This window comes from Ovis canadensis, chromosome 18 (assembly GCF_042477335.2).
Source record: "Ovis canadensis isolate MfBH-ARS-UI-01 breed Bighorn chromosome 18, ARS-UI_OviCan_v2, whole genome shotgun sequence".
NCBI lineage: Eukaryota > Metazoa > Chordata > Mammalia > Artiodactyla > Bovidae > Ovis > Ovis canadensis.
The window spans coordinates 14,227,923-14,363,999 of NC_091262.1; the positions used below are offsets into that span (position 1 = coordinate 14,227,923).

A 136,077-nucleotide genomic window follows, 5' to 3' on the forward strand; every position below is an offset into this window, starting at 1 on the left:
TTTATTTTTTTTTATTTTACTTTCTTTTACTTTACAATACTGTATTGGTTTCGCCATACATCAACATTTTTTAAAAAGAGAGAAAGAAACAACAATGAAACAAAAGACCCCAAACCTATGAGATGCAGCAAAAGAAGTGCTAAGAGGGGCATTTATAAGCAATACAATCGTACCTAAAGAAACAAGAAAAATATCAAATAAAAGACCTAACATTACAACTAAAGTAGCTAGAAAGAAAGGACAACTCCTCCCAAAGTTAGTAGAAGGGAAGAAATCATAAATCAGAGCAGAAATAAGTGAAAAAGAAATTAAGAATATAATAGCAAAGATCAATGAAACTAAGGCTCGTTACTTGAAAAGATAAATAAAATTGATAAACCATTAGCCACACTCTTCAAGAGAAAAAGAAGGCTCAGATCAATCAAACTGAAATGAAAGATGTTACAACATACACTACAGAGGTACAAAGGATCATAACATATGAACAACCATATACCAATAAAATGGACAACATAGAATCCATGGACAGATTCTTAGAAAACTACAACCCTACAAGACTGAAGCAGGAAGAAACAGAAAATCAAACAAACAAATATCGAGCACTGAAACTGAAACACTGGCCAAAAATCTTCCAATAAACAAAAACACAGGGTCGGACGGCCAGATAGATAAATTCTATCATACGTTTTCAGTTCACTCTCTCAGTCGTGTCTGACTCTTTGCAACCCCATGAACCACAGCACGCCAAGCCTCCCTGTCCATCACCAACTCCCAGAGTACACCCAAACCCTTATCCATCAAGTCGGTGATGCCATACAACCATCTCATCCTCTGTCGTCCCCTTCTCCTCCTGCCCTCAAACTTTCCCAACATCAGGGTCTTTTCCAATGAGTCAACTCTTCACATGAGGTGGCCAAAGTACTGGACTTTCAGCTTTAGCATCATTCCTTCCAAAGAAATCCCAGGGCTGATCTCCTTCAGAATGGACTGGTTGGATCTCCTTACAGTCCAAGCGACTCTCAAGAGTCTTCTCCAACACCACAGTTCAAAAGCATCAATTCTTCAGTGCTCAGCTTTCTTCACAGTCCAACTCTCACATCCATACATGACTACTGGAAAAACCATAGCCTTGACTAGATGGACCTTTGTTGGCAAAGTAATGTCTCTGCTTTTGAATATGCTATCTAGGTTGGTCATACCTTTCCTTCCAAGGAGTAAGCATCTTTTAATTTCACAGCTGCAGTCACCATCTGCCGTGACTTTGGAGACCAGAAAAATAAAGTCAGCCACTGATTCCACTGTTTCCCCATCTACTTGTCATGAAATGATGGGACCAGATGCCATGATCTTAGTTTTCTGAATGTTGAGCTTTAAGCCAACTTTTTCACTCTCCTCTTTCACTTTCATCAACAGGTTCTTTAGTTCTTCTTCACTTTCTGCCATAAGCGTGGTGTCATCTGTATACCTGAGGTTATTGATATTTCTCTTGGTAATCTTGATTCCAGCTTGTGCTTCCTCCAGCCCAGCATTTCTCATGATGCACTCTGCATATAAGTCAAATGTTTAGATTTTCTCAAAAAAATTGAAGAGGAAGGAATACTCCCTAACTCATTCTAAAGGGCACCAGGACCCTGATACCAAATGAGAAAACATGTAACAAAAAGAGAAAATATATAGGCCCATATCTCTGATGAACAAAAATGCAAAAATCCTCAACAAAATACTAGCAAACCAAGCCCAACAACACATTAGTGAATCAGAGGCCATGATCAAGTGAGGTTTGTCCCAGGGATACAAGGATTCTTCAATATACATAAATAAATGTGATACACCACATTAACAAATTGAAAGATGAAAAATCATATGATAATTCCAATAGATGCAGAAAAAAGCTTTTGACAAAATATGACAAAATTATGACAAAATAAATGCATAAAAAGAAACTACCTAAACATAATAAAAGCTATATGTGACAAACCCATAGAAAACATTATTCTCAGTGGTGAAAAACTTAAAGCATTTCCTCGAAAATGAGGAACAAGACAAGTTGCCCACTTCTATAACTACTGTTAAAAATAGTTTTGGAAGTCTTACCCATGGCAATCAGAGAAAATAAAGAAATAAAAGGAATCTGAATTGGAAAAGAAGAAATAACACTGTCACTGTTCACAGAAGATGTGATGCTATACATATAAAACCTTAAAAATTCCACCAAAATATTACTAGAACTAATCAATGAATTTAGTGAATTTCACAGGGTACAATATTAATACACAGAAATCATTTCAATATCTATACAATAACAATAAAAGATCAAAAAAAGGAAATTAAGGATGCAATCCCTTTACCATTTCAACAAGAAAAATATCTAGAAATAAACATATATAAGGAGAAAAAAGACATATACAGAAAACTATTAGACACTGATAAAAGAAATCAAAGGTGATTCAAACAGATGGAGAGATATACCATGTTCTTGGAATGGAAGAATCAATATTGTGAAAATGACTATACTACCAAATGCAATCTACAATTCAATGAAATTTCCACTGGATTAACAATGGCATATTTCACAGAACTAGAACAAAAAATTTCACGATCTGTATGGAAACACAAAATACGCCAAACAGCCAAAGCAAACTTGAGAAAGAAAAATGGAGTTGGTGTAATCAACCTTCCCTGACTTCAGGCTATACTACAAAGCTAGAGTCATCAAGACAGTATGGTACTGGCACAGAAACAGAAATATAGATCTATGGAATAAGATAGAACCCTCAGAGATAAACTGACACACCTATGGTCACCTTATCTTTCACAAAGGAAGAAAGAATCTACAATGAAGAAAAACAGCTTCGTCATTCTGTGATATTGGGAAAACTGACAATTACATATAAAAAAATGGAGTTAAAACACTTCTCAAACCACACACAAAAATAAACTAAAATTAGATTAGGACCCAAATGTGAACCAAAAGAAGGCAGTAGTAGCAATACTCATATCAGATAAAATAGACTTTAAAACAAAGGCTGTGAAAAGAGACAAAGAAGGACACTACATAATGATCAAAGGATCAATCCAAGAAGAAGACATAACAATCATAAATATATATGCACCCAACATAGGAGCACCACAATATGTAAGACAAATGCTAACAAGTATGAAAGGGGAAATTAACAATAACACAGTAGTAGTAGGAGATTTTAATACCCCACTCACACCTATGGACAGATCAACTAAACAGAAAATTAACAAGGAAACACGAACTTTAAATGATACAATAGACCAGTTGGGCCTAATTGATATCTATAGGACATCTCACAGCAAAACAATGAATTTCACCTGTTTCTCAAGTGCACACGGAACTTTCTTCATATAGACCACATCCTGGGCCATAAATCTAGCCTTGGTAAATCCAAGAAAATTGAAATCATTCCAAGCATCCTTTCTGACCACAATGCAGTAAGATTAGATGTCAATTACAGGAGAAAAACTATTAAAAATTCCAACATATGGAGGTTGAATAACACGCTGCTGAATAACCAACAAATCACAGAATGAATCAAAAAAGGACTCAAAATATGCTTAGAAACTAATGAAAATGAAAACACAACAACCCCAAACCTACGGGACACTGTAAAAGCAGTGATAAGGGGAAGGTTCATAGCAATAGAGGCATATCTCAAGAAACAAGAAAAAAGTCAAATAAATAACCTAACTCTACACCTACAACTAGAAAAGGAAGAAATGAAGAACCCCAGGGTTACTAGAAGGCAATGGCGCCCCACTCCAGTACTCTTGCCTGGAAAATCCCATGGACGGAGGAATCTAGTGGGCTGCAGTCCATGGGGTCGCTAAGAGTTGGACACGACTGAGCGACTTCACTTTCACTTTTCACTTTCATGCATTGGAGAAGGAAATGGCAACCCACTCCAGTGTTCTTGCCTGGAGAATCTCAGGGATGGCTGAGCCTGGTGGGCTGCTGTCTATGGGGTTGCACAGAGTCGGACACAACTGAAGCGACTTAGCAGCAGCAGCAGCAGGGTTAGCAAAAGGAAAAAATCTTAAAAATTAGGGCAGAAATAAATGCAAAAGAAACAAAAGAGAACATAGCAAAAATCAACAAAACTAAAAGCTGGTTCTTTGAGAAGATAAATAAAATTGACAAACCTTTAGCCAGACTCATCAAGAAACAAAGGGAGAAAAATCAAATCAACAAAATTAGAAGTGAAAATGGGGAGATCACAACAGACAACACAGAAATACAAAGGATCAGAAGAGACTATTATCAGCAACTATATACAAATAAAATGGACAACTTGGAAGAAATGGACAAATTCTTAGAAAAGCACAACTTTCCAAAACTGAATCAGGAAGAAATAGAAAATCTTAACAGACCCATCACAAGCACAGAAATTGAAATTGTAATCAAAAATCTTCAAACAAACAAAAGCCCAGGACCAGACGGCTTCACAGCTGAATTCTACCAAAAATTTAGAGAAGAGCTACCACGTATCCTACTCAAACTCTTCCAGAAAATTGCAGAGGAAGGTAAACTTCCAAATGCATTCTATGAGGCCACCATCACCCTAATACCAAAATCTGACAAAGATGCCACAAAAAAAGAAAACTACACGCCAATATCACTGATGAACATAGATGCAAAAATCCTTAACAAAATTTGAGCAAACAGAATCCAACATAATATTAAAAAGATCATACATCATGACCATGTGGGCTTTATCTCAGGGATGCAAGGATTATTCGGTATATGCAAATCAATCAATGTAATACACCACATTAACAAATTGAAAAATAAAACCCATATGATTATAACAATAGATGCAGAGAAAGCCTTTGACAAAATTCAGCATCCATTTATGATTTAAAAAAAAAAAAAAAACCTCTCCAGAAAGCAGGAAAAGAAGGAACATCAGTTCCGTTCAGTTCAGTTGCTCAGTTGTGTCCGACTCTTTATGACCCCATGAATCACAGCACGCCAGGGCTCCCTGTCCATCAACTCCCACAGTTCATTCAAACTCATGTCCATTGAGTCTGTGATGCCATCCAGCCATCTCATCCTCTGTCGTCCCCTTCTCCTCCTGCCCCCAATCCCTCCCAGCATCAGAGTCTTTTCCAATGAATCAACTCTTTGCATGAGGTGGCCAAAGTACTGGAATTTCAGCTTTAGCATCATTCCTTCCAAAGAAATCCCATGGTTGATCTCCTTCAGAATGGACTGGTTGGATCTCCTTGCAGTCCAAGGGACTCTCAAGAGTCTTCTCCAACACCACAGTTCAAAAGCATCAATTATTCGGCACTCAGCTTTCTTCACAGTCCAACTCTCACATCCATAAATGACTACTGGAAAAACCATAGCCTTGACTAGATGGACTTTTGCTGGCAAAGTAATGTCTCTGCTTTTGAATACGCTATGTTAGGCTGGTCATACCTTTCCTTCCAAGAAGTAAGTGTCTTTTAATTTCATGGCTGCAGTCACCATCTGCAGTGATTTTGGAGCCCAAACAAATAAAGTCTGACAATGTTTCCACTGTTTCCCCATTTATTTCCTGTTAAGTGATGGGTCCAGCTGCCATGATCTTAGTTTTCTGAATGTTGAGCTTTAAGCCAACTTTTTCACTCTCCTCTTTCACCCTCATCAAGAGGCTTTTTAGTTCCTCTTCACTTTCTGCCATAAGGGTGGTGTCATCTGCATATCTGAGGTTCTTGATATTTCTCCCAGCAATCTTGATTCCAGCTTGTGCTTCTTCCAGCCCAACATTTCTCATGATGTACTCTGCTGACAAGGCCTTACAAACAGCTGTGAAAAGAAGAGAAGCGAAAAGCAAAGGAGAAAAGGAAAGATATAAGCATCTGAATGTTCCAAAGAATAGCAAGGAGAGATAAGAAAGCCTTCCTCAGCAATCAATGCAACAAAATAGAGGAAAACAACAGGATGTTAAAGACTCTAGATCTCTTCAAGAAAATTAGAGATACCAAGGGAACATTTCATGCATAGATGGGCTCGATAAAGGACAGAAATGGTATGGACCTAACAGAAGCAGAAGATACCAAGAAGAGGTGGCAAGAAAACACAGAAGAACTGTACAAAAAAAAATCTTCATGACCAAGATAATATGATGGTGTGATCACTCACTCAGAGCCAGATATCCTGGAATGTGAAGTCAAGTGGACCTTAGAAAGCATCACTATGAACAAAGCTAGTGGAGGTGATGGAATTCCAGTTGAGCTATTTGAAATCCTAGAAAATGATGCTGTGAAAGTGTTGCACTCAATATGCCACCAAATTTGGAAAACTCAGCAGTGGCCACAGCACTGGAAAAGGTCAGTTTTCATTCCAATCCCAAAGAAAGGCAATATCAAAGAATGCTCAAACTACCACACAATTGCATACATCTCACACACTAGAAGGAACATACCTCAATATAATAAAAGCTATATATCACAAACCCTCAGCAAACATTATCTTCAATGGTGAAAAATTGAAAGCATTTCTCCTAACATCAGGAACAAGACAAGGGTGCCCAATCTCACCACTACTGTTCAACATAGTTTTGGAAGTTTTGGCCACAGCAATCAGAGCAGAAAAAGAAATAAAAGGAATCCAGATTGGAAAAGAAGAAGTAAAATTCTCACTGTTTGCAGATGACATGATCCTCTACATAGAAAACCCTAAAGGCTTCACCAGAAAAGTACTAGAGCTAATCAATGAATGGGACTATAGTAAAGTTGCAGGATGTAAAATTAACACACAGAAATCCCTTGCATTCGTATATACTAACAATGAGAAAATAGAAAGAGAAATTAAAGAAACAATTCCATTCACCATTACAACGAAAAGAATAAAATACTTAAGAATATACCTACCTAAAGAAACAAAAGACCTATACATAGAAAACTATAAAACACTGGTGAAAGAAATCAAAGAGGACACAAATAGATGTAGAAATATACCGTGTTCATGGATCGGAAGAATCAATATAGTGAAAATGAGTATACTACCCAAATCAATCTATAGATTCAATGCAATCCCTATCAAGCTACCAATGGTATTTTTCAGACAACTAGAACAAATAGTTTCACAATTTATATGGAAATTAAAAAAAAAAAAAACCTTGAATAGCCAAAGCAATCTTGGGAAAGAAGAATGGAACTGATGGAATTAACCTGCGTGCCTGACTTCAAAAAGTAGTGCCTCTACTACAAAGCCACAGTCATCAAGACAGTATGGTACTGGCACAAAGACAGAAATATAGATCAATGGAACAAAATAGAAAGCCCAGAGATAAATCCACGCACCTATGGACACCTTATCTTTGACAAAGGAGGCAAGACTATACAATAGAAAAAAGACAATATTTTTAACAAGTGGTGCTGGGAAAACTGGTCAACCACTTGTAAAATAATGAAACTAGAACACTTTCTAACACCATACACAAAAATAAACTGAAAATGGATTAAAGCTCTAAACATAAGACCAAAAACTATTAAACTCCTAGAGGAGAACATTAGCAAAATACTCTCCGACATAAACCACAGCAGGATCCTCTATGACTCACCTCCCAGAATATTGGAAATAGAGCAAAAATAAACAAATGGGACCTAATTAAACTTAAAAGTTTCTGCACAACAAAGGAAACAGGTGAAAAGACAGCCTTCAGAATGGGAGAAAATAAAGCAATTGAAGCAAGGGACAAAGAATTAATCTCAAAAATATACAAGCAACTCCTGCAGCTCAATTCCAGAAAAATAAATAATCCAATCAAAAAATGGGCCAAAGAACTAAATAGACATTTCTCCAAAGAAGACATACAGATGGCTAACAAACACACAAAAAGATGCTCAACATCACTCATTATCAGAGATATGAAAATCAAAACCACAATGAGGTACCATTTCATGCCACTCAGAATGGCTGCTATACAAAAGTCTACAAGCAATAAATGCTGGAGAGGGTGTGGAGAAAAGGGAACCCTCTTACACTGTTGGTGGGAATGCAAACTATGGAGAACAGTGTGGAGATTCCTTAAAAATCTCGAAATAGAACTGACATATGAGTCAGTAATCCCACAGCTGGGCATACACACTGAGGAAACCAGAATCGAAAGAGACATGTGTAACCCAATGTTTATCGCAGCACTGTTTACAATAGCCAGGACATGGAAGCAACCTAGATGTCCATCAGCAAATGAATGGATAAGAAAGCTGTGTTACATATACACAATGGAATATTACTCAGCCATTAAAAAGAATACATTTGAATCAGTTCTAATGAGATAGATAAACCTGAAGCCTATTGTACAGAGTGAAGTAAGTCAGAAAGAAAAACACCAATACAGTATACTAACGCATATATATGGAATTTAGGAAGAAGGTAACGAAAACTCTGTATGTGAGACAGCAAAAGAAACACAGATGTGTAGAAGTCTTTTGGACTCTGTGGGAGAGGGCGAGGGTGGGATGATATGGGAGAATGGCATTGAAACATGTAAAATTTCGTATGTGAAACGAATCCCCAGTCCAGGTTTGATTCATGATACAGGGCGCTTGGGGCTGGTGCACTGGGATGACCCAGAGGGATGGGATGGGGAGAGACGTGGGAGGGGGGTTCAGGATGGGGAACACATGGACACTCATGGCAGATTCAAGTCAATGTATAGCAAAACCAATGCAATAATGTAAAGTAAAATTAATTAATTATTTTTTAAGTTAAAAAAAAAAAAACTAAATGTGAGGCCAAAAACATTCTTTGACATAAATCACAGCAAGATCCTCTTGGACTCACCTCATAGATTAATGGAAATTAAAACAAATAGGACCTATTTAAAGATTTTGCACCGCAAAGGAAACTATAGACAAAATGAAAAGTCAGTCCTCAGAATAGGAGAAAAGAATTACAAATGAACTGACAGAAGACTAATCTTCAAAATATACAAGCAATTCATGTAGCTCGATATTTTAAAAAAAAAATCCAATTCAAACAGGGCAGAAGACCTAAACAGATATTTCCCCGAAGAAGACATTGTTAGTGTTCTTCAGTGGTTAAATTATGTCTGACTCATTGTAATCTCATGAACTGCAACAGGTAACTTCCCTATACTTCACTATCGCCCAGAGTTTGTCCAAACTCAGGTTCATTGAGTCAGTGATGCCATCCAACCATCTCATCCTCTGTTGCCCCTTCTTATTTGTCCCTCAATTTTTCCCAGCATCAGGGTCTTTTCCAATGAGTTGGCTCTTCATATTGAATATTGAATATTGATTGGAAGGACTGTTGTTGAACCTGACGCTCCAACAGCTTGGAGTCTACAAACAATAAATGCTGAAGAGGATGTGGAGAAAAAGGAACCCTCTCACACTATTGGTAGAAAGGTCAAGTGATATAAGTACTGCAGAGAACCATATAGAACTTCTTTTAAAAACTAGGAATAAAGCTATCATATGACCCTAAAATCCCATCAGGAAGGCATATACCCTGAGAAAACCAAAACTGAAAAAGACATTTGTACCCCAGTGTTCATTGGAGCACTGTTAACAATAGCCATGGCGTGGAAGCAACCTATATGTCATTGACAGAAAAACGGACAAAGAAGCAGTGCTACATTTTAAAAAATGGAGTGTTACTCAGCCATAAAAGGGAATTAAATTGAGTCAGTTCTACTGAGGTGAATGAACCTAGAATCTGTCATAAAGAGTGAAATAAGTCATAAGGAGAGAGACAAATATCATATATTAACACATATATATGGAGTCTAGAAAAATAATACTGATGAACCTATCTGCAGTGCATAAGAAGAGGTGCAGACATAGAGAATGAACTTGCACACAGCAGGAGAAATAGCGGGCAGAACAAACTAAGAGAGTAGCACTGATACATATACACCACCATATATAAAATAGATAGCTAGTGGAAAGCTGCTGTATAACAGAGTTTAGCTCAGTGCTCTGTGATGACCTAGAGGGGTGGGATTAGGTGAGAGGGAGGGAGGCTCAAGAGGGAGGGATATACATATTCGCATTGTTGTACAGCAGAAAACAACACAACATTGTAAAGCAACTATCCTTCATAGAAAAACAACTTTTTAAAAATCAAATGGGCAACATATGAAGGCTGAACAATACACTGCTGAATGACCAACAAATCACAGAAGGAATCAAAATATGCATAGAAACAATTGAAAATGAAAACACAACAACGCAAAACCTATGGGACACTGTAAATGCAGTGCTAATGGGGAAGGTTCAGAGCAATACAGGCTTACCTCAAGAAACAAGAAAAAAGTCAAATAAATAACCTAACTCTACACCTAAAGCAACTAGAAAAAGAAGAAATGAAGAACCCCAGGGTTAGTAGAAGGAAAGAAATCTTTAAAATTAGGGCAGAAATAAATGCAAAGGAAACAAAAGAGAACATAGCAAAAATCAACAAAACCAAAAGCTGATTCTTCAAGAAGATAAATAAAATTGACAAACATTTAGCGAGATTCATCAAGAAACAAAGGGAGAAAAATCAAATCAACAAAATTAGAAATGAAAATGGAGAGATCACAACAGACAACGCAGAAATACAAAGGATCAGAAGAGACTATTATCAGCAACTATATACAAATAAAATGGACAATTGGAAGAAATAAACAAACTCTTAGAAAAGTACAACTCTCCAAAACTGAACCAGGAAGAAATAGAAAATCTTAGCAGACCCATCACAAGCATGGAAATTGAAACTGTAATCAGAAATCTTCAAACAAACAAAAGCCCAGGACCAGATGGCTTCACAGCTGAATTCTACCAAAAATTTAGAGAAGAGCTATCACCTCTCCTACTCAAACTCTTCCAGAAAATTGCAGAGGAAGGTAAACTTCCAGACTCATTCTATGAGGCCACCATCACCCTAATACCAAAACCTGACAAAGATGCCACAAAAAAAGAAAACTACAAGCCAATATCACTGATGAACATAGGTGCAAAAATCCTCAACAAAATTCTAGCAAACAGAATTCAATAACATATGAAGAAGATCATACATCATGACCAAGTGGGCTATATCCCAAGGATGCAAAGATTCTTCAGTATCCACAAATCAGTCATTGTAATACACCACATTAACAAATTGAAAAATAAAACCCATATGATTATCTCAATAGATGCAGAGAAATCCTTTGACAAAAATTCAACATCCATTTAGGATAAGAAAAACGTCCAGAAAGCAGGAATAGAAGGAACATACCTCAACATAATAAAAGCTATATATGACAAACCCTCAGCAAACATTGTCCTCAATGGTGAAAAATTGAAAGCACTTCCCCTAAAGTCAGGAACAAGACAAGGGTGCCCAATCTCACCACTACTGTTCAAAACAGTTTTGGAAGTTTTGGCCACAGCAGTCAGAGCAGAGAAAGAAATAAAAGGAATCCAAACTGGAAAAGAAGAAGTATAATTCTCATTGTTTGCAGATGACATGATCTTCTACATAGAAAACCCTAAAGACTCCACCAGAAAATTACTAGAGCTAAACAATGAATGGGACTATAATAAAGTTGCAGGATGTAAAATTAACGCACAGAAATCCCTTGCATTCCTATACACTAACAATGAGAAAATAGAAAGAGAAATTAAGGAAACAACTCAATTCACCATTGGAACGAAAAGAATAAAATACTTAGGAATATACCTACCTAAAGAAACAAAGTCGGACACGACTGAAGAGACTTAGCAGTAGCAGCAGCAGCAAAGAAACAAAAGACCTATATATAGAAAACTATAAAACACTGGTGACAAAAGTTAAAAAAGGACATTAATAGAGGGAGAAATATACCGTGTTCATGGATCAGAAAGAATACATTTGAATCAATTCTAATGAGGTGGATGAAACTGGAGCAGAGTGAAGTAAGCCAGAAAGAAAAACACCAATATAGTATACTAATGCATATATATGGAATTTAGAAAGATGGTAATGATAACCCTGCATGCGAGACAGCAAAAGAGACACAGATGTATAGAACAGTCTTTCAGACTCTGTGGGAGAGGGAGAGGGTGGGATGATTTGGGAGAATGGCATTGAAACATGCATAAGATCATTTATGAAATGAACTGCCAGTCCAGGTTCAATGCATGATACTGGATGCTTGGGGCTGGTGCACTGAGACGACCCAGAGGGATAGTATGGAGAGGGAGGAGGGAGGGGGCTTCAGGCTGGGGAACATGTGTATACCTGTGGCAGATTCATGTTGATGTATGGCAATTAACCGCCAATTAAAATAAATAAATTTATATTAAAAAAAGAAAATTAGTATACTACCCAAATCAATCTTTAGATTCAATGCAATCCCTATCAAGCTACCAATGGTACTTTTCAGAGAACTAGAACAAGTAATTCACAATTTGTATGGAAATACAAAAAACCTCAAATAGCTAAAGTAATCTTGAAAAAGAAGCATGGAACAGGAGGAATAAACCTGCCTGACTTCAGGCTCTACTACAAAGCCACAGTCATCAAGACAGTATGGTACTGGCACAAAGACAGAAATATAGATCAATGGAACAGAATAGAAAGCCCAGAGATAAATCCACGCACCTATGGACACCTTAATTTTTACAAAGGAGGCAAGAATGTACAATGGAGAAAAGACAATCTCTTTAACAAGTGGTGCTGGGAAAACTGGTAAACTATTTGTAAAAGAATGAAACTAGAATCTTTTCTAAAACTACAAACAAAATTAAACTCAAAATGGATTAAAGATCTAAATGTAAGACCAGAAACTATAAACCTCCCAGAGGAGAACATAAGCAAAACACTCTCCGACAAAAACCACAGCAGGATCCTCTATGACCCACCTTCCAGAATATTGGAAATAGAGCAAAAATAAATAAATGGGACCTAATTAAACTTAAAAGCTTCTGCACAACAAAGGAAACTATAAGCAAGGTGAAAAGACAGCCTTCAGAATGGGAGAAATAATAGCCAATGAAGCAAGGAACAAAGAATTAATCTCAAAAGTATACAAGCAACACCTGCAGCTCAATTCCAGAAAAATAAATGATCCAATCAAAAAATGGGCCAAAGAACTAAATAGCCATTTCTCCAAAGAAGACATACAGATGGCTAACAAACACATGAAAAGACACTCAGCATCACTCATGGTCAGAGAAATGCAAATCAAAACCACAATGAGGTACCATTTCATGCCACTCAGGATGGCTGCTATCCAAAAGTCTACAAGCAATAAATGCTGGAGAGGGTGTGGAGAAAAGGGAACCATCCTACACTGTTGGTGGGAATGCAAACTAGTACAGCCACTATGGAAACAGTGTGGAAATTCCTTAAGAAACTGGGATTAGAACTGTCATATGAGCCAGCAATCCCACATTGGGCATACACACCGAGGAAACCAGAACTGAAAGAGACACGTGTACCCCAGTGTTCATCGCAGCACTGTTTGTAATAGCCAGGACATGGAAGCAACCTAGATGTCCATCAGCAGACGAATGGATAAGAAAGCTGTGGTACATATACACAACGGAGTATTACTCAGCCATTAAAAAGAATTCATTCGAATCAGTTCTAATGAGGTGGATGAAACTGGAGCCTATTATACAGAGTGAAGTAAGCCAGAAAGAAAAACACCAATACAGTATACTGACGCATATATATGGAATTTAGAAAGATGGTAACGATAACCCTGTATGTGAGACAGCAAAAGAGACACAGATGTATAGAAGAGTCTTTTGGACTCTGTGGGAGAGGGCGAGGGTGGGATGATATGGAGAATGACAATGAAACATGTAAATTATCATATGTGAGATGAATCGCCAGTCCAGGTTCAATGCACGATACAGGGCACTTGGGGCTGGTGTACTGGGATGATCCAGAGAGATGGGATGGAGGGGGAGGTGAGAGGGGTGTTCAGGATGGGGAATACATGTACACCCATGGCGGATTCATGTCCATGTATGGCAAAACCAATACAATATTGTAAAGTAATTAACCTCCAATTAAAATAAATAAATTTATATTAAAAATTAAATAAATAAAATAAATGAAAAGGAAAGAAAGAAGAAAAGGAAGGTTATACCCATTTGAATGTAGAGTTCCAAAGCATAAGAAGGACAGTTAAGAAAGCCTTTCTCAGTCATCAGTGCAAAGAAATAGGCGAAAACAGCAGAATGGGAAAGACTAGAAATCTCTTCAAGAAAATTAGAGATATCAAGGGAATATTTTATACAAAGATGGACAAAATAAAGGGCGGAAATTGTAGTGACCAAACAAAAGCAAAAGATATTAAGTACGGGTGGAAAGAATACACAGAAGAACTATACAAAAAAGATCTTCATGAGCAAGATAATCACAATGGTGTGATAACTCACCTAGAGCCAGATATCCTAGAATGAGAAGTCAAGTGGGCCTTAGGAACCATCACTATGAACAGTATTAGTGGAGGTGAACTCCAGATGAACAATCTCAAATCCTAAAAGATCATGCTGTGAAAATGCTGCTCTCAATATGCCAGCAAATTTTGAAAACTCAGCAGTGGCCACAGGACTGGAAAAGATCAGTTTTCATCCCAATCCCAAAGAAAGGCAATGCCATAGAATGCTCAAACTACTGCACAATTGCACTCATCTCACATTCTAGCAAAGTAACGCTCAAATTCTCCAAGCTAGGCTTCAACAGTATATGAACCATGAAATTCCAGATATACATGCTGGATTTACAAAAGGCAGAGGAACCAGAGATCAAAATGCCAACAACCATTGGATCATAGAAGAAGCAAAAGAGTTCCAGAAAAACATCTATTTCTGCTTTACTGACTATGCCAAAGCCCTTGATTGTGTGGGTTACAACAAACTGTGGGAAATTCTTTAGGAGTAGGGAATACCAGATCACTTTACCTTCCTCCTGAGAAACCTGTATGTAGGTACATCACCAAGAAATGGACATGAAATAACAGACTGGTTCCAAGTCGGCAAAGGAGTACCTCAAGGCTCTATATTCTCACCCTGCTTATTTAACTTATATGCAGAGTACATCATGCAGCATGCCAGGCTGAATGAGGCACAAGGTGGAATCAAGATTGCCAGGAGAAATATCAATAACCTCACATACACAGATGATACCACCCTTATTGCCATAAAAGAAAGAGAAGAACTAAAAAGCCTCCTGATGAAAGTGAAAGAGAGTGAAAAATTTAGCTTAAAACTCAACATTCAGAAAACTAAGATCATGGCATCTGGTCTCATCACTTCATGGCAAATAGATGGTTAAACAGTGGAAACAGTGAGAAACTTTATTTTGGGGCTACAAAATCTCTGCAAATGGTGTCTGCAGCCATGAAATTAGAAGACACTTGCTCCTTGGAAGAAAAGCTATGACCTCATAGACAGCATATTAAAAAGCAGAGACATTACTTTACAACAAAGGTCCATCTAATCAAAGTTATGGTTTTTCAGTAGTCATGTATGGATGTGAGAGTTGGACTATAAAGAAAGCTGAGCACTGCAGAATTGATGCTTTTGAACTGTGTTGTTGGAGAAGACTCTTGAGAGTCCCTTGGATAGCAAGGAGATCCAACCAGTCAATCCTAAAGGAAATCAGTCCTGAATATTCATTGGAAGGACTGATGCTGAAGCTGAAACTTCAATACCTTGGCTACTTGATGTGAAGAACTGATTCAGTGAAAAAGACCCTGATGCGGGCAAAGATTGAAGACAGGAGAAGAAGGGGACAGAAGAGGATGAGATGATTGGATGGCATCACCAACTTGATGAACATGAGTTTGAGCAAGCTCCGAGGGTTGGTAATGGACAGGGAGACCTGGTGTGCTGCAGTCCATGGGGTTGCAAAGAGTCAGACATAACTGAGTGACTGAACTGAACTGAAGGAGACAGAGAAAGTTTTCCAAATAGTGGAATAAGACAAAACTTCAGGAAAAGAGTTAAAATACTTTAAAATGAGAAATTTACCCAAGGAAGTGTTCAAGATAATGATCATAAAGAGGATCAGTGAACTCAGAAGAAGAAGAACTGAACACAGTAAGAATTTAAAAAGAATTTTCTTAAAGAATTTTTAACTGTTTAAAGAATTAGAAATTATAATAAATGATAAAACATAATTGAAAAATATAGTAATTGATAAAATACACTAGAGGAAATAAGTAGTAGATACAGAGGAGTGGATGAGCAAAATGGAAAACAGTAGTGGAAATCACCCATCCTGAAGATAGGGGGAGAAAAAAAGAGATTTTTAAATAATGAGGATAATTTAGGAGCACTCTGGAACAACATCAAAAGTACTAACACTTACCGTATACTTGTCCCAGGAAGAGAAGAAAGAAAAAAGGGTAGATAATTAATTTGAAGAAAAAAATAGCTGTAAAAATTTTCCTAACCTGGGGGATGGATCAGACATCCATGGCAGGAAAACCCAGAGACTTCCAAATGGGATGAACCCAAAGAGGTTCACATCAACACATATATGTAAAGTGGCAAAAATTAAAGATAAAAAGAGAATCTTAAAAGAAGCAAGAAGAAAGCAGCTAGTTATAATCAAGAGAAACCCCTAGGACTAGCAACTTGCATTTCAGTAGAAACCTTGTGGGCCAGAAAGGACTGGTACAATACACTCAAAGGTATTTAAGGAAAATACTATTTTCTCAGGCTCAAAAATCACTGAGGATGGTGAATGCAGCCAGGAAATTAAAATACACTTGCTCCTTGAAAGGAAAGCTATGACAAACCTAGAAAGCATATTAAAAAGCAGAGGCATCACTTTGCTGGCAAACGTGTGTATAGTCAAAGCTATGGTTTTTCCAGCAGTCATGTATGGATGTGACAGTTGGACTATAAAGAAGGCTGAGTGCTGAAGAATTGATGCTTTCAAATTGTGGAGGTGGAGAAAACTCTTGAGAGTCTCTTACACAGCAAGGACATTAAACCAGTCAGTCCTAAAGGAAATCTAACTCTGAATATTCATTGGAAGGACTGATGCTGAAACTCCTATACTTTGCCCACCTGATGCAAAGAGCCAACCATTGGCAAAGACCCTGATGTTGGGAAAGAGTGAAGGCAAAAGAAGAGGCCAGTAGAAGATAAGATGGTTAGATAGCATTGCCAGCTCAATGGACATGAGTTTGAGAAGATCTTTGAAGGGAATGGCAACCCACTTCAGTATTCTGGTCTGGAGAATCCCAATGGACAGAGGAGCCTGATGGGCTACAGTCCTTGAGGTCACAAAGAGTAAGACACATGTTACTGACTGAACAACAAATTTAAGCAAAACACCTACAACCAAGAATGCTCTGCCTGGCAAGACTGTGATTCAGACCTCATATGAACACTAAGATCCAGTGTTTTGTTTTGTTTTGTTAGGCAATAAAAAGCTTAAATTCTTTAACACCACTAAACCACCTTTACAAATCTTCTCTCAAGAGAGTAAAAAGAACACAACTAGAAATATAAATATTATGAGAGATAAAAACTCAATGGTAAAGGCAAATATACATAACATAGCAGATATACCACTTATCAACCTTGTAGGAAGGTTAAAAGAGATGGAAAGAGACCAGTGCTGATGGTTGCCACCTTGTTGCACTTACAAGTCCAAAAGACATGCCCAGCAAGGCTGCTAGTACACACAATGCCTAAGTGCTGAATCTTGGGTACTTAGTTCCTGGAATAAGACAGTCTAGCTGCCCAGAGACAGTTCAGGGGCCTGGGGTATAATCCATTCTGAACCTTGAAGCCCATTTTTGATGAATGCATGTAAGGTGCATGTTCAGCATCAGAGCCTATTGTCACACTTGCATGGTGGATCTAGGTCCAGCATTAGTGCCCAATGTCAGTGCTTGCACTGCAGGGGAAGGTTCAGCCAAAAAAGGCTTTGTGAGTACGCACACAGCAGTGATAGATTTGGCCTCTGAGCCTATTTATAATACCTGCACAATGGGGGCATGTCTAGCAGCTATGAGCTTTTCTGGCCCACACACCAAATACTGTCATATAAATGTACATCTTAGGTGGACTGATGCTGAGGAGGAGTACACAACAGGTGCTGGTGGAAGCACTCCAGTTCAGCCCACCCTACACTGCACCATGGAGCAAGATCTGGAGCAGCCAGTTCCTGGAAGAGACCTGTGAGAGCCTCAGGGTAGGTCCCAGGCTGCAGCACAACCACCTCAATTCCTGCAACCAGAGCACCTCAGCCTGCAGCACCAGTACACTACACAACACAGCCTACTGATAGGTCTGAGACAAACACAATGGAGAAAGGTACATGACCTTGAGCTGCTTCTGGGCAGATGCCTGCACCGATGGTGCATATGTTCACTGTGACCTCATGAGCCTCACTTGATTCAATAGGGCTCACAACTATTGGACAAAGCACATACTCAAGGGCAATAGAGCCTTATCAAATCCAACCTTCAGTTCTGCTCAAACAACTGGGAAGTAGGCCCTGCCTCCACAGGGCTGCATTAGCCACAGAGAAATAAGGAGACCTCACATCACATTCAGCGCAGGCTCTGGTGAGCAACACCAATCACATCCCCTCTCAGGGAAAGAATGAACAGTACATTCTGAAGGACAATGTGGCTGGTATCCATACTAAAAGCAATTCTCACACCAAAAATTTTGGACTCACATTTTCTAAACAGTGACAGTTCAGTTAAGTCACTCAGTCATGTCCAACTCTTTCCGACGCTATGAATCACAGCACACCAGGCCTCCCTACCCATCACCAACTCCCGGAGTTTACTCAAACTCTTGTCCATCGAGTCAGTGATGCGATCCAACCATCTCATCCTCTGTCGTCCCTTTCTCCTCCTGCCCCCAATCCCTCCCAGCATCAGGGTCTATCCCAATGAGTCAACTCTTCATATGAGGTGGCCATAGTACTGGAGTTTCAGCTTTAGCATCAGTCCTTCCAAAGAACACCCAGGATTGGTCTCCTTTAGGATGGACTGGTTGGATCTCCTTGCAGTCCACGGAACTCTCAAGAGTCTTCTCCAACACCACAGTTCAAAAACATTAATTCTTCAGTGCTCAGGTTTCTTCACAGTCCAACTCTCACATCCATACATGAAACATGACATGGAGAAAACATAGCCTTGACTAGGCGGACCTTTGTTGGCAAAGGCTTTTGAATATGTTATCTAGGTTGGTCATAACTTTCCTTCCAAGGAGTAAGTGTCTTTTAATTTCATGGCTGCAGTCACCATCTGCAGTGATTCTGCAGCCCCAAAAAATAAAGTCTAACACTATTTCCACTGTTTCCCCATCTACTTCCTATGAAGTGATGGGACCAGATACCATGATCTTAGTTTTCTGAATGTTGAGCTTTAAGCCAAATTCTTCACTCTCCTCTTTCACTTTCATCAAGAGATTTTGAGTTCCTCTTCACTTTCTGCCATAAGGGTGGTGTCATCAGCATATCTGAAGTTATTGATATATCTCCTGGCAATCTTGATTCCAACTTGTGTTTCTTCCAGGCCAGTATTTTTCATGATGTACTCTGCATGTAAGTTAAATAAGTAGGGTGACAATATACAGCCTTGACGCACTCTTTTTCCTATTTGGAACCAGTCTGTTGTTCCATGTCCAGTTCTAACTGTTGCTTCCTGACCTGCATAGAGGTTTCTCAAGAGGCAGGTCAGGTGGTCTGGTATTCCCATCACTCTCAGAATTTTCCACAGTTTATTGTGATCCACACAGTCAAAGGCTTTGGCATAGTCAATAAAGCAGAAAGAGATGTTTTTATGAAACTCTCTTGCTTTTTCCATGATCCAGTGGACGTTGGAAATTTGATTTCTGGTTCCTCTGCCTTTTCTAAAACCAGGTTGAACATCTGGAAGTTCACGGTTCCCATATTGCTGAAGCCTACCTTGGAGAATTTTAAGCATTACTTTATTTGTGTGTGAGATGAGTGCAATTTTGCAGTAGTTTCAGTATTCTTTCGCATTGCCTTTCTTTGGAATTGGAATGAAAACTGACCTTTTCCAGTCCTGTGGCCACTGCTGAGTTTTCCAAATTGGCTGGCATATTGAGTACAGCACTTTCACAGCATCATCTTTCAGGATTTGAAATAACTCAACTGGAATGCCATCACCTCCACTAGCTTTGTTCATAGTGATGCTTTCTAAGGCCCACTTGACTTCACATTCCAGGATGTCTGGCTCTAGATGAGTGACCACACCATCGTAATCATCTGGGTCATGAAGATCTTCTTTGTACAGTTCTTCTGTATTTTCTTGCCACCTCTTCTTGGTATCTTCTGCTTCTGTTAGGCCCATATCGTTTCTGTCCTTTATCGAGCCCATCTTTGCATAAAATGTTCCCTTGGTATCTCTAATTTTCTTGACGAGATCTCTAGTTTTTCCCATTCTGTTTTTTTCCACAATTTCTTTGCATTGATCATTGAGGAAGCCTTTCTTATCTCTCCTTGCTATTCTTTGGAACTCTGCATTCAATTGGGAATATCTTTCCTTTTCTCCTTTGCTTTTCACTTCTCTTCTTTTCACTGCTATTTGTAAGGCCTCCTCAGACAGCCATGTTGCTTTTTTGCATTTCTCTTCCATGGGGATGGTCTTGATCCCTGTCTCCTGTACAATGTCACGGACCTCCATCCATAGTTTATCAGCCACTCTATCAGATCTAGTCCCTTAAATCTGTTTCTCACTTCTACTGTATAATCATAAGGGATTTGATTTAGGTCATAGCTGAATGGTCTAATGGTTTTCCATTCTTTCTCTAATTTAAGCTTGAATTTGGCAATAAGGAGTTCATGATCTGAGCCACACTCAGCTCCCAGTCTTGTTTTTGTTGACTGTATAGAGCTTCTCCATATTTGGCTGCACAGAATATAATCAATCTGATTTCGGTGTTGACCATCTGGTGATGTCCATGTGTAGAGTCTTCTCTTGTGTTGTTGAAAGAGGGTGTTTGCTATGACCAGTGTGTTCTCTTGGCAAAACTTTTTTAGCCTTTCCCCTGCTTCATTCCATACTTCAAGGCCAAATTTGCCTGTTACTCCAGATTTTTTTTTTGACTTCCTACTTTTGCATTCCAGTCCCCTATAATGAAAAGGACAAAACAGGGACAATCTTACATTAAAAAAAAAAAAAATTTCAAGACCAAAACACATAACTGTTAGTCCTAAATTCTTACATATAGAGGAAGTTAAGTAAAATGAAAAAGTAGAGGACCTATTCTCAATTAAAAGAACACGATAAATCACCTGAAAGACCAAATCATGAAACAGATATGACCAGTCTAATAGATTTTTATTTCAAAAAGGAAGTAATAAAAATTTAAAAGAATTAAGAAAGATCATCAGTAGAAATGCATATCACCAATGACGGAACTGGAAACGCAATGAGGAACCAAAATTAGACAACTAAATTAAAGAGATTAAAAACCAATCTAGAAGAAATGAAAAGCAAACAATAACATAGAAGAGTGAAAACTAGTCTGGAAGATAGAATAATGGAAATCACCCAATCAGAACATCAGACTGAGAGACAAATGAAAAAAAATGAAAGTAACATACAAAATATATGAAATAATATAAAGCATGCTAACCTATGTTATAATAGGGGTTTCAGAGTAAAATAGAGAAGGACATCAAAAAGTTATTTGAAGAAATTATGTCTGAAACGACCAAACCAAAAGAAGAAAACAGATATCCAGGTACAAAAAGAACAGTGGGTCTCAAATAAAATAAACCCAAACAAACACATACCAAGACATATTATGATTAAAATGCTAAAAGTTAAAGAGAGTATTCTAAAGACTGCAAGAAAAAAAAAAACAAGTATTAATTAAAAGAGAACCCATATAAGACTATCAGATGGTTTCTCTAAATAAATTTTTCAGGCCAAAGGCAGTGACATAATATATTCTAAGTCCAGAAAGAGAAAATCCTGATATAAATAATAATCTACCCAGCAAGACTGTCATTTAGAATAGGAGAGATAATTTCTCAGAAAACCAAAACTTGAAAACAGCAATACTAAACTTCCCTAAAATAAATATTCAAAGGTTTCTCTCCATAGAAAACAGGCAAGAGTCTACAGAAAAGAAAAAAATTACAATAGGAAATTCAAATATATAAAAGGATGGAAGTTCACTTAAATAATAGGTTTAAAAAAAAACAAAAATAATTTTATAAATGAAGTTATATCTATAATTAATGGCAAAAGAATAAACATGAAGAACTGAACAAAGAACTTATATTTTCCAAAATTCAATGGAAAAGAAGGTTTTAAATGGCAATGAAAACATATTTATCAATAATTAATTTACATGTCAATGGACTAAATGCTTCAGTTAGCAACTGGATTTAAAAAACAGAGACTGAATAAGCTGCCTACAAGAGACCCACTTTGGGGCAAATGTCACACAGATTGAAAGCGAGGGGATAGAAAAATATATTTCATGCAAACAGAAAAGACAAGAAAATGGAAATAGCAATAATAATATCAGACAACATAGACTTTAAAATAAAGGCCATAAAGAAGGATAAAGAAGGATACTGTATAATAATAAAAGGATCAATACAAGGAGAGGATACTACACTTGTTAATATTTATGAACCCAACATAGAAGCATCTTAATATATAAAACAAATACAGAAAGGTAGAAATTGACACTAAAACAATAATAGGAAAATTTAACATCCCACTGATATATATATATATATATATATATATATATATATATATATATGAACAGATTATCTAAACAGAAAATCAATACTGTAAGGCAACAGAGGTTCAAAATGATATAAAAGATTCAGTTCAGTTCAGTTCAGTTCAGTCGCTCAGTCGTGTCCGACTCTTGGCCACCCCATGAATCGCAGCACACCAGGCCTCCCTGTCCATCACCAACTCCCAGAGTTCACTCAGACTCATGTCCATCGAGTCAGTGATGCCATCCAGCCATCTCATCCTCTGTCTTCCCCTTCTCCTCCTGCCCCCAATCCCTCCTAGCATCAGAGTCTTTTCCAATGAGTCAACTCTTCTCATGAGGTGGCCAAAGTACTGGAGTTTCAGCTTTAGCATCATTCCTTCCAAAGAAATCCCAGGGTTGATCTCCTTCAGAATGGACTGGTTGGATCTCCTTGCAGTCCAAGGGACTCTCAAGAGTCTTCTCCAACACCACAGTTCAAAAACATCAATTCTTCCACGCTCAGCCTTCTTCACAGTCCAATTCTCACATCCATACATGACTACTGGAAAAACCATAGCCAGATTAGTTGTATTTAATTTTTGTTTATATTATACTATGCTTACTCCTTGGAAGAAAAGTTATGACCAACCTAGATAGTATATTCAAAAGCAGAGATATTACTTTGCCGACTAAGGTCCGTCTAGTCAAGGCTATGGCTAAGAAGAGCAACAAAACCCAAAGTCAGCAGAAGAAATGAAATAACAAAAATTAGAAAGGAAATAAAATAGAGAAAAAATAGAAGACATCTATAAAACCAAGAACTGTTTGGTTAAAAATATAAACAAAACTGACTAACCACTAGCATAGCTCAAAAGACCCAAATAAAGTAGTAAAGGAAACAGGAGAAATAACAACTGTTACTGCAGAATTCCAAAATACCATAAGAGAATACTACAATTATATATACACACATGAGACAACCTAGAAGAAATGAACATTTCTAAAAACATTCAGCCAACCAACACTGAATCAAGAAGAGATTCAAGCTTCCCTGATGACTCAATAGTAAAGAATCTGTCTGCCAATGTAAGAGACATTGGCATTGGATTCAATCCCTAATTCAAGAAGATCCCTCATGCTGTGGAGCAATTAAGCCCATGTGCCACAACTCCTGAGCGTGTGTTCCAGGACCTGAGAGCCAGAACTACTGAGCCCTCGTGCCACAACTACTGAAGCCCACATGCCTAGAGACCATCCTCCACAAGAGAATCCACTTCAGTGAGAAGCTACTGACCACAACTGGGGAATAGTTAGGCCCACTCACCACAACTAGAGAAAAGCCTACACAGCAATGAAGGTCCAGCATAGCCAAAAATAAATAAATAAATAAAATTATTTTCAAAAAAAGAAGAAATACTGTTTGTTCTACCAAACAGAAGAAGTGAATTAAAAAGCAGAGACATTACTTTGCCAACAAAGGTCCATCTAGTCAAGGCTACGGTTTTTCCAGTAGTCATGTATGGATGTGAGAGTTGACTGTGAAGAAAGCTGAGCTGCAAAGAATTGATGCTTTTGAACTGTGGTGTTGGAGAAGACTCTTGAGAGTCCCTTGGACTGCAAGGAGATCCAACCAGTCCATTCTAAAGGAGACCAGTGCTGGGTGTACATTGGAAGAACTGATGCTAAAGCTGAAACTCCAATACTTTGGCCACATCATATGAAGAGCTGACTCATTGGAAAAGACTCTGATGCTGGGAGGGATTGGGGGCAGGAGGAGAAGGTGACGACAGAGGATGAGATGGCTGGATGGCATCACCGACTTGATGGACATGAGTCTGAGTGAACTCTGGGAGTTGGTGATGGACAGGGAGGCCTGGCGTGCTGCAATTCATGGGATCACAAAGAGTCAGACATGACTGAGCAACTGAACTGATCTGGGAAAAAAAAAGCCCTGAAAACAGAAGTCCAGGAACAGATGATTTCACCAGGGAATTCTACCAAACACACAAAGAAATTGTACCTTTTCTTCTTAGACTCTTCCAAAAGAGTAGGGGAAGAATCCACCTGCAATGCAGAAGACACTGGAGATACAAGTCCAATCCCTGGGATAGAAAGGTCCCCTGGAGGAGGATATGGCAACCCACTCCAGTATTCTTGCCTGAAAAATCCCATGGACAGAGGAATCTGGCAGGCTACAGTCCAAATGGGTCACAGAGAGTTGGACAACTTGGCACCTAAGCACAAATATCCAAAGTAATCTATAGATTTAATGTGATTCCTATCAAGTTACCCATTTTACTTTCACAGAACTAGAACAAATCTTAAAATTTTTTTATCATAATTTATAGGTTTTACTATGCTATGTTGGAAAAATACAGTGCTTCAGAATATGGGAGATATTTGAGAAGTTTCAGCCCTTAAGTAATTGAAAAGACTAAGTAATGTGGCAATATTCTTCTCAGATACCATGTTTTTTATTCTTTTTTTTAAAATTTAAATTTATTTATTTTAATTGGAGGCTAATTACTTTACAATATTGTATCGGTTTTGCCATAAATTTTATTTTTTTAATCCATAAAAGAACCAGAATTGCCAAAGCAATTTTGAGGAAAATGAACAAAGCAGAAGGCATAACCCTCCCAGACTTCAGACAATACTACAAAGTTACAGTAATCAAGACAACATGATATTTGTACAAAAACAAACATATTGATTAATGGAACAGAGTAGAGAGCCCAGAAATGAACTGAGACAGCTGTGTACAATTAATCTTCAATAAAGGAGACAGGAATAAAGAACAGAGGAGTCATTTCACCAAGTAGTGTTGCAAAAGGTAGACAGCCCCATGTAAATTAATGAAGTTAGAACATTTCCTCACACCATATACAAAAATAAACTCAAAATTGCTTAAAAACTTAAATGTAACACATGACATCATAAAATTTCTGGAAGAAAGCAAATGCAAACAATTCTCTGATATAAATTGTACCAGTGCTTTCATAGGTCAATCTCTAAAGGCAATAAAATAAAAGTTAAAAAAATAAACAAAATGGACCTAATCAAACTTATAAGCTTTTGCACAGAAAAGGGAACCATAAACAAAATGAAAAAAAAAAAAGCTAAGAATGGAAGAAAATATTGCAAGTAATGTGACAAACAAGGGTTTAATTGCCAAAATATGTGAACAGCTCATACAACTCAATAACAAAAAATAAAACAACCCAAATTGAAAAATGGTAGAACACCTAAATAGACATTCCTCCAAAAAAAAAAAAGAAAATACAGATAACCAATAGGCATTTGATAAGATACTCAGCCTTGATAATTATTAGAGAAATGAAAATCTAAACCATAATGAGGTATTACCTCACATTTGTCATAATAACCATCATTAAAAGTCTACAAATAACAAATGCTGTAGAGGGTGGGGAGAAGAAAGAACCCTCCTACACTGTTGGTGGCATTTTAAACTGGTGCAGCCATAATGGAAAACAGTATGGAGGTTCCTAAAGAAATACAGAGTTATCATATGACCCACCAATCTCTCTCCTAAACATATATCCAGAGTAAACTTTAGTTTGGAAACTTACATGCACCCCAATACTTATATCAGCAGTATTTGCAATATTCAAGACATGCAAGCAACCTATATGTCTATTGACAGATGAATGGATAACAAAAATCTGGTGTATATGTATTGGAATACTGCTCAGCCATTGTTTAGTTGCTAAGTCTTGTCTGGCTCTTTTTGCAACCCCATGAATCATAGCCTACCAGGCTCCTCTGTCCATGGGATTTCACAGGCAAGAATACTAGAGTGTGTTGCCATTTTCTTCTCCAGAATGTCTTTCTAACCCAGGGATAAAACCCACATCTCCTGTACTGACAGACATATCCTTTAAGCTACTAGAGAAGTATACATATTTAAATACTACTTAGCCATAAAAGAGAATAAAATAATGACATTTGCAGCAACATGGATAGATCTAGAGATTATCATACTCAGTGAAGTAAGTCACAAACAGAAAAACAAATATCATGTGATATCACTTATGTGATTTGATTTATGTCATACCTGAATGGTCTAGTGGTTTTCCCTAATTTCTTCAATTTAAGTCTGAATTTGGCAATAAGTTCATGATCTGAGCCACAGTCAGCTCCCAGTCTTGCTTTTGCTGACTGTATAGAGCTTCTCCATTTTTGGCTGCAAAGAATATAATCAATCGAATTTCGGTGTTGACCATCTGGTAACAGAAATGGTATGGACCTAACAACAACAGAAAATATTAAGAAGAGATGGCAAAAATACACAGAAGAACTGTACAAAAAAGATCTTCGCAACCCACATAAGCATGATGGTATGATCACTCACCTAGAGCCAGACATCCATCCTGGAATGTGAAGTTAAGTGGGCCTAAGGAAGTATCACTATGAACAAAGCTAGTGGAGGTGATAGAAAGCGTTGAGCTATTTTAAATCCTAAAAGATGATGCTGTGAAAGTGCTGCACTCAATATGCCAGCCAATTTGGAAAACTCAGCAGTGGCCACCAGAGAACTGGAAAAGGTTGTTTTTCATTCCAATCCCAAAGAAAGATAATTCCAAAGAATGCTCAGACTACTGCACAATTACATTCATCTCACATGCTAGTAAAGTAATGCTCAAAATTCTCCAAGACAGGCTTCAACAATACATGAACCATGAACTTTTGCAATATCAATAGGGGCGACGGCCGAGAGGAGCTACCCTGCGTCCGAGGCCAGGGATGACGGCCAAGAGGAGCTACCCCGTGTCCGATGCCAGGGATGGTGGCCGGGAGGAGTTACCCCATGCCCAAGGTCAGGGGCGGCGTCTGAGGCCAGGGGCGGCGGCTGGGAGGAGCAACCCAACGTCCAAGGAGCAGTGGCTGCGCAGGCTCAGGAGGACCTAGAGAAGCCATCCCACGTTGAAGGTCAGGAAGGGTGGCGGTGAGGAGATACCCCTCATCCAAGGTAAGGAGTAGCAGCTGTGCTTTGCTGGAGCAGCCATGAAGAGATACCCCATGCCCAAGGTAAGAGAAACCCAAGTAAGATGGTAGGTGTTGCAAGAGGGCATCAGAGAGCAGACACCCTGAAACCATACTCACAGAAAACTAGTCAATCTAATCACACTAGGACCACAGCCTTGTCTAACTCAATGAACCTAAACCATGCCCGCAGGGCAACCCAAGACGGGCGGGTCAGGGTGGAGAGGTCTGACAGATTGTGGTCCACTGGAGAAGGGATTGGCAAACCACTTCAGTATTCTTGTCTTCAGAACCCCATGAACACTAGGGAAAGGCAAAATGATAGGATACTGAAAGAGGAACTCCCCGAGTCAGTAGATGCCCAACATGCTACTGGAGATCAGTGGAGAAAGAACTCCAGAAAGAATGAAGGGATGGAGCCAAAGCAAAAACAATACCCAGCTGTGGATGTGACTGGTGATGGAAGCAAAGTCCAATGCTAAAGAGCAATAGTGCATAGGAACCTGGAATGTCAGGTCCATGAATCAAGGCAAATTGGAAGTGGTCAAACAAGAGATGGCAAGAGTGAATGTCGACATTCTAGGAATCAGTGAACTAAAATAGACTGGAAAGGGTGAATTTAACTCAGATGACCATTGTATCTACTACTGCAGGCAGGAATCCCTCAGAAGAAATGGAGTAGCCATCATGGTTAACAAAGGGGTCCGAAATGCAGTACTTGGATGCAATCTCAAAAACGACAGAATGATCTCTGTTCGTCTCCAAGGCAAACCATTCAATATCACGGTAATCCAAGTCTATGCCCCAACCAGTAATGCTGAAGAAGCTGAAGTTGAACGGTTCTATGAAGACCTACAAGACCTTTTAGAACTAACACCCAAAAAAGATGTCCTTTTCATTCTAGGGGACTGGAATGCAAAAGTAAGAAGTCAAGAAACACCTGGAGTAACAGGCAAATTTGGCCTTGGAATGTGGAATGAAGCAGGGCAAAGACTAATAGAGTTTTGCCAAGAAAATGCACTGGCCATAGCAAACACCCACTTCCAACAACACAAGAGAAGACTCTACACATGGACATCACCAGATGGTCAACAAAGAAATCAGATTGATTATATTCTGTGCAGCCAAAGATGGAGCTCTATACAGTTAACAAAAACAAGACCAGGAGCTGACTGTGGCTCCGATCATGACCTCCTTATTACCAAATTCAGACTCAAATTGAAGAAATAGGGAAAACCGCTAGACCATTGAGGTATGACCTAAATCAAATCCCTTATGATTATACAGTGGAAGTGAGAAACAGATTTAAGGGACTAGATCTGATAGACACAGTGCCTGATGAACTATGGAATGAGGTTCGTGACATTGTACAGGAGACAGGGATTAAGACCATCCCCATGGAAAAGAAATTCAAGAAAGCAAAATGGCTGTCTGGGGAGGCCTTACAAATAGCTGTGAAAAGAAAAGAAGTGAAAAGCAAAGAGAAAAGAAAAGGTATAAGCATCTGAATGCAGGGTTCCAAAGAATAGCAAGAAGAGATAAGAAAGCCTTCTTCAGCAATCAATGCAACAAAATAGAGGAAGAGAACAGAATGGGAAAGACTAGAGATCTCTTCAACAAAATTAGAGATACCAAGGGAACATTTCATGCAAAGATGGGCTCGATAAAGGTCAGAAATGGTTTGGACCTAACAGAAGCAGAGGATATTAAGAAGAGGTGGCAAGAATACACAGAAGAACTGTACAAAAAAGATCTTCACGACCCGGATAATCACGATGGTGTGATCACTCATCTAGAGCCAGACATCCTGGAATGTGAAGCCAAGTGGGCCTTAGAAAGCATCACTATGAACAAAGCTAGTGGAGGTGATGGCATTCCAGTTGAGCTATTTCATATCCTGAAAGATGATGCTGTGAAAGTGTTGCACTCAATATGCCAGCCAATTTGGAAAACTCAGCAGTGGCCACAGGACTGGAAATGGTCAGTTTTCATTCCAGTCCCAAAGAAAGGCAATGCCAAAGAATGCTCAAACTACCACACAATTGCACTTATCTCACATGCTAGCAAAGTAATGCTCAAAATTCTCCAAGGTAGGCTTCAGCAATTCGTGAACCGTGAAATTCCTGATGTTCAAGCTGGTTTTAGAAAAGACAGAGGAACCAGAGATCAAATTGCCAACATCCACTGGATCATGGAAAAAGCAAGAGAGTTCCAGAAAAACATCTCTTTCTGCTTTATTGACTATGCCAAAGCCTTTGACTGTGTGGATCACAATAAACTGTGGAAAATTCTGAGAGTGATGGGAATACCAGACCACCTGACCTGCCTCTTGAGAAATCTGTATGCAGGTCAGGAAGCAACAGTTAGAAATGGACATGGAACAACAGACTGGTTTCAAATAGGTAAAGGAGTACGTCAAGGCTGTATATTGTCACCCTGCTTATTTAACTTATATGCAGAGTACATCATGACAAATGCTGGACTGGAAGAAACACAAGCTGGAATCAAGATTGCCGGGAGAAATATCAATAACCTCAGATATGCAGATGACACCACCCTCATGGCAGAAAGTGAAGAGGAACTAAAAAGCTTCTTGATGAAAGTGAAAGAGGAGAGTGAAAAAGTTGGCTTAAAGCTCAACATTCAGAAAACGAAGATCATGGCATCTGGTCCCATCACTTCATGGGAAATGGGGAAACAGTGGAAACAGTGGAAACAGTGCCAGACTTTATTTTTTGGGGTTGCAGAATCACTGCAGATGGTGATTGCAGCCATGAAATTAAAAGACGCTTACTCCTTGGAAGAAAAGTTATGATCAACCTAGATAGCATATTCAAAAGCAGAGACATTTATTTGCTGACTAAGGTCTGTCTAGTCAAGGCTATGGTTTTTCCAATGGTCATGTATGGATGCGAGAGTTGGACTGTGAAGAAAGCTGAGCACTGAAGAATTGATGCTTTTGAACTGTGGTTTTGGAGAAGACTCTTGAGAGTCCCTTGGACTGCAAGGAGATCCAACCAGTCCATTCTGAAGGAGATCAGCCCTGGGATTTCTTTGGAAGGAATGATGTTAAAGCTGAAACTCCAGTACTTTGGCCACCTCATGCGAAGAATTGACTCACTGGAAAGACTTTGATGCTGGGGGGGATGGGGGGCGGGAGGAGAAGAGGACGACAGAGGATGAGATGGCTGGATGGCATTACTGACTCAAAGGACATGAGTCTGAGTGAACTCCAGGAGTTGGTGATGGACAGGGAAGCCTGGCATGCTGCGATTCATGGGGTCGCAAAGAGTCTGACACGACCGAGCAACTGAACTGAACTGAACTGTACATCTGAGGTTGCTGATATTTCTCCCAGAAATCTTGATTACAGCTTGTGAGTTATCCAGTCCTGCATTTCACATGACTTAGTCTCCATATGAGTTAAATAAGCAGAGTGACAATATACAGCCTTGATGTACTCCTTTCCCAATTTTGAACTAGTCCATATCTGCTTCTAACTGTTGCTTCTTTTCCTCCATACAGGTTTCTCAGGAGGCAGTAAGGTAGTCTGATATTTCCATCTCTTTAAGAACTCCCCAGTTTGTTGTGATCCACACTGTCAAAGACTTTAGCATAGTCAATGAAACAGAAGTACATGTTCTTTAGCATTTCCCTCACTTTTTCTACAATTCAGCAGATGTTGGTAATTTGATATATGGTTCCTTTGCCTTTTCTGAAGCCAGCTTGTACATCTGGAAGTTCTCAGTTCACATACTGCTGAAACCTATCTTAAGAATTTGAGCATAGTCTTCCTAGCATGTGAAATGAGTACAACTGTATAGTAATTCGAACGTTTTTTGGCATTGTCTGTCTTCAGAACTGGAATGAAAACTGACATTTTTCCAGTCCCATGGCTACTGCTGAGTTTTCCAAATTTGTTGGCATACTGAGTGCAGCATCTTAACAGCATAATCTTGTAGGATGTTAAATAGCTCAGCTGGAATTCTGTCACCTCCACTAGCTTTGTTGTAGTAATGTTTCCTTATGCCCTCTTGACTGCACACTCCTAGGTGTCTGGCTCTAGTTGAGTGATCACACCATCATGGTTATCTGGGTCATTAAGAACTTTTTTGTACAGATCTTTCATGTGTTCTTACCACCTCTTCTTAATCTCTTCTGTTTCTGTTAGATCCTTGCTGTTTCTAACCTTTACTGTGCCCATCTTTTTACATGCATAGAAAATGGAGTATTACTCAGCCATTAAAAAGAATGAAACAGTGCCATTTGCAGCAACATGGATGGACCTAGAGATTATCACACTAAGCAAAGTTAACCAGAAAAAGAAAGACAAATACCGTATAATATTATATGTGGAATCTAAAACATGACACAAACCAACTTAGCTACACAACAGAAATAGACTCTCAGACACAGCGAATAGACTTATGATTGTGAAGGTGTAGAGGGCTCAGGAAGGTAAAGATTGGAACTTTGGGATTAGCAGATGCAAACGAATGTGTACTGTACTCTGCTAAGCTGCTTCAGTCATGTCCAACAACTTGTGATACTATGGACTGTAGCCCATCAGGCTCCTCTGTCCATGGGATTCTCCAGGCAAAAATACTGTAGTCAGTTGCAATGCCGTCTTCCAAAGGATCTTCCCGATCTAGGGATTGAACTCGTGTCTCATTTCTCCTGCATTGGCAGGTGAGTTCTTTACCACTAGCGCTACCTTGGAATATATAAGATGTAAAAAACAGCAAGGTCCTACTGTACAGCACAGGGAACTATATTCAATATCCTGTGATAAACCATAATTGTAAATGAATATAAAAAAGAATATATATGTATAATTGATTAATTTTGCTATACAGCAGAAATGAATAGAACATTTTAAATCTACTATATTTCAATAATTTTTAAAAGGTGAATACAGATTTTAAGTGTACAGAACAAGAAAAGGAAAGAACATTCAGGCAGAAAAGAAAATTTTCAAGTATAATGAGGCCAAGAGGAGCATGGCACACAGACAAATTCCAAAGGAATCAAATTGTCCTGTTCATAGAGTTGTAAATTAAGGTTTTGGAGGAGCAGATGGGATCAAACAGGTAGGGTAGACTGATGTCATTTTACCTCCATTTAATTAGGAGAAACTAAGGAATCATAATGTAGGAAAAGGTCTAATAATATTTTTCACTTTTAAGGTGGTACTACTTATGTGCTAAATTGTGCCTAATTTTGGAAAGGGAAGATGGCTAATAGGAAATATTTGCATGTGCTAATAGGAAATATTTGCATGTGGCAACCATGTGGCATGCACTTTGTTACATTTGGTGGATGAATAGATGAAGGAAAAATATGGCTTTCCTGTCGTCAGTGGAGATCAGATAAATGAATAGTCAATAAAATTTGAGGCGGTGACAGGGTTCAGGACACATTAATCCAAAATACAGTAAGTACCCCTGGCATACTGAGTATCTTAAACTGAAGTAATTTGAGAAAGGAAAGAGGACTTTGTGACCTTCTACCCCAAAAGAGGTGATAAGAGGGCTCCAGTGAGAGGTTCCCTCCCTATACTTAGAAGAAAACAACATTCTTACCTCTGAAGACAGAGAGACACCAAGTGGAATGAATAGGCCTTGCCAAGTTTCCTTTGGTTTACTACACTTAGCTCATTTCCTTTTGTCTTATATTTTTCCATGACATTCCATTCTTCTTCAAACCTCCTGTAAAAACACTCAGGTTTAACCATTTATATTCATTTCCTTATGAAGGCTCCTGTATCATGTAAAACACAAATAAATTTGTATATTTTTCTCTTGCTAATCAGTCTTGTGTTACAGAGCCCCTGTGGAAAACCTAGAAGAGTAGAAAAAAATCCTTTCTTCCTCTCCTGAAGTAGGAATGCTGTAATTCAGATTGTGCACAGCATTGGAGAATTTCAGAGAATATAACGCCATGCAGTCTAGATTTAAGTGGTATGAGCAGGCTTCCTGGAGGAAGCAAATTGTGACTAGAGACATGAAGTATAGTTAGTAGAAACTTACAGAAGGTGATCAGGGAAGACAAAAAGTGGGATTTCTGTTCAAGATAGTAACAGGCTATGAACAAATGACAAAATATTTGAGGTACTATAGGTAGAGAATATTTCATCTATTGACAAGTTGAAAACATACGCTGGGGCTAAATTTTGAGGGTTCAATTCAGTTCGGTCACTCAGTCGTGTCCAGTAAATGTCATTTCAGTTACTTGAATTTTTAATTTTATTTTTAATTGGAGAATAATTGCTTTACAATATCGTGTTGGTTTCTGCCATACAACAACGTGAATTGACTTTATGTTGTTCTTTTCTTATGCATTCATTAGCTACATCTGACATCTCCCTGTTGTGACTGTAAATTGAAATATTTTAGTTTCTTGGTGTCTCAAAATTTGTTAAAGCAAACCCTTGGTTTTAGAGAGTCTGTACAGGTAAAAAGGTAGAGGGTTTGACAGAGCGAAAAAAAAAAATCCTACAGGCTAAGAGATAAGTCACAAGGAATTATTTATAGTTTGAACCATTTTCTTCATTCACTTAGACTTTCCTGTGCAGGATTCCAAATCACTTTGTGACTACTCCACATACAAGTTACTTCTGGGCTTTCATCATTTCAGAAACGGAAACTTAACTTGGTTCATACAATTCAGGGTGGTTGCAGCACCACCTAGCAGCCAGAATATGAGAGGCCAAAGTCAGCCTCATTGAAAAGCTCGCAGATGGTTATCAGTAGCTACTGGGGATACTCCAAGTCAGGATGGAAAGAATAAAGTCTCAGAAGGATGAAAGAAGAAAAAGTCAGAACAAGGAAAAGATGGATACAAGAACCAAAAATAACTGTTCATTTGAGCAATCTTTTTTTTAAATCTTTATTTCAAACTGGAAATGTAATGTTATGATCTGTTTCTGAGGAAAAAATACGTTTAAGAATTAACCCAAGTAAAAATTTAGGGAAGCCTGGCTCCATATTTACTCATCAAGGCCACTTTCTATTGTTAAGATTAGTGTGAACCCTATTAGGCTGACCGATTTCATTTACAAACATGGACATACATTAGCGTGCTTCCACAGCCACATATACATAGTTCATATTTTCTATAAAACCTGTGCAATTGTTTGTCCTATGTTAAATTCATCCTTTCATAAGTGTATATGTGTATCTATGCATGTTATTTTCCTCAAGAATTGCAAGATGGTTCATAAGATGAATATAATCTCATAGTCTAAATCTTCTGTAGATTGTTTTTAAAAAAGGTTATGTATATGTATGGCTGAGGCCTTTCAATGTTCACCTGAAACTATCACAACATTGTTAACTGGCGGTGCTGCTGCTGCTGCTGCTGTTGCTGCTGCTGCTGCTGCTGCTGATGCTAAGTCACTTCAGTCGTGTCCAACTCTGTGCGACCCCATAGACAGCAGCCCAACAGGCTCCCAGGTCCCTGGGATCCTCCAGGCAAAAACACTGGAGTGGGTTGCCATTTCCTTCTCCAATGCATGAAAGTGAAGTTGTATTGTATCTGACTCCTTGCGACCCCATGGACTGTAGCCTACCAGGCTCCTCCGCCCATGGGATTTTCCAGGCAAGATACTGGAGTGGGGTGCCATCGCCTTCTCCGTAACTGGCTGTAGTCTGATACAAAATGTTTTTTATGTCAAAAATAGAAAGAGAAAAAAAAAGTTTCCAACGTGACTGACAAAAAAAAAAAAATCACCATTACTTTTCAACATGTTGGAGGTTCTCTAAATGAATTATATTCTCGTGACTGTTTTTCTTCATTTGCTAATTTTTCATTTGAAGGGGTCTAGTTACTAAATTTGAATTTTCTACTCGTCTAACAACAAAAGTTTTGTTAGCATTTTATATTCCCAGACTTTTCTTTATCCACTTTTTCTCTATAGCTCTTTGAAGGCTTTGTGATAGAGTCAAAACTATCAGAGAACTCAGGTCTGAAATTAAAATACTTTCTGTGTATTTAAATTGTACCATTTTATTTAACTTTGCTATTTTATGCTCTCAGAAATAAGTCTTAAGTATTTTCCCCCAAGCCAACAAATTAGGTGTAGTATGCTGAAATTCAGTTGAGATTTTAATTAAAATCTGTTCATTTTAAGTCAATTTTTTTAAAAAAGTGGATATTTAAAAATTTTATTTAAAAAAAAAAAGAGGTAAAAACCTTGAAGTCTGTGATTTTCTTTCAGCATATGGGTATACATTGAATTTTATCTTAGAATTATTTTTCAAGAGAGTCAATTTTATGGTACTCCAATTTTTTTCAAAATATTTCTGAACAATATACAGGATATTGGATAGTGAGAAACCAGAGACTATGTGCTTTCCCTGTCCTGAAGTCAAAAGGGCAGAAAGTTCCACCAGCACGCCCAACCTGGCATTGCCCACCATGAAGGCAAGCTCCACTTGTCTACAAGCTGGGTCACTGGGTGCCTGAGAAGGTCCAGGGATCAGCCAGGAGGACTGCGGCCCGCACGTTACCATCCCAGGAATGAACTGGAGCTGGGGGTCAGAGCGAGATCCCACTTCCTTTTGGCTCAGGGCCTCTTTATTCCAAGCTTCTGTGGGATTCTTCAGTTTGGGGAATTTCCATCAGTAGTTTACTCCACAGGCGACCAGGACCACCAACAGTGCACTCCTAACCCTTCTACTGATTCCCTTCTGGGAAGAAAGAGGGAGGTGGAATTCTTGTGTTGTGATTCTAGAATTTTAGAATATGATCAGCCTTTACTTTAAAAAGTGAAATGCTATTTCTATTTCCATATGCTTTTTACTTTATAATTATTGTCTGTAAAAAGTCACTTATAAATATTTATAATATGTTTTTATTTCTGTTATCTAATTTCATTGGTCTGAATTGTCAATGGGAACTCTATTTTAATAAAGTTAGATTTTGTCTTGCATTCTTTGGCTTTTGCCTTTTAAAAAAATTCCTTAAACTAAACATCATTTGCTTGGATGGTAAAAATTTCACCAAAATTTCAAAATTATCTGAAAAATAACTGGGAATTTTGAATAATGAATTTTGAACATTAAAAACGTTCTTACCTTGACAATTTTTTGTGTGGTTTGTAAACTTCTGAAATAAATAAGTCAGAATTCTTTTCAAAGTAACTACTAAACTTTGTATATCTTCACCCCTACTGTACGCATCACCACTCCCTTTCCACCCTCTCATCACCTTGCAGTGCAGTTCAGTTTCCTACCTCAGTGTTGTCCAAGGGACCTGTTTCCCCAGGGCTGTCTCCTCCTTCCAGCTTTATTATTTTACCAAAATAATGACAGAAACATTTATCTGTTGCATTCCACAACATAAATAAGTCGATGCTCCAAACTACTTCAAAAATAATGAATTCCTCATTTCCTTGTTAATTATTTGAAGGTTGACTTTAAATTTTTTTTAAGTAATGGAAAGTATTAGGACTACTAGAAGTGTTAAGGAGAAGGCAGGGAATAATTTCAATAAAACTATTAGTGTCACATTTAGGAATGATCTTGAAATATTTTGTCTTTTTTAAAATTAATCAGACGTTGTAAATATAAAAAAAGAAAAACTGTATATCTTCATCATGTAGACTTTATTTTTTAAGGAGTGGTAATGTTACAAATTTAAAGAGTAACCAATTAAAAAATTAGGAAGTGACTCTTAGTTCTGCGAGTTGCACCTTGCAACATCTGAATTTTGGTCTCTTTCTATTCAGGCTACACTTAAGAGATGCATTCATTTAATGTCTTTATTTTCCACTGCATACGTGTTTTTGTATTATATAGATCAACATAGATCATACAATTGCAACAGTGTTAAATTTAGTCAGTGAGCAGCATGTATTTGTTCAGGATCCCAAGTTCATAACAAAACAAAGGAAAATTTCCTCAACAATATATGTTACCTTTTTTTTTTTTTTTTTTTTTGGTCAATGATCAATTTCTTACAAATCAAAACCTCTTAAAAAGGGACATATGTTTCACAGTGGAGTTAAAACTTCTATTTTTGGACTCTTCTTTCGGAGGGGATAAACTTAAGTAATGAGTAATTCCGAATTTTCTTTTTTTCTTGCCTATGTAGCCAGTTTAGGAAACTAAAACTATTAGAACAAAGTTTCACTCGGAGACGCGCGCTTCGCGTCCCAGCCTTTAACAACGAGCCCGCCCGACCCCATAGCCCGGAGGAAGTACGTCATCATCCAGTGACGCTGGCCTGTCCGCGGGGCACTCTGGGAAGGTGAAGTACCGGACTGTGACGGACAGCCCGTAGGCGGGCCCAGTCTGCGCCTCCGGGGCGGTTCGCTGTGCCGCTATAGTCTGCGTTACTGCACTGCTCTGTAGACCCATCACCGCTCCGTAGGGAAACGAACGTTTCGTAATTGGGCTTTTTTGTTCTGTCGTTATTATGTTCAGAATTTAGTCTTTTTTAAAAAGGAATTGGCATCTGCACGCTTAGAAATGTACCCTAAATAATACCGACTTTAAAAGACTCATTTCCTCTTCTTATCTCTTATTTTTTTCCTTTAGTTCTGCATTACAAATGTAGCGAGACGAAAGCTTTGTATTTTATACAGACGACATGGAAATATTTTGCATTGTTTCTATGGCTACGGAGACGATCTGTGAGCATATTTAGGTGCCTTCCTTTTAAAATATTATTTTGTATTATTTTAATATATTTGCCAAAATGTTTTCGGTATTTCGGTAAGTTTGATGAGTAGGTTCATTCTTTTTTTTTTTTTTTTTTAGTGAGACTCCCTTTTATTAAAAAAAATAAAGTGTTGAGAGTTTTCTCTGAGTATGTCACTATCTCTTTCCTAAGAAAGTGTTCCTGCTCACATACGGCAGAGGCAAACACTTCTTAAGGCAAACTGCCACAATGCCATTTGCTTTATCTGAAAAGATCATGTAGGTTTTGCACATCAGTTTAGTTCATTTGCTCAGTCGTGTCCAACTCTTTGCGACCCTATGAATCGCAGCACGCCAGGCTTCCCTGTCTATCACCATCTTCCGGAGTTCACTCAGACTCAAGTCCATCAAGTCAGTGATGCCATAAGGCCATCTCATCCTCTGTCGTCCCTTTCTCCTTCTGCCCCCAATCCCTCCCAGCATCAGAGTCTTTTCCAATGAGTCAACTCTTTGCATGAGGTGGCCAAAGTACTGGAGTTTCAGCTTTAGCATCATTCCTTCCAAAGAAATCCCAGGGCTGATCTCCTTCAGAATGGACTGGTTGGATCTCCTTGCAGTCTAAGGGACTCTCTCAAGAGTCTTCTCCAACACCACAGTTCAAAAGCATCAATTCTTCAGGGCTCAGCTTTCTTCACAGTTCAGCTCTCACATCCATACATGACCACTGGAAAAACCATAGCCTTGACTAGACAGACATCTTTTGGCAAAGTAATGTCTGCTTTTGAATATGCTATCTAGGTTGGTCATAACTTTTCTTCCAAGGAGTAAGCATCTGTTAATTTCATGGTTGCAGTCACCATCTGCAGTGATTTTGGAGACAAAAAAAATAAAGTCTGACACTGTTACCAGTGTTTCCCCATCTATTTCCCATGAAGTGATGGGACTGGATGCCATGACCTTAGTTTCCTGAAGGTTGAGCTTTAAGTCAATTTTTTCACTCTCCTCTTTCACTCTCATCAAGAGGCTTTTTAGTTCTTCACTTTCTGCCATGAGGGTGGCGTCATCTGCATATCTGAGGTTATTGATATTTCTCCTGGCAATCTTGATTCCAGCTTGTGCTTCTTCCAGCCCAGCGTTTCTCATGATGTACTCTGCATAAAAGTTAAATAAGCAGGATGACAATATACAGCCTTGACGTACTCCTTTTCCTATTTGGAACCAGTCTGTTGTTCCATATCCAGTTCTAGCTGTTTCTTGCTGACCTGCATACAGATTTCTCAAGAGGCAGGTCAGGTGGTCTGGTATTCCCACATCTCTCTCAGAATTTTCCACAGTTTATTGTGATCCACACAGTCAAAGGCTTTGGCATAGTCAATAAAGCAGAAATAGATGTTTTTCTGGGTTTCAGCTTTAGCAGCAGTCCTTTCAGTGAACACCCAGGACAAAAAAAAAAAAAAAAACCTTTCTAAGATTAGCAGACGTTTTCTAAGCAACCATAACAGATAGAGGAAGTGTTGGACTAGACAGAGTACGCAGGCAAGTGGAGGGTAAAGAGTGAAAGGCTAGGGATATGTAAGATTTCTACTTACATAGGCGAAAGTACCACTGTGACTGGAAGAGGGGTAGCAAAACCTCCCGGGGAAATTCACCTTCATTTTGCTGAAGTTGAGCATTATAAAGAGGAAAATCAAAACATCAGGTTTTTCAAAATACAAGTGTATAAATCTGAAAGTATGCAAAAATGCGCTTTGTATTCATTGGAAAGAGGAGATACATCTATATCTCCTGTATATGTATCTGTATACATCTGTATCTCCCCTTTCCAATGAATACAAAGCACATTTTTTGCATACTTTCAGATTTATATACTTGCATTTTGAAAAACCTGATATACTGATTTTTCTCTTTGTAATGCTCAACTTCAGCAAAATGAAGCTGGATTTGCCCGGGAGGTTTTGCTACCCCTCTTCCAGTCACAGTGGTACTTTCGCCTATGTAAGTAGAAATCTTACATATCCCTAGCCTTTCACTCTTTACCCTCCACTTGCCTGCGTACTCTGTCTAGTCCACCACCTCCTCTATCTGTTATGGATGCTTAGAAAACTTCTGCTAATCTTAGAAACATTTTTTGTCCTGTGTGTTCATTGAAAGGACTGATGCTAAAGCTGGAACTCCAATACTTTGGCCACCTCACGTGAAAAGTTGACTCATTGGAAAAGACCCTGATGCTGGGAGGGATTGGGGGCAGGAGGAGATGGGGACGACAGAGGAGGAGATGGCTGGATGGCATCACCGACTCGAAGGACATGAGTTTGAGTGAATTCCGGGAGTTGGTGGTGGAAAGGGAGGCCTGGAGTGCTGCAGTTCATGGGATCGAAAAGAGTTCGATATGACTCATCAAGAACTGAAAGCCATTATCATTTCAATTAAAATGTAATTACACAGTTTAGCCTTTTACTCATTTTTGGATATTTGCTCTTTCTTTTTAAACTAGTGGTTATGATCGACTCTGTATCTCTCTGGTAAGGCAACGGTTTACCCACTTGAGTGTGTATCAGCAGCACCTGAGAGCTTCTTAAAACAGAGTGCAAACACCCACCCAGATTTTTCTAATTTACTCTGGGGTGGGGACCTGGGGATTTGTATTTCTAATAATTGCCAGGGTTTATCTGAGGACCACACAATAAGAGAAGTAACAGTCCAACCAATGAGAGTCCACTACCTTGGGGTCTAGAAAATTACTACAGTGCACCAAATTTGAGGGTGTGGAGTTGAAGCCCAGTTTAATATTGAACTCAGCATGTGAACCAATTTCTTTTTGCTTGTCCTTATATTTTGAACTGGTGAAAGTGAAAAAGTATGCTTAAAACTCAAGATTCAGAAAACTAAGATCATGGCATCCAGTCACATCACTTCATGGCAAATAGATGGGGAAACAATGGAAACAGTGAGTGACTTTATTTTGAGGGGCTCTAAAATCACTGCAGATGGTGACTGCAGCCATGAAATTAAACGATGCTTTCTCCTTGGAAGAAAAGCTATGACAAACCTAGACAGCATATTAAAAAGTAGAGACATTACTTTGCAGACAAAGGTCTGTCTAGTCAAAGCTATGGTTTTTCCAGTAGTCATGTACGGTTGTGAGAGTTGGACTGTAAAGAAAGCTGAGCCCTGAAGAACTGATGCTTTTGAACTGTGGTATTGGAGAAGACTCTTGAGAGTCCCTTGGACTTCAAGGAGATCAAACAGGTCAATCCTAAACAAAATCAGTCCTGAATATTCATTGGAAGGACTGAAGGTGAAAGTCCAATCCTTTGGCCACCTGATGCAAAGAACTGATTCATTGGAAAAGACCCTGATGCTAGGAAAGATTGAAGGCAGGAGGAGAAGGGGAACACAGAGATGGTTGGATGGCGTCACTGACTTGATGGACATGAGCTTGAGCAAGCTCCAAGAGTTGGTGATGCACAGGGAAGCCTGGCATGCTGCAGTCCGTGGGGTCACAAAGAGTTGGACACTACTGAGTAGATGAACTGATATTTTGAATTAACTGTTCATACTTTACTTTCCTACCAATATTATTCTTCATTACAGCACATAAGTGTGAAAATATACCCTATTTATTTTTATATAGGGGATCTGCCTTTACAAACATCAGTGTCTACTACTAAAAGATCTAAACACCTCAACTTTTGTGGTTGAGTACTGTAATAGCCTGTAAATATACCCTAAGATCCTAAGCAGGTTTGCTTTCAGCATTAATGGAAAGTACCAGTGTTTGTTTGTTTGTTTGTTTTTCATTGTCTGAAGTTGTATGTTTGCTGATTATCTGAAATATATTTCTTCCTCTTAGAAAGCATGTTTCATGTAAAGATGCATTTTTATACAGAAGAATAAATTATGGCATTTCTATTGAAAACAAAAATGAGTATGTTTTACATAGTCAAATTTCCTCAAGGCAAGTGGAGGAGGAATTTTAGTCATAAACTCAACTCCAGAGGACAAGGAGTTGTTCAAGATCCCACCGCATTTTAGTTAAAATTAGGAGTCTGACTATATCTGTCTCCCTGGCAAGTAAGCACTAATGAAGTACGCTGGACCTTTGTTACTCAAAGTGAGGTTTATGAATCAACAACATTGGCATCACCTGGGATCTTATTAGCCCAGCAGACCTCAGCTCCCACCCCAGGCCTACTACTGAATCACAATCTAAAGGGTAGCAAGCTGTCCTGTGCTCAACAGTCTTAAACTACCTCCCAGATCTCAAGTCCCAAAAGCAGAGTTCAGCCAAGAAAGCATATGGATGGCTAATGTTTTGTATTTATGTTCTAAGTCAGCAGCTGTTTAAGATTTGTTTTGGAGAGTTACCTAGGTATGGGACCCTTCCAAGCAGACGAGGATTTAAAGGGCATGATGTAGAGATATACTATCTTTCCTTTCTACCTCAAGACAGCTTCTGACAAAGCAGAGAGAGCCCATGATTTACCTTTTGGGAACACTCACAAGTTCTAGGAGTGGCATATTTCCAAAGATGGTTACAGTAACCCAGCTGCACAAGGCTCTTCTGACAGGATCACCTTCATACACAACTAGATCTGACCCAAAACCAATGGAACCGCAACTAGCACTGCAGGGTTGGCTTTGTGAAGGATTCTGAAACAGCCAGGTTTAAGAAAATTGACATTAAGCAGGTGAAAAGCGTTTGCCCTGAGGCTTACTTAGGAATCATAAGAAAACAGGTGCATGCTTTTATGTGCTTGAAAAGCAGGAGTCTGGAATTGTAGACCCACGCAGAGATTTTGTGGGAAGCATTTTCTGTTTGCACTCAAGAAGAGTCTTCTTATATTATTCTAAGAACAACCAACTGATTTTTCAGGTAAAAGAAACTATGGTGAAGAATTCTAAAGCATGGGGTTTAATTGTAATACAGACAGGCAGGATCAGTTTCTTCTAATCATCCTGTAGATAAGGGGCTCCAGACAGAGAGATGAGCTAAACTCCAAGGAAAGTGAGTTGCCAGGACTTGGTAAACAACATGTTTCTTGAGATCTGAGCTTGTGATTATGCCAGAACTGAGACTCAGAACCTGCTTCCATTTTCCAGTCCAGCGACCAAGGCTTATAAGAAGGTGGGTACAGTCATCCAGACCAACTCACAGTGGTCCTTTTTGACCTATTAAAACCTTGCGCGTTTGAGCAGAAACTAGGATTTCTTTGGTTTGAGTACAACAGAGGATGTGAATACAACCAAAATCAGCCAGCATCTATTCAGTACTTGTTCTGTATTTGTCATTGTTGTTTTTGTCCTCCATGGAATATTCCATCTTACGGATAATGAAATGTCATACAGGGAATTACCTGGTGGTCCATTGGTTAAATTAAGATCCCACAAGCCATGTAGCATGGCCAAAAAAATAAAAACTCATATAAAGAGGCTAAGTGCCTTTTACAGGCTTATATTTAAGTGAAGAAGTAACTTGGCTCTCTTAAACGTGCTGGATATCCCTTCCAAATCATGACCTCTGCTTCTAACCGAGATGAATCTTCCATGCTGTTCTTTACAATTTTATCCCCTGTAATTACATATTTAAGCTATAGGAAAGCAGTCGACGTAATTGTTCCTGCTCTTAACTGTGTGTGTGTGTGTATATATATGTATATTTTTTTTTACTTAATATTATGTTTTCAGTATTCACCCATTTATATGTAACAATAATTGCTCATTTTCATCTCAAGATAATATTCTATCATTATCCTTCTGTATCTATCACACTATACCTGTGTCTAATATCACTCTGTGTGTATGTGTGTATAAATAAATATCTACTTATGAATAGTTGTGTATTTAGTAATGTTAAGTATATGTAGAAATGATACCATGATATCTATATGCCACAATAGATGTGCCTCTTCTATATATGATGGTTGTTTAAATTGTGTAGTCTTCAGTTTTCACCTACACTGCTGCCATGAGCATCTAAGTATGGGTATCCTTAGACCTTAGCCCTTAAATGTTACGAGAAGACCAAACTTGCTCACTTAGCTAAACAAGTGAAAACTGACAAATGATGATGATTAGTCGGTATCTACATGTTCAGCAAGATGTTTTAGTGGAGATTGAAGCCCCTGGTTTAGCAGTGGTGGTTTTCTGGCTACTTCAATACAAATCCTATTTATCTCTTTAATAGACTGTGAACACAGTAAGGACAAAATCCATAAGATTATTTTATTTGGTGATGTAAATATAATTGTGTATGAAAGCTTATACTGAAGTTATTCAGGATGGAAGCAGCAAAAGCCAAAGTTTCAACCTCTGTTTTTCTTTTCTTTTCACCTATTACTCCAGGCATATGGTATACATGTTAGTTATTTGTTTATAAAGGGCTCTTGGGAGAAAGAAGGTTTCCAGCGTTCTATGTAAATCACAGAAAATGCATCTGTATGCCTACAGGTTTTTTAATTCTTTAATTCTCAAAATTAGATTGCTAACTCCCCTTGTTCCACACCCCCTTTCCTCTGCTATCATTACTCTATGAAGTTTTCCATACTGTACTCTTGGAGTCTTCCTTTCTGTATTAATTTTTTCTGAATAATTTAGAAGGATGTTTGAGAGAGGAGGCAGGGCTAGAAACTGTAATCCAGGTGAAAGTGATGATCCTCAGAAGATGATAAAGCAAATGTGGCAAAATATTTAAAATTAGTTAATCTGGGTAAAGCAGATGTAGATGTTTTTCTAGAACTCCTTTATTTTTTGATGATCCAGTGAATGTTGGCAATTTGATCTCTGGTTCCTCTGCCTTTTCTAAATCCAGCTTGAACATCTGGAAGCTCACAGTTCACATATTGTTGAAGCCTGCCTTGGAGAAATCTGAGCATTACTTTCCTAGCCTGTGAGATCAGTGCAATTGTACTGTGGTTTGAACATTCTTTGAAGTTTCCTTTCTTTGGGATTGGAAGGAAAACTGATGTTTTCCAGTCCTGTGGCCACTGCTGAGTGTTCCAAATGTACTAGTATATTGAATGCAGCACTTTCACAGCATCATCTTTTAGCATTTGAAATAGCTCAACTGGAATTCCATCATCTCCTCTAGCTTTGTGTGTAGTGATGCTTCCTAAGGCCCCCTTGACTCCACATTCCAGGATGTCTGGCTCTAGGTGAGTGGTCACAACATCATGATTTTCTTTCGTGAAGATCTCTTTTCTATAGTTCTTCTGTGTATTCTTGCTACCTCTTGTAAATATCTTCTGCTTCTGTTAGGTCCATACAACTTCTGTCCTTTATTGTGCCCATCTTTGCATGAAATGTTCCTTTGGTATCTCTAATTTTCTTGAAGAGATCTCTAGTCTTTCCCATTCTATTGTTTTCCTCTATTTTTTTGCATTGATCGTTGAGGAAGGCTTTCTTATCTCTCCTTGCTGTTCTTTGAAACTCTGCATTCAAGTGGGCATATCTTTCCTTTTCTCCTTTGCCTTTCACTTCTCTTCTTTTCAGAGCCTCCTCAGAAAACCATTTTGCCTTTTTGCATTTCTTTTTCTTGGGGATGGTCTTGATCATTGCCTCCTGTACAATGTCATGAACCTCCATCCATAGTTCTTCAGACACTCTATCAGATCTAATCCCTTTAATTCTATTTGTCACTTCCACTGTATAATTGTAATGGATTTGATTTAGGTCATACCTGAATGGTCTAGTGGTTTTCCCTACTTTCTTCAATTGAAGTCTGAATTTAGCAATAAGGAGTTCATGATCTGAGCCACAGTCAGCTCTGGGTCTTATTTTTGCTGACTGTGTAGAGCTTCTCCATCTTTGGCTGCAAAGAATATAATCAATCTGATTTTGGTGTTGACCATCTGGTGATGTCCATGTGTCAAGTCTTCTCTTGTGTTGTTGAAAGAGTGTGTTTGCTATGACCAGTGCATTCTCTAGGCAAAACTCTGTTAGCCTTTGCCCTGCTTCATTCTGTACTCCAAGGCCAAATTTTCCATTACCCCAGGTATTTCTTGACTTCCCACTTTTGAATTCCAATCATATATAATGAAAACACATCTTTTGGGGGTGTTAGTTCTAAAAGGTCTTGTAGGTCTTCATAGAAGCATTCAACTTCAGCTTCTTCAGTATTACTTGTTGGGGCATAGACTTGGATTGCTGTCATATTGAATGGTTTGTCTTGGAAAAGAACAGAGATCATAGTGTCATTTTTGAGACTGCACCCAAGTACTGCATTTCAGATTCTTTTATTGACTATTAGGGCTACTGCATTTCTACTAAGGGATTCTTGCCCACAGTAGTATATATAATGGTGATCTGAATTAAATTTGCCCATTCCAGTCCATTTTAGTTTAGTGACGCCTAAAATGTCAATGTTTACTCTTGCCATATCTTCTGTGACCCCATCCAGTTTACCTTGATTCATGGACCTAACATTCCAGATTCCTATGCCATATTGTTCTTTACAGCATCGGATTTTACTTCCATCATTAGTCACATCCACTGGGTGTTGTTTACAGTTTGGCTCTGCCTCTTCATTCTTTTTGGAGTTATTTCTCTACTCTTTTCCAGTAGCATATTGGGTCCCTACTGACCTGGAGATTTCGTCTTTCAAAGTCATATCTTTTTGCCTTTTCATAATGTTCATGGGGTTCTCAAGGCAAGAATATGGAGCTGGTTTGCCATTCCCTTCTCCAGTGGACCACATTTTTATTTTTATTTTTTTCAGAACTCTCTGCCATGACCCATCCATCTTGGGAGACCCAACATGACATGGCTCATAATTTCATTGAGTTAGACAGTGTTGTGGTCCATGCAATCAGCTTGATTAATTTTCTGTGATTATGGTTTTCATTTTGTCTGCCCTCTGATGGATAAGGATAAGAGACTTATGGAACCTTCCTGATGGGAAAGACTGAGGGGAAACTGGGTCTTGTTCTGATGGGTGGAACCATGCTCAGTTCAGTTCAGTCACTCAATCGTGTCTGACTCTTTGTGACCCCATGGGACTACAGCACGCCATGCTTCCCTGTCCATCACCAGTGCCTGGAGTTTACTCAAACTCATGTCCATTGAGTTGGTGATGCCATTCAAGCATCTCATCCTCTGTCGTCCCCTTCTCCTCCCACCTTCAATCTTTCCCAGCATCAGTGTCATTTCAAATGAGTCAGTTCTTCACATCAGGTGGCCAAAGTATTGGAGTTTCAGCTTCAGCATCAGTCCTTCCAAAGAATATTCCGGACTGATTTCCTTTAGGATAAACTGATTGGATCTCCTTGCTGTCCAAGGGACTCTCAGGAGTCTTCTCCAACACCACAGTTCAAAAGCATCAGTTCTTTGGCACTCAGGTTTCTTTATAGTCCAACTCACACATCCATACATGACTACTGGAAAAACCATAGCTTTGACTAGATGGACCTCTGTTGGCAAAGTAATGTCTCTGTTTTTAATAAGCTGTCTAGGTTAGTCATAGCTTTTCTTCCAAGGAGCAAGTGTCTTTTAATTTCATGGCTGCAGTCACCATCTGCAATGATTTGCAAGCCCCCCAAAATAAAGTTCATTACTGTTTCCACTGTTGGGCCATGCTCAGTAAATTTTTAATCCAATATTCTGTTGATGGGTGGGACTGTATTCCCTCCCTGTTATTTGGCCTGAGGCCGCACCTCCACAGGAGACCCCTGGACACTCACAACAAATTCTGACTCCATCTCTTGTGGGGACACTGCTCCTTTCTCCTGGTTCCTGGTGTGCACAGGGTTTTGTTTGTTCCCTCCAAGAATCCATTTCCCCAGTCCTGTGGAAGTTCTGTAATCAAATCCCACTGGCCTCTAAAGTCAAATTCCCTGGGTATTCTCAGTCCCTTTGCCAGATCCACAGATTGGGAAATATGTTGTGGGTCCTAGAACTTTCTTAAAAGCGTGAGAATTTCTTTTATATAATTGTTCTGCAGTTTGTGGGCCATCTGCTCAGCGGCTCTATGGTGGGTCACATTGGGTGACCCAGTTCTGCTGCAGGAAGAGCCCCTGTTCCTGTGGCAAGCCACTGCTGCTCCATGCCTCCACAGGAGACACTCAAACACTCAAAGGTGGGTCTGGCTCAGTCTCTCTGGGGCCTCTGGATCCTGGAGCACCCAATGCTTTGTTTAACCTCTCCCCACCCCCCACCCCCCAGAGTTTCTGGCAGTTATGGGATTTGATCTAGACATGATTTTGCCACTCCTATCATCTTTAGAGGCTTCTCCTTTGCCCTTGGATGTGGGGTATCATTTTTTGGCTGGATCCAACATTCTCCTGTTGATAGTTGTTCAGCCATGAGTTGCAGCTTTGGAGCTCTCACAGGAGGAGATGAGTGCATATCCTTCTACTCTGTCAGCTTGTGAATTTGGCTCACAGTCTCACTCTTTGGTTCCAAAGAGTCAGACACGACTGAGCACTTGTGTATTGTATTGGCCTGTACAAAATGACTGAGTAATATTCCATTGTGTGTGTTTGTGTATGTATACATTCACACACATGTATACTATACATCTTTATTCATTCATTTATTGATGGACACTTATATTGCTTCCATATCTTGACTGTTATAAGTAATCCTGCCATGAACATTGGGGTGCATGTATCTTTTAGAATTAATGTTTTTGTTTTCTATGGATGTATACTTAGAAGTGGAATTGCCAGAGCATGTGTTAGTGCTATTTTTAGTTTTTTGTTTTTATATTTAACAACCTCCATATTGTTTTCCATAGTGACTGCATCAATTTGCTTTCTCACTGGCAGCAAGAAACATTCTGGCTAAGATTTGTTAGTTGTATTATTTTTGATGATAGCCATTTTGGCAGGTGTAAAGTGATACCTCATTGTACCTTTTGACTTGTGTTTCCCTAATGGTGAGCCATGTTGAGCATCTTTCATGTGCCTGTTGGCCGTCTTCACGTCCTCTTTGGGAAAATATCTATTTGGGTTTTCCATCCAATTTTACTCAGAAAGAGAAACCAAGGAAATAATCCTCTTACTATTACATAAAAAAGAATAAAATGCTTAAGAATAAGTTTATCTAACGGGTCAAAAATCCTGTGCTTGGAAAACTATAAGACACTGAAGAAGGAAATTGAAGACAACACAAATATATGGAAAGGTACGTCTTCTTGTACTTGAAGAATCAATATTTTTAAAATGACAATATTAACCAAGGAAATCTACAGATTTAATGAAATCCCTATCAAAACACCATGAATATGTTTCACAAAACTGGAACAAATAATTTTAAAATATGTATAGAAACACAAAAGACCCCAAGTAGCCAAAACAATATTGAGAAAGAACAGAGCTGGTGGAATCAAGTTCCCTGACTTCATCCTATATTATGAAGCTACAGTAATCACAACAGTGTGGTACTGGCAGAAAAACCAATGCATAGGTCAATGGAACAGAATAGAGAGCCCAGAAATAAACCTAGGCAATTATGGTCAATTAATATATGACAAAGGAGGCATGAATGGACAATGTTTCTCTTTTTCAATTTTTTTTTTCCTGGGTTCCAAAATCACTGCAGATGGTGATTGCAGCCATTAAATTAAAAGATGCTTACTCCTTGGAAGGAAAGTTATGACCAACCTAGACAGCATATTAAAAAGCAGAGACAAAATAAATAAATTTAAATTAAAAAGGCAGAGACATTACTTTGTCAACAAAGCTCCAGCTAGTCAAGGCTATGGTTTTCCAGTAGTCATGTATGGATGTGAGAGTTGGACTATAAAGAAAGCTGAGCACTGAAGAATTGATTCTTTTGAACTGTGGTGTTGGAGAAGACTCTTGAGAGTCCCTTGGACTGCAAGGAAATCCAATCAGTCCATCCTAAAGAAGATCAGTCCTGGGTGTTCATTGGAAGGATTGAAGCTGAAACTCCAGTACTTTGGCCACCTGATGCAAAGTACTGACTCATTGGAAAAGACCCTGATGCTGGGAAGGATTGAGGGCAAGAGGAGAAGGGGACAACAGAGGATGAGATGGCTGGATGGCATCACTGACTCAATGGATGTGAGTCTGAGTGAACCCCGGGAGTTGGTGATGGACAGGGAGACCTGGCATGCTGCAGTTCATGGGGTCACAAAGAGTTGGACACGACTGAGTAACTGAACAGAACTTATTTATTTTAATTGGAGGCTAATTACTTGACAATATTGTAGTGGTTTTTGCTATACATTGACATGAATCAGCCATGGGTGTAAATGTGTTCCTCATCCTGAACCCCCCTCCTAACTCTCTCCCCATCCCATCCCTCAGGGTCATCCCAGTGCACCAGTCCTGAGCATTGTCTCATGCATTGAACCTGGACTGGCAATCTGTTTCACATATGGTAATACACATGTTTCAGCGCTATTCTCTCAAATCATCCCACCCACGCCTTCTCCCACAGAGTCCAACAGTCTTTTCTTTACATCTGTGTCTCTTTTGCTGTCTCACATATAGGGTCATCGTTACCATCTTTCCAAATTCCATAAGTATGCGCTAATATTCTGTGTTGGTGTTTTTCTTTCTGACTTACTTCACTCTGTATGATAGGCCCCAGTTTGATCTACCTCATTGGACTGATTCAAATGCATTCTTTTTAATAGCTGAGTAATATTCCGTTGTGTATATGTACCACAGCTGTCTTATCCATTCATTTGCCAATGGACATCTAGGTTGCTTCCATGTCCTGGCTATTGTAAACAGTGCTGCGATGAACACGGGTACACGTGTCTCTCAGCTCTGGTTTCCTCGGTGCATATGCCCAGAGTGGGATTTCTGGGTCATATAGCAGTTCTATTTCCAGTTGTTTAAGGAATCTCCACACTGTTCTCCATAGTGATTGTAGTGTGTAATGGTTTGCATTCCCACCAACCCTATAAGAGGGTTCCCTTTTATCCACACACTCTCTAGCATTTATTGTTTGTAGAATTTTTGGTAGCAGCCATTCTGACTGGCATGAGATGGTACATCATTGTGGTTTTGATTTTCATTTCTCAGATAATGAGTGATGTTGAGCATCTTTTCATGTATTTGTTAGCCATCTGTGTGTCTTCTTAGGACAAAGGTCTGTTTAGTTCTTCAGCCCATTTTTTGATTGGGTTGTTTATTTTTCTGGAATTGAGCTGCAGGAGTTGCTTGTATATTTTTGAGATTAATTCTTTGTCCCTTGCTTTGTTTGCGATTATTTTCTCCCATTCTGAAAGCTGTCTTTCCACCTTGCATATAGTTTCCTTCATTGTGCAAGAGCTTTTAAGTTTAATTAGCTCCCATTTGTTTATTTTTTCTTTTATTTCCATTACTCTGGGAGGTGGGTTCAGATGATCCTGCTGTGATTTATGTCGGAGAGTGTTTTGCCTGTTTTCCTCTAGGAGTTTTATAGTTTGTGGTCTTACGTTTAGATCTTTCATTCATTTTGAGTTTATTTTTGTGTATGGTGTTAGAAAGTGTTCTAGTTTCATTCTTTTACAAGTGGTTGACCAGTTTTCCCAGCACCACGTGTTGAAGAGATTGTTGATTTGATTCTTCTGCCTTTTTTTCTTGATGAGTTTGGCTAATGGTTTGTCTATTTTTTTTTTATCTTCTCAAAGAGCCAGCTTTTAGTTTTGTTAATTTTTGCTATAGTCTCCTTTGTTTCTTTTTCATTTATTTCTGCCCAAATTTTTATGATTTCTTTCCTTCTACTAACCCTGGGTTTCTTCATTTCTTCTTTTTGTATTTGCTTGAGGTGTAAAGTTAGGTTATTTACTTGATTTTTCTCTTGTCTTTTTCAATCTTCTATCAATTATAAAAAAATGGTCTTCTAGAAACTCATGCAAGGTAATTAAGAGTTTTTCTTCATATTCTTTTATATTAAATATTGTTTTCAGCTTATTAAAGTTTCTCAACTCAGAAAAATATGTCACTATGTGATATTTCATTGTTGAGTTAATTAAAGGATTCCAGTATCTGTTGCTGTATATCCAATCACTGTTTTAACTTTTATCTTTTCATTTTTTGAATAGTAGACATTACCATTGCTGCTGCTGCTGCTAAGTCACTTCAGTTGTGTCCGACTCTGTGTGACCCCATAGATGGCAGCCCACCAGGCTCCCCCGTCCCTGGGATTCTCCAGGCAAGAACACTGGAGTGGGTTGCCATTTCCTTCTCTAGTGCATGAAAGTGAAAAGGGAAAGGGAAGTCTCTCAGTCATGTCCGACTCTCAGAGACCCCATGGACTGCAGCCTACTAGGCCCTCCGTCCATGGGATTTTCCGGGCAGGAGTACTGGAGTGGGGTGCCATTGCCTTCTCCATACCATTGCTAGATCATGCCTTAATTTTTGGAATCTTGCCTAATATTACCAGGCAGAACAGCTTCATTCAGTGGAATAGTAGGAGTTTCTTTCTGACATTGACTAAATCCAGTGGTGGTGAAATATTTTACTTACATAATTTGTAATAACTGAGCATTTGAATCAGTGAATGTCTCAGTTCCAATAAGTGATAGTTTATTCTGACATTTTCCCATATTATTTCTTCACATTCTTTAATAAGTTCTTCAGCATCTGTAGTATCTTCCACATCTATGTGCTTAGTCACTCAGTCATGTCTGACTCTTTGAAACCCCATGACTCCTGTCCTTTGGATCCTCAGGCAAGAATAGTTAGGTGGGCAATCCACTCCACATCTGTAGTACAGTCTGTTTCTATATCTTGTTGATTCAGTGCCTTGAGCTTGTGATTTTCTTAACCTTACGATAATTTTAAAAAGGTCTGTGATCTTGGGCAAGTCCTTCAAGCATCTGAGCATCAGTTTTGTTATCACTTTATTCAAAAAATGTACTAGAGAATAAATGGTACTTGAAGGGAAGCCTTCAAGTTAATTGGTTTCCCCAGTTCCCCACCCCTTTGTCTTGCCCTCCCAACCAGTGGGTTTCTGGAGCTGTCATTGACGCAGAAGCTATAGAAGAACGGTACTTGGAAGAAAAAAAAAAGAATGACACTTGAGGCCTGACTGGACTTTGAGTATTAAGGTTTGTATACGCAATTCCAACATGTGGGAAAATTTCCCCTACAACCACCAAGCAATTGTCTGATACCAGATAGCAATTGTCTGACACCAGACACTGAAATTCAACTCAAATCTGACGTTATCCAACCAGAGATAGTATCAGATTTCACAGGTTAAGGGCTCAGCCCTAGAAACTGCCCCTCTTGCTTCAGATATCAATTGCAAGTTCAGGTTATCTCCTGTTTCTCTGACCAACTGGCTAAAAATCAGAGCTTCCTATGACCACTTGGATTCAATTAATTTGTTAGAATGGCTCACAGGACTTAGAAAACTGTTTTACTCACTGTATTACCAGGTTATTACAAAGCACATTAAAAGTTAGGAATCAGCAGCAGCAAGAACAGATACCGAGTGCAAGGTCCTGATCAAAGGGACTCCATCCCTGTGGAGAGTGGGCCCAGCACTGTGGTGTATGAAATATTTCTAGTTCACAAACCTAGAAGTTCTCCAAACCCCATCCTTTTGTTTTTAATGGAATCTTCATTACCTAGGTACAGTTTATTAAATCTGGGGATGGGATTGAAAGTGCCACCTTCCTAATCACTTGCTTATCTTGGCAACCAAGCCAGCCCTCATTCTTCCCTACCTTCTAAAATCACCTTATTAGCATAACAAAAAATACCATTTTTACTCTCAGCACAAGAAATTGCAAGGGTTTTAGGAGCTCTACGCCAGAAAAAGGGAGATATATGTATCTTATTCTAAGTTGCAATATCACAAGTATCCAGTTCCGTAGTGTTGCAGGAAAAAAGAGTAGTACTAGAGAGCACAATCACATCCCAGGTTACGTCTGAGTCCCTGGGACAGCCGCCAAATGTGGGTTCTGGGCTCTTACAGGAAAGAATTCAAGAGTGAGCCACAGTAGGGGAAAAGAAGATTTATTCAGGGAGATAAACACTCCATAGACAGAGTGTGGACCATCTTCGAAGGCAAGAGTCACCAGGGTATGACGTTATGGGGCTATTAGTTTTTATAGGGTTGGGTAATTTTGTAGGCTAATGAGTAAGAGGATTATCCTAACTATCTGGGGGAAGGGATGGGGATTTCTAGAAATTGGGGCACGATCCACTTTTTGGCCTTTTATAGTGTTGACTAAAAAAGATGCACAATGTGAGAGTTGCAAGTTTTGTTTGTCTTAATGTTTAATTGATTGATGATTGCTTCACACTATTGCTTTGATTTCTGTCATACATCAATATGAATGAATCATAGGTGTATACATGTGCCCTCCCTCTTGAATATCCCTCCCACCTCACTCCCATTCCCACCCCTCTAGGTTACTATAGAGTCCCGGTTTGAGTTCTCTGAGTCATATAGCAAATTCCCATTGGCTATCTATTTACATATGTTAGTGTATATGCATCCATGCTATTCTCTTCATTTGTTTCACCCTCTCCCTCATTTCCCCCACCCTTGTCCATAAGTCTGTTCTCTATGTCTGTGTCTCCATTGCTGCTCTCTGAAAAGTTTTGTCAGTAACATCCATCTGGATTCCAAATACATGCATGATACTTCATGATATGATACTTCTTTTCTCTTTCTGACTTACTTCACTCTGTATAATAGGCTGTAGGTTCATGCACCTCGTTAGAACTGACTCAAGTGTGTTCATTTTTATGGCTGAGTACTATTTCATTGTATATATATATGTACCACGTCTTCTTTATCCAGTCATCTTCCAGGCCTTGGCTATTCTAAATAGTGTTGCAAAGATACCCCAGTGTATCTTTTTCAGTTTGGTTTCTTCAGGGTATATGCCTAGAAGTTTAATTGCTGGGTCATATGGTTTTATTTATAGTTTTTTAAGGAATCTCCATACTGTCTTCCATAGTGACTATATCAATTTACATTCCCACCAGCAGTGTAGGAGGGTTCCTTTTTCGCCGTACCCTCTCCAGCACTTGCTGTTTGTGGATTTTTTGGTTATGGTCATTCTGTCTGGTGCAAGGATTCTTTAATATATGCAGATCAATCCGTGTGATACACCATATTAACAACTTGAAAGATAAAAACCATACGATAATTTCAATAGATGCAGAAAAAGCTTTTGAAAGAATTCAGCACCCATTTATGATAAAAGCTCTTCAAAAACAAAAAATTGGCATAGAAGGAACCTACTTTACCATAATAAAAGCCATTTACAACAAGCCCAGAGAAAACATTACCCTAAACTGTGAAAAACCGAAAACATTCCCTCTAAGATCAGGAATAAGACAAGGGTACCCACTCTCACCACTATTGTTCAATATAGTTTTAGAAGTGCTAGCTGTGGCAATCAGAGAAGAGAAAGAAATAAGAGGAATCCAGACTGAAAAGGAAGAAGTACAACTCTCACTATTTGCAGATGATATGATATTTTACTTAGAAAACCCTACAGATACTATCAGAAAATTGTGTTAAATTTCGTTTGGGCTGAAATGAGGACCGCAGCCTAGGAGGCAACACCTCAGATACCTCTGAGAGACTGCTTCAAAGAGGCAGTGGAAAGAAAGTCAATATATAAGGTTTTGGTGAAGGTAGAGTTCAATACAATTAAGACCTCATTTTACAAAAGTTTTTTTCTGCTAGTCACAAGGATCTGATGTTATCATGAAGAGAATTAGTGCTTTTCTAGATATCAGTCAGTTCAGCTGTGCAGTTGTGTCTGACTCTTTATGACTCCATGTACTGCAGCACGCCAGGTTTCCCTGTCCATCACCAACTCCCGGAGCTTGCTCAAACTCATGTTCATTGAGTCAGTGATGCCACTCAACCATCTTATTCTCTGTCATCCCCTTCTCCTGCCTTTAATGTTTTCCAGCATCAGGGTCTCTTCCAGTGAGTCACGTCTTTGCATCAGGTGGCCAAATTACTGAAGTTTCAGCTTCAGCATCAGTCCTGCCAATGAATATTCAGAACTGATCTTCTTTAGGATGGACTGGTTGGATCTCCTTGCAGTTCAAGGGACTCTCAGGAGTCTTCTCCAACACCACAGTTCAGAAGCATCAATTCTTCGGTGCTCAGCTTTCTTTACAGTTCAACTCTCTCATCCATACATGACTACTGGAAAACCAAAGCTTTGACTAGAAGAACCTTTGTTGGCAGAGTGACGTCTTTGCTTTTTAATATTCTGTCTAGGTTGGTCATAGCTTTACTTCTAAGGAGCAAGCATCTTTTGATTTCACAGCTGCAGTCACCACCTGCAAAGATTTTGGAGCCAAAAATATAAAGTCTGTCACTGTTTCCATTGTTTACCCACCTATTTGTCATGAAGAGATGGGACCAGATGCCATGATCTTAGTTTTCTGAATGTTGAGTTTTAAACCAACTTTTTACTCTCCTCTTTCACTTTCATCAAGAGATTCTTTAGTTCTTCTTGACTTTCTGCCATAAGGGTGGTGTCATCTGTATATGTGATGTTATTGATATTTCTCCTGGCAATCTTGAGTCCAGCTTGCACTTCATCCAACCTGGCATTGCTCATGATGTACTCTGCATATAAGTTAAATAAACAGTGTGACAATATATTGCCTTGACTTACTCCTTTCCCAATTTGGAACAAGTCTGTTTTTCCATGTCTAGTTCTAACTGTTGCTTCTTGACCTGCATACAGATTTCTCAAGAGGCAGGTCAGGTGGTCTGGTATTTCCATCTCTTTCAGTATTTTCCAGAATTTGTTGTGATCCACATAGTCAAAGGCTTTGGCATAGTCAATAAAGCAGAAGTAGATGTTTTTCTGGAACCCTCTTTTTTTTTTCCTTTTTATTTAAAATTTTATTTTTACTTTATTTTACTTTACAATACTGTATTGGTTTTGCCATACATTGACATGAATCCGCCACGGAACTCTTTGTTTTTCTATGATCCAACAGATGTTGGCAATTTGATCTCTGGTTCAGTGCAATGGTATCTGAAAATTTGCCCCAAATAAGGTTAGGTATTAGAAAGCTCATTTTGCTTTTGAGAAAAGTATACTATGGATATGCATTCTTTGGGACTAAGGCAAAGATATAGTATAAATTTTGTGGCTTATATTCTTTCTCCCTTTTGCACTCTTCCTGCTCTTTCCCATTCAAGATTCTCATCAGTGGACTCTAAGTTGTGTCATTAATGAACCACTTGCTGAAAGATACATTTACTTATATTCTATGATTTTGTGTAAAACATCTCTAAGAATTAGGTACAGCTTAATATGCCTTTTGGCATCAAGATCTGGGAAGCTGAGTTTGGTGCCTTATAAACTAAAACTTCCTGGAGGAAGGGATGGAAGCCCACTCCAGTATTCTTTCCTGAAGAATCCCATGGACAGAGGAACCTGGCAGGCTATGGTCCACAGGGTCGCAAAGAGTCAGACATGACTGAAATTACTTAGCACAGCCCAGCGCAAAATTTCAGGAGCTCTGATTCTTGATATCTGCTAAGAATGCAGTGCTGAAAATGTGAAAGTGTTGGGAATCAGTGTCTCAATGGACGGGAGACAAATTTGCTGATAGTACAAGTTTGGACCAATGGAGTAATGATGGTTGGTGCCACAGTAGTAGAGACCAAAGAAATATATTACTTATTTTAAATTATCAACAGAATTTACTGTTGATGTAAAAATTATTTAAGTATATTTTTCAAATAACTTATAAACCAATTAACAGAATCAAACAATTTCCCTGGAAAACTATAATATATAGACATTTTGGGTATTTTTTTTTTTTAATTTGTGTCTGGGCTTTTCATGAATCTAATAATTTGCTTACTCATCATAGTGCTTTGTACTATTTTTTTTTACTGTAATAAAATTCATGTTAAATAAAACTTACCATTTTAAATGTACAGCTCAGTGGCACTGTATGTCACACTGTTCTGCAACCATCCACCATACATCTCCAGAACTCATTTCATTTTGAATGACTAAAACAGTACCCACTAAACAACAGTTCCCCATTTCTCCCTATTCCCAGCCCCTACCAATGACCATTCTACTTTATGTCTCTATGAATCTGACTACTCCAGGTATCTCATGTAAGTAGAATCATATAATATTTGTCCTTTGCTGTCTGCCATAGTTCATTCACATAACGCCCTGAAATTTCATCCATGTTGTTGCTATATGTCAGCCTGATGGTTTCATTTACATAAATTGGAAAAGGAAGATTGTTAATCACACTATTCTGACTAGGAATTCCTGACAACTTTTGTGATAAAAGTGACTAAGATAAAGATCAGCAAACTTTTTCTCTAAAGGGCCAATTTGTTGGACAAATAAAAATTTATTTTTAGAAATTGACTCATGTGAGTCAATGGCAAATCCAAAATCTGCAGGGTAAGCCAGCAGGTTGGGAACCCAGGAAGTGTTGAATGTACAGAAAGAGTCCAAAGGCCATCTGCTGGCAGAATTCTATCTTTCTTTGGGGACCTCAGTCTGCTTTTGCTTAAGACCTTCAACTGATTGAATGAGACTTACCTACATTATGGGAATAATCTGCTTTGCTCTAAGTCTACTGATTTAAATGTTAATCCCATCTGAAGAATATCTCCACAGCAACAAACAGATGATGTTTGACCAAATATCTGAGTACTATATCCTAGTCAGAAGAAGGCAATGGCAACCCACTCCAGTACTCTTGCCTGGAAAATCCCATGGATGGAGGAGCCTGGTAGGCTGCAGGCCATGGGGTCACTAAGAGTCAGACACACTTGAATGACTTCACTTTCACTTTTCACTTTCATGCATTGGAGAAGGAAATGGCAACCCACTCCAGTGTTCTTGCCTGGAGAATCCCAGGGATGGGGGAGCCTGGTGGGCTGCCGTCTCTGGGGTCACACAGAGTCAAACATGACTGAAGCGATTTAGCAGCAGCAGCAGCATGTCCTAGTCAATTTGACACATAAAATTACCATCACAGTCAGATAGTAAATATTTCTGGTTTTGTGGACCAAATAGTTTCTGCTGTTTAGTGCAGGAAGAAGCTCTCCTCAACCCTGTCCTGGCAGGGTTTGAAAACTGAACTTACAAAGACAACCAAATTTATTTATGACTTTTTCTTTTGCCAGCTCTGGGTGGCTGGTGGGATCCTAGTTCCCCAACCAAGGATCACACCCTGGATCCTCAGCAGTGAACACATGGAGTCCTAACCACTGAACCACTGAGGAATTCCCCATACAGATTTAGTTAATGTGAGTTGTATGTGACATAGGAGCCTTTGTTCCTAAGGAAAATTCTAAATTCTATACAATTCTAAATTCCTATAGAAACAGACCTTGATTATTTTAATGCCAAGTTTGTACAAAAATGTCAGAGAGGATGAGCTTAGTGAATAAAACTGAATGAAATTTATTATGGTAATTTCTTATTCCTTTTGGCATCCTTTTGTCTTTCAAAATAAAAATGATCCTTCCCCCTGGGTATATAACGGGCACCTCTCATGGGAGATTCTTATGACTCATCTTAGAGGAAGTTTGGGAGAAGATCACAATGACCTTCCTGCCTTCCTGCCTCTTCTATTTCCTCCTAACCTTCAGCTTAAAATATTCAATGAAGCATGTGTTGAGGTGCATGCATGAGTGTGTGCGGGTGTGCTCAGTCCTGTCCAACTCCTTTGTGACCTCATGGACTGTAGCTTGCCAGGCTCCTGTGTCCATGAAATTCTGAGGCAAGAATACTGGAGCAGTTTGCCATTTTCTTCTCCAGGGGATCTTCCTGAGTTAGGGATGGAACCCATGTCTCTTGAGTCTCCTACATTGGTAGGGGAGTTCTTCACCACCTGAATCACTGGGGAAGCCCCAATGTTGGGGATATGTGTGTTAGTCCCTCAGTAGTGTGTGACTCTTTTCGACCTGATGGACTGTAGCGCACCAGGCACCTCTGTCCTTGGGATTTCCAGGCAAGAATACTGGAATGAGTCACCATTCCCTTCTCCAAGGGATGATCCCAACCTAGGGATTGAACCCAGGCCTCCCACCCTGCAGGAAGATTCTTTACCATCTGAGCCACCAGATGCAGTATGCCTTTAACCCCATCAGTTGTAACTACTCAGCTCTGCAGTTGTAACCACAGATAATATGTAAGCAAATGTACAAAGCTATTGTGAGATAACAGAAAAAAAAATCATATGCCAGTCTCTGCTCCTAGTTCCTGCCACAGAGCTCCTAAAACCTTATAAATTCCTAAGTAATAAGAACACTTGTCTTAAAACTCAACATTCAAAAAACTAAGATCACGGCATCCAGTCCCATCACTTCATGGCAAATAATGGGGAAACAGTGGAAACAGTGACAGACTTTATTCTCTTGGGATCCAAAATCACTGCAGATGGTGACTGCAGCCATGAAATTAAAACACGCTTCCTCCTCGGAAGAAAAGCTTTGACCAACCTAGACAGCATATTAAAAAGCAGAGACATTACTTTGCCAACAGAGGTCTATCTAGTCAAAGCTACGGTTTTTCCAGTAGTCATGTATGAATGTGAGAACTGGACTATAAAGAAGGCTGAGTGCCGAGGAATTGACGCTTTTGAACTATGGTGTTGGAGAAGACTCTTGAGAGTCCCTTGGACTGCAAGGAGATCAAACCAGTCAATCCTAAAGGAAATAAACCCTGAATATTCACTGGAAGGACTGATGCTGAAGCTCCAACACTTTGGCCACCTTATGTGAAGAACTCACTCATTGGAAAAGACCCTGATCCTGGGAAAGATTGAAGGCAGGAAGAGCAGGGGGACGACAGAGGATAAGATGGTGGGATGGCATCACCAACTCGATGGACAGGAGTTTGGGCAAGTTCCAGGAGATGGTGAAGGACAGGGTAGCCTGGTGTGCTGCAGTCCATGGGGTCTCAGAGTTGAACACAACTGAGTGACTGAACAATAAGAACACTAGGGGTATCTCTGGTTCTAATATTTGTCTTTGACCTCATCCTTGATACAAGGCTCCTAAATCTTTTGTAAGTTGCTATGTGAGAAGAATATTTGGAGCATCTTCTGTTCTAATGAGGTGACTGGGTGGGCTACTGGGTGACTCTTGAACATCAGAAAGACCAAGCCATGCTTAGAAGCCTGGAATTTTTCAGTCCCACCCCTCACTTCTCTAGAGAGGAGAGAGGGGCTGTAAATGGAGTTAATAATTGAACATGCCTATATGAAGAAGGCTCCACAAAAATTGCCAAAGTACGACGTTTGGCAAAGTTGTAGATTGGTGAACTATCTGTGTACTGGGAGGACTTTGATGCACCCCAGTCAATCCTCCCAGACCTCACCCTAAGTATCTCTTCAGGCTGTTCAGCTGTATCATTTATCATATCTTTAATAAACTAGGAAATGTAGGTAAAGGTTTCCCTAAATTCTGTGAGTTGCTCTAGCAAATAAATTGAGGAGATCATAGGAGCCTCCAAACCACAGAAGTGTTGACTGAGGGGAAAAAAGCACAACCTAAAAGTTGATAATTCTGTTTTATTTGGCAGATTTTCTGAGGACTGAAACCCATAAAATAATCCCTCAGTCCTGAGGGACTGTTTCCCAGAGGTAAAGAAGGAGCCAAGATATTTAGGAGCTTTTGCAAAAAACAACCAACCAACCCCCCACTCCACAACCAGGTGGTGGAAACATTGAAAGTCTGCTGTTAATTAGAGAAAAACCAGATATCTCAAGTTAATGAACTTAACACTTTTTCTGTGTTTTGGAAGATGCAGGAGCCTGGGCTCATTGAAATCATTCCTTTGATGTGCACCTTAACCATATAGGGTCAACATCCTGTTTTTCTCCATCCTGAATCCCCTCCGGTGCATAGCTGGGGGTGGCTACAGAGCCTGATGGCTTGATGGTGGCAGCATCCTTTGTTTACTGCTATGGCAGGGTACATTCTTTGTCTGCAGAAGTTATGGATAACCTGGGGAGTATTCTTGCACTTGGCATCTGATGCCGGGTAGGAGCAGTCTTGTAGAAGTGAGCTGTGGGCTCTGACCTGTGTTATCTGACACTATATCCAGGCAGATAATATTAGAATTGAGTTAAATTGTACAACATCCAGCTGGTATATGGATAATTACTTGGTTTAGAGAAATCCCAACACATATTTGGTGATGGAAATGTCAGAAGTGAAGTATTCTATGTGAGTGTGATAGTTGTGTAAGGCTAAAGGGGAAACACACAGCAGTTTGGGACCTGGATTTTTCCTTACTTGGGAAAAGTCTGGGTTTTTCTATTCAGCTATGTTCTACATGCACTTTATTCCTGAATACTGAAATTTGAACTTCATATAATTTTTGTATCACAAAATATTATTTCTTTCGATTCCTTCCTAACCATTAAAAAATGCATAAGCTGTAGGTGGGATGTGATGTGGTTCTTTGACCGTCTAGAGAATTCTTGCCCCCCAAATCTGGAGACATAGTGAGAATGTATATACAATCTGTGGGTGGAAGAGTATCTTTTTATTATGCGTGTTTTGTTTCTAAACAAGTAGGTACTTTCTTCCCCTGATCAGCCTCTTCCTGAATTGGTCCTGGGACTTTCCAAGAAGGCTGCTAATAGGAGAATCTCCCTCCTGCTGTTCCCAAGGTGGGGGAGGGGCCCTGCAGCAAAGATTTCTCTCTCCTGTTGAGCTTGTGAACCAATTGTGCCTGTAGTGAAAGACTGCCACCCAGTGCCTTCAGTTCAGTTCAGTCGCTCAGTCGTGTCTGATTCTTTGTGACCCCACGGACTGCAGCACGCCAGGCTTCCCTGTCCATCATCAACTCCTGGAGCCTACTCAAACTCATGTCCATCATGTCGGTGATGCCATCCATCCAAACATTTCATCCTCTGTTGTCCCCTTCAGTTCAGTTCAGTTGCTCAGTCGTGTCTGACTCTTTGAGACCCCAAGAGTACTCCAGGCCTCCCTCCCAGTGCCTTAAGTAAGAATAAGAAGGCAGTTTTGGGTTTTTGTGTTGTTTTCTCTTTTCACCCAGCTTTCTGCTTGGGTTCTCATATGTGGATTTGTGCACATCGGTTGTGGAATTAAAATTATAATGAACAGAGTCATTACCCCTACAAGATGGTTAGGCCATTACAGATGGTTAAGAGTAGAGGTTAAGAGCACAGGTATTGGAGCCAGGGTGCTGGGCTTGAATCTGAGCTCAACCACCTATGAGCTGTGTGACTTTGAGTGTCGATTTTTACTGCTCTGTGTCTCAATTTCCTAACCTGTAAAAGAGATGGAGATTCGAAATAAGTTATATGGTTGTTATTTGAACTAGTGTTAAAGTACCTGGAAGATACTTCATAATGATTGGGTATCCTTGCACTTTTTTCTTTGAGGTTCCCTTTTCCTTATTGATTTCTATATGTTCTGGCTGTAGTGATAATTAATGACAATTAATGATTCATTGAAGATACAGAATTAATGATAATTCATTATCTAAGTATATAGCAAATGAGTTCTCTTGTGTTTTCCATTTCAACTTTATTGTCTTTTGCCAGACAAGTTTCCTTGAACAACTTGTTATGTTCCCTTTACTTTTTACTTCATATAGTTCATAAATTCAAGTTACAGAAAAAAAATCTTTCAAATTAGATTTTTTTTTCAGTAGGAAGTCTCCCTTCTTCCCTTGTATGTGAGCCTTCTTCTCCTTTATAGGTGACCATGTTAGAATATTTTTGCATATCATTTTCTGATCAGGTTTATTCCCTTAACCAAATTTAACTTCAGAATACTTTTATATTTACATATTTTGAAGGTAGTACAGAGAGTTCCCCTATATCTCATACATATATTCCCTATTATCAATATGTTACATTTGTATGGTACATTCATTACAATAATGAACCAATATTGGTACATTATTATTAACAGAAGTTTATGGTTTATTCAGATGTCCTCAGTTTCTCCATAATGTCCAAGATCTCATTCAGGATGATATATTACATTTAGTACTCCTGTCTCAAGGCTCTTCTTGGTTATGATAAGAATCAGAAAGTTTATCAGCCTTTGTTTTTGATGCTCTTGACAGTTTTGGCAATTACTAGTCAGGTATTTTGTAGAATGTCCCTCAATTGGGATTAAAAAGAAATTAACTTATATTGCATATACAAGAAAATCTTGTAAAAACTGCACAATTTAGTGCTTTTTAGTGTATTCACAATGTTTTACAACCCTCCCAACTATCCAAATCCAGAACATTTCATCATTCTGTAAAGAAACACTTAACAATTAGCAGTCCATCTCCATTTTTTCTTTCTTTAATTTCCTGACAATCACTAATCAGTTTTCCAACTCTATGGATTTGCCTATTTTGAACAATTCATTTAATGGACACATAAAAGAATACAGCCTTTCACTTAACATATTCAGGGTTCATCCATTTTGTAGCATGAATCAATACTTCATTCCTTTTAATGGCCAAATGCTATTCTATTGTACAGTTATACCATACCATATGGTATGGTATTTTGCTTAATCATTCACCAGTTGATAGACATTTATTTCCACTTCTGACTATTACAGCAGGATTGTTATGAAAATTCATGTATAACTTTTTGCAGATGTGTGTTTTCATTTATTTTTGGTTACATACTTAGGAATAGAACTCTAGGAGGGAACATACGGTAACTTTATGGTTAAGTCGGACACAACTGAAGCGACTTAGCAGCAGCAGCAAACTCTTCCTAAATGACTACACTATTTTACATTCCTATGTGCTGTGTTGAAAGGTTCCAATTTCTCCACATCCTCCTTAACACTTGTTATTGTCTTTCTGATTATAGCCCTCCTTGTGAGTGTGAATTCGTATTTCATGGGGCCATTCATTTGCATTTCTCTAAGAATTAATGATGCTGAGCATCCTTTCATGTGGTGATTGGCCATTTGTTTGCCAGTTTTGGGTGAATTATCAAATTCAAATCCTTTGCCCATTAAATTTTTTGTCTTTTTAGTTTTGAATTGTAAGTCTTCCTTTATCAGATAGCATTATGATTTGCAAATTTTTTTACTATTATGCTGGCTGTCTTTTCATTTTTTTAAGTGACCTTTCAAGAAAAAACTTAACGTACTTGTGATGAAGTCCAATTTATTTATTTTGGTTGCTTGTGCATTGGTGTATCTAAGAAACCATTCCTTCAGTCAGAATCACACAGATTTACGTCTTCGTTTCCTCCTAAAAGATTTGCATTTTACTCTTACAAACGAACTTTCATCCATATCCATTTTGAGTTAATTTTTGTATATTGTGTGATGTAGGAGCTCTGATTACTTTTTGCAGACTCCAGTTTCAGTTGCATAGAGAATAATTATAGTCTAGATTTGATGTGTTTTAAACTCCTATCTCTGAATGTTTGAATTGTGACGCCTACATTAAAAAAAAAAAAAAAAGGAATGGTTGGGCAACATCATTTTGCTGGGAAGTCTCCTTTTCTGTATACTCACTTGCTAATTGCAGAATATGCTCACCCTTACAAACTGATTTTAAATATTCTCTTTCAATAAATGAGTGAGCCAAAATGGCCACACTCTCTGTGTCACTTGTAATGTCGGGATCCTATCATGCCTTTCCCGCCATCCAAAGCCAGGTTCTTAACTATAGTACTTAGTTGCTCAGTCGTGTCTGACTCTTTGTGACTCCCATGGACTGTATCCCGCTAGGCTCTCTGTCCAAGGGATTCTCCAGGCAAGAATACTGGAGTGGATTGTATGCCCTCCTCCAGGGGAACCTCCCAACCCAGGGATCAAACCCAGGTCTCCAGCATTGCAGGCAGATTCTTTACCATCTTAGCCACCAGATTGAGCAGCCACGAAATTAGTAGTCTGGGCAGACTGGCAGAAAGAGCAGGCTAGAAAAGGGTGAAGATAGGTAAAGGAAATTGACAGCAAGTACATTAGAGCTTAGAATTAAGTTTAATTTTGTTTTATCTTAATACTTTAATTCTGAAAGTAATCACTGTAAAAATACAAACATGGCAAAAAGATTAAAATGTCTCACTAAAGAAGAGTTTAACGAAATCATGACTTGCTTTATATGTGTTTATAAAACATATAAATGTAACATAATATGTGTGTTACCTTGCAACAGGATAAGGTCACCAGAGGAAAACCTGAAAAAGGTATGGACTTTTGCATTTTCACAAAAAGGAAATACCCAATTCCCACTCCAAAGGGAGGTACCACTCTGGGTCGAAGTACAACTGTTAACATTTGGTACGATTCTAAGAGCCATGAACTGCCGGCTCGTGGTGGTCCCTAGAGCTCCCCCACCCCAAAGGCCTTAGGACTTTGACCACCAGGGTGGGATAGACACCATCCCCGGTTTCCCTGCCTGGGAGGGCGCGCATCGCCTGCAGTGCCACTGCGGCAAACAGACTGCGCAGGCGTGGCAGAGTCCGGTCGCCAGGAGCGGGGCAGCTTGCCGCGCATGTGCAGGCGGAGTCTGCGGAGTGGTGCCGTGGCGGCGGAGGAGCGCAGCGCGGTCTGCCAGCCGGAGATGCGTGACGTTGTGTTCTGAGGAGCGGCCAGCGGCGCGATGGAGCGGGCCAGGTCAGCCGTGTGGTGGGCAACATTTTTTTTTTTTAAATCATCCTGAGCTTTCATAACTAGAAGTATTTCGGTATTCACTGGGGATCTGGGCTCTCACGTTCTTTGTTCGGTGGCCGGATGGAACAACTCTGGAGGCTTGAGGCTGGAGTGACTCTCCTGACCGTGTCTTGTCAGGTCTTGGGGGTATCTGCACCGTCATGTTGCGCCCCCTCAGATTCTCTGATTCTTTGTTTCTGTGGTTGAGGCCGCGACCGCGGGCGGCCACGATGCAACAGTCGGGGGAAGGCGGGGTCAGCGTTGTCCACAGCGGCCGTGAGGCGGCAGCAGGTGCCGTGTCCACGGAGGCGCTGATGTGTGGCAGCAGCGGGAGGGAGTGGTTGTGGTGGTCCCTGCGGCAGTGAGGAGGAGGGGGCAACGGGGTGACCGCAGTGGCGGCTATTTAGGGGGCGGCCGAGAGGCTGCGCTGCCCGTGGCGGGTGAAGGGGGCCACGGGAGCATGGTGGGGTCCCTCTGTGGCCTCGGTATCGGGAGGTGGTGGGGTGCCGGCGACGGTGGGGCCACGGAGTGGCGGTGGGGGCACGACAAAGCAGTCTTGAGGCATGGCTGCAATAGGTTAGCGGGTGAGCGGGTGGGGGCACGCGGGTGGCGGTGGCCATCTGTTTGAAAAAAAGGGAGAACTGTTCAGTGTTCTCGTGACCAGCAGTGCTCTTAGAGTTTGAATGGTGCCACAAAACTACTGTCCCTAAATTGAAGGGGTGGCTGCAAAAATGTCCGGTCCTTATATACTTGATTCCTTTAAATATCTCACATTTGTGAGCTTGGTTTAAGAGGAGGGATGTGGTATTCACAGTCCATCTAATGCATCTTGCGGGGGACCTGCCAGGTTCTGGGATGTGACAGCCAGAGGCGTTTCTCGTTCGCGTGCGTTTTCTCTGCATTTGGAATGTGAGTTTCGAAGGCCAGCTCAGGAGCGTGGGGGTTGGTGTGGCGTCACAACCTTTGTGCGGCTCTGCGAAGATGGCGGCCACTGCAGCTGTGCGGCTCTGCGCAGGCGTGGAGTAGGGGCGCGGCCCTCCCCGTGTTGCCGCAGTGGGGGAGGGGCGGCCCTGCGGCCTCCAGGCGGGAAGTCGGCCGCGCCCTCCGGAGAGCCGTGCGCAAAGGGGGAGAGGCGGACCGGGGAGTTGTGGGGGGCGGCTGCCGCACCCTGGTGCTGCGGTAGGGAAGGTGTGGGCTGGGGGTGCTCAGGTGCATCAGTGATGACACCACGTCTGCTGTGCACTGGGAGAAGGGATTTGTGCAGCTTCCGCTGTGTGGGGTGGCCCGGGGAGGAAGGACACAGGTTTGCTCAGCCTCTGCATTTTAAGTCACCCCTTCCCTGCAGTGCCATGGTGGAGTGGAGCAGGTAGGCCAGAGAGTTGCACAGTTTTTCCATCCTGTGCCTGCCTGAAATGTCAGGGCAGTTGCACTGTGCCCCTGGCCTTCTCAATTTTTAAGGGAGTGGTGCGGCCTTGGAGGCCAAGAGAGGTGAGGTGCATTCCGGGATTCACTACGCTACTTAAAAGACAGCCTCCATCGCTGGTGCAGGAGCTTTTTCAGTTTTGTTCATTTCCCTTACGTGGTATTGTGAGCAGTGTTTTAATTGTTATCTGTAAAGTGGATTCAGTTAGCCTTTTAGACAACTCTCATCCCTTTAATCTCTGATTTCAGTTTTCCAGATTAACATAATTCCATAGCTACATTTCCCTTTCGTGTCTGTCTTATTTCTTGATTGCTAGATAATCCATTGGTGATGTTACCTTTATAATTTCCTTAAATCAGGGGATCAAGGCTCCTCTAGGACTCTTAGGAACTGAGGTCTATGAGTTGTTCAAGGAGAAAAGCAGAGAAAAATGTAGAATGTAGGTGTATCCTAGGTGTATCTGGGATTAGTGAATTCTTGCCCTTAATTGGACTTTTAAAAAAATTGGAATATATTTGCTTTACAATATTGTGTTAGTTTCTGCTGTACAGCAACTTCACAGTTGCTAATGTGCTCAGCTATGTGTACATATTCCCTTCCTCTTGATTTTTTAATTATTTTTGTTCCATTATTTTTGAAGTTGGAGCTGCTATGAATATTCCCTGAGAAGAGGTAATTAACAAAGTACCATGATTATTGTATTACTATTTCCATACTTTGATTTTGGGGGACATTTTTAAGGATTTTCCTTGCAGAATTTTGATGTGTTTGCCTTTTTTACTCATTTATCACAAATAGTATGCCTGCTTGTGTGCCCAGTTAGAAAGTAATTTAGGGAAATGTAAATTAAGCTTTGGAAGCTTTGTTCTGGAGTTATTTTCTAGTAGCTCAAAAAACAGGACTCTGGTATTTTGTGATACTTATGATTTGCATCTTTTTTTTTTTCTGCTTGTAGGAAGATACTGCTTCAAATATGAACATCTGATCATTTGGCCCTTTGCGAGATGAGAGTGCATCATCCTGGTCCGCCATTTTGTAGTCTTGCCCTCTGACTTAGGACCTCAATATGGCGGACTCTGTGGAAAGACCTGAAGTTTGAAGGTCTCTGTCCTGACTTGTGACTGTTTGCCATAGTACCACAGCTTGTTGAGAATGGGAAAGGAATATGAGCCCTGTCTGAAGTTTAGAGCAAGGACTGTGTGTTGCTTTCTAAGGCAAGGTACTTTGAACATGAGTTGTTGATGGTTAAGGCATCATCCTTCACTAAGAATGGGCAAAGAAGTTTTATTTTCTGGTTCCTGGGTGCTGGCTGGCTCAGAATTCTCTTTGATTCTAAAGGTTTTGTTTTTAGAGGCACTGATTTTCATGTTAGTGGGGAGATCACACCCTGGGATTACCTCACATTATCTTTGTGTTTTTTAATTTTTATTTCTCATTCTTGAGGTCTTAGTCATTGAGTTATTACTTTTTTTGGGGGGGTTGTGTGAGGAATCCTGAGTATTTGATAGAATATTAGATAGGAAAAAACCCTATCGTATCTCATGATCTTTTGCTTTTTCATTATATTTTCAAATTTGTTGTTGTTTTAGTTGCTAACTCATGTCTTGACTTTTTTGGGACTCCATGGATGATAGCCAGGCTCCTCTGTCCATGGGATTTATTAGGCAAGAATACTGGAGTGGGTTGCCATTTTCTTCTCCTGGGGAACTTCTCAGGGATTGAACTGGAGTCTCCTGCTTAGCAGGTGGCTTCTTTACCATGGAGCCGTCTGAGAAGCCCATATTTCCAGATTAGTATTAATTTTTTAATGAAAGGGATTTTGGAGTGAAAAATTACCATTGTGTACAAAGACATTACAAATGTACATATGTGTATTTAGAACAAAGTTCGAAATAAAGCTGCTCATCACTGATTTTGCAGGTAGCTTTAAAAATCTTTGAAAATTGAAAAAGATAACTTTATATACTGATTCTTTTCTCAATTGAACACAGACCTTCAGGTTACATAAAGGAACTGAAGATTTTTTTCTGAGGGGTGGGATGGATAATGGGGTATTCTCAGTTAAGCGTGGATGAATCATAATGGGTGGTCTGTGACAAAGCAGAGGTCTGTGGCAAAGCAGAGGTTTATAATTCCTTTTACTGTATTAATGTATTAGTAAATATGTTTGAAACTACAATCTTGTGTATCAGTGTTTCATCCTTTTTTATGACTGAATGACATTCCATTGTATGGATATACCATACCACACCGTATTTTGTTTATGCATTCATCATTTATACTTTGGGTTATTTCTATTTTTGGCTATTACAACTAACACTGCTAGGAATTTTCATGTTCAAGTTTGAGTTTTTATTTCACTCCAAGCTTGGAGTAGAAATACTTGGGTCACATGTTAATACGCTCAAGATTTTTAAGAAGTACCAGAGTTGTGTCATTTTTCATTTCTCCAGTTTCTCCACATCCTACTCCTGTGGTGTGAAATGGTGTTTGTGGTTTTGATTTGTGTTTTCCTAATGACCCTCATATTGAGCATCTTTTCTTCTATTAAGGGAAATTTTTATGCATTTGGAAAGCGATCTGTTTGAAACTTACTCATTTTATTTTTGTAATTTATTTATTTCATAGCTGTGCTGGGTCTTCATTGTTGCACCGGCTTTTCTCTAGTTGCAGTGAGCTGGGGCTGTTCTCTTAAGTTGCAGTGCAAGGTCTTCTCTTTTCTGTGGCTTCTCTTGTTGTGCAGGCTGGCTCTAGGGCATGTGGGCCTCAGTTTTTTCTGTTCCTGAGCTCTAAAGCACAGGCTCAAAAGTTGCAGTGTAGGGATTTAGCAGCTTCATGGTCTATACGTGGGATCTTCCCATACCAAGTATGGAACTTGTGTCTTCTGCTTTGGCAGGTGGATTCTTTACCACTGAGCCATCAGGGAAGCCCCCTTTACTCATTTTAAAATTGTTTTGTTACTATATTATTGAGTTGTAAGAGTTCTTTATATCTCTCTAAATTAGAGTTCTTTATATCTGGAGGAGGAAATGGCGGCCCACTCCAGTATTTTTGCCTAGAGAATCCCATGGACAGAGGAGCCTGGCGGGCTACATGTAGTCCATGGGGTCACAAAAAGTCGGACACGACTGAGCGACTAATGTTAATACTATATATATTCTGGATAAAAGACTTTCATCGCATATATAATTTGCATACCTTTTCTCCCATGCTTCTAATTGTTTTGAAGCAAAGATTTTTCACTTTTGGTGAAATCCTATGGATTTCTGTCTCCATTAGGTACTTAGGTGTCATAATCTAAGAAAGCATTACCTAATCAAAGGTCCAAAGGTCAAGGGGATTAGCAAAGGTATTTTTTTAAAATGATCTTTTCTACTGCTTGATTAGAACATTAAAGTTTTTGAAGCAAATCCAGGGTTATTGGTAAACTCTTGTTTATTTTGCATAGTCTAATATGAAACCCAAAATAGCATGGGTTCAGGAAATTATCTTTTCGAATGTGTCCTTTGAAATCTGCCTGGGAAATACTACTTGCGTAAAATGCCTTTCCTTATCTCTGTTTTGAGTTGACATTTTAAAATTGCAGTTCCTGTAGTTTCTAGTCTGTGACGCAAGTGCTGAACAGATTTCCTGTTCAGATCCTTTGAGCAGCCATTTTGTGAGCTATTCTGCAGATTATACTGTCAGTGGCTATGGTTTTTTTTTTTTAAGCATTTTTAAAATTTCTTGTTTCTCAAATCCTAAGAAGGAAGCATTCACACAAGAGATTGCTTAGACACTTTGTAATTTAAATTTTATACTTTATTCCACTGTACAGAAGGATCTATCATAATAAAATATTTTTCAAATCATTTTTGGAATCATTGTTGCCATTTTTCAGGGGTATGTTCATTTATTTGTATGTAAATATATGTAAATATATAGTGTTATATCTGTATATGTGAGTATATGTAGAAATATACAGTTTTGCTTAACTTTTTGATATTTTTCCTTTTTGGGCTAGATTCTGACCATTGACGGATAAAGATCTAATAGTTAATTCTGCCTTTGTCAGTTTTATTGATTTGTAATTGGCATATATCACCATACCTTGCTTTAATTAGATTAGATGGAGTTTAAAAATTCCGTTTTACTAGATATATGTATAATCTTTAAGTAAGTGGTTATTTCAGAAATTGATGAATTCTGGAAAACAAATCCCCTTTCTACCTCAGGGACCGTTTACACTTGAGACGGACTACAGAACAGCACGTACCAGAGGTGGAAGTCCAAGTCAAACGTAGAAGGACAGCCTCACTGAGCAACCAGGAGTGAGTACAGTCAGGCCCTGAGAACCAATTTAGGGCATTTTCAAATTGGAACAAAGTATGCTGCCACAGGGAATTTAAATGAATTTAATTAATGAAAGAAGCTTGTGCATGTTATATTGATACAGTAAAAAAGCAATTAAATTACCCATAACCATGTTGTGCTAACTTTTGCTAAAATTTTAGTAACATGTATTTCCTTTTATCTATACACGTGTAGGTAACACGGTATGTTCATAAAGTTCTACCTCCTTCAGCGTATTAAAGTTGTTTCTGCTTTATTATTTTGCACTTTTGCTGTGCTTGCCTGATGTTCTGTGCTTTGAAGAGATGGAAATGTGTGTGTTCATGTGTGCTCTGCAGTCGTTAGAATTTTTTTAGTTAGTGCATTTGAAATGTATACGTTTTTCTCTTAATTTAGGATATGAATGTGTTTCTAAAAGGAGCATTTCAATTAAAACTATATTAACATTTCTAAAGAGTCACAACTTAGCAGCTAAAACAATAATAATGACATGATACATACTGAATTTATATTGGGTTTTGTGCATTTTGTTATTACCACAAATCTTGATAGTTATCAGTGGTAAAATTGGTTTTCTTTCCTAAAGCTGTTATTTTTCAAATTGCATTGCTGTTACTAATACATGAATATGATTTTCTCATAAAACATGTAATTTTGAGATACACAGTGAATATCAAGTATCACCAGTCCATTCCCCTCCCTGTGTCTCCCCAGAGAGAAATCCTCAGGTAGTTTGATCTCTTATCATTTCAGACCTTTTAATATGCATTCATGTGCACACATATGGAGTGTGTGTGTGGAGGCATGTTTGTTTATATACAGAAGATTTATTGTGTAGCAATACGCCTTGGGAGTCTTTCCATGTCAGGCATTCTATAATAACCTTTATCATTATCTTACTGATGGATATTTACATTGTTTGCATTTCTTAGTTATTGCAGTGAAGAAAGGAGCAGTCAGTCTGAAAATTAATACTACAGTTGTCTCTTGTATAACAAGGGAGTTGGGTTGCAGTCCCCCACATAGGCAAAAATCCCTGTGTATCTTTTGAGTCCCCCCAAATTGAACTATAAATTGCCTCTTGTTGACTAGAAGCGTTACTGATAGTATAGACAATTGACTGAACAACATTTTTATGTTAAATGTATGTCTGCATATATTTTACATGTTCATGACATACCTAACTTTTTTTGATGTTTCTAGGCTCTGGTTTGTCTGCAAGTTTTTCAAATTGTCAAAAATTTCCAAAAAAAAAAATCCCCAATATATTTATTGGGGGGAAAACATATATAAATAGTCCCACACAATTCAAACTCTTATTTAAGGGTCAACTGTTATTAATATTTGTTTCTATTTTATTTCACTTCTTCAAATATGAAGTTTTTACAAATATGAAGTTTTTACATGGGTAGCATTTTGTATCTTATTTTTGTTATTTGCTCATTTAATATGTGGGAAAATTTCAGTATTTTGCATATTTTAAATTATTGGCAAGGCAAAAGATTTCTCTATTTTCCCATGTCTGTTTTACTTTACTTATTCTTCAGAGTTCATTATTCTTTACTTTATTAAATTCACTTTAATATTCACTTCATTAAATATTCACTTTGAGTGAATATTTTATATAATTTATGATAGGCATTTGCCTGTTTTCTTTTACATGGTAATGCCATTTTTTTCCTCCCCAGAATCTCTAGAAATGACTTGAGGTAGATTAGAGATTGTGGCAGAGGTATGGGTGGAGGAGATTTCTTGGGAGAGGATCTTTGTTAGTGAGTGAAGGTTCTATTACATTTGTTATGTTTTATTAGAGCCTTTATCCAGTGTAACATCAGTGTGAATCATCAGTATAACAGCTGGTCATATGCTAATCTTCTGAAAGCCTGCTTTAGGTTTCATTCATTTTTCCATGTCTGTGGAAATACTTTATTGCTTTTGAAGAAGAGACAACTTCATTTTCCTGATGTCTGTTGTATATGTTATGTATAAATACTAGGAGGTGCTGAACTAGAATCTGAGGGTAATTTTGAGTTGGAAAAACAATATAATTTCCCCAACCACCTTTTTCCACTTTGATAATAGGTGGATTATAGAAACAGGTAAGCAGCATAAATATTCTGTTCTCTAAGCCCAGGTTTTAACCTGAGCCATCTAGTTAGCTTTAACTCTGGTGTGATCCCAGAGGCCCACCATGAATAACAAACACACTCCTATCACTGGTTAAACTCAAAGGATTAGAGATGACCTCCTAGGAACCATGGACAAAGTCCAGCCTAATTCTTTATGTTGTTGTTCAGTTGCTTAGTCATGTCCCACTCTTTGTGACCCCATGAACTGCAGTTAAAAGTCTTAAGTTAAAAGTATAGAAATAGTGGAAAACCATTTATCACAGTCCCATTTTCAATTCTAGCTGTTACTGAATATTTTCATACATATGTACTTATCAGCTGCTTGCTAGTGCAGGAAGTAAGAGAAATGGGTTCCATCCCTGGGAAGATCCCTTGAAGGAGGACACGGCAGCCCACTGCAGTATTCTTGCCTGGAGAATCCCATGAACAGAGGAGCCTGGCGGGCTAAGGTCCACAGGGTCACAAAAAATTGGATACAACTAAAGTGATTTAGCATGCAAGCACATACTTACAATGAGGGCAGTTTTTTGGCTGGTGATTTATTTATGCTTGTCTTGTTAGCCAGCAAACTGTGTAATTTACTGTATCTCTTATTCTCAGGATCAGATTTACAGCCAGATAGAGTCTTACTTATAGGTAGGAATATGTTGAGTATTTTTCTAGAATTCCCTGATAACTAAAGGATGGTAGATTTACATAGTCTGAGAGCCTAAGTAGCTTGGAGGTTCTTTGTTTCAGTTAGTAACTTCCAGTCAGCATAAATAACTATCTTAAAATGTCTCATTGGAAATGCCTTAACCAATACCCTACCTCCTTAGGGGTTAAAGAGTTGTTTCCAGATTAGAAATGGTTATTATACTCTTGGTTCTTTTATAGGGCATTTTAAACCAAAAGAGCTCTTTCTTTTTTCCTTTAAGTTCCTTGGTAATATCACCAAAGAGGGTAAGTATCCCTCAGTTCTTGTACATTCCTATGTGCAGAGAGTCTCCTCTTTTATAATTTGTTCATAATGTAGTGGTATGCTCTGAACCTTGAGTATTAAATTTAAGGGTCTTTTCATGCTTGCATTGTTAACTATATAGGGAAATGTCTTTTCATTTATGTGTTCTGTGCTCTTGTCGTAGGTGTCACGTGTACCTGAGGCGATCTCAGCAGCAGCAAGTACCTGTGGTGGATTTCCAGGCAGAACTGAGACAGGCATTCTTAGCTGAGACACCAAGAGGTGGTTAAAGCAGTATTGGAACACCAAGGTAGCTGATTTCAAGAGAAAAATAAAAACAGGTTATAGCTGATGAAATCATGATCAGGATTAAACAACTAATTAAAGGGTAGGATGTTTGGAGGTCATTTAATTATTTGGGATATATTCAATTTCTTTTCCTTAAAAGCATCATACAAATATAAACACATAGCAGAAAATTTTAAAAAGTAAAAGCAGTACCTTAATGCTCTCACCCTGAAAGACTTTTGTCATGAGTTACTTTCTAGACAATGTAGTCTTTGCTTTTTAGGTAGTTTTATTCATATTTAACTTGTACTGCTTTTCACCTTAACGTAAGAGAAGTATTTCATTATAAATAGTTGCTGAATATCCTCCTAATATGTTTTAGAATTCCTTTCTGTGAGAACTTTATCTTTTCTGCTGATAGTTTGAAATGAAGTTTCAGTGATTTGCTTTTTGCAAAACAGATAGGACCATTTCCTTGGATATGCAGATGTGAAAATAAATCAAGGAATTTGAAATTAAGGTTCATGTTCTAAATTATATTATGAATTATTAGTCTTCAGTTGCCATGAGAAAGTATAGTGCCAGGTACACTTTCATCTGCATTAATTTTGTCAATTACATATAATTTATTTCTATTAAATTAGAAATACACATCACATCCATTAGCAGATGAGAAGCTAAATATTTTCCCAGGCTTATTTACTACTTATTTCTTGTTTTCTTTCCTCATATTTTGTTACCCATTTGTTTGAGTCATCTGACAATGTAACAAAACTATTATTAACTTATGATTTGTCAGTATTATGTAGATTTATTTACAGTGTCTTTTTGTGTTAATTGCTTAGATTTTTAGAAAATTGCAATTAATTTTGATTAAATACTCTATTTTTCCTTTCTTAAGTTTAAGATTTGAATGACCTAAGTTCAAAGGGTTTAGTATGTACTTTTCAGAAACTAAGGAAAGAAGTTTATAGATGAGTTTTCTTCTAGATTTTCTTTATTTCTATTTCAGAGTATAACCCCGCAACTCAAATTAATTAGGCTTATGGCCATCATTTCAAATGGAAAAATCCTCCCCTACTGAATACTTTACCCAGCATTCTCCAGTAATTGCCTGGACTTGATTGCAAGACAGTAGAATTGATTTCAGGCAGTGGAATCTGATAATTGTCCTCAGCTGTCCCCCAGAGTAAGAACATTTTTACATGAATAAGTGTGCATAATTGATTTTTTAACCAAGAATTTTTTGGCCCTTTAGTATAGTTTAGATACTCTTGCAAGTTCCTGTATAGTATTATTTAAATCATAATTATGATCTACAAGTAGAGTAATCTAATTTTCTAAGTTTTAAGTGCTAGTTTCATCTAAATAGTACTAGTTACTAGAATTATTTTACAGCAAGATTGATAAAGTATCTGACTCATTTATTGCCTGTTTTTATAAATAAAATTTTGTTAGCACAGAGCCATATCCATTTATTTAAATAAGGCCTGTGGATATTATTGACAGTACAGTGGCAGGTGGGAGCATTCATGACAGATTGAATGGCAGGCAAGACCTACAATATTTATTGTCTTTCCTTTTAAAAGAAAAAGTCTGCTAGTCTCTTAGAGAACCACTTTCAAAGATGAAAACATAAGGTGGAGCCAGTAGGGGAGTGTTGGTGCTATAGAATGTGGTAAAGGGAAAGGTATTACAAGGAGAGTAGATGAAGTAAACATTACAGAGTAGAGAATCAGATGAATTTAGTGACAAGGGTCTTGTTAAAGTCTGCTATACGTGTAAATGGGTAAAGACATTTAAACAATTGATATGTTTTCTTTTTCATTATAAAAATGTAAAGCATATGAGTGATAGCCAAGAAAAATGGGAAAGTAAACCACAGATTTTAAATAGCCATGTTTCAACCATAGTGGCATTTTTTTTCTTTCATTTTACCCATTTGCTTTTCTTTTGAAAACATAGTTGTAATCATGTTTTTAAACTATTCTATTTATGTATATCATTAATGTTCCTTCATTTTATTACATAATCCTCAATATGATTTGTAATGAATAAATGATGGTCCCTTCATGATTTACTTTTTCTTTGTACTTGTGTTTCTTTCCCCCTAGTTTGCTATGCTGTTACGAATATTCTGCATTTTTAAGATAGTGTATATTAGGTATTTTAAATTTATTAGGATGAGGATTCAGTTTGGGTATGCAACGTATAAAAATTAGTAATTTATAAAATGTTTTGTTATGTTGCTTTCTAATAACACAATAAGCAGTATTGATTACCATCAAGAATAATTCAGTTCAGTTGCTCAGTCACGTCTTGATACTTTGCGACCCCGTGGATTGCAGCACACTAGGCTTACCTGTCCGTCACTAACTTCTGGAGTCCACTCAAACTCATGATTATTAGAGTCAGTAATGCCATCCAGCCATCTCATCCTCTGTCGTCCCCGTCTCCTCCTGCCTTCAATCTTTCCCAGCATCAGGGTCTTTTCTAATAAGTCAGTTCTTCACATCAGGTGGCCAAAGTATTGGAGTTTCAGCTTCAGTGTCAGTCCTTCCACTGAATATTCAGGACTGATTTCCTTTAGGATTGACTGGTGGATCTCCTTGCAGTCCAAGGGACTCTCAAGAGTCTTTTCCAACACCACAGTTCAAAAGTTCAAGAATAATTACTACAGTGATAATTTCTTAGTACCACCTTTGATGTCTCTTTTTTCCCCTTTGATAAACACTTTCCAAAATGGAAAAATTGTTTTCCTCTGGTTTAAGTGGCATTGCTTTGTGGATTAATAGTTTCCACTTACTTGTGTTTCTCACATTAGACTTTTGTGCATTTTTTTTTTCAGTGAAGGGTCTATTTTACCAGGTGAACGGGAACTAATACTATACCATTGTTCTGTGACTTCTCATTTTTTGTATGTTATTTGGCCAAGTCTGACCATCAGATCTTTTGATTTAAGGAAGCTTTACACATCTACGTAGTTTAATCATTTCAAAGTCCACCCTTTTCAAAAATTTGAGAACTCTTCTTTCTGAGGAGTCCGAGGATGTAGTCAGGCTCGATGGACCATTTATTTGTTTATGTCCGCTTTCATAGAAAATTTATTATAACTGCTAATTCCTTAGTGCAGTGTAATATTGCTGCTCTTGTTTTTTTTTTCCTCTTACTGCGTTTTGTTCTTTGCTGTGGAGATAACATTTGATCATTCTACAAAGTAATATATCTCCTTTCCCTCACAAGGATTCATGATTAGAGTATGCTGAATTTAGGAATGAGATATAGCTTTCTGAATTTCAAGTGCATCTCATTAAGAGAAGCCCATTCTTAACCTCTCCAATTAGTCAACCCCTATTCTGAGTGAAATGTTACCTTCTATTTATATGGATTATTTTATACATAATACATACTTATGTTCCCAGTTCTGTAGGTCTCCAGTTCTTAGTCCGTGACTCAAATCCCCAGGTGCGTTTTTATACTCGGTAATAACTTAGTGGTTGTGGGAGGAGTTTGGAACCTCAAACAGATTAGAGGGACAGATACAGGCCTGACTGGCTTCCTCTTGTGTTCTGATCTACTATACCAGGAAATCTTTGTTTGCATTTGTTGATCTGTTAATAGCTAAGGTGTATGAACCTGGTTTGGTATGTGTTCACTGAAATACCAAGCAGAATAAAACATTTGGAATGGGTCTGATTGGGAAATCTGGACTCTGAAGTCTTTTGGCACTTGAAGGTAAAATCCCTGACTCTGAATTATAAAATTCCATTTGAGGGGTGACTGACTACAAATATCCACCTTAAATGCCCATTTGATACTGGTTCCTACTGAAAAGTGAAAGTGTTAGTCGCTCAGTTAATGTCTGACTCTGCGACCTCATGGACTATTGCTCCCTGGGCTGCTATATCCATGGAATTCTTCAGGCAAGAATACTGGAATGGGTAGCAGTTCCATTCTCCAGGGGATCTTCCTGATGCAGGGATTGAACTCAGGCCTCCTGCATTGCAGGCAGATTCTTTGTCTGAGCCACCAGGGAAGCCTATTATATTAATCTTTATTTCAGAAACCTTTCTGTGATTACATTTCTTTCCTTTACATGTAATTTTGAAAAGCCGTATCCAGCCCTGTTTTTTTTCACCTGGTAATCACTGTCTGTGGCTCATTGTCTACTAGCATGTCTCCATTTGGGAATAAGGGCCAGGAATACTGTCTTACTGAACATTCAGCTGCTTTTGTTCTTTGGAGGCACTAGTGGCAATATTAAATATAATCTTAGCAACTTTGAAGATTATTTGACGGTTCAGACAATTTACAAGAACAGCTTTATTGGTATATGTTATATATACCATAGGATTTGCCCAGTTATAAGCAGATTGCTGTTACAGCCATTGCCACACGTCCTTTTAGGGTTTTCTGTTGCCCGAGTAAGATCCCTTTGTGCCATTTAATTCATTCCCCAACTCCATCCCCTATTTCAGATAACCACTTAACTTTCTATCTCCATGGATTGCTGAAGATCTTAAATCTTAGCTATACTATCATAAAAGTGGAAATTGCAAGTGGTTCAAACATATACCAAGGTTTCCTGAATTTACAGACTGCTCTTTTATAGAGAATCCTGTCAGAATTCAGAACATTTAAATTATAGGCCTGAAACTTTTCATGTGGATATGGATTAAAATTGCATTCTTCCTCTGCAATTTTTTGGAAGAGTTTGAGCAGGATAGGTGTTCTCTAAACTTTTGATAGAATTTGCCTGTGAAGCCATCTGGCCTTGGGCTTTAGTTGGAAGATTTTTTATTACAGTTTCAATTTGCATGCTTGTGATTGGTCTGTTCATATTTTCTGTTTCTTCTTGGTTCGAGTTTGGAAGGTTATACTTTTCCAAGAATTGGTTCCATTTCTTCCACCTTGTCCATTTTATTGGCATATAATTTGCTCATACTATTCTCTTATGACCTTTGGTATTTCTGTGTTGTCTGTTGTAACTTCTCCTTTTTCATTTTTCGTTTTGTTGATTTGAGTCTTCCCCCTTTTGTTCTTGATGGGATCCTCAGTTTTATCTTCTCACAGAATCAGCTTTGCAATTAATTTTGCTGTAGTCTCCATTTCTTTTTCATTTGTTTCTTCTGATCTTTGTGATTTCTTTCCTTCTACTAGCTTTAGGGTTTTTTTGTTGTTCTTTTTCTAGTTGACTTTAGGTGTAACATTAGGTTGTTTATGTGATGTCTCTTTTTTCTTGAGGTGGCTTGTATATCTATAAATTTCCCTCTTAGCACTGCTTTTATTGCATCCAATAGATTTTGAGTTGTGTTTTCATTGTCATTTGTTTCTAGACGTATTTTGATTTCCTTTTTGATTTCTTTAGTGAGCTGTTGGTTATTCAGAAGCCTGTTTAACCTCCATGTGTTTGTGTTTTTTATAGTACTTTTCTTGTAGTTGATACCTAATCTTACAGCCTTATCAGAAAAGATGCTTGAAATGATTTCAACTTTAAAAAATTTAACCAAGGGTTTGATTTCTAGCCCAGGATGTGATCTATCCTGGAGAATGTTCCATGTGCACTTGAGAAAAAAGTGGTCTATTTTTTTGTGGATGAAATACCCTGTAGATATCAATTAGGTCTAACTGATCCATTGTATCAGTTAAAACTTGGGTTTTCTTATTGATTTCCTGTCTGGATCATCTGTCCATTGGTGTGAGTGGGATATTTTTAAGTCCCCTATTGTGTCACCCTGTTACCAAAATCAGACAAAGATGCCACAAAAAAGGAAATTACAGGCCAATTACTGATGAACATAGATGAACAAATCCTCAACTAAATGTTAGCAAACAGAATCCAATGGTGGGCTTTATCCAGGGATGCAAGGATTCTTCAGTATACACAAATCAGTCAATATGATTCACCATATTAACAAATTGAAATATAAAAATCACATGATCTTCTCAGTAGATGAAGAGAAAGCCTTTTACAAAATTAAACACCCATTTATGATAAAACCTCACCAGGGAGTAGGCATAGAAGGAACATACCTCAACATAATAAAGGCCGTATATGACCAACTCAGAGCAAACATCCTCAGTGCTGAAAACCTGAAAGCATTTCCTTTAAATTCAGGAATAAGATGAGTCCACTCTCACCACTCTTACCACTATCATTCAACATAGTTTTGAAAGTCCTAGCCTTAGCAGCCTGAGAAGAAAAAGATATAGAAGGAATCCAGATTGGAAAAGGAGAAACTACATTTATTGAGGGTAGGATTGACTTACAGAAAAAGCTGCACACAGGATGCATGGCAGTTTGCATGCGGAGAACAAAGCTTGGGAGAGTCCGAGTAATGGTCATTTTATTTTATTTTTTTTAGAAAACCTAATACCCTCCAAATTCTCTTTAAAATGTAGTGAACTGACACACAATTTTTCTAATTGTAGGGAAATACTGCCTCTACAGTTTACCATCCTTACTGAACTATTTGCATAACCTTGTTAAACTCTCTTCTAATCTATTATAGTTTTACACACCATTCTTTTTTGTTGATACCATAGATCTTAACCACTATTTAAATGATTTTATTTTCACATAAGAAAATAGATGATTGTAAATTACTTAACCAGCTTACTGTTTGTAAATTTCTCTATTGAAAACAATGGAGACAGTAATCTTACTTGAAATGTTTGCATTGTTGAAAGTATAATTATACTAGATTTGTTTATGATACTGAGTTACTTTTACATGTAAAACCAAATTCCCATTCATAAAGAACATAATGTGTATGTTTGCTTTTTAAATATAATTAGCAGTTTGAGACCACTTACTAGTTTTGGCTAGGTTTGGTTCATACTTATTAGAAGCATTTTCTTAAGTATATCTGGGGAAATGATAGTATTCTAATGCTTGTTTCTTTGATTACTAAGAAAGTTGACTGTACATACATGTAAGCATTCAGTAGTGGTATGTCGCCTTTTGACAAAGGACATCTTAAGCAGGTACGTGATAATATATTGTATTCTTAGTGAAGAGATATTTCCTAGCATTATTCTGAAGGGACTTTGGCTTGGTGCGGGGAGGTAACACTGAGGTTGAAAGCATTTAGGTGGTTTAGCCAAGGAGCAAAATCTGGGTTAACTCAGGAGGAATTCAAATGGAGAAATTTAGGAATACCAAAATGTTGAAGTTGAGATTACTTGGTATTAATTTGTGACCAGAGAATTAAACACCTTAGAATAAGGATGGAAAAAGAGAATACTACATTTTGGGAATATTAATAGAAAAGCTTATTTTTGAAACTTTAAAGAATTTTCTGTGTAAAATTACATTCAACAAACTGGTAACTTACAGGTGTGCAAAAAATGGGAGATAAGGTGATCAAATAGTGAAATTTGGTGTTTAATTGGTGGGTATAAGAATGAAATGGAGTTATTTAAGATTTTCTGCCTGTTTTAAACCATGGTAGATGTGGTGCAGCTTGATCATGCTTTCCTCTGCAGGCTCCATCTACTATTTGAAGCTTCTGCCTCAGCTTGCATTGTTTGTAAGAGAACCTGCGTCATACCTTTATCTGTAGCCTTCCCTTAGGTCTTAAGGATCCTGAAACTTTCCTGTGGACATTGAATTTGGTGGAACAGCAATCATGGTAAGATGTTTATTAGGGTAGAGGGGAGAGCAGCTATTCTCTCAATATATTGGATTTCCAGAGTGTGGGTGTTTTGGGGTTCTTAATAGGGAATTAATCTATAGTGATGATACCTCATTGCATTGAATAAAAACTGGAGAAAACCTCGGTATGGTGTCCTGTTATAGAGATCTTGCATTGTGAAGAAAAACAGAACAGAATTTTTGGTCATATTTACAGTGGTGAGGGATCACCTGCAGATGAGGGACTCAAGAGGTCAGATTTCAATAGATTGGAAAGTCTACTTTGAAAATGGATGGTCCAGTAAAACCACAGCAGAGGAACAGGCTTGGAATCAGTGGGGAAGAAAAATGGAGGTCTTCGAGGCTTGATTGGTACAAAGGAAAGCAGTCTAGAGAGATACAGCATCCTGATCCGTTTTGTGGTTCTGTTTAAGTTTAGGTAACCAAGAACATACATTCTTAATGGGAAGGATATTCAAAGGAACTGAAAATTAGTTTTTGAGGAATGAGAAGAATCTTAGATTTTTAGAGTGGTTTGGGGTCTTCCAGAGGTCCACAGTATGTAAATAGTATTTCTGCATATAAAGATTTCAGTGGAGTGGTCACTTGGGATGAAAATCTTTTTAAAAGGTGCCTTAGTGGCACCTTTAAAAAAAATAAAAGTTTGAGGAACACTGATGAAAGTTCTGAATGATATAAGAGGTGGGGTGTAAGCTGGGATAGAGGCCTTTAAAAGAGAACTGAAAAATAATACATTGTGTTTACATTGGGTTGACAGAAACTGCAAAGTTTTTGATGGAGATAGGAATTTCCCACCAATTGTCTAGGTGTCTAGTAGGAAAAGAAATAGTTCTAAGGATCAAGTACTCTGCAGGAGAGTGAGGTTTGGGATTCAAATTGGGAAAGGACAGGGATTAGAATGATGGTATGCTAAAAGGGAGAACTGGGTTTGGGGATCTATTGGGGATGTCATATATTTAGGGCAGTGGAAAACTACATAGGGATTCTGAAAAGCAGACCATTTCATAAGTGGTCCTGGGTCCAAATTTAGTATCCTAAAGGTAAGGTAAGAAAAGATTGACTGCATGATGTTTTTGTTAAGAAAGCAGCCAAATTTGGATTGGCATAGGAGTGGGGAAGAAACAGGAAAGGGTTAGAAAGTAGCTGCAGACAGTGATGACTAACTCTTACCTTACTCCTTCCAGACTGTGGGAAAGAGTAGCAAGATGCTGCAGCACATTGACTATAGGATGAGATGTATCCTGCAAGATGGTCGCATCTTCATTGGCACTTTTAAGGCTTTTGACAAGCATATGAACTTGATCCTCTGTGATTGTGATGAGTTCAGGAAGATCAAGTAAGGCCATTTTGGGTTTGGGCAGTGGGGTCCTGAGGGAGAGGCAGAACAGTTTAAGGGTAAAGGAGGATAAAGTAAGTAGTTAGGGTACCTGCTGAAGGAGACAGGAAAAATGGCAGTCCTGTCCTGGTCTCATCTCTGAATTGGATGAATCTCCCAGTATTAGAGTCACCATATCCACACTACTATTTTATTATTTTTTTATTTTAATTTCAAAAGTGGAATTATGAACTAAAACTGAGGAAAAAAGCTGTATGCTACTCTCAGAATAACAATTTATGTTTATTTAGAAAATTGAGATCAAAGGAATTGTAAGAGTCACAATTACTCTTCATGGTTGAGTTGAAATGAGAATAGAATAGTTCAGGCCTGGTCTAGCAGTTGTTCAGCCAGCCTCTTTGCCTGCCTGTTGTTTTGTCTGAACTCACGTGGTCAGTGTTGATTTGGTGGCGGCCTCTAACCTCCCTTGCTTATTTTGGAGGTGTGTCCATGCTCTTTCTCCAGAAATAACTTCAGTATGCTTGTGCCTTACCTACGACGCAATCCTCTTTGCACCTGTGTTTGAGGAACTTCCTTTAACAATAAGAGCGTGGCACTTGGCAGATCCCAGAGCTATTATACTCAATTGACTTTTCATTCAGAGTATTTGAGTCAGTGCTTGTAATATCTCTAGATGTTCAAAATGGTTTTGTATCAGGCTCTTATCTAGGGGCAGAATTTACATTGACCATTGGCTTGATTTCTTCTGTTCCCACAGTTGATGATATATTGTCCAAAAATTTAATTTGACCAATTCACTTAGAATTTTATGTATGAAGAGAAAGGTGATGATGCTTTGCCTGCCTGCTATACACGTCTGTTCTCAAATCTTAATAGAATCTATAACATATTCCTTGTCTTTTTGTTTTTATTCTTAATTTTCTTCCTGCATATGAAGTTGGGTCATTTCAGAAATTCTAGATGATGAATGCTAAGTTAATGATCAATGTTAAGGTTTTGTTTAAATAATCTACATTTTTACTGGAAACGATTTTTAAAAAATTACAACTTTGATAAATACTAAAGACAACTGAGAGTGCTTTATCCTTATTTTATGTCTCATTCTTCAGTAGTTTTAGGGATAATTTCACCTAAATAAGGCACTATCTCTATGGTAGAAGTTGTATGCATATATGATTTTTGCTGCTGACACATGAGGAAATTAGACTAACAGAAGTTCAAAAAGTTTTCAGAAAGATTTCCCCTGATTATACCCATGCATACTCAGTCACTTTGGTTGTGTCTGACTCTTTGCCACCTCATGGACTGTAGCCTGCCAGGCTGCCCTGTCCATGAGATTCTCCTGACAAGAACACTGGAGTGGCTTGCCATCTTCCAGGACTCAGACCCACATCTCTTATGTCTCCTGCATTGACAGATGAGTTCTTTACCATTAGCACCACCTGGGAAGCCACTTCCCATGGTTATATAATACGTGGTAAGTCTAGGAATAAGCAGGTGTCTGCTATTAGACTGTTGCTGTTCTCATCCCTTATTTCAGTTGTCTGTCATCAATATTTACTTAATTAGTTAAAAATGATTTAAATCCCATTTTAACATAAAAACTTGGTTTCAATGTTTCCTGTCTTCAAAGTCTTAGCCAGTGTTGATCACTTTATAATGATCTCCTTATAACAGAAATAATTGAATTACTGTGTAGTGCATTAGAAAATAATGTAGTGTTGTAGGTCAGTTATACTTCAAAAACAAACTCAGAAAACGAGATCGAATTTGTGGCTGCCAGAAGCAGGGGGTGGTGGGGCGAATTGGATGAAAGTGGTTAAAAATTATGAATTTCCATTTTTAAGATAATTAGGTACAAGGGATGTGATGCAGAGCATGAGAAATGAAATTAGCAGTGCTGTCTGTTATACATGAAAGTTATTAAAAGAGTTCATCACAAGGAAAAACATTTTTTTTCTTTTGTATCTGTAAGACATGTTGGAGGTCCACTAAAATTATTGTGGTAGTCATTTCATGAAATAAGTAAGTCATTATGGTATAGACCTTGAAGTTAACACAGTATGGTTTGTCAATTGTATGTCAGTAAAACTGGAAGGAGAAAGATAAAATTCCAAGTTTTGCTATCAGTAAAGACCCTTATGCTGGCAAAGATTGAGGGCAGGAGGAGAAGAGGGTGACAGAGGATGAGATGATTGGATGGTATCACTGACTCAATGGGTGTGAGTTTGAACAAACTCTGGGAGACAGTGAAAGATAGGAAAGTATATTGTGCTGCAGTTCCTGGGGTCGCAGAGTCAGCATGACTTACCAGTTGAACAATAGCAACAACTATTAAAAGAATCTTAGCAATGTTATTTGCATCTATGTTTCACAAAGAAGAAATTAGTTTTGCTATAGTACAACATTGAGGGAATATTCTGAAAGTTTGATGTATGATAGGAAAAGAGCTCACATTATATATCGAGTCTAGTTTTCTTTGTTTTTGTCACGACTCAGTAACTGAGCATGACTATCTGGGCATGGATTACTGTCTTGATAGGTAATTATCTATAAAAATGTTAGTGAGTCGATCCATAACTTACCATACTAAAATTTTCTTCCCGTTTATAGGCCAAAGAATGCTAAGCAGCCAGAGCGTGAAGAAAAGCGAGTTTTGGGTCTGGTGTTGTTGCGTGGGGAGAACTTGGTTTCCATGACTGTGGAGGGACCACCCCCCAAAGATGTAAGAAAGATGTAGGACAGGACAGAACATTAATGTGGGAGGGAATCACATTGTTTGAATTATGTGCTAAATGAGTGTACAACAGAGACAAAGTATACTATACCTTTGTCAAAATGTGCCTGGCACTTGATATAAGTTCTTGTTTGTCTATAATGGGAGATTAAGCATATTCTATAGAGTTATGCTGACTACAATCTAGTTAAGGGTAGGAGTGCTGATTTATTTTCTCTTGATAGGATCGTGAAAATATATGGGCTCCCAATTTGACTAGTGTACATCTAGTCTGTAGGATGCTTCTCTTGATGCTATTTTCAATATAGAACCTCATATGAGATAGGGTATATGGGAAAATGTTGGAAAGAGGTAATTATTTAGGAATGATTATTGATAGATAGGTTTCATAAATTTGATTTCAAGCTATATATGTATTTTTTTGTTTCAGACTGGCATTGCTCGGGTACCACTTGCTGGAGCTGCAGGGGGCCCTGGGGTTGGCAGGGCAGCTGGCAGAGGCGTTCCAGCTGGTGTTCCAATTCCCCAGGCTCCTGCTGGATTAGCAGGACCTGTCCGAGGGGTTGGGGGCCCATCTCAACAGGTGAGGAACCAGGAATGTTATTGAGAGAAAGTACCTGGAATCTGATATTGAGGAGGTAGAAAAAACTGAGTGAACATCCTGTACTGCGTAAAGCAGTATATGCTGTAGAGGGAAGAGAGGTAAAAATATACATTATGAAGCCACCATGATAGCAGTAACTCAGCACTGATGAGCAAAGAGGAATATGGATGGATAAACCAGAGTTGAGCATGCAAAGGGCTGATGAGGTTAAAAGTGGACATGTTCATTTTAAAGGATAGTGTGATAGTGGTGATAGTGTGCTTTAAATGAGAAAAATGGGAGAAGTGCAGAATTACTATAATTACTTTATGTTTAATAAATAGTGTATGATCAGCCTTTTATTTTCTGTATTTGAATGATGTGAGGAAGTGTTAATATTTGCTGTCTATCTGTGTGTTCTTTCTCAGGTAATGACCCCACAGGGAAGAGGCACTGTAGCAGCTGCTGCAGTTGCTGCTACTGCCAGCATTGCTGGAGCTCCAACTCAGTATCCACCAGGACGGGGGACTGCACCTACACCTGTTGGTCGAGCAACCCCACCTCCAGGTAAGGAATTGGTGGAGAATTCGGTTCTAAAAGGAATTCTAAAAGAATTTGGTTGTTAGATACCAATGTGGATCTGTGAAATAAAATCATGATGACCAAAATCACTCTTTAAGAAGATACTGAATTAAGGCTCAGCCTAACTCCCTAACTAGGAACTTGGAATATGTTTTCACTTTTGGCCATTGATTTTTAATGAAAAGCTATGGACTCTTGAATTGGGATGATCTGACGTAGCAGTGGTCAAGGAGAAATTTGTTCAACTCTTTACTTACTACCTGGCTTATTTTTTTAACTATTATCTTGTGCTTTATGCTACCATTTTAGCTGATTCATGTGCCTTTTTTTTCCTGCCATTTTTCTTTCTAGGAATTATGGCTCCTCCACCTGGTATGAGACCACCCATGGGCCCACCAATTGGGCTTCCTCCTACTCGTGGGACACCAATAGGCATGCCCCCTCCAGGAATGAGACCCCCTCCACCAGGGATAAGAGGTGAGTGAGTGTTAATAATTTTCTCAGTGGTACTAGCCAGGCCCCTGAATATTTATGTTTGACTATTTTTTTATGATCTCATGGAATTTTGCTTTTTCTTTTCAAGGTCCACCTCCCCCAGGAATGCGTCCACCAAGACCCTAGGATACTGTTGATCCTTCTTAGTCACTTTTTGTCCTGCAATGCAGCTTGTGAAATGTGTGAAATGTTTGTGAGCTTTTGTCCCCTTCTGCTCCATTAATATTAGCTAATAAATGCATAGAGCAATTAAACTGTGAGGTACTGTTGTACATTTTTTGCCTTTTGATGTTTTTTTAGAGGTCAGAGTTAAGATTGGGATTTTTCTGGTCTTGAAGTTATTATGGATGAGGTAAATCCTGTTAACCAACTCATTTAAATAATTTTGTCTTTAGGTCTTATGGTAAAACTGTTGTGATACTTGTTTTAGCTTCACAACTTTGACTTTGTGCACTGGCTGGTATCATATAATAAACTTTATACTGACCCCTCTACTTTACCATGCTATATATACTTGAAGGAAAGTAGGGATGTGATGCCTTGTAAGGTCATCTGTAGAAGGAAACTGATACTGAATTAGATTTTGTTTCTTCAATCAAAGTATTTGAAATGGGAAGGTTCTCCCTTCCTTGCAAACTTACTTCAGTTGATGACCTTTTTGGACGTAGTGTCTTGTGCCTTTCTGGTCAGAGAGACGACATGATCCTGGAGTAATCATCATTCCCTACCAGTGAGTAAGTATTTACAAATTTTAAAATGAATGGTAGAGTATGGGTCCTGGGACACTTCTTTAAATTTTACTTTTAGGCTGCACTGTGCACCATGTAGGATCTTAGTTCCCTGACCAAGGATCAGATGCACACCCCCTACGTTGGAAGCATGGTGTCTTAACCACTGGACTACCAGGGAAGAACCTAGTTGACTGTTAAGTACCAGTTACAATCATATCCAGCTGCATCATTTAGTGATGTATGGGAAGTTCAGAGAAGTAGACAGTATCTTCCAAATAAATAATTAACAAATGCCCAAATATCTAGGTCTAGTTAGAGTTGATACGTAACAGTGAAATCTTTTAAAAGGAAGAGGTTGAAGGTTTCAGGTTTTATGGCTAAGGTTTCAACTAGACAATAAATGAGTCCTTATTGACTGTAGCAATTAGCTTGTAAAACACCACAGTTCAAGACTGGTAATAACTCCTTACTAATTTAAGACTTGTAGACTAATTTATCTTCTGCTTCGATTTTATCAGCAGAGATTGTATCTGTGTCGCCTTTTCCAGCTTTTAAATCATGGCCTTTCAAATAACCGTCTCTGGAAGAAGAGGGGCATTCAAAATGACTACAGGTGCTGGCCCCAACTTTATATGATCTATCCCAAAGTAATTTTTAGATTAATGGCCACTTTCAGGTAAGAAACAAAAGCAGCCAAGCCTTCCTTGGTTTAGGAGATTTTATAATACATGAGATAACTTTTTTAGAGTTTGTGAATGTTACAAAGAAACTTTGTGATAACTGAGCCCCAGGCATTTGGATCTCTGTAGGCAAAACCATTCTCTTAGGAGAAAATTGACCCTGATATATATGACAGATACACAACCCTCATTTTTTATTTTTTTTATTTTTCCAACCCTCATTTTTTAGAGAAAAAGTATGTAAAGAGTTTATTTTCTAAGAAGCTTGGTCTCTGGATCAGCTTTAAATAATTTGTGGTACATTTTTATGTTTTTGGAAAGAAAATACTCATCCTTGTATAGATCTGCTGGTGTGCATAGCCTTTGCTACTACTGCTAAGTCGCTTCAGTCGTGTCTGACTCTGTGTGACCCCAGAGACGGCAGCCCGCCAGGCTCCCCCGTCCCTGGGATTCTCCAGGCAAGAATACTGGAGTGGGTTGCCATTTCCTTCGCCAGTGCATAAAAGTGAAAGTGAAGTCGCTTAGTGGTGTCCGACTCTTAGCGACCCCATGGACTGCAGCCTACCAGGCTCCTCCATCCATGGGATTTTCCAGGCAAGAGTACTGGAGTGGGGTGCCAGTGCCTTCTCCGGCATAGCCTTTAGATATGCATATTTAAAGACTACTTGTTCTCTAATATTAATTAAAGATGGCCTCTTTTGCAAGTTAGAGGTGAATGGCAAGAACCCTAGATTATGCAAAAAGCTTACTTCCATTATTTTTGCTTGGTGATAATAGTATTTTTCTCTGGTTAGAACTTGATTTTTTTTTTTTGAGAACTCTTCATTGTAGAACCCATACAAAGAAAACTTAGGTGTAAGAGAAGTATGGGTATTTTGTTGTGGATTGCTAGGTCTGCTTCTACAGTGTTATTTTTTGGTCACATACTAATACCAACATAGTCAGTTTTTAGACACTCATGAAGTAAATACTTGGTGTCTCTAAGAGTTTCTCCTACATACCTGCATTTGAATGAGTGCATGTTCACCTAAAACATAGTTGGACAACAACTTCCTGGTTTCCTGTTCACATTTACTGTAATGTAATTTACTGTAATGTTCACATTACATTCACTGTGGCTCCATAAAGATATACATATTGTATAGCAATGTATATTTTTATTGTGGTTTACAATTTTCAGTAGAATTCTGGGACTTTTAAAAATTGAAGTAAGAAGTTGGTATTTAATAATTAATACTACCTTTCTGGTTTTGAGTTGTTTGTGGTATTCTGTGCTTATGTGATAGACAAACTGACGTTAGTATAGAAGCATGTGAGATGTGACATAGTTCCCTGCTTCCATAGACTCAGTACTCACTTGTGTAATCATGTCTAATTTTAGAAGTCTTCTAATTTTTCCCAGCTTCACTGATAGCATTGTATAAATTTAAATAAATTCATAAATTTAAATTCATAAATAGCATTGTATAATTTTAAAGTATACAGCATGATGTCTTGTAATAGGTATATATTGTGAAGATTACCACAGTAAGATGAATTAGCACATCTGTTGCCTTATGGAGTTATTTTTTGGTAGTAAGAACATTTAAGATCTATTTGTAAAATTTGTCATAGCAGATTTTAAGTGTACCATATATTAACTGTAGTCATCATGCTCTACATCAGATCCTTAGAGTTTATTCATCATATAATTGAAAGTTTATTACTTTTGATCAGCATTTCCCCATTTCTTCTACCCCCTAAGCCCCTGGCAGCAATCACCATTCTAGTCTTCAGATTTTTTAGATTCCACATTAAGTGAGATAGAAAATTTTCAACTTTTGTAAACAAAACTCATGTTTTGTTTTTAATAGGTCTTTACTTAAAGGAGTAATTTATGGGATTATGTGAAAATGGTAGAATTTTCAAAATCCTGCAAATATCACAAAAAAACACTTTACTATGTTAATTTCAAGTAAGACTTATTACTCATTTCAGCAGGTAGTCAGTTACAAACCTCTGTTGTATTATGAAATGTTAAGATACATGTTATTGAGTTTATAATACATTGCCAGATTCTGTTTTATTCATCTTTGCATTCTAACTCCTGTGGGATGTGCCATAAATATAAAAATGTTCAAAATTTGAATTTTCTTAGATAAAGCAAATCATCTTATCGTGGATTTTTTTTTTGTCTTGAAACTTTTTCAGTCATATGCAGTACCTTTTTGCCCACATAATTGATGCCTCTGAAAGGAAGAGAGAATTTGGATACTGAATTTTCTGATGTGTTAATGTGGATCCTACCCAGTAATGTTGCAACAAGGCTAAAAATCTTACTTAACTACGTTTAGGACAGAACAAACCACACCAGGTAAAATAATCTTGTTTTTTTAAAAAAGAGCATATTACAGAGGCCTTGGCTAGGTTTATGATGACATAGGACCTTGTCTGAACATGATGATTTCAAAATTTGAGCTTAAAAGGACACTCTGAAATCTAGTCAATGTGCCTCAATAGACTTTTCAGACATTATTCTTGGCAGAAATGTTGTCCTGACATGTGAAGGCTGAATGGCTAAAATTGGCAAGTGTAGCAGTACACTTTGTGCCAGTTCTTTAGACATCCCTTGTTTTCTTTTCGTAGATTTTTGTAATTATTTTCTTTTTTTCTTCCTTTTTTATATGTGCGCATATATATATGTGTGTATATATATGTATGTGTGTGTGTGTGTGTGTACCACACACACTGTTCAAAGCAAAAATGGAAGCTCATCTTGGATCTCAGAAGGCACATATGTGACAAGGTGGAAACAAAGACAGAAACAAGATCAAAAGAAAGGAAACTACCACATCTTGGATCAAACATTGGAAACCAGCTCTGGGTGTCTAAGTGATGTCCAGAAAGAATGTTTATGGGACGTATTTTATGAAATGCAGTGAATGTGGTAAGTGCTGTCACATGGATGTTGGTGTTTAAGGACAGTTTATTTCTCTTCAGTTGTCTGCAGTTGATCAGTGCGATCAGAGCCTATCACAGAGTAAATGCTTAAGAGAGATACCATTACTGATGTTTTAAAATTTTATTAGATACTTATATTAGTGAATGTTAACTTGGATTAGTGTCAGATTAGAATCTAGGGCTATCTGATATACTCTGAATACTTACTAGTCAGTAAGTTTGGCTCCTCTCTGGGAGTAGCTGTTTAGTAAATAGCAGGATTTATTGTAGAGAAGCTAAGTACTTTGTCATGAAGTTTACAGGGTATTCATAGGGATACATTTTAGTCATTTTTGTCAAAAGTGGAAATACGTGCAATTTGAGTTCATAGGAGTGAGCATATCTTTGTTGCTTAGTGAGATGATGAAGTTCTACTAGAAGAGAAGTATTTGAAATGTACTTTTGCTTGTTCTAGATTTGAATGTTGGTGAGTAGCATCAGATATTCACACAGCCAGTGTATCTTTGCAAACAGTGCATAGGGGCAGTTAGTACAGGGGAGCTGCTCCTTTATTGCTACAGGATACTTACTTCAGCTTTTTAAATGGTAGATGAAGTCTTCTTTCTGTGACTTCTGCCCTTCAGTCATAAAAATGACTAATAAAAAATACAAAGCAATAGTAGATGTTTTAAGAAATATTTCTAAGAATAGAAACAATCTCAGTGAGTAGTATGTTTTCTTAGACATGGTAATTTCTACCTACAGTGGCAACTCACTCCAGTACTCTTGCCTGGAGAATCCCATGGAGGGAGGAGCCTGGTAGGCTACAGTCCATGGGGTTGCAAAGAGTTGGACAACTGAGTGACTTCTCTTTCACTTTACCCTGGCTGGTGAACTTGGCTGGAACACTGGCTTTGAATTTTATATAGACTGAGCAGTTTTTTTGACTAAGACAGTGAATTGTGGCCCTAAGTGATGTCAAAGCAACAATACAAATATTCCATCCCCTCAAATTGCTGAAGTCACAAAGAAGAAACTTACGAAAGTCTTGTTACAGAATAATATTTTTGTTGTCTAACATTATAACATGGCAGGTTTTGGAAAGATGGTTTTTCTAATAATGGAAATATTTCTAATACCGGAAAGATAGATTTTTCTAATATTCTTCCTTTATTAGAATTAAACATTAATGGTTCACTGGAGGCCTTGGTATCATTATGACTTTTTTTTCACCAAAGCCTATAATAAAAATTGGGATCTAACAGGTTTTTGATAGGAATTTTTGTTACACTATTGTCTCAATTATTGGTAAGTACAAAAAGTTGGCCATGGGGTCGCAAAGAGTCAGACATGACTGAGCGACTAAAGTGAACTGAACTGATAGGCAAAATTTGGCTTTCAGTTTAATGTTTATTTTCTGATTATTTTTTTTTGTAAGGATTGAGTCAAGAAGTAAGAAAATTTATTGTGCCAGCCAGAATCTAAGATCAGGGAATTGTGTGGTACAGTTCCCCCTGCCCCTGGCTGTACCTTGTAGCTTGTGGGATCTTAGTTCCCAAACCAGAGATTGAACCCAGGCCCTCAGTAGTCAAAGTGTGGACTCCCAATCGCTGGACTGCCAGGGAATTCCCTGAATAACACTATACTGTCTTAAACTTACTTATGTGAGAGTTCCAAATTTTGATTAGGGGCTTTTCTGAAGAGAGATGTGTATCTCTTACTGAATGCCTTTACCTGTTTCAGTCTGGCTCACTGGGGAATAAAACTTCTGTGTTTAAAAAAAAAAAGTCATTTTTTATTGTAAAGTAATTAGCCTCCAATTAGAATAAATAAACTTAAATTTAAAAAAAGGCATTAAAAAAAAAAGAGCTGTTATTTATGGCTGCACTGGGTCTTTGGTGCTGTGTGTGGGCTTTCTCCAGCTGTGGCGAGTGGGGGCTGCTCTCCTTGTGGTGGTTGGGCTTCTCACTGCAGTGGTTTCCCCTGTTGCAGAGCGCAGGCTCTAGGCATTGTGGAGGCTGTAATTACAGCTCATGAGCTCTAGAGCACTGTCTAGAGCTGTAGTGCACAGGCTTAGTTGTCCCTTAGCATGTTGGATCTTCCTGGACCAGAGGTTGAACCTGTGTCTCCTGCATTGGCTGGTGGATTCTTTACTACTGAGTCAACAGGGAAGCCCCCAAAGACATGTCTTTGTTTAATTTATTCTTAGAGCAAATCTTAAAAATCAAGAGAGCATAGTTTTTGAGGCATATACAACAGAGTTTACTTATTAGTGGCTAACAGTAACTTGAAAACATAAAGATATGTGAAAATGCATATGCTATATTTAGGTTAGCAGAATACATTGATTATTCTCTTGGTTTTTATAATGTGCCATAAACAACATCCTACAACTCATTGTAAAAGAAAAGACTTTGAATAGTTGCTTTTAAAATTGAAAACACGTGTACAGATAATTCAAAGAGGATAGTGGCAAATAAGCAGGAAAACAATTCATAAACATCCTTTTAAAATCACTGTGTAATATATATTTACTATCAATTTTACAGAGATTTGAAACATGATGTCAACTTGAAGGTGATTGGCTGTCATTCATGAACATGAATGGGGCCTAAGAAAATGGACAAGGATTTCATCAAGAAACTTAGAATTTTGCACAATAGCTACTGTGTTATATAGATGGCTGTTTTGGAGCTGCTTTTCATACTGAAACTTCTAACTGGTCCCCTTACTTCCAGCTTCAGATTCTGTAATTTATCTGTTGGCCACAACAATCTTTGAGAAAGATGATGAAACCACATTGTGTTCTTCATAAATCTGCAATAGACATGTTTCAGAAGTGTTATAAATAAGCAATAATCGGAGAAGAGGACAAAGGTTTATATAAACTGATAATATTTTGAGTATTTCTTGCCACTGTGAAAATTGAAAATTTTCCAGTTCTAGTTACTGAACATTTGGATTCATAAATTTCAAACTCCTTTCCCCTTACCCTTTGGTCCACAAGAGTCTCAAGATAACTTTGCACAGCAAGATACAATGTGCAACTCAGGATGGTTTTAGGGTAGTTGTGAAAACTTTTTTTTTTTTTAATTAACATAGATGAGCAGATTTTTCTGGAGTATCCTGAGCAGTTTTACGTATGGACTGATAAGGAATTCTACACCTCTTGCCAATTTAAAGCGTCTTTGGCCAGGGCGCTTCTGTATAGATACTTTCTAGATCCTTAACTCTATTGATTTGCCTGATCCAACAGCATCAGGACAGCAACTCTCATTCCAGATTCTCTCCAGTATTCAAGTATGTGAAGGGTGTCTACTGAATTGAAAATTATTTCAACTCGGTAAAACTTCAAGTGTTGGCTAGTCTGGACAATATCAAGTACGCAAGCTAACCCTATAGGAATAAGAGGCTAGGAAGGGAAGGATAGTGCTTCTTGATTTCAGTTAGAAGCTTCACCATCTACAGAATTATAGACAAATTAAGAGTTTAATACTGGCCCGAACTTCGTCTTGGTTCTGAAATATTGATATTTCATGAGCAGTCTTTGGATTGGTGAGGAAGAGTAATTTCCTTGCTGTGGATTATCACAGATACCAGTGAAAGCCCTATATATATGGCATTTGTGTACTTTTATGATAAACAGATCTTAATTGCATTTTAAAACAACTCTGATCCTATTAATTTACATTTCTAGCTTATGAATGTTTTTAAATACTTAGGAAAATTGTGTTTGGGTAATGATATTGAGATATAAAATACTCTGAATGATGAATTGTTTATTGAATGTTAGGAGAGGAAGAGAATGAAATTCAGCATGTAAGAGCTTAATTGTATTCTTTCTTTGCTTAATCTTTTGAAATCTAATATTCAAGTAGATAGGTCTACATTTATAATCATCAATATATTATTTTTATATAAGATAATACAGCTTATTTCCTAAGAAAGTTTCTAAAAATATCTTTGGTAAAATTGTCTCCTGGAAAAGACCTTTAGAAAGGGATTCTGAGGACATTTTGTAAACTGTACAGAATTCTGTATTGTTTATGGCTGGCAAAAAGAGAAGGACATGGAAATGTCTAATATTAATATATCATAAAAGCAAAAGAAGGTACTGCTATTGTTTATATGCATTTTAAAAATACTATGTATGACATTAATATAATTGCTTCGTGACAATTCTCAGTGTGTTGCAAACATTAACAAAGTTTGTTAATATGTATAGAATTATGTTTAATACATGATTATAGAAATAAGGATTGTTAGAATACCTCTGAATGATGTATACATTTGAAATCATCTGATTGTATTATTGCAATGGCTTTTTGGGTGAGAGAGATTGTTCTGTATTCAACTGTCATCTAAGAAATTCTATTAAGGGTGTTCCATCAGGTTGTAGACGTTATCCTGTAAATGGTATTTATGTTACAGTTTTTTATGGTATGAGATCGCCTTATCATGATGGAATTTTTGCACCAGAGAAGAGACTCTCAACGCTTACATAATCAGGGTTGATTGGGATTTTTTTTATTGCTTTGTACATAATAGAAAAAGTACTGTGCTTTATCATCCTATCATGCATAGAGATGGTTGACATTTTGGGCATTTCAATTACTAGAATATAATGTTGGTTACTGAGGAATTTCTAGACCACTTTGTGTTAGGCAAATAAAAGCTGAATTTAGGAGACAGAGAATAGGGAGTTTTGGAAGATTGTATATGTAAATGCATCTGCATAAAGAGTGTTCTCAAACAACATCCAGACTTTGCTCCATGATCAGATGTTGGGAATCTAAATATATTTAAGCAATATTCTAATTGCCAATCAACATTAATTCATTTCTGGTAGAAGTTGTTAAACAGTTTGTTGTAAGCAATGTTAAATTTTTTGTTTAGCTTGTAATTGTCTATATCATTGTAAATTCATATCAACCTAATAGGATAGAAATATTTTTGTTTGTCAAAAGAAATGTTCCTTCCAGCCTCTCAGTTCATTGGATCCTTAGACAATTTTTAGGTTGTGAGAAATACATAGTATGGAGTATCTAATGTAAATATATCATTTTATGACAGGATTCATCATGGTGGAACCATCACTGGACTGCTTTTATGTTTTTCAGATATATTTGTATACAGAAAGAACACAACTCTTTATATAACTTGGAGAAATCTTCATGTATGGTAAAACAGCATAAGTTACAAAAGTTTTCATTTGCCGGTGGCATTTGACTTTTAATGAAAATAGTGTGAATTATTGTTTTAAAGTACTTGTTTATAGTTGTATAGACAATATGTAAGTTTTTATGGGTGATGTTAGTGATAGTATATCCATATATCAGACCCGAGTTCATTAAATAGTTGGCTGATCAAAGGAATGTTTTTATATTATGTCTATTTAATAGTATTATTATATGTTTTTAGGCATATGAGCTATAATTATGCATGTTTTATAAAATATTAACTGTGCAGAGAGTGAAAATTTTGCCTATTTTCACACCATCTGAGTAAATAATTGGGCAATTAAGGGATTCTTTTAGATGGTGGTCAGTAAAATAGAATATGTAGTCGTTTGCTCTAAACATTTCTTCCACGTTTTGTAGGGATGTTTTTACATACATATCCATGTATACATATAAATGCACAGGAATACATGCACATATGTGTGTATTAAACTAGTGATACTAAAAGTCATAGAATGGAAATATTTTGGGGGCCAGTTATCATTTGGCTTTAGTCTTAGGTTCTTTGGGTTGTTTGAGGGTGGATAATATAGGAAGCTTTAGTTTATGAACTTTATTGCTGGAGAATATAGTGAGGCTGTTAGATATGGGGGAAGCAAATATTAGTGTTTTAAAATGACATCTACATAGGATTTGCTTGGTAGGCATGTATTTTGTGAGTACCAAACTGATAGACAAAAGTGAAAACATTATTTTGACAAATTGGATTGCTAAACTACTTGTATTTGGGATATATTTGGTTGCTAGGGATTGCTTTTATAAAATATTTTTAATTTCTGTCAATAGTTTTGGAATACCTTTTTGTTGAAATGTTAAAGTTATGGTCATTGTTTTATCTTAGTTAGAACAGAGGGAGCATCTTCATGAATTAGGCTTGAATTTTGATGGTTTTTTGTTTATTATTGTGTTCTTGAGGCTTTTTTCACTAGACATTATTTGTTAGCGTGTAGAAATTATCATTCATATTTTTAAATATATAGACTTGTGTATTTTTCCTTTCCATCTAAATTTTGAGTTTTAAATATTAGAACAGAGTAAAGACACATTGCATACTTGTCTAACAAGCAAGCTCTTAACAAGTTCCTATGTGTTCTGAAACTGCGCGTACGCGCGCGCACAGACACACACACACACGAAATCAATATACTAATGTTAAACTAATGGTGAAAAATATATATTATGAAGAGAAGTGTTGCATGACCATTATGTGTTTATACTTAGTCTGTACAGGGGGACAGTATTATTAGGTGGTTGTGTGCCTGTGATCAGATTTTTGTTTCTTATCCATATAACACTAGATGTTCACAAATTTCTGTCATAGTTTTGAGTACATATTTACCTAAGATTCATAACACATAAGCTTTATGCTTGTTGAAATGGAATGGTAACGTTAAGTCTCACTGTTCTTGAGTGATTTTTAGAATGCTGTGTGTGCAGTTAAAAACGTGTTCTTTCTAGATACAGGCATTTCTTATATAATTTTACCTTTAATTGTGGGACAGGTATGTGTAACTTATTTTCCCAGATGTGCTAAGGTTCCTGATGCAATTCATTTTCCTAATGAAAATTTTATAGAAATGTTTGTGTTCACTTGCTAACATGACAGTAGCCAAAACAATTTTGTAAATAAGGAGCAAAAGTAATATTTAGTTTTAAACATGTAATATTTCTAAATGTACTGAGAATCTAAAAAGTTTAACTTTATAACTATTTCATTGTAAATGTGTTAGTATTATCTTTTAAAATCAACATAGCAATGAAGTTGACAAACAGGCCCTTGGAGCTATGAAAAAGTTATCATATATTAGTTTGGTTGTTAAGTGGAAACACTGACAAGATCACACATTTACCCTGTTCTCATATAGAAGGAGAATTGGCCATTGTATCAAGTACGTATATTTAAAACTTACACCATGTAAATTCTTTTGGTATATCTAATTCAAACCAAGATTCCTGATATATTTCATTTATATAATTTTTATTAAGAGCAGTTTCGGGTTCACAGAAAACTTGAAGGGAAGGCACAAAAGATTGCCCATGTACCCTCTGCCTGAACACTTGCATAATTCCCCCCATTATCAACCTAGTACATGTATGAAAATCCACCTCCGTTATCAAATCCTCTATGAGAGTGGTACATTTTGTTAAAATTGATGAGCCCACATTGACACAATCACCTAGTGTCGGTAGTTTATACACATTATGGTTAACTCTTGCTCTTGCACATTCTGTGGGTTTGGAAAAAGATAATAATGACATGTATTATCATCATCATATTGTAATGGCCATAAAAAGCCTCTGTGCTCTACTCACCCTTCTTACAGTTTTTATCTTTATTTTTTTCCTCTTAACATTCAAATTAAAATATGACTTTGTCAAATAAATTTTATACTACCTCTTGGAACAATACACAGTTCTGTATGTGTTCCCTCGGTTGCATGACAATATTCAAGACAGCTTTGTAAATAGGCAGATATAAGGTTTTAATTTTTAACATCTAGACTTTCTAGATGTATAGAGTCTCATAAAGTATAATTTTGTAAATAATTCATTGTAAAGTTTCATTGTTTTCTTTAGAAATCTCAGCAGTGAAATGGATGCTGTTGTGGGTTTCTTGAGCTATATACCTGTTTAGGGATCTGCTTTCTGAGTTATGGAAAAGCAAGAGTTAAATGGTACTTTTTCATTTTTGGATTCTCATCTAAAAGAAAGTTTCGTATTTTTAGTGCTTAGATTTTTGTACATTAAAAAAGTCAAGTCGTAATTTGTAGTTGTGCTGCTGATAGGGTATTATATATTTTAATCAAAGGAAATGTGTCTTATAAGATTTTATTGTCTTTGAATTATACAGTGTTGTATTTAATTGGAATGCATGACAGCATACAAGACAGCATTGTAAATAGCAGTAAAAGAATCATTAAAAAATCTAGGTTTTCTAGATGCATGGGATTTCACTAAGTATAAATTTGTAAATATCTCATAAAATATCACAAGGTGGCTTCTATGGTTGTATTAGTGTAACAGAACTCATAATTGGCTTTTAGGACTGTGTAATATTTTGGTGTTTAGTTCAGTTCAGTCACTCAGTCATGTCCAACCCTTTGCGACCCCATGGACTGCAGCATTTCTGGCTTCCCTGTCCAATACCAACTCCTGGAATTTACTCAGACTCAGTGTCCATTGAGTCGGTGATGCCATCCAACCATCTCATCCTCTTTAATCCCCTTCTCCCACCTTCAGTCTTTGCCAGCATCAGGGTCTTTTCAGATGAGTCAGTTCTTCGCATCAGGAGGCCAAAGTATTGGAGTTTCGGCTTCAGCATCAGTCCTTCGAATGCGTATTCAGGACTGATTTCCTTTAGGATGGACTGGTTGGGTCTCCTTGGAGTCCAAGGAACTCTCTAAGAGTCTCCTCCAACACCACAGTTCTAAAGCATCAATTCTTTGGTGCTCAGCTTGCTTTATAGTCCAACTCTCACATCCATACATGACTACTGGAAAAACCATGGCTTTGATTAGAAAGGACTTTTGTTGGCAAAGTAATGTCTCTGCTTTTCAGTATGCTGTCTTGTTTGGTCATGACTTTTCTTCCAAGGAGCAAGCGTCTTTTAACTTCATGGCTGCAGTCACCATCTGCAGTGAATTTGGAGCCCAGAAAAATAAAGTCAGCCAGTTTCCACTGTTTCCCCATCTATCTGCCATGAAGTGATGGGACCAGATGCCATGATCGCAGTTTCTGAATGTTCAGTTTGAAGCCAGCTTTTTCATTCTTTCACTTTCATCAAGAGGCTCTTTTTGCTTTCTGCCGTAAGGGTCGTGTCACCTGCATAACTGAGGTTCTTGATATTTCTTCCAGCAATCTTGATTCCAGCTTGTGCTTCCTCCAGCCCAGCATTTCTCATAATGTACTCTGCATATAAGTTAAATAGGCAGGGTAACAATATACAGCCTTGACATACTCCTTTTCCTATTTGGAACCAGTCTGTCTCATGTCCAGTTCTAACTGTTGCTTTTTACTTCTGCAGTGGAGCACGTTTTTCCATAACTCTCCACCATGACCCGTCCATCTTGGGTGGCCCTACACAGCATGGCTCATGGTTTCATTGAGTTAGACAGGGCTGTGGTCCATGTGATTAGTTTTCTTTGATTGTGGTTTTCATTCTGTTTGCCCTCTGATGGAGAAGGATAAGAGGCTTATGGAAGCTTCCTGATGGGAGAGGCTGACTGAGGGGGAAACTGGGTCTTGTTCTGATGGGCTGGGCCATACCCAGTCCATCTTTAATCTGATTTTCTGTTGATGGGTGGGGCTGTGTTACCTCTCTGTTGTTTGAGCTGAGGCCAAACTATGGTGGAGATAATGAAGATAACGGCAACCTCCTTCAAAAGTTCCTGTGCGCACACTGCTTTACTCAGTGCCCCAACCCTGTAGCAGGCCACTGCCGACCCAGGCGTCCACCGGAGACTCCTGGGCGCTCACCAGCAAGTCTGAGTCAGTCTCTTCTGGGGCCACTGCTCGTTTCTCTTGGGTCCTGGTGCACACAAGGTTTTCTTTGTGCCGTCCAAGAGTCTGTTTTTCCAGTCCTGTGTAAGTTCTGGCGGCTCTGTTGTGGGGTTAATAGTGACCTCCTCCATGAGTGCTTATGCTGTACCCAGATCTGCTGAATCCAGAGCCCCTGCCCCAGCGGTAGGCCCCTGTTGATCCATGCCTCCACAGGAGACACTCAAACTCAAAGGCAGGTCTGGCTTAGACTCTGGCATCCCTGGTGAGCCCAAGGTTTTGTTTGAGCCCTTCAAGCATCTCTGGCAGGTATGGGGTTTGATTCTACATTCAATTTCGCCCCTCCAGCCATCTTGTTGGAGCTTCTCCTTGGATGTGGAGTTTCCTTTTTTGGTGGGATCCTTCATTCTCTTGTCAGTGGTTGTCCAGTAGTGAGTTGTAATTTTGGAGTTCAGAGGAGAAGATGAGCGCCTGACCATCTGCTCTTCCATCTTGGGTCTGCCATTACAGTTGGTGTTTATGCAGTGAGTTTTTGGGCATAGGGATATCTAGATTGTCTCCATGTCTTTAGATTGTTAGATTCTCATAGGAAAAGATTAGATTGTATACTTTAACAAAGAAAAATGACCAAAGGATTTTATTTTTATCTTCAGGAAGAAAGGAAGACATTAAAAGGGAATTGGCATTTAAGTCATAACTATTTTCATAGCTAACATAAAGTAATGGTTATTTTGCTATACTATATAAACATACTGGTTGAGAGTTTATATCCATATACAAACATACTGTAAATGTATATACATACATATGTAAAATTAGTTTTAGGGATATAGATAGGATAATTTCTCTTTAAACATCTATTCATTGCTTTTTTTCTTTTTAGGGAAAAAATGGAAATAGAATTTCAGTTATAAGCTTAAATGTGTAGAAACCTGCTTCATTTATATCTAAACATATGTTAATATTTCCATATATACTTCTGTGAGAACAGAATTTCTGTGATTTTGAGGTTTTTTTCTGAGAGCTTTTGAAAGTTTTCTGGTGGGTAGTTAAATTTGTATATTATAATCAGTAACTAATGTCAGGAGTATTCTCAATTGCCTATAATGTAAATAATGAAAATTTGTTAGAGGGATCATTTGTCTATCTTATTTTTTGTAGCAGTTTGGCAATGACAATCAAAATTTGAATATGTAAAACTTTTGAAATGATAAAACTTGCTGATGGGATTTTACCTGTTACTGTTCTCAAATTCATAAAGAAGAAAATATGTTAGAGATTGTAACATAATTTGAATGTCTGAAATATGCATCATTAAAAGAAGAATTGTAATGATAGCTTATTTGTATGACTGTCATTGAAACACTGAAAAAGTATTCTGATATTGAATGTTTTAAGTTGATTCTTTCAAATGTCATTTTTGAACAGATAACAACTAAATGTGTATGCTGAGATACGTCCATATGCCTCTGTTTTTTCTATTTGAAATATTAATGGTTACTATTCCTAAGGAGGGGGTTTTTTTCCGACATAATAGAATTAAACAATGCTTATTCAGTAGTGTTAACTATATTGGTGATATTTTAGCATTCTTTTTGAAACTTTTGCACATGTGTAAGTTCAGTACTAAAACATATGTTGCTATATGACAATGTAAAAGTGCAGATGTGAATTATGGAATAGAAAGTTGTCTGGAAAATCATAGCGAAAATTTAACATTACTATATAAACATACCAGGAAAAAAGGGACAGCTGCTATTTACTGCCTTTAAAATTTTAAATGTATTTCGAAAGCAACATCAAACAACCGAAGGAACTTAAAAGATACAGCCAATTTGTACTTGTCTTCATTGTTACCTGTTGACATTTTTGGAGTGTTGGGCTGTTGTATCCAGCTTTGTATTCCCAGTGACTGTTACGCATAGTTTTTGAGTGATCATGAAGAGCGTGTGACCTAGATACTAGTGCGGCAGAGAGTTTTAAACAGTGCATTAAAGGATATTTGATTACCCTCGGAAAGAAGGGAGAAGATGGGATTTCAGGTAGGTGCTATACAATTATATTTGGGTTGACAAACACATGAATGATAACAGTAGTCATTGAAAGTTTCTATAAAGCGTGATTTTATAAGACAGTGCCAGATTTGTGGCTAATTGTTGAGGAAAAGTCTCTTGGAATAGCTTGGGAATTACTCTTAATTAATGGGCCTAATTGGAGAATGGGTTATTTTCTTTTACAGTAGTTTGAGTCTGTTGAATGGATTGCTCATAGGTTTTTATGGCTTTTTAGATTATTCAGAATTGGCATGAAAAATTTCAGTAGTCTCAACATTCATGTTGAAAGTACTCTGAGAAGGTGTAAGTAAAAAAAAAATTCTGTTTGGGCTAGTCTTATCTGCTAGTTTTTTAATTTGCATTCACTATTCCTGTCACTTCTAAAGGTATAATAATCAGTGTCTCCTGGAATTTTATTTGTATCTGACCTTGGCTTTATTGTATACTTGCTTTTCAGGTAAATGAAAGGTGAAAGAAAAACATAACATGCAGATAATCTGAGGATATCTGAGATCATCAGGAACATTCTTCCAGTGGAGTTCCTTGATTTATAAATCTCAACTGTAAACCACAAGTAAGACAGTTCTGGATCAAGAAACGCTGTATTAGGACAAGATTTTGGCTAGGCTCAAGAAAACACTGGTGCAGACTTTGTTCTTGTACAGCTTGGAATTAGCAGATATTCCTAAGAATCAGTAAGTAAGCCAGTTACTTAAAAATATAATTGTATAAAAGATGGAGTCCATGAATACTGTAGGAGATGGCCTGCCTTTAATTAATTTAACACCAAACACGATAACTAACATTGCAAAACAAATGATAATCAATATTTTACTAATTATAAATTAGGGAATAGACCAGCTATTTTTGCATGTGTAGTTTGGTGGTAGAATAATGGTAGAGGTTCATGGCAGCCTAAGAAAGGTGCTAATATAGAATAATAGTAGTAGTAAAGTCATGTTGAAGTTGGAGAGTTAAATCAGCTACAGGATTAATTAATGAAGAACCGTTTCTAAGTGTTAGTTCAACATTAGCCTCCACTTAACCTGCTGCTTCAGTGTTTGGTCAGAATGCTATGTGCTTTACCTTATTATTTCCTTGTTTTTCCCTGTAGGGAGGTGGTAGTACAGGAAAAGATACTTTGCCATTTTTGTTTTAATCTCAATAATTGTCACCAGACCAGTTACATTATTGCTCATTCCAGGTTTTCTTCACTCCCATCACTGGGCTCAGGAAAACCCCTTGGTGATAGTGATTGTAAGGGCAATATGAGTGCTCATTTGATTGAGGGCAGGGAACTTTGGTTAGACAGGCACTGATTCTACTTTTCTTAAGTTTGATGGAATTTTGGTGGCAGCTAGTGTTTATTGTTCCAATAACATATAGGTAACTATCCTAAACGTGGTTAATATATAATACATTATTGTGCTATTTCTACAGATTCTGTGGGTGAAGATTTCTGAGAGTGCCAGAATGTATGTGGAATCAACTGGGAAGACCCAGTTCAATGATTGAGAGTAATTCAAACCACTAGAGTCTTCTGGATACTTTTTCACTCACATCTGGCATTGGTTTTAGATGACTTGGAAGGTTGGGCTTAGCTAAAAGGCTTTTTAACCATCACACAGTCAGGTTCTCACTTGAATCATAAAAATAAGTGTTTGAAGTGGCATGGCCTTTTTTGATTTAGTTTCAGAGGTCATGTAACATCATTTCTGCCATATTCTGTTGGCTAACCTTGTCATGGAGAAGGCAATGGCAACCCACTCCAGTACTCTTGCCTGGAAAATCCCATGGACAGAGGAGCCTGGAAGGCCGCAGTCCATGGGTTTGCTAAGAGTTGGACACGACTGAGCGACTTCACTTTCACTTTTCACTTTCATGCATTGGAGAAGGAAATGGCAACCTACTCCAGTGTTTTTGCCTGGAGAATCCCAGGGACGGGGTAGCCTGGTGAGCTGCCGTCTGGGGTTGCACAACGTCGGACACGACTGAAGTGACTTAGCAGCAGCAGCAGCAGCAACCTTATCATGTGGCCAGCCAGAATCTCAGCGTGGTGGGATAGTGCCAGGGTGACTGCAGGCACAGATAGCTTGCAAGACCAGATTGAAGACAGTACAATAGATTAAGAGCTACACATGTGGAGCTTTAGTAGTTTTTTGTATTGTTTTTGAAGGGGTCCTTGATTTTCAGAATTCTACTTTTCTCACACTCAGAATCTCTTTTTAGATAATTTTTGGCAAATATCTTACTCATTGCCTGACGTAAAGTCATACTGAATTGTTTTGTGATTTGGGGAGTTAATTAGGCAAAAGATAGAAAATTAGAAAAAAAATGATTTTTGGATTAAGTCACTTGGGAAATGAAAAATAGAAAAGATTCAGGTCCAGAGTGTAGATACTGAAATGTAGAATCTTAGAACTCCTGAAGCTGTGGAACTATAGGAAGAATGAGAGGGGACAGCTGTTGATGAAGTCAGTAATGTAACAGATGCTGAATTCCTGCCCTTGACACTGTAGGAGCTTTTCCTTCATTTCCCATTCTGCCTTGCTGTAGGATTACTTCATGGGATGTGCTGGCAAGAAATGAATACTGACAAATTCCTTAAACGTTCTTTCTCAGAGAGCCTTATTGCCTACCTGCTGTCCATGGGATAACCTTGAAAGTAAAGGTTTTATTCAGAAAATGTTTCCTTTTTCCTCAGGGATAAATCATAACTTAAGAGAAGATTACAGGCTTCCCTCATAGCTCAGTTGGTAAAGAAGATCCACTGGAGAAGGGATAGGTTATCCCCTTCAATATTCTTGGCTTTCCCTTGTGGCTCAGCTGGTAAAAAATCCGCCTGCATTGCAGGAGACCTGGGTTCGATACCTGGGTTGGGAAGATCCTCTGGAGAGAGAGAGGCTACCCACTCCAGTATTCTAGCCTGGAGAATTCCATGGACTGTATAGTCCATGGGGTCACAGAGTCGGACATGACAGAGCCATTGTCCTTTCATTTTCTTTCAGTTTTTCAAAGAGAAGATTAATGGTTTTTTGAAAGGTACCTGCTCAGCAATTCTGATGGGGCCTATAATGCATTAGGAACTAAATGGTTTCCTAAGTTCCTTTGTAGACTATATCTTTAATATAGTTACTATTTTTCTTATCAGATGGACTAAGTTTCTTGGTTATTTTCATTGCAATATTTAGGTATTGGTATGTTTCTTATACAGAAAGCCATGTAGATTACATGATATCATGAGTGAGTGATCTGGTGGAGATGAAAGAGTAATAAAGAGACATAGACAATGTGAGGAGAAAGTTCAAAGGATCAGTTCATAAGATACAAGAAGCAAGATATAAGAATACCAATACCTGGTTTTCTCATTGTTAAAAGAATTCCAAAGCAAATTTTGATTCACTTGTTTTTTCATGTTAGAATAGCTATTTATTGCATTTTATTTTATGTAATGAAATGAAGTATGCTACTAACCTTTACCCATTTTTTCCCCAGTGTGTCCTCTCAAGTGATGACTACATAGGAAAACTGATACCATTGATTCTGCCACCATCTTCCATAAAACCAAAAAATAGTCTTCATAATGTATGGCAACTCCTCATTATTGTATTGCAACAGACACTCCCTGTAGATCAGAAAAACAGGCTGAGAAGGCTCAAATTTAAAGGGTGATATTGGAGAGAATTGTAACCAGGCATGTGGACTGTTTTCATTGTTGCTATTGGACTGAATCTCAGGAGCTTGAATGATGGAGACAGTGTTATGCCCAGGACCTTGTAATGTCAAAGCTTCGTTTCATTGCACCCAAAAGTATTATTGCATATATTTAAAATTTTCATTTATCACAGGGAAATTTAAAATTGATTCATAAAAAATCACAATTTTCAAGATTTCAAAGGATATGGAAAATTTTAAATGTAACATTTTACTTCTTAAATGCTGTTTTTCCTCCTCTGATTCTGCCACCTCTGTCTATGTTATCTACTTATTGATGAAATTTTGGGCATATCTTATGGGTTTATTGATCAGTTAACACTCATGGCATTTTGGGGGATCTGTATATACTAGCCACAGGTTTTTCTATGCAGTAAGCATTGTTTATATATGAATTGTAAATTTATCCAACTAATTTGTTGAAATAATTCCAATGAAAATATGAAGACTAAGGATACCCAAAATTTACAGTTTCAAGTCCAAACTAAAATAGATTTTCCTCTATTATATAGACAGGATTTCATCAATCTTATCTACAAGTGTTTATATAGATATAGTTCCTAAAACTGTATAAATGTTACATTTTTATTCTTTGGCAATATGATGTTACAAAGAAATTGCCTTTTCTTCAGCCTGTCATTTTCATAGATGCTTAGTCCTTACCAGTCTCTTGCATTATTTCATTTTTCTCTTTTTTTTATTCTTTTCATTTTCCTTGGTATATCAATGTCTTAGTGTAGTACAAATGAAATACCATATTTTATTGCTGTCAATTTACTGTGTTTTGTATTTTGGTTGTATATTAAAATATAATCATACTATGTTTTATGCCTTGTGAGTTCTGTGTTTTTCTTTAAAACATGTTTGTATTAGTATCATTTCCTCATCTGTTTTTTTTTTATCACATGTTTTGCCATTTCTCTTTCATTTATCCTTACTGTGGTTTTAAAGCATTACATATTCAAATTGTTTACCTTGACTTAGGTAGTTACCACTCATCTTCACTTCTACCATAATCATAGAAATTCTGACATATAATTGATTGAATTTCTATTTATTTGTCTGCCTTACTTTCTATTGTTACTTTAAAATTACTGATGAATCTTTTCTATTCCATTGAGCTCTCTCATTTCTCTTCTTTTTCAGAATATTCCCTGACTAAACTTGCATTTTTTCTCTCAATTGATGCTTAACATTACTTTGCAAGTTGGAAAAAATAATGCAGTTTTTATTTCATTTGCAACAATTTAATAGATTAATTAGGAGAGACTAGATCTCTTTGAGTCTTCCTGTCGAACAACAAGGTATGTCTTTATATTTTTCTAAAATCAAATTGTTATGTTGGAATACTGCTAGTTTAGCTTTTCTTTTTAAAATTCATTCCTAAGCATTTCATAGTTTTGTTACTGTAGTGATAGGGATTGCAAAACTAGTTTTTTTCATATTAATATATGTAAATCAGCTTTAATATTTTTTAAATACAATTTCATTGAAACTCAAATTATGATTTTCTTTAATTTTTAAATACTTACGGGTCATCTTATGAACTTTTTCACCTTTTAAGAATTTCTCATCAAATTTGGTGACATTTAATAAAATGTCTTTGTTTTCAAGTTGATATTTGCCATTTTAATTATTAAGATGAACTGAATTTTTCTAAAACTGAAAATTTTTGTATCCAATGAATATGTGAACTACAATTTGTTTATTTTTATATTATCTCTCCCCTATTACAGCTATCATTATTTTATTGACACTTTCTGAGAAGATAGTCCTAAACACAGAACTTTATTTTGTGTTTGCTTTACTAGCTCTGTCAAAACTGTTCTGAGTGTTTTTTCATGTAGACTGGAAACAGGAAATACTAGCCTTATTTAGTTTCTAATTCTATATTGATATATGACTTAATATCTCCACGAATGTTGCTTTGGTACTACATAGGCTTTTGTTGTTGTTCATTTGTGTTTTTAATATTTTCCAACTACTTCTCTAAACATCTTTTATTGCAGTATACAGTTATAAAAAACAGTAAATGTCTATTGATGTGCAATTATCAACTGATAATTTTATACATCTAAAGTGGTATCCAGTGTTGCATGTAGTTGTCAAAATCTGCTTAATCTCTCATTTGGGATGGCTGTTTAGTTTGATTTTCTTGATTTTTAACACTTGGAGAAACTACAAAATACCTGAACCACGTGCATCTGGGTTTGTGTGCTCTTTTTTCTTTCCTTTGAGTTTGAAATATACACTTGGCAAAAATACTATGGAAGTGATGTAGTTCTCAGTTCATCCCTGCTTGCTGCTGCTAGCTGCTAAGTTGCTTCAGTCGTGTCCAACTCTGTGCGACCCCACGGCCTCCCACCAGGCTCCCCTGTCCCTGGGATTCTCCAGGCAAGAACACTGGAATGGGTTGCCATTTCCTTCTCCAAGGAAATCACTAGGGATCATATAATGTTGACAGTGGGCTTCCCTAGTGGCTCAGTGGTAGAGAATCTGCCTGCCAGTTAGGAGACTGGGGTTCTGAAAGACCCCTTGGAGGAGGGCATGGCACCCCACTCCAGTATTCTTGCTGAAGAAATCCAATGGACAGGTGCTTGGTGGGCTACAGTCCATGGAGTCACGACAGAGTCAGATGTTCTAACTAAAAACAAATGTTGATAGTGCCTTATGACTAGTGATGTAGCTTTGCTTACTTACTGTTATAATTAATAAGTATCTTTTGTCAAAGATAATGCCGGTACTCTTATACTTTGATATGCTAATTTTAGTGTGTATTAAAGTTTCTTGTCAAATTATAATTTTAAGAAAATCTGTCAAATCTACATTTTAATTTTATTTTTTAAATTTATTTATTTTAATTGGAGGCTAACTGCTTTACAGTATAGTAGTGGTTCTTAACATACATTGACATGAATCAGCCATGGGTGTACATGTGTCCCTATCCTGAGCCCCCTTTCCCTCCTCCCTCCCCATCCCATCCCCCTGGGTCATCCCATTGCACCAGCCCTGAGCACCCTGTCTCATGCATCAACCCTAGACCAGCGATCCACTTCACGTATGATAATATACACATTTCAGTGCTACCCTCTCAAATCATCTCACCCTCGCCTTCTCCCACAGAATGAAAAAAGACTGTTCTTTACATCTGTGTCTGTTCTGCTGTCTCACATATAGGGTCATTGTTAGCATCTTTCTAAATTCCATATATATGTGTTAGTATACTGTATTGGTGTTTTTCTTTCTGACTTACTTCATTCTGTATAATAGGCTCCAGTTTCATCCACCTCATTAGAACTGATTCAAATGTGTTCTTTTTAATAGCTGAGTAATATTTTATTGTGTTTACATACCACAACAGTCTTATCCATCCGTCTGCTCTTGGACATCTAGGTTGCTTTCATGTCTTGGCTGTTGTAAACAGTGCTGTGATGAACATTGGGGTACATGTGTCGTTCAACTCTGGTTTCCTCTGTGTGAAGAAACATTTTATTATGTGAAGTTGTCTGATTGGGAGTTGTCCATTCTCCCCATTCAGTTTTTCAGTTATTCATTTCAGTGTAGACTCATGGATATTTTCTTTACCCTATAGATAAAGATGGATCTCTACTACACTACCTTTTTTTTTTTTCCCGAATTATCCCACATTTGGCCTCTGTCTTTTCAACATGTCCCTATCCTTTCTCTAGTAACAGTATCCAGGTTCATTTTGTTCTTATCTTAACCCCCGTATGAAACCTACCATTTCTCCTAGGATCCCTGGTTCCTTAAGGGAAGTAAGATTCGAGAGCAAGATATGTATCAACTTCATTTTTCTTTTTATGGCTTTCTGTGGGTAAACCACATATTTTCTGTTGATGAACTTGGATGTTTCCGCTCTTTTGCTTTGAATAATAGGGCTAGTGGCTATCCACATTGAACAATGATTCTATGAACACTGGTATAGAAATGTCTGAGTCTCTGTTTTCATATCTTTTGGGTAGATACTTAGAACTAAAATTGCATGGTAATTCTCTGGGTAGCTTTTTGAGAACTATCCAGTTTTTGTTATAAAATGTTTCAAAGACAGAAGAGAGCATAATAAACTTTCACATATTTTGCAACTAGAACTAATAGTTGTCAGAATATTGCCAAATTTTCAAAATTAGAAATACAGTGATACTTTGGCCCTATGTATGTGTACAGAACACATTTTTAAATAACTACAATTTCATATCCCTAGTATTAACTAGAATCCTTTAATATATTTTAAAATAAATCCCCATGTAAATTTATTAGTTGTTCCAAAGATAACTGTGATAGTTGGAAGAAATCTGAATCCAAACTGGAAATACATTTTTATCTAGGCTACTTTTAGCTTAGTTTGGCAAATTATTAATTTATTTCAGTTCAGTTCAGTTGCTCACTCGTGTCTGACTCTTTGCGACCCCATGAATCGCAGCATGCCAGGCCTCCCTATCCATCACCAACTCCTGGAGTTCACTCAAACTCATGTCCATCGAGTCAGTGATGCCATCCAGCCATCTCATCCTCCATTGTCCCCTTCTCCTGCTGCCAAACCCTCCGAGCATCAGAGTCTTTTACAATGAGTCAACTCTTCACATGAGGTGGCCAAAGTGTTGGAGTTTCAGCTTTAGCATCAGTCCTTCCAAAGAACACCCAGGACAGATGTCCTTTAGAATATACTGGTTGGATCTCCTTGCAGTCCAAGGGACTCTCAAGAGTCTTCTCTAACACCACAGTTCAAAAGCATCAATTCTTCGGTGCTCAGCCTTCTTCACAGTCCAACTCTCACATCCATACATGATCACTGGAAAAACCATAGCCTTGACTAGACGGACCTTTGTTGGCAAAGTAACATCTCTGCTTCTTAATATGCCATCTAGGTTGGTCATAACTTTCCTTCCAAGGAATAAGCGTCTTAATTTCCTGGCTGCAATCACCACCTGCAGTGATTTTGGAACCCAGAAAAATAAAGTCTGACACTGTTTCCAGTGTTTCCCTGTCTATTTCCCATGAAGTGATGGGACCAGATGCCATGATCTTTATTTTCTGAATGTTGAGCTTTAAGCCAACTTTTTCACTCTCCTCTTCCACTTTCATCAAGAGGCTTTTTAGTTCCTCTTCACTTTCTGCCTTAAGGGTGGTGTCATCTGCATATCTGAGGTTCTTGATATTTCTCCCAGCAGTCTTGATTCCAGCTTGTGCTTCCTCCAGCCCAGCGTTTCTCATGATATACTCTGCATATAAGTTAAATAAGCAGGGTGACAATATACAGCCTTGATGTACTCATTTTCCTGTTTGTAACCTGTTTGTTGTTCATGTCCAGTTCTAACTGTTGCTTCCTGACCTGCATGTAGGTTTCTCAAGAGGCAGGTCAGGTGGTCTGGTATTCCCATCTCTTTCAGAATTTTCCACAGTTTATTGTGATCCACACAGTCAAAGGCTTTGGCATAGTCAATAAAGCAGAAATAGATGTTTTTTTGGAACTCTCTTGCTTTTTCCATGAGCCAGCGGATGTTGGCAATTTGTTCTCTGGTTCCTCTGCCTTTTCTAAAACCAGCTTGAACATCTAGAAGTTGATGGTTCACGTATTGCTGAGGCCTGGCTTGGAGAATTTTAAGCATTACTTTACTAGTGTGTTAAGTGAGTGCAATTTTGCAGTAGTTTGAGCATTCTTTGGCATTGCCTTTCTTTGGGATTGGAATGAAAACTGACCTTTTCCAGTCCTGTGGCCACTGCTGAGTTTTTCAAATTGTTGGGCATATTGAGTGCAGCACTTTCACATCGTCATCTTTCAGGATTTGAAATAGCTCAACTGGAATTCCATCACCTCCACTAGCTTTGTTCATAGTGATGCTTTCTAAGGCCCACTTGACTTCACATTCCAGAATGTCTGGCTCTAGGTGAGTGATCTTTGTGATTTTTTGAGTTTAATGTCAGATTTTTGAATTGTCTCTTGTTAGTGAAAAACACTTAATGAAGTCACTAGTTAAAATACAAAGAGTTTTCTTGCAGTTACGACCATCAGAAGTTGCACCAGCAGGGAGAATGTGGATATTGTGATAATGGGTTTTGATTTTGCAGAGATTTCTATGAAATACTAAGGAATTCATAGAGCACATTATTACCTTTTGGTTGTGCCATTGTCTTTTTATTTTTAACTTTGAACTGGTCTATAAATTACCAGTAAGAAGTTACATTGGAAATGATATTTCAAAGAATACATGTGTGGTTGAATGGCATAGAAATAATTTTGAATACAAGATGGGTACCAGGGTCTCAGTAAATGAGCTGAGGAAAGAAAATTAGTTTCATCATTTTTGTACTTATACCTGGTGTTTGTAGCCAGGAGATAGATTTCTGTAGTTAGGATGATGGGAGTTGTTTTCCATGGAGTACCAGCTAAGTCTTGACATAAAGATGATACTCATCTGTCATGAGGCCTGGCTGTGTGATAACCGGATGTTCACTTTCATTTGCAATCTCTCCCTCTGTACTCTCCCAGGTGGTGAACATGTGGACAAGAGGATCATAGATATCTTCTGCAGTGGTTCCATCCACAGCACTCAAATGTTGTCATTATTTCCCCCTTTTGGACATTATTGCATCTTTGTATCCCAAAGGGCACAACTTTTATATATGTATACTCAGGAATAGAATTGGCATGCTTTTGAGAAATAATTGCCTGAAGTGTTGTTTGTACTTCTCTGTGCTCTGAATTTATCTTGTGTTTTTCTTTATTGTTGTATCTACATTGTTGGATTTTTTAATCCATGTTTTACTTTACAAATGTGAGATTTGTGTCTGATAAATGTAATTAATGCAACCCTACTCCTTAGTCTTGTCCCAGGTGATAGCCAGGCTTTCTCTCGAGCCCAGCGCCTCCCATGTGCCAGTCTTGGTATCATTTATGAGATACTTTGTTTCTTATTGGAATCAGAAGCTCACAGTTATTAGAGGGGTCCTAAACAAGATCTTGTTAAAATATTTGTATTATCTGTAAAACCTCTCCAGTTTTCCTCTTTATTGAGTCTACTAGGTCTCCTCTAGAACAGGATCTGATTCTTAATTATAGTTGTCATCTTTCCCATACATGAATTTAAGATCTTGATCCCATCACACCTCTGGCTGTATAAGGAGAGCTAGATCCTTGTGCTGACATTTTGAGCCATGATAATGCAGTCTTGTGGAAAAATAGTTCCATAATTTTCTTGGCTATACTGGCATTTTCTTCTTTGGGACTGGACTATAAAAAACACATGAGGTTTTCTTTTAAGTCCATATCACTCTGATGTTTACCTAAGTGGGCTTAATATAGATAGTGTGTTTACGGAAAGTTTTGTCTACTTCTGGAAAATCAGATGCACTGTCTTATCAGGGAACTACTAACTGCATTGCCCAACTTCTGTCACTGTACAAGCCTGATACCTAGTGTGTTGAAACTGGGCATCCAAGAACGAAGGGTTATTAAACAACTTAGACTGTAGTCATTTATCCTTCATCCTACATTCCTACTTTATAGGAGTGATAAGAGTTGACTGTGGTATAGAGGCCAGTAATTTGTCTAAATTTATTTATGTTGAGTTTATTTTATAAGTATGCCATCATTATGATATTTGTTGTTTTACAACTTTATTTTTTCTTTAATATTTTGCAGAAATTTTCCAAACCAATGAATAGAACTTATCTGCAGAGTTTCCACTGGCTATATAAGTACATATTATAATTAATTTTCCATTTCTTTATTTGGAATTGCAGGTTAACTTTGTTTTTATTGTTGCATATAAAACATATAAATACATATAAATGCATATAAATACAACTTTGTTGTATTGTTGCATACATTCTGTCATGTATATAATTTTATATATAAAAATTGGTCTAATTCTGTGATAGATTTTTAGACGTGGAATTGTTAGACCATCAATTCTGCATATTTTAGTTTTAGTAGATATTGTAAATTTGCTCTTGAAGTGTTTTCTAGGACAACAAACATAAATGGAGAAATGGTAGTGCTAATTTCCATAAAAACTGTATATGGTGGATATTATCAGTCCTTTAACATTTTAGCCAATCTAATAGGTAAAAATAGTATTTTTAACTTAAATGTAAATAGTAAGTGGCCATGAATAAAAAAAAAGCAAATAGGGACAACTCTATTCACAAGAGTTGTCAGAGGTAGAAACAATTGACCTCTTCTAAATGTAGTGCTTCATGGGGGTTCACAAACTTCCTAAATATATCTTATACCAGTGTTTATTTTTTCTGAGTTTATTTTTGAAATAATTTTACATTTAGAATTGCAGAGCTCTATAAAGAACCTCCATATACACTTCACCCTGATTTTTTTCTACATTGTTTTGTTCTTTTTCTAGTTTTTCCTCCCTTCATCCCATCTCTCCTTCCCTGTTTCTTTAACTTTCTACCTGCCCAATTATTGTTCTTATATTAAGAATCCCTTATGAGTAAGTTCCAGATATGCCTCAGTTCAGTTCAGTCGCTCAGTCGTGTCCGACTCTTTGCGACCCCATGAATCATAGCACACCAGGCCTCCCTGTCCACGATGCCTAAATAACCCCAAATATTTCAGCATTCACTTTGTAAGATCCAGGGCATCCTTTTAAATTAACCTTGGTACGTTTCACAAAATCATGAAATTGGTCAGTAGTACAAATATATTACACTAAGACACATTCTATATTCAGATTTCACCATTTCTAAAATATTTCTTTCTGTTATTTCTCCACCTTTGAGGACCTAGGAAAGGATCCTCTGTTACATTCAAGATGTTCGCCTGTTTTCTTGAACTGACTGAGGAGTCCAGGTTCAGATTTGCTATAGATCAATATTCCATATAGACGGTACATTCCCAGTGTTCCTCCCTACTTTTGTTTGCTTTGTTAGGCTTTCATAACCTAATCTAGTGTCTGAGCCTGATGGCAAGTGAACTCCAGTCCTCTGTGGTACTGTGTATAGATTGCTACAGTGATTATGTTGGCTAAAATCTGTATGTTGCTAAATTCTGTGTTCCCTGTAAGTAACCAAGGAACTATAAGCAATCTACCAGTCATAATTCCAAATTTTATGCCAGAATAAAGATATTCTGAGTTTTGAAAAATGGCCTGGTTGAATTAATGAAATGTTCTTAAATCATCCTGAATATGATGAGTTTCAAAATCTAATTATTTGGTGCTGAGGCACAAGTCAGGAATGGAAATGTCATACCGATTTATAAATTGTAGACCAATGCAGTATATTTACAGAGGTATCATGACCTAAGGCATTGGTTAAAATGGTGACATGAGTATTCCCTGCTCTCTGTTTCTAACTTTGTGCTTAGTCTCTGATGACAGTCTTAAAGCAGAGGCTCAGTAAATGTCCTTTTGTGTTTTTAGGGAATATGGAAGGGAAGCCAAATTACTGATTGTAAACAAATGAAGTATGAGCTAAAAGAATGTGCAAAATAAACAGGCAAATGAATTACCATTAAAGAAAATTGTCATCTAAAGGAGAAACAATTGAAGACAGTCCAGGGACTAAGGACATTTTGTTATTATTTTAATGTAAATATGGGGCTTTCAAACCTATAACAAGAGTATCTTGGAAAATTTGAAATCTGCTTGACTAAAATACATCCTCTTCCTTTTTTTTTTTCTTTACCAAATTCATAGATTCAGCCTCAATGTAGCAAAACCTTAACATTTCCATAGAATGAAGGGAGTTTTTAAAAATTAAATAGGAAATGATAACAGGAAAGCATTTTACTATTTAATTATTCTCCGGGATGTTAGCTGTGCTACCAAACAGTTTTTAATACATGAAGAAATGAAGAGGAGTACCAAAGAGAATTCATTCTCTCTGATTTAAAAGTAAATGCAATGTGCTTACCTTGGAGAAGAGGGCAGGGATGCAACATGGCTGGATCTTTTTCATGAGGAAAGGTACTTTTCAAGGTAGCTGCTTGAAAACATGGAATGAAGATACAAAGAAGAGTAAACCACATGGGTGACCATAGCACACAGGGACTCCTCATTAAAAAGAGGCCCAGTAATTACTTGAGTCTCCAGTCACAGCAGAGCCTCTTCCTCCCATACGGTGCAGAATGAGTTAGTCCTAGGAAGAGTTCAAGGAGAAGATCGTAGCCTCTCAGCTCTCCATATCTCTTGACGTTTACTACTCTCTGGTAAATCATTTATGCAGAATTCCACGACTGTGATTCTTGGGGTATTTGGTTTAACAAACATAGGACACTAAGTTAATTTCAAGGCAGACTATATAATTGGTTGAAGATACTGCCTCCACATTTATTTGGCCGTTTAAGATATCCTTGGGAATTCATCATATAGGATTATAAAACAAATCCTGTTGACTTTTTAAAAAATTTTTCCATAATTAAGTCTTAATATTTATTTTCAAGAATTATAGACTCTAAAAATTTTCTCCCATAATGCCTCATTTAGTATTTTTCAAGATAGAATGTTCTCACATAGTCCTGAGGCAAGAGTCATTGCGTGGTTCAGTAGCTGTATTTTATTAATAGTTAATACCAACTGCTTTTGTCTTTCAGACGTTTTAAATTTTGACTTCTACAGTACTTAGGTTTTCTGTATTTTTATGTATTCAAGCATGGTAGGTAGCATGAAGATCACTGTGGTTAAAAAAAATGGAAATAAAGCAAATTACATGGTTATTTCAATAATCACATGAAAGGTGGTGTGCTAGGCTTGTCGACATGGAAGTGTTGTGAAGTACTGAGATTTAGGATGTGTTTTGAAAGTGTCGATTAAATATTGAATGATTCTGGGTGGGATCAGAAGAGAATTCAAATAGGAGAAATAAGATCAGTGCCTTAGCACCTGAATGAACACCATTTACTATTCTAGAGAACATTGGGTTTCTTGAATGCATGATAAGAAAGAGATACATTTGCCAGCCTTATATTCATATTAATCTCACAGGTTAAGTTATTGGTTTTGTGGTAGAAATAGTACTCTGGGGCTTAGGGGGGAATTGGGGATTGAGATGTTACTTTGGATTAATCAATACAAGATTGTTACTTATGGCCACAGGGAAGGAGGAGATGTAGTCATGAAGTATATGTAAGAATAGGAATGTATTCACTGAAGACTGTGCCTTGTATGTGCTAGCATTTAGATAATTGAGTTAATGAGGGTCATCCAATAAAGGAGATTGTCAACAGTGGCTAGAGTCATTGAAGACCAAAAGATTTTATTGTCCCTTAAGAGAAACAAAGATTGAATTTGTAAAAGGAATACCAGGGATAGCAGTTAGCTTTGCATGGCACTGAAAGGCACAATTAAGTTTGGAAATGAAGTAAGAGAAGATCACTGATTTTTACTAAAATGCTATATGGAAAGAGAAAGGTAAATAGTATTTTAATATTGTCAAGGCCAATTCAAAGGATCCCCCTGAGTCAACAGTTTGCCCTGTAGTACCAGTGTCAGTCTGGTACAGACACATGCTGATATCTTGTGAATTGGTTGCTTGAATCATGATAAAGTAAGGATGTATGTCAGTTGTACAGGCTGAGATCCCTTCAGAATTCCATATTATATACATATAGAACTGACTGTCTTCATACAAGCCATCAGTATTACCATAATAACCTTCATGCAACTGTAATCTTGCAGTTCCACTTGTGTCTATCTGTTCCTGTATCTTTTGGCAGTGGAAGAATATCTCATCAAGGCAAGTCTGTGCAGTAGTTTCAGAGATTGTGACTTCTGTGAGATACTGAGAAAAGACTGTTGGAAAAAGGAATAATGGGTAAGGGCCAAGTGAATAAAAGATGGTGCTAGGAATCAAGGAAGCAAAGTCAGATGGGATGTAGAGAAGGTAGAATTTTGAAGGGAAAACCCACAAGGCCAAGGTTAAGGTGTCCTGAACCCACCTTTTAGATGATAATTCTAGAGCAGCAGTCCCCAACCTTTTTGACACCAGGGACCTATTCATGGCAGACAGTTTTTCCATGGACCAGGATTGGAGGGACGGTTTCAGGATGATTTCAAGTGCTTTACATTTATTGTACACTTTATTTCTAATCTAATGTTGATGCCAATCTGACAGGAAGTACTAGTTCAGAGGTTGGGAACTCCTGTTCTAGAGGACAGTAAGTGTTAGTAACATGATTAACGTCGAACAGACAGGACTATGGATGATGATCTTTCCCAATTGAATCCGGAATATTTCCAGAAATTTATTGTATTACTAACTAGTGGTTTAGAAATGAGTCTGAAATTTTTTGGCCCAAACTGTCTAAATTACTACCATTTAATACACAGCATGCTTTATTAGGTCTCTTAACATTTCATTACTAGATTTTGTTTTATTGTTGTATCTGCTTAAGTAGACTAGAAATATTGAGCTCCTTTTGACAGGGATGTTTTCCTATTAATATTTTGCTTTCCATTTATTATCTCATAGAGTCTACCATATAACAGGTGTATAATTGTAACTGTGGTGTTTAAAGTACTTTCGTGCTTGGATGAATGAAAGTTTGATGATTTAGCCAGTCACTTAAAGGGCGAGGAAAGTAAGAGTTTATAGAGAACCCCACATGAGGCAGCTCTTTGAGAATGTTTTTGGGAGTATGATAGTGATGGATGAGGAAATCATAGATATTGTATGCTAGATACTTATGCTGAGTAGGAATGCACAAGTACAGATTTAATATTAGGGAATCGAGCATCTGCTGAATTAGACTTTATGCAGGTTGAGTTAAAATCCCCATTCATTGTTGTAGAGTAGTATAATGCAGCCTTTTGTTTTTTTCCTTTCTGCTTCTGTAGCATGTACCAAGAGGTATCCTGTTTTTTTTTTTTTTTCCTACCATGTTCTTTCAAACAAAAACAATCCAACTCTTCCAAAGAGGAAGCTTTATAGATGGTAGACTTTTTCCTCTGGATAGGATCAACATATTTTGTAATATTGCTCCTTTTAAGTAGTATATAATATCCCTGAAAATATTCATTTTCTCTGTAATATAAACTTTTCTAGTTTTAAAGTTTGCTTGAAAGTGAGAAGCTGGTCTTGAGGAGGGACTGTGAACAGATCAATACTAAGACAGTGAATTGTAGCATGTAGTCTGTTATTGATGGTTGTCAATCATGAGAAGGAACAATATAGTACAGTCTGTATGGCTGATTTCAGTGAGAACTTTTAATATTTATATTTATATCTTTGAACTTCCTAACTTTAAAAAGTCCTTCCCTTTTGTATCTGTATCCCATGAAGTGTATGGGTGTTTTTTCCAAGTAAGATAGTTATATTCATCTTTGTGACCCAGTTCCAGTTCATTTGTTTAGTGTTGAAATTTGAGGAGTGCTGAACAAATGTATACAGACTATTGATAGGGAAGAAAAATCTTTGTCTTAAATAAGAGACCAAGAAAGATAATAAAGAAAAGAAAATGGGGATTGAATGTGAGCTCTTTGCCACATTGCTGTCAGGTTCACAGAGTCCAGAAGAATAAGAAGATTCACCTTTATGGTGATTGTGAAGATGGGGAAAGTGCCCTGTCGGCAGCAATCTGACCAAGTAGTCAGAGATTGTTGATTTCTAGAAGGACACCAAAACAGGATATTTCCCTCCTCTTATTTTACTTTTGACTTACTCAGCTGTTCTGAGTAAGTTTAAGAATTCTTCTGACCTTATTACCTTCAGAAAAAGTATTCCTGTTGATTCACTTTGGGATGGCAATAGTAGTGATAGCTTCAATCAGAGTCCTGTTAAATTGTCTAGTTGATGCATAGTTACTGACATTTATAATGTGAATTCATAATTCCTACCCAAATCCCCTTCTCTCAGTGGATAAAATGCTGTTTGGAGAGAGTATGAGAATGGATCATGATAAAATGGTAAGTTGGGCATGAGAATGCTGTTTTCAGATCTGAAGTATCTGAGGATTGTTCAGTGTGCCTTAATGTAAATAGCTGCATGTATTGAGTCCTATTTGCTTTAGCTTCCCAATTTACTCTTTAAAAAAAAAAACAAATTTATTCATTTTAATTGGAGGTTAATTACTTTACAGTATTATATTGGTTTTGCCACACATCAACATGAATCTGCCACAGGTATACATATATTCCCCATACTGAGCCCCCTCCTTCCTCCCTCCCCGTACCATCCTTCTGGGTTGTCTCAGTGCACCAGCACCAAGCATCCAGTATCGTGCATCAAACCTGGACTGGCTATTTGTTTCATATATGATAAATTTGTAATTGTATCATTATTAATACACGTACCAATTCTGATTTATGTCTTATGCTGTCTCTTTTTCCTGAAATGTATATAATGAGCTCCTACTTGACAGGGATTTTTTTTCTATCACCTTGTCTTATCCTGCAGTGTCGGAAAATAAGAGTTTCATTGGTTTGTGAAATAGACACATTTATGAAGGAATGAGTGAAAGAAGTCACAAAAATGAGAGAATATAACAGTAAAGATGTGATAGTGTTATTTTAGATAGACGTGATCCTATTTGAGTTATTTGGCAATCTCTTGTGTTTGACAGTGTTGAAGGAACATAGAATTTAATGATTTTTTTTGAGATGTAGGCATGCAGATAGTAACTCTTTCAGTTTATTTTAAAATAAGTAATAGCAAAACTCATAAAAATAGCCAAATTGGGGAAATTAGAAAAGGATCACTCTGGATCCTCCCTCCTATGTTGGTTCCATGTGAATGTTGCATAAATTTCAGTTAACCATGACTTCCACTTTGTTAACCCTTTTGAATTTGAGTAGGAAAGGACAGGGAGAAGGCAATGGCAACCCACTCCAGTTCTCTTGCCTGGAAACACCCATGGACGGAGGAGCCTGGTGGGCTGCAGTCCATGGGGTTGCTGAGGGTTGGACATGACTGAGTAACTTCACTTTCACTTTTCACTTTCACTGCATTGGAGAAGGAAATGGCAACCCACTCCAGTGTTCTTACCTGGAGAATCCCAGGGATGGGGGAGCCTGATGGGCTGCCGTCTCTGGGGTAGCACAGAGTCAGACACGACTGAAGCGACTTAGCAGCAGCAGCAGCAGCAGGAAAGGACAGAGGAGCAGCACTAGCACTGACAGGAGTGTAAGTCTGTCTTCAGGTTTATTGATGTGTAGGGAAATGATGTCAGTGGACCAGGAAATGCTCTCTGTTGCCTGTAGAATCATAAGGGATTAGTTGTGGTGCTAGTTGCTACTACTTTTGTTTGATACTGTTTAAGAAATCTATATTCCTGAAGTTTTTCCCAACTTTATGGAGTTGTAGTTTACAATTGAAATGATAAGTGATATTTAATACGATTTGATATATGTATACAACATAAAAGTATTCCCCCCATTGAGTTAATCAGAACACCATTACCTAACATACTTATTTTTTGTATTTTTGTGTGAGAGAGCATTTAAATTTTACTCTCTTCACGAATTTTAATTGTACAATAAATAGGGTGTTGCCTGCTATAATCACCATGTTATACATTAACTTCTCAGACTTTATTGTTCCAATTGGAAGCTTGTACATTTTACCAATGCTCACTATTTCTCCCACCCCTAAGTCCCCAACAACCACTGTATTCTGTTTCTATGATCTTGACTTTATTATCTTTCAGATTTTGTATACAAATGAAACCATGATTGATTTGGCTTTCTGCCTGGCTTATATTGCTTATATCACTTAGTCCTCCAGGTTCATACATGTTGTAACAAATGACAAGAATTTTTTCTTTCATAAGGGTCAGTAATATTGCATCAAATATGTGTGTATATATACATACATATATATATACATACACAGCCTGTATTTTCTTTATCCATTCATGTCATTGAACAACTAAGGTTGTTTGCATATCTTGGCTATTGTGAATAATGATGCTATAAACATAGTATAGATAACTCTTTGACATGATATTTTGTTAAATTTTATGTGAATTTTTTTCCTTTGGCTATGTACCCAAAAGTGGGATTATTAGGTGATACGACAGTTAAATTTTTAATTTCTTGAGGAACCTCCGTATTATTTTTCATGCTGGTTGTACCAGTTTACATGCCTACCTGTAGTATCAATATAAGGATTCCCTTTTTTCTTTATCCTTGCCCACTTTTTGATATTTCTTGTCTTTTTGATAATAGGTATAAGTCCTAATAGGTGTGGGATGATAGCTCATTGTGCTTTTGATTGTGCATTTTCCTCATGATTAAAGATGTGGAACACCTTTTTATATACTCATTGGCTTTTTTTATTATGTCTTTGAAAGAAATGTCTACTTACATCCTTCATTTTAAAATTGTTATTATATTTTTGCTCTTCAGTTCTGTGACTTCCATGTATATTTGGAATATCAACCCCTTATTGGATATGTGGTTTGCAAATATTTTCTCTCATTTTATAGGTTGACTTTCACTTTGTTGGTTTTTTTCATTGTTGAGCGGAAACTTTTAGTTAGATGTAGTCTCCCTTGTTTTGTTTAGTTTTGCTTTTGTTGTATTTGCTTTGGGTATCAAATAATAAATATTACTGCCAAGGAGTCTACCTTCTGTGTTTTCTTCTAGGAGAATTATGATTTCAGATCTTCTATTCAGGTCTTTAATCCATCCAGAGTTGATATTTGTATATTACCTGTGACTGTCCAGTATTCCCAATTTACTGACATGACTGTCCTTTACATGGTGTATATTCTTGGCTCATTATGAATAAAATTGAACAGAGGGCATCCATGTGTTATTCCTGATCTTAGAAGAAAAGCTTTCAGCATTTCACTGTTAGGTATGATGTTTGCTGTGGACTTGTTTTTTATGGCCTTTAGTATATTGAAGTACATTCGCTTTGTACCTTGAGGTGTAGTGTTAGTTTATTTGAGATGTTTTTTTTCCCTTAATGTAGGTGTTTATCACAATAAGTGTCCTCCTTAGAACTATTTTTGCTACATTCCATAAGCTTTGGTATATTATATTTCCATTTTGTGTCATTTTTTTGATGTCTCTTTTGAATTATTCACAGTTTTTCTGGAGCACATGACTTAATATATATTTTAAGAATTTTTCAATTTCAGTTTTGTAGTTTCATATCATTGTGGTCAGAAAAGATGCTTGAAATGATTTAATTTTTAATTATTAAGACTTATTTTGTGACCTTGCATATGATTTATCCTAGATAATTTTCTATGGATTCTTGAGAATAATGTTTATTCTAGTGCTGTTAAAAGGAATGTTCTGTAAATATCTACTAAAGTTCATCTGATCTAATGTGGTGTTCAGTTTTTAACTCCTGTCTGACTCTTTGTGATCCAATGAACTGCAGCACGCCAGGGTTCCCTGTCCTTCACTATCTCCCAGAGTTTGCTCAAATTAATGTCCACTGAGTCACTGATGTCATCCAACCACCTCATCTTCTCTCACCCCCTTCTCCTCTTGCCCTCAGTCTTTCCCAACATCAGGGTCTTTTCCGATGGTTGGCTCTTTGCATCAGGTGGCCAAAGTATTGGAGCTTCAGCATCAGTCCTTCCAAGGAATATTCACGGTTGATTTCCCTTAGAATTGACTGGTTTGATCTCCTTGCAGTCCAAGGGACTCTTAAGAGTCTTCTCCAGCATCATAATTCAAAAACATCAATTCCTCAGTGCTCAGCCTTCTTACAGTCCAACTCTCATATCCATACATGAGTTCTGTAAAAACCATAGCTTAATGCAAACATTTGTCAGCAAAGAGACGTCTCTGCTTTTTAATATGCTGTCTAGGTTTGTCATACCTTTTCTTCTAAGGAGCAAGTGTCTTTTAAATTTATGGCTGCAGTCACCATCTGCAGTGATTTTGGAGCCCAAGAAAATAAGTTTGTCACTGTTTCCACTTTTGCCCCCATCTATTTGGCATGAAGTGATGGGACCAGATGCCATTATCTTAGCATTTTCAATGTTGAATTTTAAGCCACCTTTTTCACTCCCCTCTTTCATCAAGAGGCTCTGTAGTTCCTCTTCACTTTCTACCATTAGAGTGGTATCATCTGCCTATCTGAGGTTGTTGATATTGCTCCCTCTCATCTTGATTCCAGCTTGCGGTTCATCCGGCGTGGCATTTTGCATTAAATTCTCTGCATATAAGTTAAATAAGCAGGGTGACGGTGTACAGCCTTCACATACTCCTTTCCCAATTTTGAGCCAGTCCCATTGTTCCATATTTGATTCTAAGTGTGCTTCTTGACCTGCATATAAGTAAGATGATCTGGTATTCCTGTTTGTTGTGATCCAGATAGTCAAAGGTTTCAGCATAGTCAATGAAGCATAAGTAGATATGTTTTTAGAATCTGCTTGCTTTGTCTATTATCCAGTGGATGTTGGCAATTGGATCTCTGGTTCCTCTGCCTTTTCTAAATTCAGCTTGTACACCTGGAAGTTCTTGGTTCACATACTGTTGAAACCTAGCTTGAAGGACCTTTGAGCATTATCTTGCCAACATGTAAATGAGCACAATTGCGCAGTAGTTTGAACATTCTTTGGTATTGCCTTTCTTTGAAGTTGGAATGAAACTTGCTTTTCCAATCTTGTGTAAGGCCTAATATGTAAGGTCTAGTATAAGTCTAATGTTCTTTTTTAGTGATTATTTCCATCTGGATGATCTATCCATTGTTGAGAGTGGGATATTGAAGTTCATTGTTATTATTGTATTGCTGTGTAATTTTCCCTTCAGATTTGTTAGTATTAGCTTTATGTATTTACATGCTTTCCAGGTGGTGCTAGTGGTAATAAAACCCACCTATAGTGCAAGAGACACCAGAGATGTGAATCCACTCCAGTATTTTTGGCTGGAAAATCCATGGACAGAGGAGTCTGATGGGTATAGTTCATGGGGTCGCAAAGAGTTGGACACAACTGAGCAACTGGAGCATGTACTGACACATTTAGGTTTTCCTATATTGGGGTTGAAATAGTTGAAATTGTTACATCCTCTTGATGCATTGACCTTGTATGTAGTGACCTTATTTTTCTCTTACAGCTTTTGGCTTAAAGTCTGTTTTGTATGATATGAGTACAGCTATTCTTTGTTAGGTTTTTTTTTTTTTTTTTTGCATAAAATATATTTTTCTATCCCTTTGTTTTCATTCTATAGAAGTTCTTTAAAGCTTAGGTGAGTCTCCTGTAGGCAGTATGTAGTTGGATATTTTTTTAAATCCATCTAGCCAGATTTTCATGGCAGCCACCTGAGGGACAGACCCCAATAACACCTAGGTGGTTTTTTTTTGGCCATGCCTCTAGGCATGTGAGATCTTAGTTCCCCAACCAGGGATTGAACCTGTATCCCGTACATTGGAAGCATAGAGCCTTAACTGTGGACTGCCAGGAATGTCCCCTCCCGTAGCTTTTGATTGGAAAATCTGGTCTATTTACATTGAAAATAGTTGTTCCTAAGTTTGGACTTATTATTGCCATTTTGTTAATTGTTTTCTGGCTGTTTTGTAGTTCCTTTGTTCCTTTCCCCCTGTCTTGGTCTATTTCTTCGAGATTTGATAATTTTTGTGATATAGTATTCTTTGATTCCTTTCTTTTTATCTTTTGTGTATTTAGTATAGTCTTTTGTTTTATGGTAACCATGAAGTTTATATAAAATATCTTTCATGTACAACAGTTTACTTTAAGTTGATAATATCTTCAAATGCCTACCCCTTCATGTTATATTTTTGATGTCACAGTTTACATCTTTTTCCATTGTGAATCCAATAAATTTTTTTAATAGTTACTTTAATGTTCTGTTCTTTAACGTTTATTCTAAAGTTAAAAGTGATTTACCCATTACCATTGCAACAAAAGAGTAATCTGATTTTAACTGAATGTTTATCTTTGTTGGTGAGGTTATACTTTCGTATGTCTTCCTTCTAATTAACATTCTTTCATTACAGCTTGAAGAACACCCTTTAACATTTCTTACAAGACTGATTAGTAGTGATGAACCCATTGAGCTTTTGTTTGCCTGGAAAACTCCTTATTTCCCATTTAATTTTGAGGAAGTAATTTGCTGAATAGAATATTCTTGGTGTTTTTTTCCTTTCCTCAATTGGAATGTATCACCCTATACCCTTCTGCCTTTCAAGATTTCTTCTGAAATATTTCCTGATAGCAATATGGGGTTTCTCTTGTACATAACTTGTTTTCTCATGCTGCTTTTGAGATTCTCACCTAATATTTAGCATTTGACAATTTCATTATGTGTCTTGGTGTGATCTCTTTGAATTCTCATTTTTTCTTTGTTTTGCAGGGGTGGAAGTTATTTTCTGGGATTCCTGAATCTGGATGTGTCTTTTTTTTCCTAGATTAGGCGTTTTCAGCCATTATTTCTTTGAATAGCACTGGTTCTCCTTTCTCTCGATATTTTTCTGGGACCTCTGTGCATGCCAAGTCACTTCAGCCATGTCTGACTCTTTGTGACCCTGTGGACCGTAGACCCCCAAGTTCCTTTGTCCATGGGATTCTCCAGGCAAGAATACTGGAGTAGGTTGCCATTTCCTTCTCCAGGGGATCTTCCTGACCGAAGGATTGAGTGGGCAGGTTCTTTACCACTAGTGTCACCTGAGACCTCTATAACACATAGTTAGCTAGTATCCCATAAGTCCTTAATGCTATTTTTGCTTTTTAATTCTTTCTTTTGACTTATCTTAGTGGATAAATTCCACTTCACTGTCTTTTAAGTTTTCCAGATTTTTCTTTTCACTTGATCTAGTCTACTGTTGAACTCTCCTATTGCATTTTTTTAGTTTGGTCGTATTCTTTGGCTCTGTGATATCTGTGTGGTACTTGTAAAAATTTTCCTGTGTGTTAAAATTCTTATTTTGTTCATACATTTCTCTTATTTTGGTAAGCATCTTTATGATCGTTTTGAACTCTCAGGAAAATCACTTATCTTCATTGTTAGTAAGCTCTGTTTCTAGTTTCTGTTGTTCTTTTATTTCAGATGTTTTCCTGTATCTCTTCATTTTTCTTGGCTCTCTATGTTGTTTCTGTGCCCTACTCCAGTATTCTTGCCTAGAGAACCTCATGGGCAGAGGAGCCTGAAGGGCTGTAGTCCATGGGGTCACAAAGAGTCAGACATGACTGAATGACTAAACCACCACCACCATGTTGTTTTGACTATTTGGGTTTGTTTTTTTTCTTTCCATACAAATTTTAAAATTATTTGTTCTACCCGAAAAATCCCATTGATATTTAGATAGGAATTGCATTATATCTGCAGATTGCCTTGAGTACTGTGGTCATCTTAACAATGTTAATTCTTCTAATCCAAGAATGCAGTGTATCTTTCTATCTTTTCACAGTATGCAGGTAAAACCCTTTCAGGGAAAGGTTGGGAGAAGAGTGACTTTGCTTACTGCTTTTGCACTGAGCCTGTGGGAAAGCCAGCTAGGAATTGCCCCTTTGTTTTCTATAGTCTGTGGAATTTGTGAATGGAACCCCCTTTAACTATATGACTGATGGTCTTGAGACCTATTTCTTGAGTAGAACCTATAAAATCTTGGGTATAGACGTGTACAAGGTCCTTCCAGGGAGATACTAGGAACTTAAAGCCCTGTGGAGTGTGGAGGAGTGGTGTCCACTTCCACGTTCTCTGAGAGGATCAGAGCCAGCCCCCGGTACCTGCTAAGTTAGAAGACTAACCTTCAGGCAGCAGCTATTAAAGTAAGTGTTAGTGTTAGTCACTCAGTCGTGCCTGACCCTTTGTGACCCCATGTACTGCAGCCTACCAGACTCTTCTGTCCATGGAATTTTCCAGGCAAAATCCCCTGGAGAAGGAAATGGCAGCTCACTCTTTAAAGCAAGCAGATAACTCTTTCAGGGAAAAACTGAAATATGCAATTTTGTTTGTTCCCTCTGTGCTGATAGCTGGGATGGTAGCCTTGGTGAGTGCTTGCATGCTTATTAAGAACTGTTTCTTTGTTTGCCATACTGTTTTGTCTGATTTACACAAGCTCTTGGTTTTTAGAGCAAGGGATTTTGTGAATCTGTCCCTCTTGTGAGTCTTAACCCACAAGACTGATTTCCTTTCGGATGGACTGGTTGGATCTCCTTGCAGTCCAAGGGACTCTCAAGAGCCTTCTCCAACACCACTGTTGCTAGATCAGTCCTTTGGTTTTCAGGGAGAAGCTAGAAATTGGGACTTCTCTCCTGATGGTAAGGCACTATGCTGAGGGTGGAGTTGATGCCAAGAATGTGTAAGGAAACAGCCTTTCCTACCTGTTTTGATGTATTTTCTCGTTTGTCCTACTTTCTGAAAGTTTCTGAGTCTCTTTCAGAGTAAATTGTTCTGTGTGTAGCTGTACATTTTGTGTGTCTGTATGAGGAGGGGAGCTTAGGCACCTCCTTTGTCACCATCTTGTTGCTTCTGAATTTCTAAAGTTTTAGATCTTTTCAGTCAAAACTTTTACCATTGCTTTAATATTGTTTTTGAAACGTGAAGTACTTAATAATTTAATCTTAGCCTTGGATAAGCAGTTTAGTTGCTCGGTCATGTTCGACTCTTTGCAGCCCCATGGACTGCAGCACACCAGTCTTCCCTGTCCATCACCAACTTCCAGAGCTTGCTCAAACTCATGCCCATTGAGTCAGTGATGCCTTCCAACCATCTCATCCTCGTCGTCCCCTTCTCCTCCTGCCTTCAATCTTTCCTGCATCAGGGTCTTTTCAGATGAATCAGTTCTTTGCATCAAGTGGCCAAAGTATTGGAGTTTCAACTTCACCATCAGTCCTTCCAGTGAACATTCAGAACTGATTTTCTTTAGGATGAACTGATTTGATCTCCTTGCCGTCCAAGGGATTCTCAAGAGTCGTCTTCAACACCACAGTTGAAAAGCATCAATTCTTTGGTGCTCAGCTCTCATTATAGTCTAACTCTCACATGCATACATGACTACTGGAAAAAACCATAGCTTTGACTAGACAGACCTTTGTTGGCAAAGTAATGTCTCTGCTTTTGAATATGCTGTCTATGTTGGTCATAGCTTTTCTTACAAGAAGCAAGCATCTTTTAATTTCATGGCTGCAGTCACCATCTGCAGTGATGACTCCTTTTATTCTTCAAAGATATTTTATTGTATGGATTTCTAATTTTCATTATGATCAGTGAATATATTCTATATCAGCTGAGTTATTTTAAATACCTTTGGCTTGATACATGGTTTATCTTGGTGAATATGCCATAGACACTTTTTAAAAGAGTGCATTTATTCTGAAGTTGTTGACTGTAGTGTTTTATAAATGTCCATTGGGTTTAAGTGGTTGATAGTATTGTTCATATCATCTATGATTGATATTGTGCTTTATTCTATAAATTACTGAAAACGTAGAGTTCAAAGTCACCAACTGTGATTTGATTTGTCTGTTACTCCCCTTTATTTCTGTCAGTTTCACTTCAGGTAATTTGTAACTTTTATTTGTCATACAAACTTTTGTAATTATTTATAAATTGACCATCTTATATTTTGAAATGTCTCTATCTTTGGTAATAAACAGACATGATGTTTGCATTATTGAAAATTAAGATAACTGCTCTAGCTTTCTTTTGCTTTCTGTTAGGATGGTGTTATCTGTTTATCTTTTCAACCTATAACTTTATGTATAAAATGTCATTGGATGGTGTATAGTTGTTTAGTATGTTTTAACCATTAATGGAACGTTTATTCAGTGTTCATTTAAGTATTGAAAAAGTGGATTTAAGTCCATCTCTTTTATTGTTTGTTAAGTGTGCTCACATCTTTTATTGTTTCTTTGTGAAGTGTATACTCCCTATCAGTGCCTATCTTCTGCTTTCTATTCTTCTGTCTCTTCTTCTCTGCCTTCCTTTTAATTTTTTTTCAAAATTCCTTTTTCCTTTACCTTTTTAGCTATACTTCTTTTTTTTTAGTGGTTTTCTAGGGAATACTATATATATTTGTTTTAGCCTTTTAAGACTATTAAATCATTTCCCATAAAAAGAAGAATCTTGGAAATATACATACCTATTTACCTAGTCTTTACCCGTTATATGCTAGGGTTGCCATATATACTACAAGTAATATAGACAATGGAATAATTGTTTTAAATAGGTATATTTATTTTTAAGAATTTAAGAGGGAAAATATTTCATATATAGAAAATTATAAAACACTGGTGAAAGAAATCAAAGAGGACACTAATAGATGGAGAAACATACCATGTTCATGAATCAGAAGAATCAATATAGTGAAAATGAGTATACACTACCCAAAGCAATCTATAGATTCAGTGCAATCCCTATCAAGATACCAACGGTATTTTTCACAGAGCTAGAACAAATAATTTCACAATTTGTATGGAAATAGAAAAAACCTTGAATAGCTAAAGCAATCTTGAGAAAGAAGAATGGAACTGGAGGAATCAACCTGCCTGACTTCAGGCTCTATTACAAAGCCACAGTTATCAAGACAGTTATGGTACTGGCACAAAGACAGAAATATAGATCAATGGAACAAAATAGAAAGCCCAGAGATAAATCCACGCACCTATAGACAGCTTATCTTTGACAAAGGAGGCAAGAATATACAATGGATTAAAGACAATCTCTTTAACAAGTGGTGTTGAGAAAACTGGTCAACCACTTTTAAAAGAATGAAACTAGAACACTTTCTAACACCATACACAAAAATAAACTCAATGGATTAAAGATAAATAAGTTTCTGTTGAAACAGAAATGCTCAGTTTTGAGAAACACTTTAGTGTTGTAATGTCTTTTTTTAGTGATTCTCAAGTTCTACTTCATTTTACTCTATCATAAATTTGTCATCTATCCGTAGATCTATCATCTATCACTTTTATCTTCCATAATTATCTGTTTGTCTCTATCATCTGTCTAGCTTATTAATATATGTTATTCAAATTCTGTTACTCATCATCTTTGTTTTATGTATCATCTATCCATCCATCCTGCTATGAAATATAATAGGAAGAAGAGCATGGCAATGGAAAAACAAGGGCTTTACCTCCCATGTGAAAGGACAGTGATGACAGTGGTCTCTGAGGTGATGACGCATAAGGAGAAAACAATAGCATGAGGACGGAGGGCCATTAAATTAAGGGACTCATCTGGCAGGAACTCTTGACTTAGTACTATGCTCAAATTTGGGAAATCAGAGTAGAGCTGCCTCCATTCTGTGCCAGCTTTCATGAGAAAATTTAGTCTAAATATGGTAACTGCCTTCTCAGTCCACTTATGCTTCAGTGTCTTAAAACTAAGTTTTAATTATATGAAGTTACTACCTCAGTCTACATTAAAGTAGACCATGGACTGGTAAGCCTTTTCTGTAAAGGGTGAAATAACAAGCAATTTCAGTTTTGTAGGATGTATCATCTCTATTGAAGCTGATCCTCTCTGCTCTTGCAGTGTAAAAGCAGCGAAACACAGTATGTAATTGAATGAGTGTGGCTGTGTTTTGGTAAAACCTTGTTTACTACAGCAGGCTTTGTGCTTCAGTACTACATCCTGAACTAGAGCATTGGGTAAATCAGAACCTGGAAAATAATCAGATTAATTACCCAGTACATGGTAAACGTATCTGAAAATTATTTTTCCATTTTACTTTCATGAAAATTATTATTAATAATTCTGCTAAATCTCATTCACAAGAGAGTGCTCTAAGTGAATACTATATGCCATCATAACCTAAGCAATGTAAAACCAATGTACATGACTGGAGTGAAATGAACCCCTTTCCAGTTATAACCAATAAATTATATTTTAAATTTAGCATATTTTCCCCATAAGTTCCCAAGGATTGTCAGCCAAATCTTACCTGCTTTCTTTTCCTCTTCAGTACATATCAGGTCAGAATATTGTCTCTCAATTCCTTGGTGGTATCTGGTCTCCTTAGGCTTTGACTGCAGTCTATTTTGACTTTACCTGAGCAGTTTTTGTAATTGTTTCAACATCTCGTAATAGGATTTGTATGTTCCAAAGCTATCATGTAATCTTGTTTATAAAAATGTGAAAGATTCACATTTTCATAAATAACTAGTGAACATAATCTTTAATCCAATTAAACTGTGTTTTCCAAATTTTCTCCATGTTGTCTACATTGGAGAGTTTACAAGAGAGAAGGAATATCCAAAACCTGCTAGCTTAAATTTGGGTTATTATTTTTTCTGCAGTCATTTGAAAATGTACCTTTATGTTTACTTGAAACTTACATTACCAGGTTAGTGTTAATATTCTATTAAAGGCTCACCCAAATCAATTAGAAAAAGACAAGTATTCCAGTACAAAAGTAGGAATACATATAAATGAACAAATCAGAGAAGGAAAGTACCATGAATGACCAAGAACACATAAAAATATACTCAGCCAGGCTGCTGCACAAGCCCTCTGTAATGGCCCACACTCTGGAGTGTGTTTGTTTCTGGATAAATCTACTTCTTACCTAAAAAAAAAATGCTCAACCATATTAATCTTGCAATGAAATAACTATATACTAAATAATTATTATAAATATATAATGAAATTAATATTTGTGTGTGTCTTTAAACGTAGTCATTAACACACAAATCAGCAATTACTTTTTTCACCTATTAGATTAATGGTGCATCTATTAGCAAAGTATGGAGAATTTGGAACTCCTTGTGTGTTAGTCTGTCCAAAAGACAGTGAAAAATATGTATTAGATGGAAATTGGCACATTTTGACAATTTATATTTAGAAATTTACCTATAGGACATAATAGGAAGTGTTCAAATGTGTATGTAAACTCAAGGGTACTCATTACAGCCTTAGTTATACTTGTAAAATTATAAATAATCTTTATCAAATCATAATGCTAGGAAAATAATTCATGTATCCAATTTAATTGTATTTAATATATTGAAATTAATTA

The 136,077-nt window shown here is 37.7% G+C and overlaps 2 protein-coding genes, 2 long non-coding RNA genes and 1 other non-coding gene across 6 annotated transcripts; all 5 read left to right on the forward strand.

Moving 5' to 3' along the window:
* Positions 1 to 66,644: 66,644 nt before the first annotated feature.
* SNURF (SNRPN upstream open reading frame) lies at positions 66,645 to 78,067 on the forward strand. 2 transcript variants are annotated; one of them, XM_069559106.1, is made up of 4 exons: positions 66,645 to 66,839; positions 72,513 to 72,608; positions 75,884 to 76,009; positions 77,000 to 78,067. In XM_069559106.1, exons 1-3 carry the CDS (start codon positions 66,826 to 66,828, stop codon positions 75,987 to 75,989), a joined length of 216 nt encoding a protein of 71 aa, XP_069415207.1. In that variant the 5' UTR covers positions 66,645 to 66,825; the 3' UTR covers positions 75,990 to 76,009; positions 77,000 to 78,067. The 2 variants fall into 2 exon arrangements, with proteins under 2 accessions (XP_069415207.1, XP_069415206.1); XM_069559105.1 differs by lacking the exon at positions 77,000 to 78,067 and having other exon boundaries at positions 66,695 to 66,851; positions 75,884 to 76,056.
* Positions 78,068 to 83,475: 5,408 nt separating this feature from the next.
* SNRPN (small nuclear ribonucleoprotein polypeptide N) lies at positions 83,476 to 89,631 on the forward strand. The gene is made up of 7 exons (XM_069559094.1): positions 83,476 to 83,621; positions 84,829 to 84,980; positions 87,594 to 87,705; positions 88,148 to 88,300; positions 88,729 to 88,867; positions 89,234 to 89,359; positions 89,466 to 89,631. The coding sequence occupies exons 1-7, from the start codon at positions 83,619 to 83,621 to the stop codon at positions 89,501 to 89,503; spliced, it is 723 nt and encodes a 240-aa protein (XP_069415195.1). The 5' UTR covers positions 83,476 to 83,618; the 3' UTR covers positions 89,504 to 89,631.
* A 3,489-nt stretch (positions 89,632 to 93,120) lies between these two features.
* LOC138423316 (uncharacterized) lies at positions 93,121 to 98,677 on the forward strand. The gene is made up of 2 exons (XR_011250229.1): positions 93,121 to 93,714; positions 96,257 to 98,677. It is a non-coding gene; the product is annotated as an uncharacterized lncRNA (long non-coding RNA).
* On the forward strand, positions 93,194 to 93,267 carry LOC138424032 (small nucleolar RNA SNORD107). The gene has a single exon (XR_011250606.1). It is a non-coding gene; the product is annotated as a small nucleolar RNA SNORD107 (small nucleolar RNA).
* A 2,796-nt stretch (positions 98,678 to 101,473) lies between the features above and the next one.
* On the forward strand, positions 101,474 to 110,040 carry LOC138423315 (uncharacterized). The gene is made up of 3 exons (XR_011250228.1): positions 101,474 to 105,486; positions 105,956 to 106,193; positions 108,994 to 110,040. It is a non-coding gene; the product is annotated as an uncharacterized lncRNA (long non-coding RNA).
* Positions 110,041 to 136,077: the final 26,037 nt, after the last annotated feature.

Coding starts and splice junctions, on each gene's coding strand:
- SNURF (XM_069559105.1), top strand. CDS start 66,826: ATGGAGCGGGCCAGGTCAGCCGTGTG. Junction 66,852..72,512: donor CGGGCCAGGTCAGCCGTGTG/GTGGGCAACATT, acceptor TTTCTACCTCAG/GGACCGTTTACACTTGAGAC. Junction 72,609..75,883: donor GCCTCACTGAGCAACCAGGA/GTGAGTACAGTC, acceptor CTCTTGTCGTAG/GTGTCACGTGTACCTGAGGC.
- SNRPN (XM_069559094.1), top strand. Junction 87,706..88,147: donor AGGGACCACCCCCCAAAGAT/GTAAGAAAGATG, acceptor TTTTTGTTTCAG/ACTGGCATTGCTCGGGTACC. Junction 88,301..88,728: donor TTGGGGGCCCATCTCAACAG/GTGAGGAACCAG, acceptor GTTCTTTCTCAG/GTAATGACCCCACAGGGAAG.